The sequence below is a fragment of the Condylostylus longicornis genome, unplaced genomic scaffold, assembly GCF_029603195.1.
Source record: "Condylostylus longicornis isolate FDR11 unplaced genomic scaffold, ASM2960319v2 ptg000027l, whole genome shotgun sequence".
In the NCBI taxonomy this organism is placed as follows: domain Eukaryota; kingdom Metazoa; phylum Arthropoda; class Insecta; order Diptera; family Dolichopodidae; genus Condylostylus; species Condylostylus longicornis.
The window spans coordinates 1,150,417-1,286,663 of NW_026577996.1; the positions used below are offsets into that span (position 1 = coordinate 1,150,417).

Below are 136,247 nucleotides of genomic sequence, written 5' to 3' on the forward strand. Positions count from 1 at the left end.
TGCAAGTTTATGAAGAGGATACGTGCTTTATTGTATTGGGACTATATATACATATACATATGTACATAGAGCATAAGCATAAAAATAACGCAAGAATGCATGAAGAATGTAATAGGTATGCTTCCTAATTTATTTTGCAAAAATTTTAGAGTTCTTGGAGGAGAATACTAGAGGCAGCGATTACTTGTTAGGTCTTGAAATTCTCAGCAATTTTACATTCTACAATTGAAACTTTCTGTTTATTCTATAAGAGAAACTAATTACCCGAAATTAATTGTGAATGTCTGCCATAAATAAACGTTTATCTATTTTTAACTTGAAATGTGTATCAATTTTATGATAGACCAACTAATAAGTACAATTTTTTCAAAATTCGGCACAATTTCTTAATTCTACAAAACATTGTTTACATAATATATAAGTATATACTCTATTATGTTTAATTAATGTCCATTTCTTATTTCTTATATTTAGTATAGGTATACATACACATATACTCTATAAATAAATACACATAATAATCCCAAATTCCCGTTTCAACTTAAAAAAAAAATTCGTAATATTTTCAGTTAAGAACTTTTTTGTTTTGTTAACACTCTATGTGTTTCTACGAGTATACATACCATAATACTTTGGGAAAATCTTAAAAAACAATAGAAAAAATATTTTTTTTTTTTAATAAAAAGCAAACAAAATGTAAGAAACCTGATGTGCCTAACACGTAATGTAATGTACACTACGTATAATATGTACAGTAAATAACACTAAATACACTTTATAAATGTATCAACATGTGTGTTTATATATGATTTCATTCCATTTATATTTTAAGAAGATGAAAATTAATCCCTAAGAGCTCATTTTCAAGAAATGTCTACTTCAGAGTACAACTTTCAAGGTTGTTATAACGTAAAGAACGTATAGTGTTTGTTGTACAAAAGTATGTATCTACACAAAATATGTAATTTAAGTTAAAGTTAAAAATAATAATGAAAAAAAAGCAAAATTTAACTCTTCAATTCAATTAGTTTTAAATTATTTTTGGTAAATTGTTCATATAGAAGAATTTTGTACACTAGCAATAATTAAAATAGGTATTAGTTTTTTATAAATAACCTAACCTTACTATATTATACATACATACATATATAAAAAGTTTTTAATAAATTTTTAATTTTTATCCGTTTATTTATATTTGGGCTTCCTGCATCTTATTAACGCTGCCAAAAACCTTCGATTCGACATACTTGCTTACATATCGCCATTATTTTTAGTTTTTTGCACGGCTTGCCTTTAAAAAACCTAAAACGTATAACCGTGCGTAAACGAAAAATTTGATTCATTTGTATGCATAAGTATGTACATATATATGTATGTACCTATGTGCAAACATGTTACAATTTATCTATAATTCTATATATATATACTATAAAATCTGCTATATATTTAAAACTTTCAAATACCCACATAAATTATAATTATAGCAGTAATTACAATATTTTAAATCATATACAAACTTACTACTTACAAACTTAAAACATACATACATGTACTTAATATATTGCTTTATATAGATACATATATACCCATTTGCAGGACCTTAAAATGTAAATGCATTTTTATATGCCTACATGTATGTATGTTTGTACATCAATATAGTACAGCAAAGTGTTTAAAAATATTTTTTTCTATTTTACATTTAAAGAAATACATAATTATATACTTAGGCGTTTTATATACATACATAATTATTTTATGCATTATGTACATACAATATATTTATTTATAGAACACGTGATGTAAAATATATAGTATATTTATGTATGTACATATACATATAAAGTATACGCATATGTATATAAAATACGGGGTGATTTTTTAACTTCACATTTACCGAAATATTAGATAGCAAAAATTTTAATATATTATGTATACGTATTATTTTCTAAAGTTATACATATAAAGAATTTCCCCTAGATGGTAAATATAAATAAGAGATTTCGCACACAAAAAAATGATTCGCACCCAAAAATAATGGTTTAAGTACTTTAGATCTCATAATCTCGTTGTTGAACAAATTATTAATTATCGCAAATTTAAAGCGTTGTTCCGCTTTTTACTCTGGACTGAAATGGAATAATGAAGTAACCTAATCTAACTGAGAGTAATTGCTGTTGATATGTGTAAAAAAATAGGCACATGAAATGTCAAAAATAAAAACACCAGTTACTTTAATTGTTATACAAATTAAAAACGGCAACTTTGGTTGTAGGAAAAAAATCAGAGTACAAAAATATTTTACGAAGTAACTTAGTGAAAGTAAAATTATAAAATATTTTTCAAAGAGAATCCTCTATTTTCTCGCGTGCTCTCCTCATATATACATATATACATATGCATATATTGATAGAAATCGAACTATTTCCTATACTGAGTATTACTCTATTAAAATGCACAAAAACAAAGAGTCCTTTATGAGCAAAAAGGAAAACATTTCCTTTGAATTTTTCTTTATTTTCATGTTTTGTTATTCCAACAACATTGAAATTATCTAATTTAACTTTTTTTTTCTTTATTCTATTGGGAGCTGGGTATTTTAGTATTTTTTATGTGTGTATACATGTGCTAATATAAGAACAAAATATAATCGAATTTAACCCTCTTAAAAAGAAGAGTAATTTTCTAAAATATCCTTAAAAATAAAAATATATATGTATGTAGCTATACAAAGAAAAATTGTTGTATATTGTTAAAGAAAACTTTTACTTCATAAATATCATTTTTAAGACCTAAAAATAACAAAAGAAAATAAAAATTCAAGAATGCCTTTTATGATGGTAGAGCCTTATAGTAATAAGAAAATACATAGGAAGCATATACAAACATACATAGATTCTATATATACTATGTTGAATTTTATAATAATGGAGGCACTCTTCTGAAACTAGGAATAATACCGTTTTTATATAGATTTTTTTTCTTTTGTCTTTTTCTTCTTGATTTTTCATTTTTTCTTTCTCATATTAAATTATTATTGTTTTTATTATTATATATTTGTACACATTGAGTACCAGAAGTGATTAAATATTAAGGTACTTAAAGATTATCATAAAATATATTTTGAAAAACAAGTTAGTGTGAGGCATAATCGATTTTAGTTTTTTGTCGAAAAAAAATTCTTAAGATTTTTATTAGTGATCATTTTCATTAACAATATGATTGAGGATGCATTATGTAATGGCTTTAAAATGTAAATGAATTTTATAAATGTACTCAAGAATTATTATTAAATAGACTTTTGTGTTAACCCCCTATATAATGATTATCAAATATAAAACGAATCATTAATTGTTTATTTCTTTATTAATTATTTAATAAATGGCGTCAAGGCCGACATATGAACATGATCTATAAAAGGCTAGGAATTGTTAATGCTTGTTACATTACTGCGACAACGACAATCGCACGAATATGTCAAAATATTATTCAATTCACTGATTTAAATAGAGTGAGTTATATTTCTGCGACATGCGACATCAACATCTTAAAAAAATTATTAAATTAGTATCGCTGTCGCTACCAACGTAGAAAACGACGTTTTTGCAGTGCCGCAGCAATATGCACAGTGTAAAAGTCATGTGCGTAAATCATTCGCTTAATAATAACCGAAGAAATTTAATTTACGAAAGTCCACTTTCTAAAGTATAGAAAAATTTTATAAAAGCAATGTAACATAAACATAATATTTACATGCATTTAAACAAAATAAATAAAATTATCTTTTTCAAGTAAATTGAATTCCTTAATCATATCTGAAAACTAATTTTATTAATGAACCTTTATAACATTATAAGGTGATGAAAATTTTAATGCCAATATCGTGATTGAGACTCAAAAATAAAAATTTTTCAGCTCGTTACACAACTAAACTAAAATATGTACAAGCATGTTCAAAAAATTTTAGGGACTATTTTAGTGTTTTTGAAAACAGAAAAAGGTTTTTATGAAAACTTGGTTCTTAAAATATTAATAAAAAAGTAATAAAAATTGTTTTTTCAATATGTACGTCCTTTTATTAATTTTAAATTTAATAAATAAATGCTCGTATTTAACATTATTTATTAGTTAAAACTATTAAATGATTAAGTTTCTGTTGATTTAACTCAAAATTTTAAAACAATGCGGAGACTAGGAAATAATTATTCGCTTTAAAACTGCTTTACATTAACTGCAGATAACACCTTGTTTCTATGGTATCGGAATAATTTGTTTCTAAATATAAAAATTTTATATGTATTTCTAAAACGTTAACTCTATAATTATCAGCCTAATCGTGCATCTGGCTTTTTCATCTCAGTTTTTATTCACTTTCAAATCAGAATGTTCTTTTTTCTAATGATGTTTCATTTTTCTAATAAGATTGTTCACGTTTTCAATTGAATTTTTGCATTTTCTTCGAAGTTATTGGCTGAATCTATTACCATCAAAAACAAAGTAAACAAATTCGGTATATACATATACATTTTAGAACAAATGGAGTACGCAAAATACACGATCACGACCTAAGAATTTTGTTTGAAATATTAAGAATTATCATAAAGGAAAATACAATTACTATTACTTCTATCTATTTTTGCAACACCTTAGATCATCAGTACAAAAATGGCAGCTATATAATTTGAATGTACGTATACATGATATTTTAAAGCTTAGCACAAAAGTACCTATGTACTTTTATGCTTAATTTTCGGTGTTAAGTACTTTCAAAATGGTAAGTGTTACGTTAGTCTAAATTTTTTGTGGTTTTCTATATTTCTATCGTATCGCAGGAGGACACTCTAAATATATTTTAAATTTCGGTCTCAGTATATACATTTTGACTATCTAGTTTGTGTCTATATATATATGTGTATATTTATTTATATATTGTTAAATATACATGTACATTTTATTTAAAATAATAATTATATAAAAATCATAAGAATTCATTTCAATTACTGTTTCACAATAAAACTGTATATAAAAATGTTAATAATATCCTGTTTGATTGATATTTCATATTGAAGATAGAATCCTGGACATTTTTGTTATTTTTTTTGTTGGTATTGTTGCTCTTGTCTCCTTTTAGTGTAAAAAAACCGAAAAAAATAAAACTTAAAAAATAACGAAATAAAAAAAAATTTATAGAAATCTAAAATTTACTTTCCTCATTGGTGTTAAAAGTGTTACTGGAACCAATTTCTTATTTAAAGCTCAATTTATATAGTTTAAAAATATTATCAAGAAGTAATTTACGCCAACTATTGGAATTTTAAAGAACTGCATACCTAAATATTTATAAATATTTAATGATAATAACGGTATACATACATTAATTCCAAAAAGTAGAAATATTATTTTTCTAAGTTTTAACCGAAATACTACCGCGCATATTCTTAAAACAAAAACCGGATAAAATATCCCTTTTTCGCCCTTATGAAAAGGTAAAAAGAAAAAAATTAAAGTAAAAAAGAAAAGAAAAAGTAGGAGAAGTATAAAATAGGGGAAAGTAAATTAATAAAACCGCTTTTTAAAAGCTTATACCATACACAAATATATAAATATTCATTTAAAACGCTGTTGTAAATAATATTCAGTAATAGTTTTGACTCAAAAAAAAACGAGTTTTTTTAAATTCTATGCGTAAATATTTAAGGTTAAGTAAAATTTATAATAACCATTGAGAGAAACAAATACAGTTACATATTACTTATTATATGTACATTGAAATCGTACCTTAACGCTTATTTAAATAAACATCGTCACTAGCATGACTATACCGTATAGTATGACTACTGAAGTTATAGTCTTAATTTAAAGCAGTTGAAGTTTTAGTGCTAATCTAAATGAACTAAATTCCCAACACGCCCTCTTGGAATTAAGAGTTCGAGCCACCAGGCAATGTGCGTTAAAATAAATAGAAATATGTCAGGGAACAGTAATTTCAGAATGTAATACATTAAAGCAATTTTTTGACAGTTTAGGATAATACAATTATTTTTTTTTTTAACTGTTGTAATGGTTCTGTCTGGAATAAAATTTGAAAAATCTTTAGACAGAGAAAATGATTTAAAAGAGTAAAACAGACAGAAAAGTTTAAAAAACCATTTAAAAACTTTAAGAAATACGTAATAATCGTCAAATTTCAAAATAATTATCAAATTTAAACAGTACATACATAATGACGAACATATATTTTGACAACTTTCTAATTTTAAAAATTTTTAAAACAAAAAAAAGGTTGATAGTACAAGTATTGAAAGATTGATAGTACATAACATTACGTAACATTTCAATTTTTAAATCACAAAGTGCCTATTTTTACAATTGTCTACGTACATTATTAAAAGAAAAACATTTAACACTAATTTTTAATTTAGTGTTTTTATTCCATCTTCCGACAAAGATGTTGATTTATTTTAACATATTATTTTGCCAATTTTAAAACCTTTTTTTAACCACAGGGATAACTTTTTGTGGTTGAATATTTCCTGTTAAATTTTTATAACTTCTACAGTTTCTTATTTTCCGAATATTTTATGATATGTTTTCCAAATATTTTATGATATGTTTTCCAAATATTTTATGATATGTTTTCTAAATATTTTATGATATGCCAATGTGAAAACGATTCCAGTTTTGATGCTTTTCAGCGGTGAAATGTCAAAAATTCGAAACTGTTAACGAAAATTTAACCGGCGGCCGTAAGATAACTTAAATTCCAATTTTACGGATTGCGGTTTTTTGCACTTGTTTCCATGTGTGCGTGATATTACATGCAAAATACTGAACCGTTCTGATTTTGCCGTTCTGCTTGTTTTGAGTTAACAATGGAAATCGTCCGCCGTTGCCGTTCGCTTAACCTTTTTGGCTCTTTTTTAACACGGTTTTTAATTTAAACGTAGTTTTATATTTTTCTGTAGAATGTAAATTTCTTTATTTTGTTTCGCTTTATTCGTTTTAGCAGAGAAAATTGGTGAAGCCTTCTAGAAAAATGGAAACTCAGTTGCCTTTTCATTTTTCTTGAAAAATTTTTTTTGTACTTCAGCCAGTCTATGTTTTATTTGTCTATTCATATAACAAACATTGTTTACTACACTGCCACAAATGTCAGTTTGATACCTATAATATTGACATTGCCTTGTTTATGTAAACCACGGCTGACAGAAATATAATAAAAATACCAAGACCCGGACCACTGCTCTGATAAATATAAGCCCACCGCGTAGGAAGAGTAACTTCCATTTCCTTTTATGAGTATCATATTAAAAATTTAAATTTCAACTCGAAATTTTAACTATAATTTTGATTAAATATATTTTCGAGTTTTTCCGCCTTTTTTTGAACTGTCATGTCAGGCAACATGTCTGAGAGAATTGAGAGTAAAAATGATAATACACTGTATAAAAAAAATTGGTGCTATATGTTTTAGTGTAGAATACACGACATTAAATTATTTTGGACTTAGAGTTTAAATTAAGTTAGAGTTTAAATTTGTAATTATAAGATTTTAAATTTTAGTTATTATAGTGCTTTTGTAATTGTTTTGCCATAAAAAATGTTAGTTGTTATTGTTTTTAGTAGTAAAGTTAATATATATCGTAATATAACTTAAATCACATATGTACATCCTTAAACAGAATTAAATGGACTTTTGTAAATGTAAGTCATAAAAATGCATTGATTTTTATGAATTACAAAGCATATTTATTTAATTAATAGAGTATACGCATGAAAAATATGATTATATAAAAAGTATGCATTGTAGGAGACATGTCATACAAAATTAGCAAACTTGTTAATATTAAACGTACATTTTCTCAAATTTGAAAAATTACACAAGAATCAACTTAATACTTCGAAGAAAAAAATTTGTCCTAATTTTTTTTTTCTGCAGTGTAGCATGTGTTGAAATCTTAAAAAAATAAACGGAGCCTAGAAGGTTTTTTTAAATCAATATGTTGGTGTTTTAATAACACAAAACTTTAAAAATGTAAGCACTAGTAAAGTAAAAAAAGACTGAATTTTATCTATTTTTAATTAAAAATTTGAAAAAAGTTGGTCTTTCAGATTAAAATGTTCATATGATATATGATTCTTTATATATACAGTTCCCATATGAATACTTGTAAATTCGTCAGCTGTGAGTTGTTACTCTCTTTTAGAGTCAAGACCCTACTATTTTTGTTATGTCAATATGTAAACCGATTGCTATGCTCAATCGTTTTCGTGTAATCTAAATCTGACATTTCATATATCATTACACTGTTATTTTTTTCATGGTAGCTGTTTTGATATTTGGCATAATAATATTTAATTTTTACAACAAAAAAAATTTGCTTAAATTATAGGCAAATAAAATATATTATGTAAAATAATCGTAAGACATTAAAAATAAGCAAAAAGAGCAATGGCTTCCGATATATTTTCTTTACGAATAGTAGATGTCTCTCACTATATGAATCGACCTGTTTACGGATTAGATTCATGCTTCTCAGAATTTAGAGGGAAAGAAATTAAATCTGTAAGTAATGGTTTTGAAAAATTTTTTTATTTAATATTATATCTTTTAGGTTCCAGTAATAAGAATTTTTGGTTCTACATCTGATGGAATCAAAACGTGTTTACATATTCATGGAGTCTTACCATATTTTTATATTCCTTACGAATATGCGGGCAAGGAGTCATTGGATAAATTTATTTATGAACTATGTGAAAGTTTGGACAAAGCTTTGAATGTATCGCTAGGTCAATCGTCATCTCAAACACATCATATATTCAATGTCCAACTAGTAAAAGCATTGTAAATGCAGTAAAATATTAATTTTAAAAGAATGGTCTCAAATATATATTTTAATAACACTTTGATTTTTTAGTCCATTTTATGGTTACCACAGGAAGGAACATTTGTTCTTAAAAATTTATATGTATAATCCAAGGTTATTGAAACGAGCATCTAACTTATTGCAAAATGGAGCTCTACAGGGAAAAAGTTTCCAAGCATTCGATTCTCATGTTCCTTATAGGCTGCAATTTCTAATTGATTACAATCTTTTTCCAATGAGTTTTTTACGTGCTTCATTTTCAGATGTAAAATTTCGTGAAACCGAAGGTAGTTCGATGAAAATCTCTGATTGAAATTATTGAACATTTCAATCATTTAATAAGCTTTTTTTTTTATATTTCCAAGAAATGCCAGTAAGTTTCTACAAACAACAGTTTCTGGACAAGAAAATCCAAAAAGTTTCTACATCGAAATTGGAAGTTGATATATGTGCAAGCAGTATTTTAAATAGAATTGAACTGGAACATGAAATAGCTGCTGGAAAAACTTCTATAAACCCAGGTATAGAATCAATTTGGCAAGATGAAGAAATACGCAGAAAATTAATAAAAATGAACAATAAAGTGGAGGTAAAAAAACTACATTTGCGAATTTGACAACTTCAATAAAATTTTTATTTCAGTTACCAGTTCTAGAAATACCAAAGCCTGATGAAAGACTTAACGTTAAACCAACGAGCAGCGAGTTGTTTTATCGTTCAGCTCTTGAACGAAAACTAAGTGAATTAAGCTGTCAAATAACTGAATCCAATTCGGATAATATTTCATTTTTATCTTCTCAATCGTGTAGTCCGCTCGAAAAGAAAAGGAAATTCAACGTCACAAGGCTTTTGAAAAATTCAGTTTATCCAGATGAGTGTCCTATAGATGATGATTTGTTAAATGCAACTATTGTGCAAAATCATTTGAAGCAAAGCAAATCAAGAAAACTGCAACATTATACGAACGATACAGAAGTGTTAAATAAAGATGTATTTGACGAAGAAACTTTAAATGAGCAAGAAATTATAAATTTGTCGCAGCACCATTACAAAAATTTTAGTTTTAATGGTATATTTTTAGTTTAATGTTGGAAAATGTATCTTTTTCAATGAACCTTATTACTTTTGTAGATACTAGTACTTGTGAACAAGGTGTTTTAGATTTTATTAAGCAATTAGAAGAAGAAGATAAAGAAGAGCGCGGAATCGATCTGGACAGTTCTCTTGGTCCATTCTCAGAATCGCAACAAAACTGTAAGATTGAAGTTTGAAGAGTTAGATATAATATTTTATTGTAGCTTTTTCTAGATAACAAAGAAGTTCTAGAATTTTTAAGACAATTAAGCGATGAAGATGAAAATATTCAAGATCAAATAAATAATTTGTCACAAAAATGTAATTAAAAAAATATATAATAACAATAATTACAAATAAACTCTTTATTTCTTATTTTTAGTTCAATCAGATTCAGAGGACGAATGCTTAAATAATTACACGGTAGCAAATGAAGACATTGAAGAGATTCTAACAAAGTTATCCCAAACGTACAAGTACAAAAAATAATTAGTCAAATAAATAAATAACGGGTATATAATTCCAGAGTAAAATGTACCTCAGTAAACGCTGATCACAATTTCCTCCCGCAAGTAGATGGAGCTGACAGCACTCCAAAAAAAAATTGTCACACGAAACTTAGTAAGACACCTTCGCCTACAAAACTTAGTCCTAGGGTATCTAGGTGTATCAATAACGACGACCAGAATGAACGTTTGTATGAGGTTAAAGGCCACTCGCATGTCAAACGAAGTCCAAAAACACCAAGAACACCTAGATCAATAAAGTACGATCGATATAAACCCTTACAAGGGATAACAATATATTCTCCAAATAAGTCAAAAATATGTGAAAACGATTCTGATTTGGAGGCTGTATCTGCATCTTCTGCTGAAATGAATAAAAGCAATCGTTCAATATTGAGAAGAAAGTAAGATTTTAACGAAAAAACTAAGAAAGAATATTGTAAGAAGCCTCGTGTTTATTTCTTCTTTTGTTTTTATAGGAAAAGAAAGTATTCATTCAGAGAAAGAAGGCAAAGAAAATCGTATTATGAAGGCAGTTTGATTTCAGATGATGTTACTTCTTTAACATCTCGTGACTCTTCTATTTCTGAATTCAAGTCAGATTTGGATAAAACTGAAATAAAAGTTACTTGCAATCTTAAAACACCAAAAAATAAAACACCTCAAAACAAACTTAGAACCCAAGACTGTCAGACAGAATCAAGAAATTCAGAAATCGTTCAAGAAATATTGTGCAAAAATGCAAAAAGGAATGAAAATAAAAATTCAGAAAACATGGGCACAAAAATGATGCGCTCAAGATTAAGAAAGCGAATTGATTCTATTATTTCTAATTCTGAAGTAGATATAGAAAAATGTAAAAGTAGTGAAAATCAATCCATTGAAGGAAAATCCAAAATAAATGATAAAAGTAAAAATGATGCAAATTCGATAAATATGAGAAGACAAAATCAAGATTTCAATATAGTTGAAAGTGCAAGCATAACAGGTAAACCAGTGGCACAGCCACATGTGCTCGCTAATCTGCAAGAACTTGGGCTATGTTTTCTAGAAGAAAAAAATTCTGAAAAGAACAAATTGAGAAGAGAAAATAACATTAATAACGGCAAAAATTATTTTGAGGAAAAATGTAAGATTCTAAATGAAAACAGACAAGAAGAAGAAAGAAGTTTAGCCAAGAAAATTTTTAAAACAAAAAGATGTAAAGTTAAAAGCAAGCGTTTGAAAATCAAAGAAATGAAAAGTATTTCAAAAAAGGAAGCAATAAATGCTGACGTAAAATCGTCATCAAAGTTAAATGCTAAAGAAAATTCAAAAACAAGTAACGTAGGAGATTGTATTCAGTCAGACATCGAAGAAGATTTGAATATATGTAGTTTTTATGATGTCTCGTTTTTCGTAAATAGTCCTTCAATGTTTAGTGATGCAGACTCACCTATTCCAAAAAATCATGGTGAAATTTCGCAAACTAGTGATAAAAAGAGTAAAAAAAGTAAAAGAAGAAGTATTTCAATGTCACCACTACAATTTTCAGACGAGGACATTGACACTGATATAAATTATGAAAATAAACAAAACAAACTTAATACCGAAAAAGTTCGAATTAAGAATTCTAAAGAAAAAAACGATGAATCTTTAGAAGACACTCCCAATTTACCAATATATACTGCACCTGAAATAATTAATCAAATGCCATTTTACAGCAATCCTAATGATGTTAGAAAAGGAAAAGAAGTTGGTCATCTTGTTTTACATATACCATTACAGATCCACGAAACTGACTGTAATGCTGAAGTTGATTCAAATAAAATCAAAGATTCACACAAAAATAATGTTGAGGAAACTGAATTTGCCGAAAATATGCCAGATGTTTATGATGATAGTCCTATTAAAATTAGACGTCAAAAGATCAGTACCATTTTGATTAAAAACGATAATGAAATATTTAGAAAAAAAGATGTAGCTTCCCTTGGTAGTAGAACAAATTTCAAAAAATGCAAAGTTGCTTTGAAGAAAATTTCGCTAAACAAATTACAAAATAATATTTCCTTACAACATGACAATAAGATTAAGTGTAAAAAAAAACTGTTCTGTGGTCATTCAGATCCTAAAGAAAATAAAAGAAATATCTTGAACGATAGCTCTTCGAGAACATTATTTGATGATAAAATATCAAGTTCCAAATCAAACGAATCATTTATAAATGGAGTTCCAATTGAAATTATACTATCGGATGAAGTGAGCGTGGAAGATGCTTTGACTTTCAAAAGCCAAAATTTAAATAAACAAAAAGAAAATCAAATAGTAGATATAAGATTTATTCAAGCATAACATGGTTCTAATTCCTTTTTTTTTAGGTTTCAAGTAATCCAAGAAAATCTTTAAAAAGAAATGCAAGTATAATTTCTGAAACAAGTTTTGGACTTTCAGGAGCTTCTCTAGATAATACGTATGGATTTAAAGCTAGATTAGAAAATTTGCAACAAGCAAAAGCAGACATCGATGTAAAGTAAAATAGAAAGTATTTGATATGCGTTTTCAATTTTCACATTTTTCAGCATTATTATTTGACCACAATGTCTCTTGAAATTTTTGTAAAAGCTCGAGGAAATTTGCTTCCAAATCCAGCTTTTGATGAAATATGTGGGGTATTCTATGCAATTTTAAATGATGTGCCTGAAAATCATAAAATACCTACAAAATTATCAGGTTATATATTAGTAGCGCAAGCAGATGATAAGAACCCTAAAATGACTGGAATTGAAGGGAATGTAACAATAGCGAATTCTGAATTGCAACTTTTTAATTTGCTTTTAGAGCTGATTCGTTTTTGGGATCCTGACATTTTAGCTGGATATGAGATTGAAATGAGCTCGTGGGGGTACATTCTTGACAGATCAAAACATCTAAACATTAATTACATTCAATCATTATCAAGAGTTCCATCGCAGAAAGTTTATGAAAATGTGGAAGAGGACGAACCAAAAGAAAGTTATACTGATTTGGACCACGAGGTTTGGTTTCAAAAGTAAAAACAAACATTTATGAAATTATTAGATTGATTTTTTTAGTCAAAAATTTATGGAAGAATATTGTTAGACGTATGGAGGCTTCTAAGATCGGAAATAGCATTGACTTCTTATTCATTTGAAAATGTGATGTATCATATATTACATCGACGAATCCCTTCACATTGCTATCAAAAGTTAACTGAGTGGTATTTTTCTGCTCAAACAAAGTGGATAGTGTTAGAATATTACTTAGAGCGGGTCAATGGTGTTATGGACCTGTTAGATCAATTAGATTTAATTGGCAGAACTTGTGAAATGGCTAAATTAATTGGAATACAATTTTATGAAATACTTTCCAGAGGTTCGCAATACCGCGTTGAGAGTATGATGCTGCGGTATGTAAATGAAAAAATATGAGAAAATAGAATATCTAATTTGTTAATCTGTATTTAGAATAGCGAAACCCAAAAATCTGATTCCAATGTCACCGAGTCCTCAGCAAAGGTTACATATGAGAGCACCTGAATATCTTCCATTAATTTTAGAGCCTCAGTCGAGATTCTATGCAGATCCTTTGATTGTATTGGATTTTCAAAGTCTTTACCCAAGTATTATGATTGCTTATAATTATTGTTTTTCAACTTGTCTTGGCCGTGTTGAACATCTTGGATCGTAAACTATACTTAATTAAAAGTTTATAAAAAGTCGATAAATTTTTATTTTTCAGATCAACACCATTCGAGTTCGGTGTTTCCATGCTAAAAGTTTCAACAAATATGTTAAGAAAATTATTGGCTTACGATATGGTAACGATTTCTCCATGTGGAGTCGCATTTGTCAAACAAGCCATTCGAGAAGGAGTTCTTCCGCAAATGGTTCGAGAAATTCTTGATACAAGATTAATGGTGAAACAATCTATGAAGTTGCATAAATCAAATGAAATTTTGCAAAGAGTACTTCACTCAAGACAATTAGCATTGAAGTTAATGGCAAATGTGACTTATGGATATACAGCAGCAAACTTTAGTGGTCGTATGCCTTGTGTTGAAGTTGGAGATAGTGTAGTAGCCAAAGGCCGGGAAACATTGGAACGTGCAATAAAATTAGTTGAAGCAACTCCAAGATGGGGGGCGGAAGTAGTGTACGGTGATACGGATTCTTTATTCATATTATGCCCTGGCAAAACAAGACAGACTGCTTTTAAAATCGGTGAAGAAATTGCGGAAGCTGTTACAAAAGACAATCCTTTTCCAGTAAAATTGAAATTGGAAAAAATTTATCAACCTTCGATATTACAAGTAAAAAAAAATTTTTACCTAATTTGTTAAGAAACTTTTAACATTTTTTATAGACTAAAAAACGTTACGTTGGTTACATGTATGAAACTCCAGATCAAGTTGAACCTATTTATGAAGCAAAAGGTATTGAAACAGTAAGAAGAGATGGATGCCCTGCCGTAGTAAAGGTAAACATATTTATTTTTCTAAACTTATATATAATTAAAATTTATTTTAAGATTTTAGAAAAATCTCTTAAAATTTTGTTTCAAACTAAAGATGTTAGTCAAGTTAAACTATACGTATGCCGCCAATTTACAAAAATTTTACAAGGCAAAGCTAATGTGCAGGATTTGATCTTTGCTAAGGAATTCCGTGGCAGATTTGGTTACAAACCAGGAGCATGTGTACCAGCATTAGAGTTGACAAGGTAACAAGAAATGAATATGAAATATGAAATTTATTATGTATGTTTGACTATTTAGAAAATGGATGATAACAGATCCCAGAAAAGAACCAAGACGTGGAGAACGTGTACCATATATTGTTACAAATGGTCCACCAGGGGTTCCAATTATAAGATTAATCCGATGTCCGCATGATGTTTTAAATGATGAAGGTTTTAAAATTAATGCAATATATTACATTACGAAAGCAATAATACCAGCACTAAATCGATGCTTTTTATTGATTGGGGCTGATGTCAATGAATGGTAAAGTTTAGTAATTTTTGTTTTGTATAATTTTAACATTTATATTAAATACATTCAGGTTTGCCGAACTACCTCGCAAGAACACAAACTTATTGCAGCATATTAAAAATTCAAAAGATCACTCAAAATTTGCAACAAAAGAAAAGAAAACAACGATTTCACAGTACTTTTCTTCTACTAACTGTGTAATTGATTGTGGTAAACAAACTAAGAATGAAATATGCAACGATTGTGCAAAGAATGTTCAGAATTGTGTTATAACATTACAAAATAAAATATCTAAACTTGAAAGAGCTTATTTTTTAACAGAAAAGGTAATAAAATTAAATACAAAGTTTTTATTAATTTACTTTAATATTAATTTTATTTTTTAGATTTGTCAATCATGTGTTGGTAGATCAAAAAATATCGATTGCAAATCTTTAGATTGTCCTGTGCTATTTGTAAAAGAGGTTAAACGAAGAGAATATAAGCAAATTGGTTATTTTAAAGAATTGATAGATAAAATTTCTTAAATTTATTTAGTAAATTTGTATTTTAAAACATTTTTAAAATATATGTATGTACACATAATAAATATTATTAGTAAAGATAAAGAAAATTTTTTCCCCTTTATAAAATGCAATACACTATGAATACATATATTATTGAGTTTGTTTCGAAAGTATTCTTTCAAATACAACGATTGGAATTAAGAAATTTTAAATGGCAAATATCTTTTATTATTTAATTATAAATTTATTAGAAATATATATTTTTTCAAATTGAAATAAGTTACTTTGTTAAAATAAAATAGGATTATTCATTTAAATATTATGTTATTATATTTTATTATACGTTTCGTTTACTAATTTGATTATACAAAAGATTGATTATAAATTTCTCCTTGATTGATTAAAATTTCATTTTTTGACATCAAATTTATTGTAGTGATAAAATTTATTGTAGTGATTTTGTTCGCCAGCTTTCACTTGGGATCCATAGTTTTTTTCCCTGAATTTCCATTTGAAATATTAAATCAGCACGGTATTTTCTTGCAAAGAAAGAAAAACAATGAAATATTTTTTCAATATTAACTTACAACATTTAAGTTACTCTGACAATTCGACAATTTCTAGCAGAAATGCAAAAATCCGAACCAGAACTTTAAAATGCGGTATTAAAATCTTGTCTAAAAATGGAAGTTCATATTTTTGAATGTATTGAATTTTATTCATATTATTTTCATCCGAATTCAATTCTGCAGCGATTTCATTTCTTTCTGTTATTAATTCCTTAATTAAACTTGAACTAATTTTAGGTAATTGAATTGATTGTGAGTTTTTATTGCAAAATAATATGAGAATAAGAAGTAGCTTCTTATGGTTGTCATTTGAAATTTTAAATTCATTATTATCTAGTAATTTATTCAATTTATCTATAATTTTGTCTTCCAAAATGTTAGTATAACCGATAAATAATTCAGTAATTAAATTAAAAAAAGTTTTTTGTTCTTGTTTTGAGCAATTAAACTCAATTTTCAACCTTTCAATGATAAATTTTAATAAATCGAAAGAAAACTTCTTTTGGCATTTTGTTCCATATATAGAAAAAATAGGATGATGAATTTTTTTCAATATGAAATCACTGTAGCCAAAATTTTGAACACCAATAAATAAACAGACCGTTAACAGAGCAGCTCTCTAGAAAAAAAATTAAGATGTCAAAACCTTTTTTTTTGAAAAAATATTTTAGAATAACGAATAACCTCAGTTGCATTTAGGTGTTCAAAATTTGTTTCTTCTATCTTTTTTATCATCACATACATTGAATGCAAGCACAAAAACGTTGCATAGAAATTATGAAATTTTTTCTTTAAATGTCCTCTTTTCGCAATTAAAATAAGTTTTTTAAGTCCTTTTTTTTTAAAAATGTTGGTGCTGTTACAAAATATGAAATATGCCAAACTGATAAAGTCCAAATCCAACTCGGGATTATATTGAAAACTAAAATTAAATTAAAAGCACAAAATTGTTGCATTGCTAGCCAATATAATTTTAATATATATATGTATTTTAAAGTATGTTTTATTAATGTTAAATACGTTGCAAATGTTGTTCCAACGTTTTTAATATCTTTAATATCGTCAGGTGAATGTGGATCGTCCAGCAAAGAATTAGAAAAAACCTCTTTCCATTTTTTATATTGAATTTTCTATAAAAATTATTCACTATATAGAAAAAATGTTAGAGATACTAAGCGTTTTTAAGAACTGACCTCAATACTTAATTCTTCAAGTAGTTTTCTAGAGCTAAAGCCTGGTTTTAAAAAGTAACAAATATTATTTAGCAATGATAATTCGGCTTTTGAGTACACAGTGTTTTCCCTGTTATTTAAATGCTTTAGGTTAGTAAAAACAGCCACTCCTATCACAATTTTATTATAAAGAAATGGTATATATAAAATGGACTTGACTTTATGTTTGATGTAAGTTTTGATGTCTAAATCTAGTTTTGAATCAGATTTTTGTATTTTTTTAAAAATAATCTCAGCTTTAGTAAGAATTTCACACAAATAACTATTTTGAGCAGGATATCTGTGTATAAATAAATTTGCATAATCAATTTTAATGTTTTAAGAATAAAAAACAGTTATTGCTTCATGTATCTACTTTTTAACTTCTTTGCACCATATTAAATCAGTCTTATTCGCATTTAAATTTTTTTTTAAATTTTCGATATAAATGTCCATTTTGAAATTCTCATCATCGCCAGTCGAATTAATTTTGTAGAACATCATATTTTCTGCTTGTATAGAATCTTTAATCATATTCTAAAATGAGTTGTTTTTCAAATTAAATTATAAAACTCAAATAAAATTAACAAATAATTAATAAAGCACTTATACTTACTAAACCTGTGTTAATAAATGATAAAAAGTCTGTGGTATTTGACAAATAATTCTTTGCAACGGCTGACAATGCCTGATTTATTTCGTATTTCTTTTTATGTTTCAAGATCTCATTTGCTTGTTGTAATGATAACTCGAACCATTTAAGAATAGTAGAAACATAAAGACAGTCACTCTGAAAGCAAAATTAAAATTTTATGGAACGCTTAGAAAAAATCGCTAAAAAATGAAATTTATGTAGGTACTGTTGAATAGATTTCTTCAACATTATTTCGAAATAATTCAATAACAGCTAGAACATCATCGTTTGTATTTAGAATGGGATAAAATAAAACACTTGTTTTTGATCTATAATCATCAATAAACATTGAAGAGTAACGTTTCGAAAATATTTCAACATCTTGAATTATATATTCTGCTTTATTAAAAGCAGTAGCTCCAGCAACATGTCCAGATGATTCTAAAAAAAATTAACATTATATTAGTAACTTTTGATTATGATCAGTTTGTATTTAAAAATTAAATGGAGGTGCCTACCGATAGGTATATTAATTTTTTGTCGATATCGACAAGTATTTGATTGCTTCCAAGCAAGCGTATCAGATGAAATATCAACCCAATACAAAATTATTCCTACAAGAACATTTATAATTAAAATAAAATAAATTTTGGTTTTTTTAGACATATTTATATAGTATGTCAACGAAGTAGTGTTAGATGACCTTGACTTTTTGTTAATTCCTGCAAAGGTAATATTTTCTTGAAAAAATTATTTTCATATTCACTTTCATGTTCGTTGCAATGCGTAATGTCGGCAAGAGAACTGAAATTTAAAAAACCAAATTTAATTTATTAGTGGATGGATCCGAAAACCAAAAAACATTACTTTTGTTGGGTATACTTACGCAAAATTATTAACTGAAGATTGGTCAGCCTTTAAGGAATCAGTATTTTTAAGTGACATTTATTTTTGTTAATTTTAATTCAGATAAAAAATTAGTATTGAATTTTGTTTCCAATGATTGCTTTTTTTATTTTTGTTTAATTGATTGTAAATATGTGTGTAATTTAATTAATAATAATTAACTTAATATAATAAAAAAAAAGTTAAAATAGCATCATTATCACACTTAACATTACTGTACTATTCCAAAAATGAGGGTCTCAATAACGGTATTTTTCAGAAAGTACTGGCTTTTTACAAACCGAATCCATAAATTCTAGAAAAATTGACCTCTCAGTTAGCAAAATATTGTGCGTTAATCATTCACATTTGCCAATCAATTATTTTAAAGTAATTGTTGATATTTTTTTAATCTTAACATGAACAATAGTTTAAAAAACATTGACATATTAAGTAAAATGTAGTATTAGCGACAATAAACAGCTTACATGCTATACACCAGTGCCACCTACAATTTTTAAAATTTTTCATACCTCGCTTATATTACAAATAACAAGAGATCTCAGTTCCATCTTTCCTTTAGTTATTCTTCCGTTTTAAATAAAATAATTCTAATTAGAGATATATATATATATATATAATAAGTAATCAATTTTATTAAATAATTGCTTTAAATTTTAATGTTATCTTATAAAATATAATGCACTTTTTAAATGTCATATTTTTTTTTAAATTTTCATTAACATTTTAATTATACTTTTACATAAAATTCTTATTTTTATATAGGCTTTTACATTTAGGAGGAGGAGGAGGCAATATTTTCATGTACGATAGTATGTAATAATTTGTAAATTGGAGAATTGTTATACTATATAATTTTAAATTTGTGTGTTATACATATAATCTGTTTTTATATTCTAAATTTTTAAAAATTATTTTATTATATTTTAACTATTATTAAAATATTTTTTAATTTTGAAAATTTGTAAAATTGCAGTTTTATGATTATAAACAATATTTTGTTGTTGTGCCAAAAGATTATTTTAAACAATCGTCTAACTTTAACATATGAAATATAAATTTATATACACACTTATATGCCTTGAGAATTGTAAAATTTGGTTTTTTCGGTCGCATTACGCCCCCAAAATTGAATATAACATTAAAAATTCATCTATAACCAATAACAGTTTTCTTAACAAAGAATTACGAAAAGCATTGAAATTCAATATTTAATTTGTTCAATATATCATGATTTGACTGTAGATACGGTGCATTAGTATGCACATATTTAAAATAAAATAAAATAATTCAAAATTTTATTAATATAATAAAACAAAATGTGTGGAGGGGTTTTACAAATTTTCAATTAAAAAGTATATAAATAGTCACTTTACATAATTATTTAACAATAAAAAATATTCTAACAAATATTTTAATTTCAATGAACAATACATATATACAATATACATAAATACATGTATTTTAAAATATAAATAATAAATTGTTTGAGCGTATATTAAAATGATAAAAAATTATCATATAAAACGAGCTATGTATGTAAGGATATTATGTATGAAGGTAAATTACATATAGGTGTCTATGAATGTATGAATATTTCCATTTTAGATATTTGTCTCATATATCTCTAATGATATATTTATGTACTTTTTAACTGCTAATGTTTGAAGTTGATTAAATTACTTATTTATTTGTTTCTTTGTTTGTCTGTTCACTTATATAAAATGAAAAAAAAAAATTTTTTTTCTTAATATTTATAAAATCGTATTCTGATTAACTTTAATATATTAATTAATAAAAACGAAAACAATGTCCTTGAAGGATGTGAATTTTATAGTTTCCATATACATACATACATACAAGTATATATAGTATATACACATATAATTTTTTTTTTCTGTATATAATATGCTTAATGTGATAAAGATCTTAATATTCCTTTCCATACGTATACTATTCACTGTATTACATTCTAAATCACCTGAAACACAATAAAAAAAATTAAAAATAAAAAAAAAAATTTTAATTTTCATATTATTTTTATATTTTTGTAAATATACAGTATAGTTAAAAGTGGACGTTGATCAATAAATTATTTAAACTACATAGTTAAATTTATCACGCGATATGTGCACCATAAACGTTTTATTTTGTTGGCCGTGCTTGTGTTGTCTTATGAGAATAATTTAAATTATAAGAAAATATTGGAATTCTAGATTGTTTCAACAATAATGACTAAATACTGAACTAAGCGTCTAATTACGTAACTCAAAATTTCTAATGATAACTTTTTTTGCTATTGTGAAAATTTGATATGAACACAGTTTCATACTAATTTCAATTACTTAAGGCCTGATTGTTTATCTTGCTATTTTACTCGGCAAATGAGAAGCTAGTGAGCAACTATCATATAGTTGTATAATGTAATTTTCGAATGAGATGAATTATTCGGTATTGCGTATCTCGCGTTTTTCTAAAATGTAAACAAAATTTTTTCACTTTTTTTTTGAAAGTGAATAAGAAGTAAGTAAAAAAGCGAGAAACACCATTAAGCTGTTAATTAAATATTTAAAGAAATACGATGCCGAAAGTTAAAATTTTTGGGTAATTTGGAGAAGCGACAACTGGAAAGAGAATGAAGATATAGATAGAGAGCTTTGTTGATGATTTACCTCTGTTTTATGTGCTTAATAAACGATCTAAATTCTAATAAAATATTAAAATAAATTCAATTATAATCCGGCTATTTAATTGGATTCAGAATCTTTCTTCCATAAACCTATAAATACTGGTGTTTACTGAAACTACCATTATTATTTATATAGTATATAAAAAGAATATTACACTCAAACATAGATCCATGTGCCTAAAAAACACTTTGTCCTGGACTGTATATTATATAAAAATTTATTTAAAGAAAACCCAAAATATCGATTTTCGAAATTCAAACGAAATAATTAAATTATCCATACACTCCTATTTTAGTATAGGAATATTTTTTAATGCTTAATGATTAAAGTAAGGGGAAAATATTGTTTTCGATTTTTTACTTAAGGGTTGTATTGATTATATCAAGCATGGTATATTTGGTATATTTATTAATATATGGATTAATATATTATAAAAACCATTTATGTTTGTGTATAGAAACGCCTATTAGAAAATTAAAACTTCGAAATAATTAAGTGTAGGTGAGATTAATTTGTTAAAGAAGTTAACGAAAATTGAAACAAATTTATTAAAATTTTCTGTTTCGTTCCAATTGGAAATGAAATTCAAAGTTTTCTATAATTTCTATTTATAGTAAAATGAATCACACATCTAAAAGTTGCTATGTAAGTGATAAAAAGTAGTACAAGTGCCTATACAACAAAATTAAAAGAAAATCAAATTAAATTCAAATCAAATCTCAGGTTGTAATTAAGGTTAAACTTTATTACCTACTAATTTTTTATAAATACTTTAAGTATTTTTCTTTAGAACCTTATTGGTTTTCATTATTATTTTAAGAATGACCATAAAATGTTATAGAAATATATTAGAAATATTGTTGGTAGACAATACAAAAAGTGTGTATATGACAATGCAAAAAAGGCCAAAACATAATTAAAAAGTGAAATTTCATCTTCTCTTAAAATGCGGCTGAAAGAATTTTCAACTGTAAAAAATCACAATAAATCATTTCAAATTTTCGAGGTCAAATAAAGATCAAAGAGGCAACTGCATTTATTCAAATAGGCCCAATACTTAACTTCAAGTTGGTTTAAAACGCAATATACACACATATATATGCTAATTTGCATACATATGTGCATATATTTCATGTCTCCCAATGGATACTTTTAGTGTCCTCATGAATATTTTTTTAGTTTTCCATTAAAAACAGAATATTTTTGGTTATAATTTTTGACCAGTTGACATTTACCTATATTTTGCGATTTATGTTGTCCTCAATTTTCCTTTTTTTTTTACCTTTCCATTTTTGTTTTTATAAAGAAAAGTTTTAATCTATTCTTGACTTTCTAAATTTAATTTTAATAAGCGGAAATTATTGTTCTACTTTCCTTTTTCTTTTAACATAAAAAGAAACATGATTTTTTTTATAATAAAAACCTTGCAATACTTTAATATTAGTGCACAAAAACACATGTACAAATACACATAATAAGTTCTTTTTAACATAAACAAAAAAATATTATACTAACCTTAATTATTAGCTGCTCTTTCTCTACGAATTGCTGATGCTAGTGTACATGCCAAATAAATACCCAATAATTGTAGGAAGGCAATACCAATACCAACACCAATTAATATTGTTGCATTACTGTCGATACGATCTTTTAATTTTGTGATGCAACCCTCCTATATTACCATTTTAAAAATTATTAATTAATTTTACAAATATAAGAAGAATTCTTATTTAACTAACCTGGAAATATTTATCCTTCGCTAGGACTAGTGAATTTTGACAATCTTTTGTTGATGGATCAGTAAATTCTGGTTTACAGCAACTACCACGTAATATTCTTGGATTATAACGTGATTCATATTGCCAATCAGTTGGGTCATTAACACCGCAACACATCAATTTATTTTGTATATTATCCCATGCTTTTAAATCCATATCATTTGAACGTCTGATCGTTTCCAATAATGAATTTTTAATTGATGATTCTAAATCTGCTCTAAATACACATGCTGCAATACCAACTGCCAATTCAATTATGAATATTATAGCCAAAAGTACTGCGTACTATAGTTAAAAGTATAATTTTTTTTGTCAAATATTTTATGAAATAAAATTTATTCATTCTAAAATACCGTAATTAATAGCGGCGGAGACTCCTTTATCGCACCAAAACAACCCAATGATGCAATCAAAAATATTATTGTACCTGTTATAATAAGAACAATTGGTGGCGCTGTCACTCGACCTTCAATGAAATGATTAAATTCATTGACATCTGCTAAAACCAGTGCGCCAGCAATTAATATTCCTAATCCAGAAAGCTATTAAAGTAGAAAAGTAAAAATTCTCGTAGTTCGTTATGACAATAAAATTGTTAATTTTAATTAGAAAAAAAATTTAAACTGATTTTTATCAAAAAGTTGAGTCACACTTGCCAATCATTGTCAAGATAGTGTCGCAATAGCAAATTATTAAAAACTACAATTTCTTGTTGTATTTTTCGCGTAAGAAAAATTCTAGTTTTCAAGCTTTAAGAAATTAAAAGATTTTTTGATTTCATTTTCAGTTTTGCTTCATTTTAAAAATTTTTAAACAAAAGTAAAATGTCGATTTTTGGTAAGATTTTCTTTTACAAGATCTTTTTATACGATAAGTGTTAATTATTTTTGCGTGTTTTATTTTTTTTTTAATTTTCGTTACGTTCAAAAACCTTGGAAATATTGAGTTTTCGTTCTCTGTTGGAGTAAACCTTTTTTTGAATCAAAAGTTAAAATATTTAATGACATTTTTTGTTTTTAGTAACGCAATTAAGATAGTGATTAATTTGTTATGACAGTTGGAATAAAATTTACTTAAAAAATGTTAGTTAATTTAAAATTCTTTGACATAATCTTGGAACGACGCGTTACAGTAATTGCACACATACGGGCATACTGCATTTTACGCAGTATATGTTTACGAGAAATATGCTTGTATTGTATAAATTCCTATATTACTGTACGTAAATGGAGACTTAATTTCTCTATGCCTCAATTCTAATATATTTTAAATAATTTCAACTATTCTTAATAAATGTCCAATATTCTAAATAGTTAGGATTTTTTAAATTTCATTATCTAATAACGACAACATTATTTTATATGACAGATCCAAGCGTATTTGAGGCCTATTCTAGTGAAGCCGGCTTCACTAAATTATGTTAATAATGATCTGTAATGTAATAGCCAAATCATTTTTGGTTTTAACTGACATAGTAAAAAAGGAGCTTAAGTTTGGAGATGATTTCAAGTCGAGTTCTCAAGTTGTCATATAAATGAGATAGGTGTTATAAATTTGATAACAAATTGAAAACAAAAGAATATAGTTTCCCTCTATCAATTTATTGCAATGTTTTATCCTCTGAGATCTCTGCTCTCATTTGCTTTCTATACGTTCGATACACCAATATACCACCATAAATCTTCACACAGTAATCGCTTCAATAAATCGGTTTTTAAACGAGGCTATTGGCTAAAGCAGAAAAGAATTTTTTATACGGCACATGGTAGTATTGACATTTCAATATTGCAGAATAGGTCTTGTTAATAAGTAATATACAAATTAGTCGACTCATTGCTTGATTTAGTAAATCGTAAGCCCATAGAAGTTATTGTAGCAGCGATTTAACAAATTTTTAAGCAAATGGTATTTGAAATTTATGTGGATTATGTGGATACAGTTCATGCATGCAATTTAATATGCAAATTTTGCATATTTTGTGTGAAACTAGTGTTTTTTGTTGTTATGTATTTTACTAACATCAAAGTGGAATTGATTTATTTTTGCTACAATATATAAGTGTAATACAAAACATTTTAAAAGTCGATGTAAATATGAAATTATACAATGTTATGAGGCACTGGAATGATAGTGTGTGTAAATATAGCCGTAGTGTGTAAATGATAGCCTGGTATTGTGTGATGTGCTTAGGAGATTAACAAAACAAAATTTTGCCACACTGCGTAATTTTTTTGTTTTTTAATTGAGCGACTTATATAAACAAAATAGGTGTAGTCACAAATAAAATGTGTTGTACATATACAATATAAACTTTTAGTTTAACGATTAAAACAGTTCCTTTTTTTTCAGTATATCGCCGCCCCAAATTCATACTGTCATATCTTAGAAAATGACAAAAATAGTTTCATAATTTTTCCTGGCATCAATACTCCTGTGGAAGAGGAATAAGGAATACCAATTCGTTGCAGTTTTATTTCGCTTATTTTGTTTTACTTATGTACATGCCATTTTCGACTTGATTTTGGAGTTTAGTTCTTTTTTCATGATTCTGTAAGATACGAAAGTATAATTTCGGGGCGAGAATATATGAAGTCATTCAAATTACACTGAAAGGATCAACGCCATTTCCAAATTTTTTTGTTAATAATGAAAATTATACCCGAAATTTAATTTTACTTAACTTTAATTTTTAAACACTACCATTTTTGTGTACATGTATCGATTTTCTTTCAATAATAAATTTTGAATAGAAACCGACTTCCATATCTATAATCGCATGCATCCATAATTATATTTAAATAAATTTTTATTTATGAAATTTATTAATTTATTAAGTAAATAAAGACTGATTGACAAGTTTTTATTGAATTACCACGTAATTTGTTATTTAATTTTATTGAATATTTTTTTTTTTAAACTATTTGTTTCAATTTGTTTAAACACAAAATTCAAATCTAAAATATTAAGAAATTATAATTAAATTACTTACTTTATTAAATTAAATTTTAAATAAATTTTAATTAAAGAGATATTTTTGTTTTAATTATTTTGAAATTTTGGTAGCGCTGGAAATTGAGTTTTATACGCGGTGGCGGCTTTTTAATTTAATTTACGAATTTATATTTAAAGTAATTTTAGCAATTCATGTTAAACTTAATTTTATTTAAATCGCATTTTGGAAATTTATTGACAGTAACTTTCAATAAAAACTTTCTTTCAATTTTTTATTTTCTTTGAAGTTAGAAATTTTATAAATAATTTAAACTCCAAAGATATTGCTGTACACTATTTCAGTGTGACTCATTAGTCACTTGAATTAAATAAAATTTAAAGTGCAATTACTTTTGCTGTACATTAATTTTCTTTTTTTATAACAGTTCTTTTGCCTCCTTCTTTTTAATTCAAAGCATATTAAAGGATTTGTTAATAATTATTATTTAATTAATCATTGTAAATATGTCAATAAACTATCACCTTTTATATGGCTGTTGCAATCAGGAAAATCAATACACCTAATATGTAGGAAATCAACGAAATTTTTTATATTAAATTTTGTCAAATGGAAATCAAACATAATTTATGTCTGCTCCAGGTTATTGAACCCTATAAATGAGTTGACAATTTCTTTTTAAAATGAGAAACATTTGTTGCTCTCAATATGATTTAATTGTAAAAATTTTTTCATTATTTATTTTAATGTTGCCATTATCGATTATGTAATTATGATTTAAATTAAGGTAAAAGATATGGAAAGGAAAATTGTAAAAAATATCATAATTTTCTTGTATTCATAATACCGACGCTTGATGACATGTCAATGTAATTTTTGTGTCGCTCAACTGCCATCAGCAATTTTGTTGTCAATATTTGAAAATAGTTATTTTTCTAATTTATTAAGTACAAAGTTTAAATATTATTGTGTCGACAGTGTCAAATTTCATAATAATAATATGCAAATAAATGGCCGATATATTTAAATGGCAAAAATATTTTAGCCCTATAATACCGAATAAAAGGAATAAAACTTACGTGCAATGAAGAAGTCAAACTAAAGTATAATGAAAAAATTTTGTAAACTGAAAAGCGATTATTTCAAATTGAGACCTGAAAGGGTTATCAATCAACCTAAAGATATGCAATTTTTAAAAATTAAATACATAATATAATAAAAACGAAAATAATAATTATTTTTAAAGGTAAGCTCCTTTTCGTATGAAATAAAGAACAAGCTATAGAAAAGAAAACAAATAAATTGTAATTAGATGAATTACAGAAAAATTTCTATGTTACTAAGTCCTGAAGTACATATGTAATTATTTTCGAATTAAATTCAAGAACATTTTCTTTTGTACTTATTGAACAATAGCAAAAATAATATAGTGTTTTGTAGTGGAATATCAAAACATGCTTACAGCACTCTATTTTCTGTTAAATGTCGAATTAATTCTTTTCTCGAAATAAAAAATTTTTTTTACACTATTTAGAAGCACTATTTTAGACCTAGATTGGCAGTGTAAAAAAGAAGCAATATTATAATTTTCTGTAAGAAATTATACAAAAATGAAGGTCGGGTAGATTGCCCTAATTCTACAGCATAGTCTCTAGCTGAAACAATTTCATTTTCTATACTATTTTTATTTGAGATTAATTGAACTCACCGCAAATACAAAATTAAATGCAAATAGAACATATTTTACTATGCTCATTGTACAGTTATTAAACATTAGCTTCATTTTGAAATTCTATTTATTCCGTTATATATAGGTACTATCCTTTATGATATAAATGCACTTTATGTTCGATCCTTTTTTGTTTGATTTTTGTATTAAAAAAATTTTACTTAATAAAATTTTGAAAAATTTTTTTTTACTGAAACCGTCTCTTTTATAATAACATTTAAACCGTTAATCTTTAATTTTCGCTCAACAGTTTAACCCGAACTGTTACGCGTTGGTCAAGTAACTAAAATTTATGTTAACTATTAACTTAGAATTTACCCTTAAAGAAAACAACCAACTATTGCGGCGACATAATTTTCATTGAATTTTCCGAATTTTTTTCTTGTTATTTTCTTTTTGTTTATTTAAATTTTTTTCTTTCGTTTTTGCTTTTGTTGTTTTTTGATTTTTGGTTTATTTCTATTTTGATTAACGAAAGAGAAAGAAAGACTATTGACCAGTAAACAATAAAGAATATAAAAACAAAAAATTTTTTTGTATAACATGTAGGTACATATGTGTGTATGTGTGTTGCGTATTCTTTATGAATTTTTAAATTGTGGTGAAAATTAAATTTTTAGAATATGAAATGAATGTGAGGTGAGATGAATATGGTAATTTATTATGTGTATAGGGGATTTTGTAAAAATATTTTAAATAAACGGTGGCACCACCACCTTCTCCTTTTCAATTATTCAATTACAATGAATCAATACGTCTTAAAACAATTATTGTCGAAAACATTTTGTCAAAGTGTTATGGTTGTAATTTAAAACTCGCGTTGCCTTTTATTTTCAAAATCATCTGAGAGTGGCTTTAGAAATTTTGAAATTCCGATATTCCACGTTTGATAAGGGTTGACTATTCCAGAGCAACGCATTTTGGTTTTTTCCAGTAAAGTAGAGCGTTTTGATTATTGATTTCAATTCTGATTATTTTCGTTTTTGAATACTCATAAATATTCAAATAATTATATATACATATGTATGTATGCTTTACATGTAACATGATAATTACTCAAACTACAAGTATTTATGTATATAATCATTCTAAAAATTGTAAAACACATGATACATTAAATAACTAGCTCTTATTGCATTCAATATTTCCATTAATATTACTCGAATATTTAGAGAAATTATAATAAGAGTCGGTGAACTTAAAAATAATTTCTAAGTAAATTAAAGAATTACAATTTCAGCATTTACAAGCTATTGACTTATATAAGGTGAAAGAAATTAAACAACGTAGCTATAATTGGGATTAAGGTATGAAGAAATTAAAGGTACGTTTAATAAAAATCATGTAGCGATAGTATTGAACTTTGGCGGTGACCATTTAATTTGTTTTTTTTTTTTTGAACATTTTCCATTATCTGATATGATATTTATTGATTGCATCAATAAATTCAACAAAATTAAAAGAATAAAATCAATTAAAAAAAAAAAAATTTTTGTAACATATTAATAGATTCAAAAGTTTTCTATAGTAAATACCTGCAAATTATTTTAATTCAAAATTTAAATTAATTTCTAGTAAAATATGAAATAACTTTGTTATTCTTATGCGTTGCTTTTTCGTACAAGCCAGGTTTCATTACCATATTGCGCTTATTGAATATTCTCAGTTTGTTGATCTGGTTAAGTAAGCTGATTTACTGATCTCTCATAGTCGCCCAAATGTTCATTTTGCCATTTCAATTCTATTTTTGATATCCTTATCTGCTGCCCCACTTATACTTATGATACTCGTACTAGCAAGCTACGGACTCAAATTTGCATCGATGGGGAGTGATTTTGTTTTTGCTTGGGTGATTTTGAAGACCAACTTTTCGACTTGTTCGCTTAGTTCAGTACGGTAAGTGTGTCAGTTTTGTGCTCATGTCCAGTAACCGTATGAGATACAAGGGCTATGCAGACCACTTAATATCTCTTTGTGACATTAATGTTTTTCTCATCACCTTATATGGCTAGATGTTGAATAGTATTATTGGTAACCCAGCATGACACCTCTTTCCATTTTTACTTTAAGTACTCCATTTTGTAGGACCTTATAGCTGTCCGTATTCTATATATTTCTTTAATTTAGCCTGCTTTTTTTTGTTTGGAATTCGCAATTTTCGATCACTTCGGAAAAAAGGGGGATTCCTAGTCTGTCTGCACAGCCTATCGAAAGTCCACTCGAAATCAACGAATGCTACGAACAATACTGACCTGAATTCTGCCGATTGCTTCTTAATGAGGCACTGCAGGATGTTTAATATATTGCATATATATGTACACCTTATTAATCATAAAGTCAGTTGTATTTTGTGACAAATCACATACGTTTTAATTTACTAAAAATTTCTTTATACCTGGAACAATACTAAAAAAATAAAACAAAAAGTTGAATATGATTTTATTGTAATTATATTCGAATTATTTCGTACTTTAGTAATAAATATTTTCCAGAATTTGATTATTTCATACGAAAATTTAACCAAAAATCTATACTGAAATCTTTGCATGTAGAAATACATGAGCATTTTTATTTTACATCAGAAATGATTCATTATAATTCCGATTTGAGACTTCATTTTTTTCATTTATTTATTTTCACCTTTGAATTAATTAAGAATAAATTAATTTTTTTTTTCAATTTCTTTTCTATGATTTGGCATCGATCTCCTGACATTTTCTTTATAATTATTTATAAATTGTAATTAATCATATTATTTCAGTATATCAAGGACATTAGAGAAGAATTTTTGGAAATAAAACTTAACTTCAACATTTTTTCATTTCAGTTGAATAAGTGAAACAAATAAAAATAAAAAACGAAAAATCGATTCTTTGTTTTTAAAAGATTTTCACTTATTCTAATTTTATTTTTTCACATAATTTCTGAAATTAAAGAGTGACAACTCTAATGGCCCCTAACGAATTTAAATATTTCAAGGATATACGCTACATGTTGCCTATAGTACCATTTTGATGCGTCTTATTAAATCATAAAATTTATTTAATTTTTTTTATAAAAAACTATTTTTAAGATTTGGATATTGTAGATTTGTAGATTTGTATAACGGGGGCAATAATGCACCGCGACCACGTATAAAGATCTATTGTGCGCCCTCATCCGAGTACGGGACATGCCCTACAACACACGCTCGAGACCCACCCTCCTGATGAACTCAAGCAACTTGTGAGGACCAGAAGACCGTAACTCCGCCGTCGTTAGAGCAAAGCCTCCCAGTACCTACCCCCTCCTACGAGCAAGAGCATTACACTCCCCCAGGAGGCGCACCGAGGTCTCTCCATACTCGCCACAGAATCTGAAAGCATCCTCATTTTCCAGGCCCGACTGATGTGTTCCCTAAGCCTGCAGTGACCCGTCAAAATGCATAGTATGTGGTCCGATTCCGCAGAAGGGCTCCGGCCCAAGAAGAGGTGTGTTTTCTCCCTTCCTTGCAAACGCATCAGCGGCCTCATTTCCTTCCACGCCCACATGGCCCGGCATCCAACACAGTGAGACCCGGTTGCATCTGCCTAACTCATTGAGCTTCTCAAGACAGCCCCATACTGCCGTGGAGGATACTGAAAACGAGTTCAGAGCTCCGATCGCAGCCCGGCTATCCGACATAATCATTATTTCTTGTCCCCGATACCCCCTTTCCAGGCTGAACCGCACGCACATTTCAATGACGTGCAACTCAGCCCGAAATACACTCGGAAAAGTTCCCATAGGTTCGGAGAATTTGGTCCTTGGCCCAATTACCCCCGCACCTGTCCCAATACTGGTCTTTGACCCATCTGCGTACCATCTAATAACGTGTGTTCCAACTGGGAAGCCCGAAAAGTCCCTTCTGTTACTCAGCAACGAGGCAAAATTTTTCTCGAAGCTGTACCTCCTTAGCACGTCGTCATCACTGTCTCACATCCGGCTCCATTTCTCCCCAACCTGGAAATGGCCGTTGGACAAGTTCTCATAGCCCCTGTGTTGCAGACGCATGCGAGTCTCTGCAATCGTTCCAGGTTCTTTCTAGCCGTACCAAGAGCCACCCTTCTTGCCCATGCCAATGCTCCACAAGTTAGGAGCGGCACGACCATCATGGTATACATCCACCACATGATAGACGGGGAGCAGCCCCACGACCTGCCCGAGATGGCCCTGCGAACCATAAGCGCCCGGACTGCCCGTGTACACACAGCTTCCTCGTGACTTCGCCAAAAAAGCTTGGAATTAAACACTACTCCTAAGTATTTGACCTCCGATTTTCTCTCTACAGTCGCTCCGCATTCGTACATTGTGCGCAGATGCTCCAGCTTCCTTCTCCTAGTGAAAGGCACCAGAGCCGTCTTGTTAGGGTTAAGCCTAAGGTCCACAGTGTTGCACCAGGCCTGGGCCACCCGTAATCCGCTTTGGACTATATCACAAAGAGTTCCCTCAAATTTACCTCTAGCGATGATGACTATGTCATCGGTATAAGCCTGGACACCAATTCCCTGACGAAGCAGCTCATCAAGGAGTTCATCCATCACCAAACTCCACATTAGCGGGGACAGAACCCCACCCTATGGGCATCCCCTGGCCACGCGCCTTCTTAGGGTGCTCTGCCCCACAGCAGTCTCTGCTACTCTCGTAGCCAACATATTGGACATCCATAGAGAGGTGCTATTATCCACGTCCCTACGCTTCAGGGCGCCAGCAATCGTCTCATGAGAAGTGCTGTCGACGGCCCCCTCGATATCCAGGAACGCGCATAGCGCCACCTCTCCCTGCTCTATTGCGCTTTCTAGGGTACTGGCAAGGCGAAACAGAGCGGTCTCTGTCGACCTCCCTGCCCGATACGCATGCTGGCAATCCTTCAGCGGCCTCCTCGCCAGCACCCCCACCCGGACATGGTTATCAATTATTTTCTCCATCGTCTTCAATAAGAACGAAGTGAGGCTAATCGGTCTGGATGACTTGGGCACCATTTTCCTTCTTCCCACTTTGGGAATAAAGACAACCCTAGCTACCCGCCAGGACCCGGGAATGTATCCGAGAGCCAAGCTACTACTAAATATTCTTATTAAGAAAGGCATAATTGGCTCCAGCCCGCGTTGCAGAAATGCTGGTGAAATCCAATCCACTCCCGACGCCTTGAAGGGCTGGAAAGTGCCATCAGCCCACCTTATCCTTTCCTCCGTAATTATGCGCGCAGCTCTCCGCCGATCCCCAGGACGTGGTGTCCTGCATTCCCACGCCACGGATCTCACATACGGAGAACTGCCAGGGAAATCCGCTTCCAGGAGGAGAAGAGCCCTCTGCTCGTCGTTCTCGGTGTAGCCGCCATCCGGCCTCCTTAAAGAAGCAGTCACTGGCACACTGTGTAGCCTTGCAGCTGCCGGCGTCTCTGCTATGCTCTTGCAGAATGATCTAAAGATTCTGCGCTTAGCCCTGCGGATCTCCTTGCTGTAGGCTGTCAAGTTCATCTTGTACTCCTCCCAAGTACCTTCTCGCTTAGCTTTATTGAAAAGCCTGCGAACCCCGACCCTCAGGTTTTCCAATCGCGGGGTCCACCAAGGTGCATCTGTGAAATCCCTTGGCACACTAATGCGGCAGTTCGATTCAAAAGCCTCGATCACAATTCCCCCGGGCTCCTCCACAGCCCTTTCCAACACCAGGGTCAGAGTTCTAACCGAGGCCTCCGACAGTTTTGCCTCCAGGTCACTTCTGGATCCCTCCCAGTTTCTCCTCCATCAACTCACCTAGACAAAACCGGATGATTCTATGATCTGACATCGAAACCTCCTCCGATACCTTCCAGTCGCGTACCAGAAGGGACCTGGAGGCAAAACCCCAAATTCGGACTGCCGAATGTGATATCCAGTACCTCCTCTCTAACCCTAGTTACAAAAGTTGGGGCTTCCCTACATTAAATATTTCTAGGTTTTCTTTAACTACAAATTCTAATAAGGACTCACCTCTAGTATTGGTGTCGCTGTTCCTCCATGCAACGTGATGCGCATTCGCATCACAGCTCATGATGAGTGGCCACCTCTTCCTATTGCACTGCTCTACAAGCCTCCGTACCTCCGGTGGCGGAGGGGATGCTCCATCCCCCGGAAAGTACGCTGATGCGAGCATTATCTCCAAGTACTTGCCCCCAACATTAATGCGGGCCCTGACAGGTGTGAGGTCCCTTGTCATGTACTCTGAAAGTAACATAAAATTAATATTTGTTCTAATTAGAATGCAGGTCCTGGGTCGGTCCTGCCCACAATCCCATACTACCTGCGCATCCCTAATTGACAGTCCTTTGATGTGCCCCATGTATACCCAGGGATCATGTACCATGGCTATACCCAGACTGGCAGGGACGTCATTTTCTCAGGGAAGGACTCCCTAAGACTTAGAAGGGTTAGCTCCAGGTTCTCCACCATCTCCCCCGTTGTTAATGAAGGGGGGCGTTTCATATCCCTCGGAAAGACCCCCTCGTCCGCCGATTCCTTTTTGGGATCATTTGACTCCCGCGGCGATTCTACCCGGCCCGCCGAGGATTCAATCAACCCCGTTCTTTCGGGCTGCCCTATTCTGAGCCCGTATACAGGGATTTTCCCGAACCGGTCCGCAGAATGTGACCGCCCCGCCTGATGGCTTCCGCGGAAGAGTTATCGATCCCCATTCGGAGAACCTTTCCGCCACCGTCCTCTCGGCGCCCCATCAGCTTCCAGACCCGGGTGTGTATTCCCCCGTTTTGGGCCTGGAAGATGGCCAGCGTTTTTTCCCAGGCTTGGCCCCCGCTCCTGGGGACAAAGACAGTATTACACAAGGCTTAGGGATGTCATCTCCCTTCCTTGCCATCAATCCTGGTTCGCTCCATGTATCCAGAACTGGCGCTCGCTTGATCAGCCATTCAGCTGTCTCCTCATTCTCACAATCGACGAATACCATCGCGGGCCTGAAGTGTATTCCTTCAAATTGGAGCTGGGTGAGCTCCTGCTGGATCAGCATTATGGCGGGGTATTCCCTCGACAGAACTGCCACCTTCACAATTTTGGCGGCCGTGGCATAGCTAGTGCCCGGTTCCGTTTTCGAGGTGGAGGGTATGGGGTGAATTCCCATATTCCTTCTTTTGGCCTGCTCTTCTTGGGGTGTCAAGGACTCACGTTCACGCTCGCCCCCCGGAGCCAGTGGAGGTATGTCTCCAATAGGCCTCTTCCTTTCTTCCGCCAGTTTCCTAGCCTTATCAGGTGATTTTCCCTGCTCAAGGAAGCGCAGGTACCTTCTGACACCTGCACCGCTGAGTCCTCGTCTTCTCGGATTATCCAAGCCTTCAGGCTGACTTAGTGATGGCAGATAGGAGGGCTTCCCCCTTCTGCCCCCACAGTGCATCCCGGAAGGCTTGCCCCCCACATCGATAGCCTGCGAGGATGCGGAGAGTTTGCTCCGACTTTCCTCCATGCCGTTCCTCCCTTTTTCGTTATTTCAAGGGGTATCACGGAGGTTAGTCTCCATTTCTCTTGCAACCTTCTCCTTTTTTGTATGTCCGGTTGCTCCCGGACCATGACGGTGTTTTCCCGTCGCATCGATTTTTCTATTTTTTTGTTTTTTTTGTTCCATTCATGTTTTAGTCCCAGAGTAGCTAGGGAAAGGGTAGTCCGCTACGCCAGAGCCCCGCATGACCTAGTAAGGTCAAGAATACTCTCTGAGGTGACCCGGTATCAGAGAGACTCCGTTCGCGGTAGCCAGTATACCCCCCGGCTACCAACTAGTCCACTAGTCCACTAGGCACGGGTCGTGTAACATCATTGGATTTTTCAGGTCTCACTTTCGACCTTGTCGGCATGGTTACACCTGCCAGACACTACAGAGTCGTGGTATCCGCCGACATCGCTCTCAAGATCATTGACCCTACTTCAGCCCCTTCACCACGGCCAGGTGGAATCCCATCGAAGGAGAAGATTTGGATATTAATGTACACATAATTTCAAAATATTTTTTTCAATAGCGATTAATTTAGATTTGAAATGTCAATATTATAAGTAGTTAATAATATTACATAGTACATGTCAAAATGTGAATTAGAATTTGTACGTATATGTAAGGCCTAAATAATTAAAATAATGCACAGCGTATATTTAATGCCTATATTAGGCAACTATAATTGTCTGAAAACTTCTATTTAGCTCTCCCAATAACTATGCCAATAAATTATTTTATTTTGTGATAAATTATTTTATTTTATTCCACCGAAATCCGAATTCGTACATTTGAATAGAATTTTTGAAATGCACAAAAGGTTTCCATCCTACGAAATCTTCTAATCTTCTGTTCCTAAAATATAAACTCTTAATTTACTAGTAACCACGTTTCTCTTACCGTGTTAAACTCGTTATGAAGACAGAATTAAGCTGGTGGGAAAAGTCATCTATGGATATGTGGTTGTAGCTGTATAGAGCAGTTGTGTAATTAATCTTTGCACATGGAACCATAGAATTGTACTAAGATAAGTAGAATTCAAAAGACTGTCTGTATTGTCACTTCACAGGATCGCTTTGTCCAAAGAAAAGGGAAGAGTTCTCATAAAAGGACTATATATTTTTAATTTTCATATCAATATTGCAACAAATCGAAATTAATTACTTAATAAACAAATTAAACAGTATATTGAGTTCACCAGCGGAGCCGCATAAGTGGCAGTTAGCTTTCACTCAATGGAATGGTGGAATATATGCGACTGAGAAATTTTAATTTTGTGGCTATACTTGCCAATTGTTCCAAGAATATGTGTACATAGTATTAAATTGGGATATTTTATATTCTAATTTTTAATTTTTGTTTTTTCGTCAAAATTTTGTCCTTGTCATTTTTTTTTCATTCTAAGTACGTTGCATTCAGTACAATGACGCCTAATTTCTAATACGAAATAAGCAAAAGTTGATATTTCATCATTTTTTTTACAAATTTTCCATTTTACTTTCAATAATTAATTCTGTACAAATTTTTTTTAGTTTTTCCTGAAAATAAAGAAAATTTAATTATTTTCTAGGTTACTGACCATGCTGCTTAGAGCGAGAAATTTGTTGGAGGCTTCCACCTCCTCCCCCCCTTTATTACTTCTATTACAGTCAAGAAGGTTCATTTATTTCTTTATAAATAAGAAAATAACATGTTTTTTCAATGAAATGTAATTTGCGAGGTTAAAGTTGTTTAAATTATTTTTGGATATATTTTTAGATTTTCGATTAGTAAAACTGTTGTGTTTCTTCTGTAATTACAATTATTAAAGAAATATGCCAGGTTGTTTTTCGTTTTTTTTACATTTTTGCGATTTCACAAATTTAGTTCATCACTGATAATTATAATATTTTTCCATATACATATATGAGTATGTTTTATTTCGTCGATAGAGAAAAGAAGCGAACAAGTCTTTTCTGGGACCAGTTTTGCAATTGAATTCAATGCGTGATATTCACAGTAAAATATTCATTAGTCGTATCCCTGCCCGCATTTGCAACATTTCAAACTTCTTATCAAAAATAATAAGAACACAAATGATTTCTGCAAAATCTTCACTTGTATTAGAATCTGTTACCGGTACTTAAAAAGCATATGGAAATGTACAGAAAATAATCTGAAATTTTAAAGAAGAAATAATCAAAAAAAAAATGTATAAAGACAAAGATCCTCTTCATTCGGAATACGTGTTGATTATATAATATAGTTTGGCGTATTTCAAGGGTTGAATTAGTATGACTCCAGTTCTTTCACTTAGCACAATAGTTTTCTTTACCCATTTCTTTCAATTAACTATAATCTAGTACATACGAGTATAAAAGAAATTTTTATAAGCATTCAAACAATTATTCACTGTTAAAAAAAAACAAAGAAAATTGGTTGTTATTTCCTTCCTTTTTTTACTATGAAAATATTTTTCCTTAATTTCTACTTGACTTTTCCATTTATCATTAAAATTTCCACATTATGATGGTCACTTTATGATTCATAGCTCATTTGATATTATATTTGCGTTTATCTTGAAATGTCGAAAATAAAATCTTTTATGTGAAATAAATTTCTAACTAAGTAAGTTCTCTTCAATTTGAAGAGAATGAGGTTAAACTATAAAATTTAAAAAAAAAAAGTTATCTGCATTGTGCATATGTAAGTAAATATATAGACGTAAGAATAAAAAGGGCTGACGTTAAGACAACGCGCCTGGATTTGATAGCTGTCAAATTGTTACTATGGTAATTGTCAATCACCTACAAAATTCTTTTATTTTAAACGAGGTAAATTCAGGGATCCTGCATATGTCCGAGCTATCTGTATTTTCTTTTCTTAATTTGTTTTTATAATTTTAATTTGTTTCTTTTCTTAATTTATTTTCTTATTTATTTAATTCTTAACTTTAATTTGTTTCTTTTCTTAATTTCTCTATTGGCTCCTGCTCGCATACTGATCACAAGTTATTGTTTGATATTGTATTCCGCCAGAACATTCCACATATGATCTGGAGGCACTTATTAATGAAAACCTACAATTTCTCTATATTTTTCTCGTTGCTTAGCCAGTTATCATTGCCATATAGCATGATGGACTTAACACAGGCATTGAAGACTCCAATTTTAATTCAACTCGCCATTTACGCAGATTTCCATAGGCTTGCAAATGCTGCCCTGGCCTTGTTCAGCTTGTTTTCAATATCAAGTTGTGTGCCTATCCACATCTTGTATCAGTGAGTTCTTTATTTCAAACTTTAACATATTCGTAATTTTCATTATTTTTGTTTAATTTGAGTTGATACGTAGACCGACTTCGGCTGACTCCTTTGAAAGCACGTTTAGTTTTACTTTTATATTTTCATATCAGTGTGTCAACAGGCATTTGTCGTGATCCAATACCATTTCTACCTACATTGTTGGTTTCTTTCCTAACTTCATCTATTACTATATTGAAGAGTATATAGGTAGAAATATGGATATAATTGACAAGTATTATAAATTATATAGCCCCCTAACATATAGGTAGCCCTTTAAAATACAAATTAATATAAATACGTATGGGGTCTTGGTTTGAATTTACATTTCATTCGGTGGAATTATTAGAGTTTTCACTTTTATTTATATGTTCTTTGGAAAACAAATCATTTTTATTACAAATTTCAACTTGAGAACGGGTTTTAGGAGTATTAAAAAAGAAAAATTCTCAAGAAAATTCGTTTAATTTCCGATTTGTAGGGTTCTTTCTTTAGTGTTCTTTTCTAAGGACTTTGTTTTTTCTTGTTTCTTTTAGTTTAAAACGACTACAAATTCTTATAAAAGAAAACGAAAGGAAAAAGAGAATTAGAAAATTTTTTCGAATGTTGTTGTTTGACCTTTTAAGGACGATTTTTAAACTGTTCGCGTGATTTTAATGGTTTTTTTTTATAGTTGAATAATTTTTTTGTTCGTAAAAAATAAATTTCTTGTTTTCCACCTATATATTAAATTCTTTTTTGTTTTGTGGTAACTTCATTCAAATGAGGTCAGAAAATTTAACCAGCTACGACATTTCGACCTTTCTTTCATGTTTTTTAATATTTTTATTTTTTTCCTTTCTAACACAATATTTTTTTTCAAAGGAGAAAAAAGAATATTCGTCTTAATGAGAATTTCTTAAAATGACTTAAATTTATCCATGCTATATTAGAGTTTATTAATAAATGTGCACGTAAAATACTTAGGGATAATATTATAATTTTAATAAAACTTTTTATTTTTTTCGAAGCGGTAGTTTTAATAATCGTAAATGCAATCGTGATCAGATTCTCAAAAGAAATGTAGACATCCGTAGAAAAGAAGAAACAAAAGACGTGAGAGAACGATTGTTGGGGATACATGGGATTACGGGGAACCGATAATTGCAGAAGCATACGCCGTTATTAGGGAGCTCTGAGTGAAAGTATTGTCACGGAATATGTTTTTGCCCGTTTCCCACATTTTCCTTGAGTGTGACAGGTAAATATAATTAAAATCGTTAAAATTTCAATATCATATTTGTAGAAGCATATCACATATAGGAACACATATAGGTTTCTAATTTTAAGAAATAAGTAAGGTGTAAATAACCTTATGAAGGTATTAATAGCCCATCTTGGTGCGAAACTTGAAATTTGCTTCGGAACCTGGTTTGCATTTTATTCAGGATTAGCATTTTAAACACTATTTGAATTTTAGATAAAAAAATCTGCATTCACACTTTATTAACAAACGTGGTATAAAATTCACACAGAAAATTTATATAAGGTTGTTTCACATAACAAAAGATTGTTCTATAAAATGATGTAATATTCATCCACTAGTAAAAATTCGATATAATATATAAGATTACATATATGTAGGCAATTTTAAATCAGAGATAATTATATAAAATTTATGGTGAACGCACCTTTTTTACTTTGATTCACGCGATTTATATTATATAGGTAGGAAATGGACGAAAATAAATACTTTCCACATGTTAATGTCATTTGCGAAACTCAAAATTTCTGCTCTTTACATTATGATTAAAAAGTGCTAACTTTTTGATATTTCAAGATCACATTATAATTTTTTGTCCTTTTTATGTGAGTTGAACTATTCAAACTATCTTTTTTACAAAATTCTAATACAGTGAGTGGTAACCTCTTGACTTTCGATTTTACCTAATTCTGAACTATATAAAGAGCAGCATTGTAACTGTAAGAAACATAATAAATCCTTCACAAAGGTTTGAGAATCAATGTGGCCCCATTGTTAAGCACTCAATTGTAGATAAGTAACTATTCGATGTCGATTCTACAGCTTCTGCCACTCTGGCCTGCTATTCGGACAGCAGCATGACACCTAATGGCGGAGCTCGTACAGATGTTGACGACAGACTGAAAAAAGAAGTGGCAGCGTTTGGCAGACTATAACCGATATGAAGAAGAGGCTAGATATCCAGAGCGATTAAGCTAAGAATTTTCCGGTCCTGTATAAAATCGATTCTGTTGTATGTATATGGCATCGAAACTTGGCTTACATCAAAATTCGTCAGCCAGAAGCTGCACCAATAGATCCCTCAGAATAATATTTCGAATATTCTGGTGATCATATTTAGCAATATGATCTCCGAAAAATAACAGGCATGAGGCCTATCGGTAGACAAATATTAAAAAGAAAATGGATATAGATCGGGCACACTCTAAGAAAACCCGTCAATAATTTTGCTAGATTTGGCTTGGAATAGAACCCGCAACGTTCAAGAAGATTCGGACGTTCCAAGAACACATAGCTTAGTTATATAAAGTTTGAACAAGAAAAATCAGATCTAAGATAATGCCACGTTGGGTAAATTACAAAGAATAGAACGAGGAGAAAAGGTCGAGTGGAAGCTTCTAAAAGTAAGTAAAATGAGAATCAAAAGCAAACTATTTCATTCTTTACAGAATATGATGTTTTAGAATTCTTATAAAAAAGTTTCTTAAATATAACAACATTTGTTACTCTAACTTAATGTTCTCGAGCCTTACAAATTCCTACGAATATACTAAAACATGTTAAAAAGACTCTAATTTTTTATTAGTTTCTCAAGAAATATTTGTTTTCATAATGGTGAGGCAAAGATAAAATATAAAATATCTTAATGACTTCTTTAAAAATATTACAATAAGTTATTCGAAATATTTTGTTCAAAAGTATGTAGGTTCCCAAAATGAATATTCTAATACAATATAGTGTTCTTATAATATAAACTTGGGACAAGTCCATTAACCTGATTTGAAATGAATTTTTAATACATAGTTCAAAAAAAATATAAAAGTGGTAATTGATAATTTGTTTGTTTCTTACATATACACTTAGTATTTAAGAAGTAAATTTTAAGTAGGACAATTTTTATATATTTTTCTTTATCATGTCCTAAAAATAACCTACCAATTTTTGAATTCATTATTCTTATTTCACATTTATATTCCATATACACAATATGCTATACATACATAAATATAAATGTAAGAATAATATTATTTTATGCATTAAGTAGGTCACCGTATTTAAATAAATACAAATAAAAAGGTAGGAAAATTCTAAAGCATATAAAGGTGTAGAAATGCAAAGCCAAAGAAAAGAATGAAATCGATATAAGGGGTTAAGATATTAAAAATAACCAATGTATACGTAAAGGGGCTATTAAAAATGTCACTAACCTTTTTTACCGCAAAGAGTAGAAAATAAAAGTCTTGAATTATAAGAATATTAGTAAAAGCAATTTTTTCTTTTTATATTAATAAATAAAATGCAAATTCAAATTATTTGCACAAAGAATAATAAAAATACTAAATAATAAAGTTAATGGCAGTATATGGGTTTTAATAGAATTCGAAGGCCTTTGAATATTGCAGAATTTAAAAATAAACTTTCAATTTATAGACCCATTTAAAATTTTAATTAACGATTTTTAGTAAATAAATACTAACAATATTTTTAACATTTGCTTTTATTTTGAGAAGAAGTCAAAATTCAAATTGGGATGCTCAACTACTTTTAAATTATTTCCTGATCTTCTAAATTTTATTGCGAAAATTTTGAAGATCGTAAAAAAGTTTTTCCAAGTGTAAGATTTCCAAGTATCCTCAAGAGAATTAAACAGTAGTTCTAATTGCGACGCTGGACAACCAGTACGTGGCAGTTGCAGAGAATATGCTTTCGACATTTTCCCTACAAAATCTGCACAAGAGGGAGCCCAATCACTCTAGCTTATGCAAGTGATATAACAAATTCGAAATTCGAATCAAACTCTGCGGTTAATTTGTTACCCCTTCGCATGACGATAACCCTTCGTATTCCCCCAGCCAAGGTCGCATTCTCCTCAACCAGGCAGTCAAGCCTATAGTCCCAATGGAAAAAGAAGTCAGCCTACAGAAAGACTGAACCCACATATCCATCTTGTAGCTTACATGTCTACTATGGCCAGGCACCCAAATTAGCGTGATTGCAATACACAAAATATACCTATTTTTTTTCCTAAGTTGACTCTCAGACAGATCTCTATTCCATGTACTTCAGTCTAAAATACCGTACAATATGTACTGAACGCCGCACCATAGTATCCAGGTGGATACCATATACATCCGAGCTCACACCCTATATCGATCTTCTAGGTACTTCACTTCTCTAAAATAACCAATTCACGGTTACCCCAAGATACTTCACTTCTCTAAAATAACCAATACGTTCACCACACAAAATTGGGTTTATTAGTTTATCCCCGCTTCTACGTTTGGGGATGGCAACCAAGATGTTTTTGCTTAGATTTATGTTTAACCCCACGCATCTGTTCCACTCTTCCACAACACGTAGTTTTTGCAATAGAAGGTCGGAAATCTTACTCTCACATTTGCTATGTATGACAAAGGCTCCTGAGAGCAACGCAACATCTAGCTACTTTCACATAAATTATTTAGAGAACAAAATCTTCAATATAATTTTCAATAATAATATATTAGGCGTGATATGATGACAGCTGACATAAAATTTTAATTTTGTGCGTTAATTAAAATCTTTTATTTATAGCAAAAATTTTTGTTCAAAAAACTTAATCCAAATTATGCGACAAAAAAATTGTATATTTATATATTTTACATTACATTTTTAAGGTTATAAATTGAAATAAATACGAGTACTTGCAATAATTTTACTACAAAATTCATTAAATTGTGAACATCATGAAATACGTTTTAAGTGTTGTTACAAACTAATTTTTATATTATGAATATTACACTTAAATAATTTTTATTAATTTAATAAATAGTTTTTATAATTATATACAAATTATTTAACATATTTTTTTCGTAAATATTCGAAGACAATTTAATCGATTTTGAATAAGAACTAAATCTAAAACGTATTACTTAAAATTACAAAAATAAATGGCAGGATTAGAGCTTGAAGAACATTGGTTCGATGAATGAAATTACTACCCGATGTACAGGGCCAATTTGTATCTGATGGTGTTCTAAAATTTAAATAAATAAAAGCACTTTTATAGCCAAAATATTATTAGAAACAAACAAATATTGTTTTATGTCATAATGCGAAATTTTATAAATTAATGAAACTGATATGGTTGGTTATGAGATACGATATAAACAAGAAATTTCTATACCCTGAAAACAACCAATTGAGATATCTTGAATTTTTGTATTTAATAAAATTAAAGCGCATTAGACGAAAAAATTTTCTTTATGATTCAAAAGTATTACAAAATATCTTATGTGAACAACATATAATCGGACGCATTTCTAATAACAGTTCGTGGAAATGGAATTCAAGTAAATCGATTTCCACGAACTGTAACAATGTTATTGTTAAATTGGATTTTCAGGTTATTGTTAAACTAGATAATGTCAAAATTTGTCAAATAAGTTTGTAGGCTCAGCGAATACTATTGTATATGAATTGGATCTTAATTAGAGGAGCTGCTTTTATCACTTTATGAACTAAATTTAGCGGTCGATACTTAAGGGCATAAAAATTCTTTTTATTTTCATATTATTCAAAGCTGTCTCTTTCAAGATATCCCACTATTGATTTGAGGTATCGATTTATTAAAAGTTATAGAAAGCATTTTTTTTTAATTGTGCAAGCTCTTGTGTTTACAGTAGAAATAAGTTTTTAAGCATTTAAGCATTTTTATGCAAAATTTACCAACATTGATTTTCTGATTTTTTTTTACACAATAATATACTCTTTTACAAAACTTAGGCTTTGGTTGAAAAATAAAAAAGTTTACTTTTCACTAAGGAACTGAATAATTTATAGAAAAATAATTGAACAACACATTAATATTTAACAGATAAAAAATTTATATTAATTTATAACAAAAACAAATAATGCTATGTATGTACTTATTGTTTAAACTATTAATTGCATACTATGATTCAAACCCCTATATATATGCAATTTTACACAACACTCTCTAACTCTGTATATATGTATGCACCTTTAATTGCTTATAAATATTATTATTTATACCAGAAGCCAAATATTATTATATATACCAGAAATCTGAATAAATTTCCTTTTTGAAAAGAAAGGAGAAACTATTTTTATATGATGAAATCTCAATTCTTGAACTTAAAGTGTGTAAACCGGTTTTATGTTATTAATTTTTTGTTTCACATATTTTTGAACATATTGTACTTATACATACACAAACATAACGTAGGTTCTCTTTGAGAGTGACGTATTTTAAATTTAAAAAAAAATTGTATAATCAAAGCTTATACTCGTAATTTACATAAGTTGATTTAGATTTACATATAGACACCGTTTATGTTATATAGTTCAAAAACGTGCTAAACATACTGCTACTAATAAAAATTTAGCTTTCAATTTCATGCAATTTAATTGACCAGACTTAGAATTTGTTGGAGAGTGTGTATATGTTATATGATAAATATATATAAGTACATAATATTTTTTTTTGTTCTTTAAATTTTACCCTCGTGTATATTTTATGTAATTTGAAATTAGTTATCATTCGGTGGGTGGCCTTTGACACATAAAAATTGTAGCATATTAATTTTGGTTTTTTGTTTCTATTAATATTTAAGATAAAGCTTTCTCCATTTGATTGCCTTCATATTTTTTGCACTTTTCTTGATTGATATTTTTTGTTGCTATAGTTATGAGGTTGCGTTAATAATAATATGGATAATGATGATGATTATGATGATGATCATGATTTAATAGCGGTTTAGAAATACAATTATTCTATATATTTATTATTAACACACACACACATAATTAGTTACTTACACCTTTAGTCAAATTAGCTTTATGCGATAAAATCTTTTTCTTGGCTTTGTTAAAAAATTATACGTTTGGTATTTTGGTTACATTTGCCTTTCAAAATATATTTAGGTTTTAAAAAGTTCTAGGCCTGATTCTATAATGATCAATAAATTTGTATTACATATTTGTATATATGTTTATACAATATATATATATATATATATATATATATATATATATATATATATACATATATATATATATATATATATATATATATATATATATATATATATACGTATATATATAGATATGCATTAATATGTTATGTATGAACAATAAAATAAATTGTTTAAAGTTTTTTTTTTCGTTTTATGTTTGTTGTTATTGTATTTATGTTATACATGAGATTATGTTGTGTTTACATGTTGTATATTGTGTACGTGTGAATTATGTGAGATTAAAAATTAATGCAGCTTTTTTTTTAGTTATAGTATAGCATTCCTACAGAGTGATCTTGCACTTGACATTGGAAAAATAAAAATAAATGATTTTTTTATAGTTAGGTTTTATGCGTATGGGAAAAAATATATATATATGTACATATCTGCGAAAATGTTTTATTATTTTTTGTATCTTCTATGAAATCAATTAAGAATTGGAAGAGGCTTGGAGATTAAGTATAATAAAGAATTTTGTAATGAAGATTAATGAACTCACTTTAGATTTTCTTTTAAATGTAATTTAATTGTTAGTTGGCGTTGCAATATTAGATTTCTGTTAGTTATCTTAAACTAGTGAAGGTCAGAATTTACAATACTGTGTTTTGAGGCAAACTTCAAATTAATGAAATACTTTTGCTGATTCTTTTGTGATATTTTAAGTTTTCTTAAACTTGATTTTGAAATTAGTATTTCAAAATTTTATTTAAAAATTTTTTTATTTCCCTTTCGCTAAATTTTATATCCTTAAAACTATATAAATTACTTGTATTAGGAAAATGAAATTTTGTGAAGGCAGTGTTTTCTTATTTCTTGATCATTTGCTTGATGTTGAAAATGACAATCATTTGCAATCAAGCAATTTTCGCAATTGATAGTTTAAAAATTATTTAAATAAAGCGAAAAATTTAAAATTTCGAAATTAAAATGTTTTCCTCGTTATTTATTCGTCATATATAAAAATCACAAAGTCCAAACTAGCATTAGAAGTTAAGAAATTAATTTTAATTACTCCTTATTTAATCAATTCATATTGAAAATGTTATTAAGAGAAAAAAATTAAAAATAAATATTAAAAATGCATTTATTGTTCTTATTGTTATTATTAGTTTAAAATTTGAAATTTGATGCTTTATTTTAAATGTAAGAAATTTATTTAATAAGTACATTACGAAACAAATAAAATAATAAAAGAAATTATAGAACACTAAAAACTTACAATAATTACAAAAAACAAAAAAAAAAAAAAATTCAAAACATGTATTCAAACTAAGGACAAACAAAAGAATCTAAAACATACTACTGTTATTAAAATTATTGGCAAACTGTTATATAATTGAGTTAAATGTGAAATCTAAATATTAAATGTGGAATATAGAAAATGTATGTGTATATACAATTGCACAATATTTGCACATGATACGTTATATATTTAACAAATCACAAGCTATTTTTATATTTGGAACAAAAAATTATACATCAAAAAATATTAAATTTTTCTTGAACATCTTTTATATATGAGCATAAAATATTTATGTATGTATATGTATATGTATGTATATATATAGTTTACTTGATTCCAATAATTCCACAAGCAGCACGTCCTCCAGCATTACCAGTTTTTTTTGAATCTGGATGCAATGTCCTGCCTAAATCATCTTCACCGGTATGAATGACAACACCTCTACCAACAATTGATCTTGGTCCAGTTAAAGTTATTAAATGATCTGTTATTACAGTATCGACAACACTATTTTGTGATATTATATTTCCTAAATCACCCACATGGCGAATTTCATCGGTTGGTGCACCGTGATCCATCTAAAATTGTTATTTTTTTTCCAATTTCAAAACGTTTCTTATATAACACATTATATTAAATTCAAATATAATAAATTTATTCTTTGTTTACCTTATCTGGATTATAATGTCCACCCATACTCAAACAACCATTTGTAATATCACCTTTTTCATGAATATGAAAACCGTGAGGTCCATCTGATAAACCATGTACTAAAATATGAACATGAACATTTTCACCACAACCAGCTTGTGTAAATGTAATATTTCCTTTAACGGCACCTTCGGTACCTTCTACAACAGCAATTGCAACAAATGGTTTATTCTATTATAAAACAAATATTTTTGATAAATTCACTTTTTTTTTTCTTTTATCAAATTTGTTAAATACATAATATTTTTATTTATTAATATAATATTAATAGTACATAAGTATATATTGTATTACATATGAAATCAAACAAGCTTACCTCAGCATGTACTTCTATAGCGCTGAAGGCTAAAATTCCTAATAATAAAGCAAACATAATATTTTAGATCTGAAAAGAAAAAAAAAAAATATCAAAATTTAATGCATAACGGGTATAATATACTTTATAAAAAATCGTATCCATATTTTATGTATATATACATGTGTGTTTGAAATTTCACATAAAATTAATAATAATTATTGTTTATTATATTTTGTATTTTAAATTATTTAATTAATTTTAAAGCTTTATTTTATTTTTTGTTAAGGATGCAAAAAAATCACATTTAATACTTCACTTGTTTTTTTTAACTATATATAATTATATTGTACGTCTATGTATGTACACATATATTTTTAAATAAATAATTTCGAGCCCACCTTAACACCACCGAATCAAAATTTCAACTGATCTCTTTTTTTTCTCTTTAGATATTTATGAGTTAACTTAACAAAATGTTTCTCTAATATCGAACAGTTATTTTTATTACATTATAAAAGAAAAAATATCTCTTCTCTTCTCATCACTAAAAAATCTCTATTCTCATCTGAAACGGCTCAAACTTTTGTTCAGTAATATTAAATTAGAAATAATTTTAAGCTACGTTCATATGCAGACACAATAATTTTACTTAAGCTCTGAGTAAATTAAAAAATAAATATTTAATTTATTCAATCATATACTAAATTTTAACCCGGATTGAAATTATTATAGAGTTTATACATGTTCGTACATACAAATTTATTATACAAGCGAATCCCCGTGTATAAGACATGTAAAAATTATAAGCAATTTTTTGTTGTTACTGGAGGTTTTTGCTTATATGAGTACTGTCTCTTATAACACCTCTTGTGCTATATAAAACTTTTTACATTTAATTGAAAATATATGGGTCTACTATCAAAATGTACAATGTCCATACTTTAATGCCGCTGTTTTGCCAAACTTACTGATGTAAAAAATTTTATATTGTAAATAAATTAAATTTGTAAATAAAAACACAATTATTTACGCACCATGTTACATATGTGGTATATATAGTTAAAAAGCTCTCCAAATAAAAATAAAATAAGATATTCAGGTGAAAGGCATTTATTTACTTTCATTTTTACAAGCTAATATCATTGAATATGTTGCCTGTGGCTGTGATATATATACGCTCAAAAATCTCAATTACTTTAGTCTATTTGCAATTTGATATTTTTACACTATTGAATATTTTGTAAAATACTTATACAATATTAGTATTGACGCAATGTAAAAGACACCCTTCTTTTCTTCTACGTGTAGTTTCATATTTTAGTCACAAATATGTTTGTATAAAAAATATTGAAGAAAATCTGATTTGATTAGCACATAACCGACCGCAATGTGTATTGTCTAGTTAAGTGAAAGTGTTACAGAACATTATAAAAATGCCATTTAAAAACTCCTCTCGAATTTTTAGGGCGTTAGTAAGCTTAGTAGAGTTTCGCTTTGTGCCATTCGAATTCTCTGAAAAGTTCACCAGTTAGTTTCGGTAGCAACCAGAGCTCAAATATCAACTTTCAAAAAATTTAATTGATCCGTTCCGTAGATAGGGTAAAAAAAATGTAAAATCGGCCTTCAATTTGGTTTCCGAAATTAAAGTATTAAATTTCAATGAAATTGGTTGATTATTTCTCTTTATATGGGTAAAAATCTAAAAATGGGCCGCAAAAAAGTTCAGTTCCCAAGACCTGATTTATCCCAAAAGTTGATCAATTCATGACATAGCCAAAACAAACTCACATATGTATAAAATCTTGATTCAGATGAACTTAAGATACACGCGTTCACACAGACATACAGACCGATAGACCGACACCTCTTTAAAAATGGTTTATTTACGCTTCCATGGAGAATGCGTTTATACCGAAAACTCGATATGCAAAATTTGTTGCCATCACATAACTTTCCTTATTGTATGCAATACGGTCGGTAAAAATATTACAATCTTAATTACTGTATTGCAATAAACATATTAAAAATTTATCTATTGATTTGTAGTTTTTGCTTCCGTTGTATGTGCATTTACGCTTGCTTCAATATTAGTGACCCGATTACATTTTGTTTACTTATTTTATGACGTAATTAATATTCATAACTCATAAAACCGGCTTTATTTAATCGAATTTCAAATTGAAATAATAAATTTTAAGGACCGGTTCTTTAATGTAGTTTATTCACAACAACTTTTATTGGTTTAAACTACCTGTAAAAACAGCTTTAACATTTTTGCCCATTAAATAATAAAATTTAATACAATTTAAAGTGAATATATTTAGTTTTACATAAGCATATGAAATTTTTAATATTTAGGTAAGTAAATTTTAATCCTAAAATTACAAATTTAAATTTTATAAGATAATTTATAATATTAAGCTTTTGTTTAGATGGGCACCTCAAGAGTTCAAATAATTATTTTTAACTTTATGTCGATCTGGAAAGTATCACTAATAAAATAATAATTAAATATAATAATTAAATTCCTTGAAATAATTTAGAAAAATTCCAAAATTCTTAATGTGCTTACACAATTATTTGAAAATAATATATCTGTGCACAAAGTTCTTTGAAAATTGTGTGTGTTATGCTATTACATTGAATATAATACTATATACGTAGGCGGCTAAAAATAATTACAGGCTATATTCATAGCACTTCGTATATTGAAATTATCTTTACGATGAAAATAAATCAGTAAACAAGAAATGATAAAATTCGGAGATTGTTAAAATTTTAATTATACAACGTATCAGAATATTCACTAATAATTGTTTAAATCTATTATTCGACCAGAAAAAGCTTCAAAGCTTATAGCTTACATAAATATGTATACAAAAAAGGTGAGTGACGTCTTACTTTAATTCATAAAACAATTATCTATAAAAGGAATATAAGTAAGAAATTAATTGTACTATTGATGATCATAAATTATAAAATTCGGTTTACTCGTATCAATCCTCAACTGAGACAAATTTCTATTAACTTGGAATCTATTTAAATGTCATCATCATCAACTTGATTAACCCCATAATTTTACTATTTATTATTATTGTGATTACATTACATTATAAGTATACTAATTAATATTCTATAACTATATCTTAAGCTTGGCATGTTAATTAAATTTTATGTTGTTAAATGAATAATGTGTGTTCCGCATCAGTGCACATTTAACTGTAAGCAGTAAATTTTTTTGTGGCCTTACAAGACTGAGAAGAGAACAAAGGTGTTGTTGGGATATGGCAGGGCTGAACTTAGCATACTGGTAGGGATGTTGATAGGGCATCGTATCTTGGGAAATATGGCCAAGAGGCTTTCAAGATACTGCGAAGGTGGAGGACGTGGACTATGTTCCTTATACCTGCTTTTCTCCGATGTGGAAGAGGAAGAACATTCTGAGGGTCTTCTTTTACAATGAACTGTCTTTGACGCGGCTATCTATATTCGCCAAGGAGGTTGATTGGTTCCGGTAGATGCATTTTGGGCATTGTATTATATGGGGTTTGTCGAATATTAGTTTGAGAGTTACCGATGGGCCTTCTTATTGGTCTACTGCATTGACTTCGCGCGTGTGGCCAGATGGAGTCCACATCTCTTTCAAGAACCTACTATGTTTATTTGTAAAATAATCAAATAAAACGAAAAACACTTCAAACTATAAACTGTATGTATCTTTATCTTCAATAAAAACATTAATATTGCATACTTATAGGGAAAATTGACTTAACCAAATGACAATTACGCTCACTCTAATTATGCTCATATAAAAGTTTAATGTTTCACAGTGTTTAATCTTCTAGTAGTCTGTATAAAGCACTAGTATTCAGTTTTGGTTTTACTCCTGTATCCCATACGGAAACAAACGTGTAACAGTTATGCATTGTTAAGAGACATAAGGTGTGAAACACTCATTGCGTTCAGTATCATTATTTACTTGTTTCTTTTATGCAAAGCGTAAAATGAATATGAAATATTAATGAAATTGTTATACAAACAACTGTTTATAAATGTGGGTATGTATAATGTGTATGTATAATATTAAAATGAAGCTGTTCATCAAGATTGAATTTATTTACTTAAAATAAAAATGCAATTAATAAAATTTTTATATGCAAAGCAATTTTATATGCAATAGTAGAAACTATAGAAAATGAATCACATTGATTTTTGACTACATACCATAATTATTAATAAGCAAGCTTATCAATATTTCAAACTTTATTTTTTGGAACATGCTGTTTTTTTTTTCTACCTATTTTTATAATTTTAAACTTTGACCAGTTAACTTAAATATTTATTTTAAAATTAAAGTGATTTTGTATAACATTCACATAAATTCAATATTTATCGTGACTTGCAAGATCGTTGCAAAAAAAAAACACATGGGTATTATGATAAATTGATTATATTAATGTTACAGGAAAATCCATGATAAAAATTAACTTCACCCTTTACGTTATTTTTTCTCAATAATGTAGATATCCCATAAAACGATCTATAATTAGATGACAGCATTTATTATTTTCCAATTGTTGTTTGAGACAAGATAACTTTTTGCTTTAGGTAAGCGGCATTCATGCAGATTCGTTTTAACAGCCGGTGTTAGAAACCATCATTCATATATTTCGGAAATCCGAAATATATTAAAACGGAATGCTCTATATCACATCAATATTTAGGTATATAGCATTTACTTTTGGTTTTTTTTTTATAAAAATTGCTGAGAGTAAACCAGATTTAAAATTGCTCCTTTTAGAATCAGCGTGTTTATATATAATATATTTCTTTCCCAGTTACTCACAACTCCGCATAAATAATACTTGTTATAATCGATATATTAACCTACTTTATTTCCAATTTACGAATAAAATTATTTCGGCCTCACTGTAAAAGTATACTTTGTTTAAATCCTTCTCATATTTCATAAAACGAATTACAAAATCACTTTCAAAAAAAAATATCTCAACTTCATTATTATTATTATTATGACCTTCAAATGAAGGACAAATTTGTGAATATTATTTTAAAAATTTTTGTTGATTTATTTTGTTATTGAATTTTTAATTTATTCCAAAATTTATATTATCGTCGATTATAAAAATATTTTTTGATTACTTTTACCAAATTAACAATTAATTTTTAAAAAAATAAAGGTGTCAATGATTCATTAACAAACAAACAAAATAAAGAGCCATAAAAAAATAATTACTTTAAAATATAATTCGCAAATATTCCTTTTTTTTATTAAATTAAAATGATTAATTAAAAATATAATAAAAGTATAAAATTATTATTATTTTATTTATTATTACCAAATAGAGATTTCTTTGTCAAAATAATCTTAAGTACTGCCAATAACCGACTTTTCTCATGAAAAGTTCACTTTCGACTAAAACATGTTTTGATTTTCAATTAAAATTTGATGTACGAAATTGAAATCGCATTGAATGGATGGTGCGTTAAAGCTCTTCGTTTGTTTATTTACTTTTTTTTTTTGTGTTTTTACTAGTTATCTGAAATTTTTAATTTTAAATTCTAGTCTAACAAGTTTTATCTCTTACCAGTCTAAAAAACAATAAAATTTGTTTTTCTTTCCATTTATACACTTTAAACAAGTATCTATTTATATAGTACGGCATAAATAATATGTGTGTCTGCTTGTACGAATCATATGTGGCCAACTAAAGTAAACAAAAGTTATTTTATTTTTTTTTTAACTATTCTTGTTCAAATAATGACACCTATATTTCAGCAATATTCTTTTATATACATACATATTTATTTATTAATGAGAACTCAAAAACTTTACGACAATCGGAAGTTTTTTTCTCTCTATGTGAAAATGTTTTCAATAAGATATTGCGACATTGGTTTTGAATTTATAATAATTATTATATTTTAGTTTTTGTAAACGAAATGCTAAATATATTGTTGTGGACAACCTGCCTGTGGAAGTTGACGTACATATGACGGCAAATATTTTTTTTAGTCAAAACTATGCAAAACTAACTTAAAAACTTCATTTTGAAAAGTTTAAGCGAAAAAGTATCTACTGTCAGTTTTGAGTCACTTGATTCCAAAATTTTTAAAACTGCAATACTGAATAACATAAAGTTTAGTAACATTAAATTGGGAAATATATTTACACATTTTAAACCTGAATGAAATACATTGTTAAGTAACTGTTTTCAATTTGTTATAAAGCTTGGTGACACAAAATTATACTATCAAAAACAGTTTCGCGATTTACGTGAAAATGGTGACACCACGGCTCTATACAAAATGAAAATTTTAAGAAAACTAATAACAACTTGGTTGTAAAAGCATTAAAATTTTTAAATTTTCATACTTTTTATGTTGTTGAATTATTTATTTTCTAGATTTGAAATAAAAAATTCGAACAAAAGAGTCTTAAAGTTTTCACTAACAAAGGAATATAATTTTTCCTTGAAAATATTCCCATAAGAAGTTGAATTCACAAAAGTTTCAAGTATTCTAACAGCAATTATTTAAAGGAAAATGTAATATTATCCTTAGTTTACATATTAAACTGTTATGACAAAGTAATCGTTTTGTTTGTCCTTACATACTTTTTATATTGTAATTTATTACATACAAATTTATTACTATTCAATCCTCAAAATTCAACTAAATACTAATTTTTAAATAATCAATTATATAAACAAATTTCCATTGCTATTTGCTTCTAAAAGGGAAAAGAATATTTTGATATGGTTTTGATTAAAATAAATGCACAAATGATGGATGATGCATAAATTTTTTTACATAAAATAAAACTCAAATCTTTGCATAATAATTTAAATTCATTCGATTACAACTAAATTTTATTATTGCAATTTGTTAACTCTTTCTATTTTTGAGTTAAAAATAATACATAAGGTTTATAAAAATTCTGTAATTAAATTAAATTTATATGCACATTTGCAATCAAAAGGGATTTTAGATTCTTTGTCTAAATTCTCGAAGTGTTTATAAAAATAATAAAAAAAATGCAAAATTAAAAACAATTTTTTTTACAAAAAAAAAAAATATTTTTTTTCCTTTATGACAAAAATTTTGATTTAGATAATTAAATCCTAAATATGCTTATGCCTTCCTAATGATGCTGTGTGTAACGGTGATAAATTTTCAATTATTTGTTGATCATTAGCTTTTTCACTATTATGTGCTCTTTTTAATGGTCTCTTCTTATCAACATCATTGCCTGGAAACACCTCAACGGTTTGTAAACTTTGAGCACGTTGTAATGATAATCGTAATGGTTTCTTTGGTGGTGTCGGTCGTACTCTTGGCGCTACTGGCTCTGATGTATAATCGACGTTTCGTTTCGAATAAATATGTGATGTATGATTTAAATGGCCGTCATTTGTATCACTTTCAAAATCTAAACTTTTAACACTACGTAAATCATTGCCAAATTTTCGTATTTGCTCAGAACGTATGACATCTTTTCGACGTTCAATTCTAAAATAAAAATATTATACAATTAATAATAAAAATTGTTAATAATTTTTAAAATTTAAGAAATTTTAAAATATCAGTAGGAAAGATTATGCGACGCTTTTATTATTTTCAACCTTCACAGTGAGTATTGAAGCAATTGTAAACATTGGAATTTTTGTAGTAAATAAAACGAAATATTAACAACTTCCAAGAAGTATTAAGTTATTTAAGTATAATATCCAATAACTCAAAAAGCAAATGTTTCAACACTACTTATGTTCTTTAAGCATAAATTTTATAATTTAAATAATATTTTGGACATTGGAACTTGTTTTCTTTTAATTAAAATGTTCGAGTGAGAACTTTAAAGTGGAACAAGTTTAACAATTTAGGAATTATTGGTTCTTCATTAGCTCACGCTAGCATACACATAATTTTTGGGAAAGCGAAATCTTCAAAAGCTCGTAATAGATTTTCTAGCTTTTAAAAAAAAATTGAGAGATGGGGATAATCAAAAATTATAGAATAGATAGAAAGCGCAAGAAATAGTACTATTATTTAAAAGCAAGAATTTTATAACAGGAATTAAAACATGCCACAGGGTAAACCATTACTAATTTTTAAATCAAAACAGTGTAAACTTTTTTATTTACATAAACATAAATAAATAAAATTCTAATAAAATACATTTTTTCATAGAATATTCTTCAAAAAAAATTCTACAAAATTCAAATTTATGTAACGATAAAATTTAAAACGTACCCATTGTAATTCAAATGTTCAACACTGCGAGCGTGCATGTTTTCACCGTTAATAATATCATTATTAAGACCATTAATATGGTTTATACCATTGATAAGATTTTGTTGTTGATGATGTTGTTGATTGAATATTTGGTTTGCGACTTCACTAGTAATTTTACCGTTACGCATTAAACCTCTTTCCGTATATCGTTTTCGACCAGTACTACTACTTCCGTTATATTGATTATGATGATGATAATGATGTTGATACTGTGATGATAATGGTACATCGCTATTTATAGAAATTTTTGATGCTGATAGAGATTTAGATGGCATATAACTGGTTTCAGTATCTGTATGACTTCCATTCATACGATCTGAATAACCATTCTCATGAATTAGAGTTTTCGTTATATGATGGCGATGGTGATGATGATGATGATGAGAATGATTATTGTTACTGTTGCCTATATTTTGCGATGAACTTGTTTTACTAGTTGGTGTATTGAAATCTGATTTTGTATTAATTGCGGTTGTTTTTGTTGATGTTGTTGCTGCTGTAGATTTAGTTAAACTATTTGAATTTATTGTAGACAAATTACCCGTTAATTCTATTGGTTTACCACCCAATAATGTAGTGACATAATTACCACGTTGATATACTAAAGGTTTATCAATTGCAGCATTTACTGTAGATGATTTTGGCGTTGAAAAATTTGTTGTATTTGTTGTTGTGGATGTTGTTGTAGCTGCGGGCGTTAACGCTGCTGGTGATGATATATTAATACTTGTAACATGACCGTTTGTTGTTGTTGCATTTGTTGGTTGCATACATCCATTATTTGATGAAGCTGATGACATTGACGATAATGATGATGTTATTGATTCAACTGGTGACCTATTTCCATTTTGATTATTATTATTACTTTGTTTGTTATTATAATTGTGTTTAGATACGGTAGCAGCATTAGCACTTGGATGTGTTGAAGGGGAAGGTAGTGGAGGTGGTGGTGACGTTTCTTTAGCATTTTGCAATTCTCTCACTTGTTCTTCTAAATATGAAATACGATGTTGCAGACGTTGGTTATCTTCTTGTTGTTGCGCTAATTGTTGTTGTGGTAATGCTAAAGATTTTTTTCTTATTATAACCAGTTGACATTTACCAGATGTTCCAACAATTTTTTGTAATTCTTCTTTGGTTTTACATGTAATTAATTTACCATTAACTTCTAAAATTCTATCACCGCGTAATAATCCTTCACCATCTAAAGCCCATTCAATAAATAAACCATGTGATTCAGATTTTGTTATTGCAGCCCAACGGCCTGTTGTTGCATTAACTGCATGTAAACTTAAATTAATTCCTGAGGTGATTATACTGAAAAGAAATTTTTTAAAAAATTAGACAGACCAAACCCACTACAAATTTGTTTTTATTTTTATTGTTCTTATAATTATTACCAACCTATATAATGAATTTGATTCAGGTTTAGATTTATCTAATCGTGTTTGAAGCGCCCGCGCCTCTTCTACAATTGATAAAAGTTGCAATTCTTCCCGGCCAAGTGCGTATTCTAATTCGGCTTGTCTAATTCTAATATCAATGTTACTAAAATAAATAATATTAAATTTAAATCTATTATTTGGAAAATGTTATATAAAATATTTTTTTTAATTTGTAACTTACTCTGTTATATCTAATTTATCTAATGCACTTTTTAAATTTCTAATTGCAATGCGTTTATTTTCTGCATCAATTTTTAATCGTGCTATTTTTTGTTCGGCAGCTGGCTTTTCACTATCATCTAATGGTGGTCCAGTTGGTCGTGGAAGTTTACCTAAACCTAATTGTATTCTTAAATTTTGTATGACAGCTTCACGATCTTGTAATGCTGATCTAAGTTCTTTGGTTTCACCAGGTCTAGGTGATGCACGTGTACTACCATTACCATTGATAATACTGGGGCTACCCAGCGATGAACCCTTACGTCGTCTACCAGAATTGGCTGATGAACTAAGTGAAACTTCAATATTTGCCATCTGTAATAGACCGCATAAAATTGACTTAGTAAGCATAATTAAAAGCCTTTGTAATATTTTTTATTTAATTTTTCGTATTTTTTTTATTTTTAATCACTTTTCAACGTCTAAACTCAATCGAGTTAATTTATCAACTGATTCGAAAATGCGATAAAAGAAATTTTTTTTTTTTTGAAAAAAAGTAAAAGAAGAAAAACAGAAATTGAAACAAAAAGATGAAAAAAAGAACCCAGTAACTTTTTCCGCAGTCCAATTCAATTTTGTTGGGAAGCAAAATGAAAATCATAGCGATTTTACGGTATTCATTTTTATTTTTAAAATACAATATTTATGAGTTTTTTTTTCTATTTAATTCTACTATTTTTTCTATGCAATTTCTTATAAATAAAATATTATAAAAAATTTAATAAACTGCAAGAAAATAACTTGAATACCGCGGTTGGTCTCCTATCCGAGAAATTTGTATTGTTTTTTCTGTGTTAGTTAGTATGATAGAGCGCTTGATAGAGAAATGTGAAAATTTAAATGCAAATCAAATAAAAAAATTTTGAAATTTTAATTACGTTCTGCGTTCTATATCACTGATTGTAGTACGATTGTAGTGTGACTCTTAAGCTACCTATTGCAAAACATAATTAAAGTTGTAAGACACGTTACGTGTACTTTAAAAAAGTTGTTAGTTAGTAAACAAGAATTTAAATCTTAAAATGACTCTGGCATTGACCATTTTTTTTCTCATTTTTCTTGTTCTCTATTTAATTTGTAGTTAATTTAGACTTACATTAAGTATGTACGTACTTTCAATGCAATGTTGTTAGTAGAGATCAATATGAATTTATTTTTTGCTCTTTAATTTGCTTTTTTTTTTCTTTGTTTTTAATAAATGATTTTGCGGCAAACAAAGTTTTGCACTGTGTGTTCCGCACCAAGAATTTTAGTCAACTGAAATATTTTTTTTATTTATTTATTTATTATGATTGTTCATGTTATTTTTTTCTTGTATAATTTTTATTAAAAAGTTCGCTCTGCTGCTTGTTTTTGATTTTCTAACTATAATTCAATTGATTATTGCATCCATATACAAATACACATGTAGTATTAGCATGCAATGTAAATGTAGGTATGAATGAATGTGCATACGTTATGTACCTGTTTTTATACATGTATGGGCTTGTAAATTTGAGAGTGTGTTTTTCTTAGGTGATATGTTAATAATTTAGCGGTCAATTTCCATGTGAAATTAAGCTAAAAATATGTTATGTGGTTAGATAAGTAATAACAAGCTAATCGAAATAATCGAAAGGTATTTGACATAAAACAAGATTTCTATGCATAAGACGAAATATTCGGGTGTGACAAATTTGAAGTGAATAAATTATCAAACACTTAATTGTCAACAAATTTTTTTTTCAATGTTCCATGTTTTTCAATTGGCTTAAATTTAGGTATACAAGGTTTACATGTGCATGACCAGTTATAGATGGTACATGTTCGGGGATTCCTGTTCAATTTGAAAATAAATCTAGATTATGTCCGCCCCCTCGTTTCTTTTTCTTTATGCCCGTCTGATAAGGAATCACAAAAATAGGAACTTGATACAGATGCTGGTTTTAATTGGTAATCTAAATGAGAAGGTCGGTTTCTTAGATCAATAATTTTGTTCTTGTATCTTAGTTAGAAGAAAACACTTCCATTAAGCATCTTGAACTAGTTTCTATAAGACAGAGAGTTTACTATAAGCTTTACTTTAATAATTTACAACCATTAAGAGTGAAAATTATTAAAAAATAATTACTTAATTATTATTAGCAGTAATAATTGTTCGAGAATTTTAAATTCGAATTAAAAATTATTACTCATTAAAATTAACAAAATAGCTTACAAATATACAAACACATGTACATATGTGCATTTATTTTGGTTTGATGCATTTCGAATGCGATATGTTAATCATATCTTATGAATTTAGAAAATACAAAAACAAGTGGAAATACAATTTGATATTTGTATTTTTAAAATATTTAATAAAAAGAGAACAGAAAAAAATTAAATAAAAATAACCAAGATAAAAGCGTAAATTACAGGTTATTTCATTTCCCTCATAAAATTGTCTAAATACACATATAGATAAATGCAAGCAGTTTTTAAATTTAAAACGCACACTATATTTTTTGTTTGCATACTTTCAGTACAAAAATGAATGTACGTACATTGGGTTGTTCAGGTATGCAAAACTGCGAATTACATGGAGTGATGTATATTGTTAAAATATGTTAACGTATATATCCTACCAAGTCCCGGGTAGAATATATTAACAAACTTAGGATTTAATATACGATTAACACAAACCAATTTTTATTTTTTCTTTCTTCGTCAATTTGCAGTTTGTTTTAGAAACCAGCTTAAAAATTCAATTTGACCTTTAATTGACATTTATTATTTCAATAAGATCGATATCAAATCGCCAATGATTAACACAACTGACTTACAATACAACTTCATTTATTTTTTAAAACGTTTGTAAACTTTTTCTATTCTATATTTAATGGCTCGCGCGGATCACATGTTTGGCATACCTGGTACAGTGTAAAACTAAACAAAAAACTAAAGTTTGTGAATAAAAATATTTGTATCTAAACATTTACAATCATCGGGTTGGTTTAAAAAAAATGAGGAGAAAAAAAATCAATTGTAGCACGCGATAAGTTTTTTTTGTATCTTTTTTCGTTGCTTTTAAATGCTTTACTGTGTTTTTTTTTTAGCACTTTTCCAAAAAATTTGTTGAAAAAAGTGCTTATTAGTTTCACTCTGTCCGTCCGTCCGTCCGTCCGTCCGTCCGTCCGTCCGTCCGTCCGTCTGTCCGTCCGTCCGTCCGTCCGTGTGTCTGTTTACAAAACTTCTACACCCTTGAAGATAGAAAGCTGAAATTTTATATATACATAGATCTTTACTAGAAACTTATTTTCGTAGAACAAAATTTTTACCTATCTCCCCCCCTCTAGAAGTTATACCCCCGCAAAACCCTAAAAATGGCCTTTTTTAAATATTTGTTGCAATGAAACCATAAGTATTTTTGAAATTTTGCAAACGCAGAAAGGCAGCGGCTTGCTTCCCCTAGCGCGGTATACTATAGTTAAACTTTAGAAAAACAAAATGGCCGTTGAAATTTACCGTTATCTAAAGTCCTTTTTTTCCAAATTTTTGATGCCGTTTTTCTTCTAGATCCTATATTCTAGAACTTTGAAATTTTAGGGGCTTTTAGACATTAACAAATAGTTCATTTTGTTAGAAGAAATTTTTTTTCCATCTCCACCCCCTCTCAAGTTATCACCTCTTGAAAATCGTAAAATTTGAATTTTTGACACCCTATATTTCCGAAACCGCAAGCTTTTCCAAATTTTTATAAACGCAAAAAGCTAACGGTAAATTTCGTGACACTAAAAAATATAATTATTTTTCTTAACTCACACAATTAACCCTTAAAATCGAGCATTATGTTAACCCCTTTTTATGTTAATTTTTGCTTTATTTCAAAGACTGCATATATGCGTCATCCTAAATATATGCAATCCTAGTAATAGTTTTGTATATGAATGAAAATAATTTTTATAGTGTGATAGGTATACATAGACTGTATTTAAAAGCAGAATTTTCACTTGTTGAAGGGAAAAGTGCTACAATACAAACCATTGGTTTGACCCAACTTTATTCAAGTTTAATTTTAAAATTGAAAAGAACGAACATTAATTTTTTTACAACGTCTTACCAGACTTGCACTGAAATCGTTATTATTTTTCTTTATTTTGTTGTTTCTTTTCTGTAATATTAAAATCTGACAATTGCTTTTTTTACCGCAGGAACAAAAATTAAATTTTTCTTTCCAACACCACCTTTTGTTATTAAAATTTTATCAAGTGATTATGAAGTTCATATTTTATTCGTCTTAATCTCAAATCTGTTTAAAATGTAAAATACTTTTACAAAAATAAACACGTTGTGCAATTAAGATTAAATTGGTAAGTGTAGGACAGATAGTCTAATTAAATTATGAATGCCAAAAAAAGAATGAAGGCGCAGATGACGACGCCCTACAGCCTCAGCATCATAGTTCTTTAATGATTCGCTTTTTCTATGAACGTAACCTTCACTTTCTCCCAAAGAAGATGATAGTACAACCCATACTTTTAACAATCAATACTTTTGATAATGAAGAACTCTGATTGAGTGTTTGGTTTGCCTGAATCAAGAATGTTTCAAATGAAAATTTTGGAATATCCCAAAAAAAGGCATATCGCCTATGATTACAGTCGCCTAACACTTTTCAAAAAGTATAGTTCTTCGATAAGACGTCAAATAATTTTTAAAAAAATGTCTAAATACCTACGCTTATGGAAACTTTATTCGTTCTCCTATCTATACCTAGACCCCTCACAAATTGCAGTATAACAACCACCTCAAATTAAAGGATTTCATCGGGGACACAACGCCAACCCCGAACCATCTCATTCATGGGTGAACCACTCCCTCACATTCACACAATAAATGTTTCATCATTTTGTCCTCTTCCATGCAGACACGGACAACCCCGCCTTCCGACTTGCAAATGGATCATCGAGAGCTTATCTGCAGACTCTTATATTTTTTATTGCTAAATTGTCTTAGGATCAGTTTGTATAACTCCTACTTTAATTTAATCTTGTTTTATTTTCTATATATGTATATAACATAGTTGTTATGATAGGAGTTCATTGTTTGATTAAAAATTCATGTACATATATAAAATATTATTCTGGTCTTTAATTACCTGGTTGTACAACAATGACATAATAAAATAAAACATAGATTGATTGCAATTATTACTCTATTAAATAGAGATAAAAGTTGTTATAACTACAGCCACCATTGATGGAGATTTTTTGTACATGCTACTTGAATACACAATACATGTAAGTTTGACTTTAATACGTCATCGAATATACACGAAAAGTGGCCAGTAAACTTAAAATATAATAGAAAAATCAAAATATGAAATTAACTATAGCTTAATAACTTTACTATCTTATGTGTACGTATGTATTAACTATTACTATTTGTATATACTATATACTATTAACTATGTGTATATATGTACACACACAGAGAAAATATATATAATACTTATGATTAACTTAAAATTCGGAATGTTAATAATTGTGAATTTAGTTATTGTTTTTTCTTTAATATTAAAGATGATTGTTATAAATTACAGTCGCAGTATTTCTTATTTTTCGCATTTAATGTTTTATTTTCTAATTATTGAATTCAAACTCAAATATTCAAACGCAAACTTCTTTTCTTTCCATTTTTCTTTAAGAAATTATTTTAAAATTTAAAGTAATAAAGCTGATATAGAGGAAGTTAAAAATATTTACTTTTGAAGACTATGTAATGATAGTTTGTGTTTATTTAACAAAAAATTGTACATACATATACACATAACCATTATTTAACTATTATTATTATAATATATAGATAGAGAGTTATTTGACCACACAAATAATATTTTTATAGGTGAAAATAATTTCCAAAGACTTCTTTAATGACTCTTTTTTGTAAGTATCTATAAAATAGAAAATATTGTTTCTTTAAGCGTTTCTCTAAATAATTCTGTGGGAAAAAGATACAATGTGTGACATTTCCGAAATTTCAAAATCCAAAGTTTAGTGTAATCTTAGTTATGTAAATTTTTATTTAATATTTATAAAACCAATACCATTAATGGTTTATAAACGATATAGAAATAATGTGAAGTAGAAGTATGACAGCTATTTAAAAGTAAACAATAGTAACCACATAAGAATTATTTTCGATAAAAATGGAATTTTAAACTTTTAATTGTAGAAATAATTCATTAATTTTATTGCATACGAGAGAAATACAAAATTTTTAAGTTCAACTAACATTTGCCCATAGCTACCATTAAATAATTTAAATTCCTAATAAATTACAGCATATTAATGAGAAACTGCAACATTTATAAAGTTAAAAATTTGAATAGAAAATTTAACAGAAATTCAGATTCTAAAAATATATACAATTTCCAACTAAACATGTTTTGTTTTAACAATGTTTTGCATTTACTAAACCTGTTACATAAAATTCAGAGTAATCTTCTTTATTATACACAATTTCCATCAAATTATTATAACATATTGCTGTAAAATTTATTACAATATTCTTTCAAACTGAAAAATGGTATTATGGACTTCGTTTTCTATTTATAATTTCTTTATTTTCATAAATAAGAAAGTCAATCAATTGCTTATTAAATAATTATGTACATTATAGACTGTGAAAGAGGGTAGTAATGTATCGTGGCACAAGAAGGGGATATATTGTGCATTTAAGCGGATTATTACTCTCTTTTCCACTAGTTCAAAGCTCCATGATCCCTGAGTTGACAAAGTTAGAATAAAAGATTATTGAGCCAGAAACTCCTCGACTGACTGAAATCTAAGCTGATCCTTGCATATCTCCCATCTAGAGTATTTTGCTTTCTCTACAAAAAGGAATTTATAAAATAAATCATTTATGAATCTAATTTATTATTGACACTTCTCACCACTAATTTTTTAATACTCACTTCCTCAATTACTTAATTAAAACTTCATTCCTTAATTAAAATTGTTTTAATTTTTTTAATTTATTTTCATATATTTTTTTATAATCATATATTTATATGTTAAGTAAAATTTTCAAAGTACAGTGATTTCTAAAACAAAATGACTAGTACATATAGAAATTAATGTTGAAAGAAGGTGCTTACTCATAACAGATTTAAAATTTCAACAGACAACACCTTATAATATTCAAATACCTTATAATATTCAAAATTATATGACTTTACACAGATATGCTTTGTGAAATCGTAAATGTAATTTGACCGATTTATTCTTTTCTACAACATTTAACTGGTTTTCATTGATGGCTTGATTATTTTAATCGACAACTTCATTCTCCTTTGAAAATGAAATTTTATTATGCGCGCGTATTAAAAATTAAATTTCATTTCAAAATGTTGCAATGCTCTCAAGTTTCTTTATAAGATTCTTAAAAATATGTCATATTAAATTTAATAAAATTTATTTATTTTTTAGGTTTTTAGGTAAAAGCGGTTCTTTTTTTTTTAACAAATTTATGAACAAACAAAGAATGGTGAAACTTGAATTGAATTTGTCATCTTTCTACAAGATTGTAGTAAACTATGGATTGGATCACGTTATCGTTTTAAATATGAAATAATGCGCTTATTGCACTATCACTCTTTTAAAAAAATTATAGGGTATATTTTTAGGTTCTTACCTTGGCCTCGAGATTTTCTAATTGAGACATCCTTGGTTTTGGTGATAATATAGTCTGAAAGAAGAAAGTTAAACATTTTTCATTTAGTAAATTAATTAAAAAAATATTGAATTTATAAATATTTTAAAAATATTTTTAAAAACTGGCGAAGCATATAAATTAATGCTGCATAAGATTCGTATCAATTCCACTTAGCATCATCATTTTAACACGTTTAACTACATTTAATTTAAAAAAAAAATATTAAAAATTAATGACACAGCAGATGCACTAGCGCAGCAGATTTTTTCTTTTAATCAAGAGCACTTTGATTTTATTATTAAACCAAATTTAATTTTGTTCAAGATGGCAAATTGAATATTATAAAATTTTTATTTGGTTTTCCCACAATATTGAATGTGTTGAATTTCTGAATTTTAAAAGTTGATTGACCATTGGTACTCATTAATTACGTATCATGTGAATAAAATGTATCTGAACTTTACTCGTAATCAGCATGAACATAAAATATCATTTCATTTATTAGATTATCCTGAATATTAATTTTTTATAACCCTTCATTTTTATTGTGTTACATAGTAGTCCAATGTATCCTTACAAAAACAATTTTTTTTTTCTTCTACATGTTACAAATATGAGTATGTACACACATATATTTTTTTTAATTGGGTTTCAAATTTTTATTCCTTAAGAGCGTTTTCGGTATAAATGTGCTATGAAATACGAAAAATTTGAATTGACATGTTTTTAAAATATGGAAGAGGAATTTTTCGAATTTAATATTTCTTTTATGCTTATAAACATACATATTATGTGATTCTATAGTGTAACTAAGAAACTGGTCTCACACAATTACATTTAAAAAAAATGATCTTAGAACACGAAAAACTACAAAATTATTTTCTATAAATACTGAAAAAGAGTTTATTGCCCTCTCATAAAATATGAAATATTAAAATTCATATGCACTACGTTACTTTTTATGCAAGTTTTAAGACGCTTGGAATTCCAACTCACCCTTTGTAAAATAAATTAAATTTTAATAAAAAGAGAAACTGCTCATTGCCTATAATTACAGAGAAAACAAGGGGAACTTTAAATAGTTCCTTAGAAATTCTTACAAAAATTTTGTGTTTCATTGCGTTTGTAAGATTTAATTTCTATATTCCAATAAGAATTCGTAAGTCATAGATGAAGTCACTGCTGTAAGACAATAAGATCGTAATGAAATTAGAATTAATTATTAACATTTTCATTTAAAATACCGGTTTTTTTCCGGTTTAGTTTATAAAATTTCTGTTTAAATTCAATAACTTAATTTTTTTCCATTTATGCATTAATTCTCGATCGTTTTAAAATATCTATTTTGTTGCTAATTAAGTACTTAAATCAATAGAATTTAATTCAGCATACCATTGATGTTGATCTCTCTTTTGGAAATCCTCGTAAATGAGGATAATGAACTGGTTCGCTAAGAACACTTCCCGTATCCATAGTCCTTTACATAATGAGTGTAACTAAAAATAGAAAACAAAATAACAAATTAGATATTTGAATACCTTCAAGTGAAATATTGATTAAATATGAAAAATTTTATAAAGGTGTATTAATCGACGCCGGTAAAATAGTACAAAACCCTATTCCAATTTTTTTTTGACATCGCTTGTTTCCATTTGTGTGGTCTGTCGTTCGTTTTTAACAACGGATATCGTCCGCCGTTTTCGTTCTCAGCTTTGGTTCTGCCTTTACCCTTGCGCACATAATGATTATGCTATTTCAAAATATTTTATTTTTCGACCCTTTCTTTAGAAAAATAAACGAATTTTCATTTTCGATTAAATTTTTCTTAATATTAATAAAAAAATCTTTTTAGCAAGCAGAAAAGACATGAAGCAACTAATGCAACCCACACTGAGCCAACCATTGTAAGGCATACTATATAATGCTCAGAAATCTTCTTGGATACTCGTTTATACATATACATATGTACATATTTATCTGTTATGTGAAAGCAATTTCTGTAATCCAGACTAAGACTTAATTTCCATTACTTATTATCTTCAATCAATGAACCCATGAGTTTAAAAAGACAATTTCGAAGTAAAAGAAATCAATTTGCTTCATTTATTTTTTTGTTTTTCCTATACAAACTCTGTGACAAATAAAGTTGATTGAATCGCTAAAACAATTTTCTTTAACTATTTTTGAACAAAAGGCTCAACTTTTTTCAATCTATTGAAAATTTTATTGATTTTATCATCAAAAATTTTTATAAAGCTTCTTTTTATTTGAAATTTAACTTTCTTTCCTAACTACATACATATTTGTTTTTTTTTTCTAATCCACATAATCCCATAGTATTAACGCAATTTTTCGGTATATTGACTAACCTACCTACACACTAAATTTTATACTAAATTATTAATATAAAAGAATTTTTCAACAATATTTCAAAACTTTTATAAATTATTTAACAATAGAATAGAAAATAAATTCAATATTTACTTTTTAATTGTAAATGTGGTTATAGTTAATAAAATTTATGATCTTCACTTCTCAAATATATTGTTAAAGAACTTTTGTAAATGTAATTTCTCTTCTCAAAAAGATTCTCGCGATCTTTTAAATATTTTGTTAAAATTATAATCCAATGATCCAAACAAAACTAAAAAATTGGCCGCGGAATATTTATACAATTTGGTTTTGTTCCCTTTTTCTTTTTTCTTTGTTGCGTACAATACCTTTTACAAAATTTCAATAATCGGTCCGCCACACTCTGCACTCACATTCAAACAAATAATTATTTTTTAAACAATCTTTAACTTTTCTTTTATAAAATTTCTTCTATATTATTAAATACAATAGCAGTATTTGTACATATTCCTAAACATTCGAGTTAGTTACCATCTTTTCCATAAATTCTATATAAAAAAAAACAAAGAGTTTGTAATTGCGTGGGCATAAACAAACGAAAAGATTCTTTTACTCTCCTTTATTTATATCTACAGCTCGTACATATTAGAAAATTTTTTATTAACTTTTACCATGTAAGAGTTATAAAATGTTATTGTTTTTTTTTCTGTTCATAGACCAAAAGAATACTCAGTCGATCCGATTCAAATGAAATTTAATCGCTTTAAACATAACAATAAATGAAACATAAAAAACAACAAAAAAAAATATAAGAGAATTTACTTTAAACAAGTTAAACAACCCTTCATTGCCTTAAAATCTATACTAATAATGCTTAAGGCTATTCTATAATATTTTGTGGCCGTTTACTTTAATCCAAAGCATCAGAGACTAATATAACTTTGTGTAACCAAACTATTACATTGTTGTATCGCATGCAACAAAGTATCAACAATAAAAAGCAATGGACTACTATTTATGTCTGGTTAGAAAACAACAACAAAACAGATTTATCTAAGTTCATTCACAGATGGCATGGTGAAAAACTTACATTTTATATTTTTGTTGTAAAGATCATTCAAAAGTTATCCGCCCTCTAAAAAAATAAAAACACGCATATTTCTACTTTATGTGTATATAGAGAATGTAGATAGAGAATTTATAGATAGTAAAAACTATATATGTGTATGATGCTCATTTTTTATAGTACAATTATTTTCAATGTTTATTTAAACTCGATATGAAATTCAAAGTCGTGTAAATAATTTTTATAAATAGCCGAACTAACTCACTGTCGCGTGGAATATTTTTTTTTAAAATCGACATTTGATACTATTAGTTATGTAGCTAAATGCTTTTAAGTTCATAAAAACTTACTCAAGTATTTAAGTAACGTATATTATACATAATTATGTAAAAATATTCGAAATTTTAAAAAAATTATTCTTTAAAATAACATGACGCGTCGTCGTCGTCTTTATCACAACAACCATTTGACTGCACTATAATTATTATAAGAGAAGTTACTCAACTTTCTTATAAAACGTTCTTTTTTCTATATTTTTTTATTTACAAATTTTGTTTACTTACAGCGTTATTGTAAATAATGAAACAAAAAATAGATGAAATTGAAATTTTTGTTACTTAGCCTTGTTGTATGATTTAATCCAATGTAGTCTAGATGAAATCTAGGTGAATTATTTTTAATACTTGAAGGCATGAAATTTTAATTTGTTTTAAAAAAAACTACAGATTCAAGTGTTGTATAAGCTAGAACGCCATTGTAATAAATCAAAGAACATGTGGTCAAAGTTATGAATAGAATGAATTGCTCTTAATCATAAAAATATTCTAGCTAATTGAATTGAATTTTGAAAATCTAAAGTATTTTAGATTCAAAATTGGTTGTTAAATTGTGGTTAATATTTTAGAAAAGCTGCATTCCATAAAAATTTCAATAATATTTTACACATATCCTAAACTAATAACAACAAGGAAAGAATAATTCAGGAACAACATCGAAATTTGATCAAATTTGGAATTTGGGTGTATTAATTCAAGTTGAGTCAAACAATTTTCGGCAAACCCAGGAGTGTGTTAAATAGCTCCTTTCCTTTTAAAGAATCACTGACTCATAATTTGATGTAAGTTTTGAAAAATAAAATTTCACAAGTTAAAAGAACCAAAATTTCCAGATTAATTCACTTAATTTTTTCTCCAATCCAATTATCTTAGTGTATAGTCTTCATTATCTTTTTTCCAATTATTTAGAATATCCTTCAATAAGTAGGTGACTGCAATATTAAATTTGTGTTATTAGATTCAATAATTTCAATTTTCTATTTTGCATTTCTTTAACAATATTAAAATTACAATTATTTTAACATTGCGTCAACACTGAATAAATTTATTTATTCGTATATATGTATGTATGTGTATATAAATTAATAGAGTATAAAATTTGATTTTAAAATAAATAATATTATTTATTTAAATAATATTAAAATATTCAAATGAAACAACCAACATACAAAAATTGGAATATTAAAATAAAACAAAAAAATAAATGAAATTCAATAAATCACGATTAAAATCTTGTGTACCAAATCAAAATATAATGTTATATATATATAATATGTACATATGTAAATTTTATAATGCTTATGTATAATAATGTAATAATGAAAAAACAAACTGTATCATAATTATTGCTCCATTATAAGCAAAACACAACTTTTTACGATAATTTTAATAATCAAAAAAATTTTATTGTTGCACCTTCATTTGTGCGTGAAAATCATCATTGTAAAATTACGCGGAAGACTACATATTTTGTATTTTATTTGTATATACGACTATATACATTTTAATATTGAATTTCAACTGAACGAATTCATTTTTTTTGTGATTTTTCTAATAAAAACAACATTTTTAAATTAAAGAAATCGAAAATATTCAATGGTCATTCAAAATTCGTCTTTGTGAAACACAACAAAAAAATTTTCGATTTTCATTGATTGATTGATTTAATTTTCGATTTTTTATTTTTAAATTCACTCTTATTTTTTATTTTATTTGACTGTTTTATTAAATATATGAAAAAAAGTAATATAATAATAAAAATGAATAAAAAATTAACAGAATTCAATAAATTTCGGATTCAATCATTTTTTCGAAGAGTCAACAATGATGCCGATTTCATAAAAATTCCACCTTTGAAGATTTTTCAAGAAAATCTTAATCGAAAGTGAAACCATTAATTTTTGTTTCTTTTCGTTTTTTATTTAATTGTTTGTTGCCGCACGAATAAATTCACTTTTTAAAATAAAATTCGTAATCACTTTGAAAATAATTTTGAATAAAAAAATTAATAATAAAAACAAAATGGTTTTTTTTTTTTTCATTATTATGCTAATTTTAAACATGAACATTAAGTGAGCAGCAGCAATACCTCGGCGCTTTCAATTTTTTGACTCTAAAAATGCCAAAAAGTAAAGTGTGTACACATTGTAAAAAAAAACAAAACAAAAATGTTTTTTACTCATCAATAACACTACAATTAAATTCAGTGATTTTCTAAAATAAAATTTAAGTCTATACATACACGTATACATATGTATGTACATATGTGGTACAAAATATGCAATATATAATAAATTTTTTTATTATTTTTTAGGCTATTTAAATTAAGAGGGTACATAAAGTGATTAACCTCCGGCTTTCGATTCGTTTTGTTTTTTTTTTTTTTCGATTAATACAATTAAAATGTTTCGATTTATCGATTATTTACAAAATAGAATTGAAAAATAAAAAAAATAATAAAATGTTAGGAGAGTTATAAATAATGTAATTTTAACAATAGCCCAATGTATAGAGAAGTAGTAATTATTATTATTGCAGTTTTTCTATTAAATATAAAAAATATTTCTATTATAATTTTTTTCTGTTTAAGGAATCCAACCTTAAATTTATTTAATTTTTTTTGTTAAAAAATCAAAATATATTTGTAGATGCTTGTCCATAATACATTAATTTGAATAGTTCAATTCTCTGCCGTATATACAAGAAAGGCACAGCATAGTATAAAATATGTACAAAATGCTTTTATGAATTGATAATAAGCGCATTTTTTTAATTTTAAATTAACATTTTAGTATCTTTACAAATTGTGAAAAGTTATTGTGTGAGAATTTCATTGAGTTTCAGGTATTCCAATTTAGTTAGGTATGGCAAATGTTATGTATAAATTGAAAAGTAAATAGAAATCAAACAGTGAAAGTGACACTGCAATAATTTGAAATGACAAATTACAATATGTATTTTGATATAACTATATTTATTCTAATACACTAATTCCGGAGACAAAAAAATTGGTCTATTAAGTTGAACTATAAAGTAAAGTAGATTGGTCTAGTAAATGAAGTCAGTGTATGGATAAGTCGGCCAATCATTTAAGTCGGTTAGTCATTATAATTAATCACTTTAAAAAAAAACAAGCTTCTCAATTTTCATATAACTAGACTGCCTTCGAAAGCAACTTCAGTGACCACTTTATGTTATAACCGCATGGTAGCCCTATATAGAAGCCGAAAAATGACAGATTGAATGAGCAATAAGTATTCATAAACCTAATAATATTGTGTATGCAGTAAAAATGTGTACATATGATCACAAATTTTTTTAAAATCGTATTTAATTTACTAAAGCGTTTTCTACTAATTTGAGATTTTTTTCACTTTATTTCACTTTTTTTCATTTGATTTAATAATATCCTCTTGGCTTCTAAAATTAATTTCATAATCCACACTTAAATATCGATTTAACTTAAAAAATGATAATAAATCACAGAATTATTTCATAATGAATATTTGCTTAAGCTACATTGTTACTTATTAATTTAAAAAATACATTAGTTTCTTATAATAACCACCATTAAACATAGTTAAGGCATTAGATGTGAAATTTTGACAGATTGACATAATAGTAAACAAAAGAATAAGACATTGAATTGAAAATGAAATTTTGTATAGCAAAAATAACGGTCAACAAAATTAACAAAATTAAAAAAAAAATTTTGTGTTATGCAAAACTAAAAAAAAAAAAAATTTTTTAAACTAACGTTAATATTTTAAAAATATTGTAGACCTTTATTATAAAAATTGTGTATAATACCTGCATTATGTCACAATTAAAAATAAAATATTTATGTATGCTAAGTTTGACAGATTTAATCAAAAACAATATTATGTACATAATTACATAAGCACTAACATTTCATTGTTAGTTAGAACCAACATCCTTTCTTATACCTTTAAGTTAAATTCAGAAAGAGTTGTTGAACTGAGCCCAATATGTTCAAAATAAAAATGCGCAATTCAAGTACATACAAGCTATAAAAACAGTACAATCCCTGTACTACATTATATGATTGTTCAAAGAAACTACATAAATGAATGTTTACTTGTTCCAGTAAAGTACAATCTACACGTACATATCTTCTTTCAAATAAAAGAAAATGTATTGTTCACAAATATTTTTGAATTATAAAATATTTTTTCCTAAAATTTCTATCTACCGACATACACTCGCACTTTTTACATTTATAGAATTTTTTCTCCTACAAATGATTAATGCAAATTATTGCTTTATATTTTTGCTTTCTTCTGTACATGAGATTTATATTTGATAGAAACATTAAAATACCGTTAATAAAACATAAACAATCAATATAAAATTATGAGTGGTAATAAAACGCCTCATGGGGTGCGTGTATTTTGTATTATTTTGAGAAATATGTATAGTTAAAATTAGTCAAATAATTTACTTAATAGCTTATGAAAAAAAAAGCTTGAATATTTTTTAAAGCTTCGCTTATTGTGAGCATTGGAAAAAAAATCTAAAATTCGCCACCTTTATTTGTTGGATTACCTAATCCCATTAATAACCAAACCATATGTGACTACGAGATTTGCCAATTCGCTGACTATTCTTTTGTTTTCTATGGATATTGTTAAAACTTAATGATGGCCTATTAAATGTAAATTTTGAAATTATATGATTCATTGTTGAAAGTATGTATAAATCAAAAAACAATAAAAAAATGTGTTTAAAATATACATAGGTGTTTCAAGCAATTATAGTAATTTCATTTATTTTTTTAGCCAAACAAAAAAATACTTAATACGACCACTAGATGGAAAAAAACCATGTTGAAAATTACATTAATAAGGGAGCAAAGTAAAAAAAAAAAAAAAACTTTTATTTTCCGTTCTAGTAAATCAATTTTCAATTTCAGCAAAAAGGAATTTTTGTTTAATTGATAAACAAAGAAAATTAATGAGAAAATTCATCAGGGTTATGACGACATTAAACTTCCATATTTGCTTTAATCTTTCAATTTTACAGAATGTATGAAAAAGCTGCAAATTAATTAGAAAAAATTTTTTGCAGTTTGTATAGACAAAATTAACACTTTTGAAATGAGCCAAAACATTAAACGAAATTGCACATTGCCACATTTTCGACAATTTAAACAAATTTTTTTGTTTTATATTTAGTGGCGAAAATCATTGACGCGAAACTAATTAAGAGACTTCTCTACCTCTTCTATCCTTTTACGGATACGGAATTTCTAATAAAACTTACAAATATTTCAATTCTAAACTAAAATTGCATTTGAATTACTGCAAAGTCTATATTATGTGGTTAATTAACTAAATTTCTTTACTCTCTATTATAAAAACAGATTCCAAGAATTTTTTTTATTTTAAACTTATAAATAATTAGCATCAAAAAAATAAAGAATCTCTTTTTCACAACACATATGTATGAAATAGCATTCAAACAAACTTACAATTATGTACGATCCATGTTCGAAGTGCATTCAGTTTAAAATTTATTGTATGATACTAACGTAGAAAAATTTTTTGAGTTCAAGTTGTAATTCAATTTCACTGCTCTCTTAATACAAATTTCTGTAACTATTTTATAATTGGTCTTGAATAATTAAATAGGAAGGGAAGGATTTCTGTTAAAATGAATTCAATACATATAACAAGAGTACTAAATTTTCAAAAAATGCATCGAAAATATTTTTTACCATAAACTATTTTTAGAAAAAATTAATAATTTAATTTTTCCTTTAAGAACTTCCGCCATTCCTGAACTTTGAAGATAAAATGCAAAAATATTTTTATCCAAAAATAAACTTTTCGTAGTTGTTACGAGTACTTTTTGTTTGCAGTTCATTTCTTTCATCTCATAATTTTTTAAAGCACCAGCCACTGCAGGAGACCATCAATAACACTATAAAATAATTTTCCTTTACTTTTTCTATACATAGGCTTAAGTGTATTTCATATGTAATAGTGAAATACAAAATTAAATATTCCGTTTTGTTTTTTTTTCAACACACCTCATTCAGCCTACAATCTAACGTATGCTAATTATAGATTAACAAGTAGATAACATCAAATTGTGCAATTCACGTTTTAATTACAATTAAAATAAAAATTGTCATCTGATGTTTTTACATAAATAGTCTCGTATTTTGTTTATTATTCTAAGGTTTGACGTGTCAAATTTGTTAAGAAGGCCGCTCTGTGTAATACGTACAAAAAGTATGAAAAAAATAAATTAATATTTTACGAGGGAGTAAAAATTCAATGAACAATAATTCATAAGAAAATATTTTGTAAATAGATAAATACATAATTATTACATACCTATGAAGTATGTTTAAGTGTTTATAGACCTCAATTATATTTCAAATTAAAGGTTTTAATATATTAATAAAATGGAAATCCTCCGTCGCGACATGACAATTCAACAATAATCAAAAAATTTTCTAAACGGATTTTTATTGCTTTTATATATTAACTTTTTACACACCTCTTTCATTTATACAATAAGTATTGTTAAAAAAAATTTAAATATACCTAGCTTAAATTAAATTATATAATTAATATTAAAAATTTTTTTAAGTTATTATTGGGTTTATAAACGCAATTTTAAAGCTGAAATAAATATTAGTAAATTCTAGCAAAGCTACTGTAAAATGTTCAAATTTGAGAACATTTTACATGAATTCTAAAATACATTTAATTGACTGCAGACATTTAGCTCTTGTGCTTCGAATTTGTCGTCTTGAAAGTACATAAGACAATGGTCGCTTTGGTTGATTTATAAATCGCAATTTAAGAATTTTGTAACAAATGTAATATAAATTATATAATGCATGAAAACTCAAATTGTATATGTACCAATTGTACATAAAACTATAAAAAGAATAAAAATTAACTTAAAAAAGAACAGACACTAAAAGTTCACATAAAAAAAATTAAAAGTATTTTTTTTATTATGAAAGTTGAGATATGCAAATTTTCCCATTGTAAAAAATAAACAAGATTAACGTTATCTATATTTTGTGGAAGCATTTGTGCTTGTATTTGAAAGAATAATGCTTAAAAGAGCATAACATAGAATATCTTTTTTATGGAAATTTTTCATGTTTATTTAATTTCAGTCTAGAATAGTTCTAATTCTACAAAACAAATACTCAAAAAATAAACTTCATTTAATATTTAGCTCTATTTCCTTTATGATTTTATCTGGAAAAAAATATACAGTTTATAATTGAAAATTCTGAAAGAAAGGATTTAGAAAATATTTTTGTAAAATTTGAACTAAATTCATTAAATCTCTTAAAAATATTTTAATCTACATACAAAGAAAGTTGGCATCCACAGTCTGTTAAAAAATTTTTGTTCCATTTAAAATTTTTTAGATATTTTTACATGTGTATGTAGGTAGGTATATAATTTGGAAACTGTCCTACAGGTTTTGATACTTTTTTTAAGCATTTTCCGACTTATAGTTTTATTAGTTTTATGTAAGCTAACTAACAAAAGGTTAATTTATTTCCTTGGGAAATTGGTAAATTTGCGAAATTTGAAATGTTTTGCGGCAAAGTTAAGATAGGTAAATTTCGAATACTTAAATAAGTACAATGAGAATCTAAGTCTTTAGTACTGAATAGCCGGAACGCAATCAAATTCAAAATATTTAAATGAAACAACAATAGAAGACATTAGACATAACAAAATGCAATTACCTTGCCTTTTAGTACAGTTACATGGAAAAGAAAAGCATGTACATATGTACTACGTAACCTATAGTTGGTTTTGACTTACCCATTTGAATATGATTGGTTTAGCTAACTTGTTCAGCCCACTTGAAATTCGGAATTGTGCAGCATCAAGATCACCCGATTCGGGTAAAAGAACATTTGAATTCATTTAATCTTCATCATTATAAATTACATTATCACTAGAACAATCCCAATATGCAGTACGTACTTATATGGCAAAAATATAGCACGGTTATTTTCAAAATTCAGGCAAAACTGGAACTCTTACGAAAATTTCTTTAATTGCGTTTATTTATAACATCCTGTTAGACATATGTTGTTTTGTTTATATTTTATGTTGGCTATTAAATTAAATGATCTTCATAATTTATAGCTTTTTCAAATAAATTTCATTTTAAAATTATTTTTCCTCTCATAATTTAATCCCATTGTTTTATTGTAAATTTAGATAAGTTTTTTTAGTAAACAAATTTTTAGTTTTCTTGTATTTTTCTCACGAGGCCGTTAAACAACTTCTTATTTTTCTTTCTTTTAGATGACAATCACCAGTTCCTTCACACATTTTTTCATATTTATCGTGTTTCTTTTCCAAAAGAAAATGTAATATGAAAACTACATGTAACTGTACTTGCTATTGTAACTGTTATGCATTTCTGTTATCTACAATTACAATATTTTCGATAAAATAAATTATACAATATTCAGAAATAAAAAAAAACCGTGAAAAACATTATAAATTGAATTTAAGACATTTCAAATTTGTTTTTGACAAATGGTTTTAAATTTGACATGACACATTGGACTATTATTACGACAATGTAATCAGGGTTGCCATCGAACGATAATAGAACATCAATTTCTATAAAAAATGTTACCAATCCCAATTCCTAAGCGCACAGAAATGTGTTTTCGTTAAATACTTCATCTATTGCACCTTATCTCGTTTTGCTATTCCATGCAGTCAATAATAAAGAAAATCGGAAAAAATAACTAATGTGATACATCTTTTTTGACAAATCCCAAAAATTTTATTTACTATATCTGAAAAAGAAATTCTTTAGTTATGCCTTTGGCGGCTTGATTGTTATCTCGCTTTTTTAATGGCTGAATGCGAACAATGCAATTGAATAACACGTAAACGACCGAGAAGAATTTTTCCATATTCCAAAATTATTAGAAAATTTGGTAACGATTAATTTGGCTTTTTTATTAAATTTTAATTCAAAAGGAAATAAAAATGGGGATACACGGCTTGGTTAGTGAAAAAATGAACTAAAGTTAAAAGAGCGTAATCTGTTAACAATTTTTTGTTTTGTATTTAAATATGGAAACTCTAAAATTTTGATTTCAAAAAATTAGAAATTCTATGGGAAATTCGCATTAAAAATCAAGTTATTAAGCTACAAATGCTACAACTTTTAATACAAAATAAATAAAATGGTTGCCTTAAACACAACATGCAATATAGTACTATTTTACACGCAACACTATACGGCAGTGTAAGTAACAATAAAAACTAAGAATTCATTATGAGATTCCATATTTTATTGTTTTTTGCGGTGTTATCCCCGTCGTGCATGTATTAAAGATTTTGTTTTCATTTAGTACAATTCAAACCATTTCAAATTTTACTTGTAATGAATTTAATAATATTATCTTTTAAATACGCACAACTTCTTACACCTATTTATAAGAAACAGAATTTAATTACATTTTTAATTGAAAATGAAACATATGTAATATATGTATATGTTCATGTACGTATTATAATATGCGAATTGTTGACATAAAATAATTTAATAATTGATTGAAAAATAAGGGTACACTCACCCTACAAAGCGATGCCACGAGTTTACTTTTATAGCCATTATTGCTCAATTGAATTAACTGACAGAACTATTAATTATGCGAATTTGTCAAATACTTATTAAATATTCGTTGATCTGAAAGAGAACCATATTAAAATTTTAAACATAAAAGGTAAAAGAAAATATTTCAAATGTTCAAATCAAAAATTTCGGAGCCTTTTATTTTAGATGTCCATATATATTCACATAGCAAATCTCATGTGCCTTTAGCTCTTAAACATGATTTAAAAGCTACAATAAAAAAATAAAAGTTATATTTTTTTTCAAGAATTTTATTTTATTAAAATATATTTTTCTTTAATTTGAAAAAATGTAATCTCAAAACTTAATATTTTGAATTATTTTTACATTGCGATTAAAAATAGCCAGACTAACCACAAAATAAGTTCTCTTCGACTCTTAAGATTTAGCAAAAGCAGTCGATAATGAATCAGTAATGAACTATACCAGCAATAAATTATTGCAGTTAAAGTACTGCTTATTTTCTATTTTTTCATTAGAGTATTAAAACTACATACTTGGGAATACGAGAAAACATTCGAAAAATTTTGTGAAAGAAAGTACATACTTATTAGAGTTTGTATAAATTAAGTATTTTTCTGGTTTCTGTTAATTTAAAACGTAAAACATAAGTGATGTAGTGCCTGTATCTTAAGCTGTTATGATTGATTGCCTTTTCTGTTTAGAAATTATGAAAATTTTATGCGAAAATGAGAAAACAAAAAAAAATTATAAGAAGGATGCGAAAGTAAATCTGTGAATCACAGCAATAATATAGCATAGCATTCATAATAGATGAATGTGAAAATAAATTTTTAAGTGAAGGGAGGATTTATTTTTATGAAAACACTTCTGAAAAGTAATTTGTCATTTTTGTAATTGAAAAAAAGTTATAAATTTTTTTATTTTCAGTACAAAAGGTAAATGAACTTGTCTAATTAAAAATTTTTGTTACATTTGCATACATAAAATGGCGACAGATTTTGTAGCCTACAGAATACAGATTTGACAAATTCGAAAATTGAATGCACCCACAACATGTTTTATAATCTTAGCCTAAGAAATACATGAATTAAAAGGCGCTTAAAATGAGATTTCTCTAAAATTAAAGGAAAATTCGACTGAAAAAAAAGAATACAAACATATAGATAGCGCGGCATATTTCTGGTTTAACAAATTAACCGATTTAATTAGTGAACTAAAAACAGATTCCATAATCACGATCTCCAACAAGTCACACTCACTAAAAATACATTATATACAGCCACAGTACGAGGATAGATTAAAAGTGCGCAGTAGTATCTCTACTCGAAAATTGGTGGTTCACCTTATTACAATAGTTACGAAGTTTATTTTTGAAATTCATCCCTATCATATGTAAATATATAAATCACCCATATGCAAATATATACATATGTATGTAGATTATGAGCAAAACAAAATACAATAGTTTGAAAGTATGTAGGTATCTAGGTACCTACCTAATAAGAACTTATAAAATTTACTAACTTTAAAAAAATTAAATTACCTTAAATTTTATTTGCTTTATTACAATTTTATCCATAAGGTCGAAATGTTATCAATATACTTATACTCCCTGTCTTTTTTTCACAAACTTATTACATTTCCTTGAAATTTAAGGGTTCGTTGAAAATAACGGACTTCTTAATTTTACCCTTTGTATTATACTTTATTATTATAGTTTATTATAAAAACAAACTCCTTTTACAAAAAAAAAATTTCTTTTTCCCATTAAATTAAATGAAAACGGCTTTATTTCCATTTCCTTTTCATACCTTTATCCTGTATTAATCAAGCCAAGTTTTCGTAATTACAAAAGAAACCATTATAATTTTCTTATTTTATTCTTATTAAAGTTAATTAATAACATTTTTTACTTAATTTTACATTTATTCCTGCGAATTTTACATTATTCAAAGGATGCAAGAATCAGGAAGCGGTCATGTCAAATGTCAATTACAAAATAAAATTAATCGTTATAAGTAGTAGTTAAAATTAGTTGTGCATATTTGAGTAGTTCTTCTAAGAAAACAATAACACGGATGATAACAATTTTATAACTTTAATAATATGTAATGTGCTTTAATAATTCAGCAAAATGCGTACATTCATCTAAACAAATATACCAGTGTTCAACAAATTCATATACGAGTAAGAAACAATATCAATTGTTGGTATTTGGTAAATATAGGAGTTTTTTGTATTTTTAAAGAAATATTGAGGAAATAAATTCCTTTAGATACTAATCAGAAATATCAAACATTCTGTAATATCCTGTTCGAACGATATTTTTGTTTTAAATTATTTTACATACTTTTCAAAAGGGGTTCAAATTTTCAATAAGAAACCTGCTGTGACTGTAGTTGGAAAATATTTTAATTTTTTTACTTGTCTATATTTTAGTTATTTTTTTTTCGATATTTACATCGGTTATAGAACCTTCGTCACGAATTTTGATTCAGGTCAAAATTAGATTAGAATACCTGGATGTTATAATGATGACTTAATTTTCGGTTTTATTATCATTGCCTAAATAACAATAAAATAAAAAAAATTTAATTTAGAAAGCTTGTCGAACAAACAAAACATTTTTTTTTTCTTTGAAACCATGCTTATAAATCATAGAGAGAGTCGGAAGTTCGATACTCTTTCCAGGGTAGGTGCCCCATGAATGAAATTCCCAAAAATACGAAGTCTTCAATCTCAGTAAACCAGCGGTAAAAATAGGATTTAAATAATAACAGCGATAGAAGTATGACTAAAAAATGTAGCTTTAGTTAAGAACACAGTTGGATGGGCTATAAAAAAAATATTTAAAAACATGTTACTTTTCCGTAGAACAACAGCTTAAAGATAAAATAATGTAAAAGGGATGATGGAAAAAGGAAAATTCAACAGCTTTAAGACAAAATAATGTAAAATGAAGGGTGGAAAAAGCAAAATAGAGTTTTTTTGTTACTGTGAAACTATTTTGTCTCTCTGGAATAACATCTGAGTCTAGAACATTATATATATTTGGATGTATTTTAATAGTCATACTTCCATATTATTGAGTTCGTTTGACATATTTTAAATTTCTGCGGTACCTTTTGATTATAATCTGTCGGCATACGATTTAAATGATAAATAATCTATATTTTTTTCATTCTTTTTATTTCAGTTTCAATAATTTTATTATTCTCGCTCAAATAACTATATAGAACGTTTGTAATAAGAATGGTTCTTTCATGAACACAAAAAAAGTCAAGCTGTGCACATCAGAGTTTTTAAGGTTTATTATTTTTTTTTTGTATTAACTATCCGAAAAATATGGAGTAGTATTTCTAAAACAAAAATTATAATAGGCTGACCATTAGGTGTACAAGAAACATTAAGATGAAAAAAAAAAAAAATATTATTGAAATTTCTATTACAAATTTTATTGTTATATAAGCTGAAACTTTTTAATGATAAAATGTAATGACGATGATTATTCTTATTATACGTAATTTGGATATGAAAAAAATAATAACCAGACGTCTGCCTTATCAGTTCAACCACGGGAGTCCGTTCTCATTTTTTTCATTTTATTTTTATTTTAAAGAAAAAGGGGAAAAAATTGTAAAATCTTTCGGCAGTTTCTTTTGTTTTTCGGTGCTTTCCTTTTAAGTTTTTGTTTTTATTTTGAATAAATTAAAAAATAAATAAACAAAACGCAAATTTATTCTTCAAAATGAAAAAAATTTAATTTTATCTAAAAACTGTAACTTTTCAGTATATGTTACTTACTTTAAAGCTTGTTTAATTGAAATTAAAGAAAACTAAATTTTATTGCTAAAGGGGATGGTCTCCTGGGGTTTTTTTCATATTTTATTTTTTTCATTTTTTTCCTAAAGAAGCGGGTCGTATAGATCCCCATAGTGGATAAGGCATGCTCTATTGCGGAGTTTCAAGAATAGATGCGCCCACATCGAAAAACATATTAAGTAAGGAAATCTCTTCGAACACGATGGGAGGGTGTTAGTACACGGTAGTTTGAATTACATTTTTTAATAGCATTTGTGCTTTTTTAAGTGTTATTTAAGCGAAAAGTATCGCTTTAAATTAGTCCATACAAGAAATAATCCGTATTATATGTAAAATAAAATTTTAGTCAGCGATACTTGGTTTTAAATCGGATGAATTTTGTTTTGAGAAACAACTTCATAAAGTGTCGTGCTGAATCAAAAACTTATAAATTCGGCAACCATTTGCACTCTTCGGGACTTCTCATAAATCATTTACACTTACTACAAGGTACAAGAGGCTGAAGCGCAGATCACAATGGCATATAGTCGCACGTTTTATTACTGGTAATATACAAACCGTAATATACAAATTTTTACCGTAATATACAAATTATATTACGGTAATTAATCAATAAATCCCATAGCTATATATATACATACATATTCATAGCAGAGCTTCTATTTTATTCGAAATCCACATCGCAATGAACAATTTTACTATATGCATATATACATGTCGTAAGATATCTTATTTTTAATAACTTCCAAAAGTATTTTACACTCTCATATTTGTAGGTATTAAAAATCATTTCAACAAAATTCTTTTGTACTGGTGGCGAAACATAAAATATAAGATTGTCATTTTAATTTTTAATATGATCTTCTTTATACTGCGACATTGTTGCAATTAAATTAAACTATATATACTTCTGCACCCTAAAATAAAACATGATCATTGCTTATACATAAGTAACGCAGACTAGTAGTTCTGGTACTTAATTACTCTGAAATAATATATAACAATAAAAATACGGAAATTCAAACACACACAGTATCAAATGTAAAATTATTTACGGTATCATAATGATGAACAGGTGCCTTAAGAATAAATTTTTAGCCTTTTTTCATTTGAATTTTCTTATAAACTATGTTTGTGTGTACAATTTTTGTGTGTTTCTAATTTGATTTATACAATTTTAATTTAAATGTTAAGCATAAGTATATTTTGCTACATTTATTCAGAAGTCCATGAAAGATACGTCAGAATAATCTCTTATTTTTCGTAAATTTCAATATTAATGTAAAACTATGGGTATAGAGAATTAAAATTCTGAGACGCGCGCCAGTGAACATAATTATACTAGTTTATGCTTCAAGAAATTTAAAACTAAAAACCAAAATAATAAGAATAAAAAAGGGTCAACGATATTTTATACAAAGACTGCCCTTAATTTTGTTCCTCTCTTTTCTCTTAAATAGTGTTCTCAATATAATTTGCCCGTCTTTCTCATTAAATTTTCGTCTCAAATTACAATTTTAAATATATTACTAAAGAAATATACACAAACATAAAAATAAATAGAAGAAAGGAAAAAAGTTTAGTTTATAAAAAAAAATTTTATTGGAATTCACAGGTATTAATACTGTAATTATAAAAAGTTAAAGAATTGCTTTTGTTCCATGACTGTAGGGTCACTTAAAATTTCAACTGAATATTTTCTATTAAATCTATTTGAATTTATAAAAAAATTAGGAAATTAGTTTTCAAGTAATTGATTTTTAATAATATTTAAAATAATTTCTTAATTAAAAAAATAAAAAAGCTTTTATTCATTTCGAATCTTTAGCAGGATTCTAAAGTTTAGTGTTACCATCGTGTCCCATAAAAATGCGATAAAGCGTGAAAGCATAATTTTAAACATCAAAAACTCTTTCTGAGTTTTGTTTGATAAGATTTGTGTAACGAAAATCCATAATTGTTCATCTTTTGTGTGACAAGGCAATAATGTTATAATTCTAACTTTTGAATTTCTGATACCAGGTACTCATTCTGATTTCTGATACTAGGTTGAAACTTAAGTATTAACTTATGGTTATATTACAATTCTTATCTTTGTCATATACCATTTCAAATATTAAAATATGTAATTTAAATATACATATTTATGTTAAATTTACCGTAATTAAACCTAAAGTTATTTCTATGTATACACTTATACAAAAATCACTCAAGAGTGTCACTTTAAAGATCACATTCATACGTGATTTTCTTAATTTATGCTTCTACTTCATAATGACGTCGTTGCGGATCGTTGAAGAAATTTCTGTATTAAAGCCAACATTCAAGTTTATGAAGATAAATAGGCAGGCACTCAAGTAGGTAAAAAAAAATTATTATCTATATTATTAGGCCATTGATATCTTCTTCATTTAATATAAAAGCTCTACAATTCCAATTGCTTATATAGCTTATTCGTTCAAAAATATAAAATAAAAAAATGTTGAACCTTGGGATTTAACTGAGATGTGCTAAAAACAAACAAAAAACATAAAACAAAAAATTTGAATCTTTGAAATTCAGAAGTTCTCATTAACAAATTAGATGTGTTTTTCATGTATTTATATGTATACTATTTAAGAGTATGTAAGAAAAATTTTATGGCTTCATATAGTGTTTTTTACTAGTTTATTATACGACAAATTTTTTATGGTTGTGCTTTAATAATTAAAGTTTAAAAAAAGTTCTAATAACTTTTTTTTACCTCTTGTATATATATATGAATGTATATAGTTTGAATAATGGTTAACCTTTGACGGGTACAAGTTTCTTATACGGTCTCTATATCAGATTTATATATTTATAATAATCTGAACCATACTGGAGGTTGTAAAGGCAAATTTGATTTTGTTTTTGTTGTTTAAAACCGTTAAATTTAAGCAATAAGATTAGGAAAGGAAAGAAAACTTTTGAAAGAAAACGTAACTTTTTAACAAGTTCGTAAAATTTTAGACAGCAAAACTAACTAATTATTTATAAGAACTTATTAACAATTTGTCAATTACTGTTAAAAGTGTGTTTACAAATGAAACGAAGAATTACAAATAAACGACATAATTAAACAAATGACATAATTAAAGCTTACAAGAATTACCGTAAATTTTTTTTTTATAAACCTCATAAAATAAAAAAATACGGTCAACATAAAAATTTTTAAATTTATTAAAAAAAATGTGTAAAATTTTTTATATCTTCGTAAATAAAATTTAATATTACAAAACTTATGAACATTAAAAAATTGAAAATGAATAACAATTGCAGCCATATTTATTATTACTTAACCGTAAATCTACTTAGGTATTTCTAGGTATAAAATTTTAGCAAAAAGTTTCTCATTTAAGTCTTTTGTATTTTATTTCTTATTAAATATTTTAAATATATTTGTAAATGAATTTTTTTTGTTTAAACGCATTGTTCAATTGACTTCACAAATTTCCTACTTATTTTTTAATTCATTTAGGTTTTTCCTTAAAACCCCAGAACTGTGATAATTTGTAAAATTTTTGTAATCGCTATTAAAACTACACTTCAAAAATTCGATCGTATCATCACTATCGGAGGGGATCATATTAGGCATTCAGTTTAATAAAAAGTTTCTGAAATTTATTGTCCTTTAAAGCATTAATATTGTTCTTCTACTTTCAAAATTGAATTTTCTAAATTTTCTCACAAAAATATCTATTTATACCAATTTCTTTATACCAAATTATTTCCAATAAATTTTATATGAAATGTTTAATAAAAAGTAAAAAAATATAAAGAAAAATTGAATAGTTCGTTAATAAATAAGATCATATGTGTGTAAAATTACTCCCACGGTATTACAAAAAATTAAAAAAAAAAAAAAAGAAAAAAAATTCCATACAAATTTCATTGTTTTCTTTATATATGCAATCATTTTACAATCTCTATGAAATTTACTTAATTTTTAAAATAGCGGAAAAAAATTAGAAGCTTAAAGACATTAATGCAAACAAAAAGAAAAAACAAATTGTTTGAAAATAATAACGGTTTTCATATTGGTAAATATAACGCTATTAAATTTTATAAAAGGGTTTTATGTTTTTAATAATGTTTTCCGACAATATGCGAGCAGTGTGACAGTAAAATGTTGAAATTTTAAACTATACTCTAAGTACTCAGTTATTTGTTTCGGAATTATAGTAAAATAGATATACATAGGTAAATAAATTAATAAATGTGAGGACTTTACACTCCACACATCAAAGAACACGACGGCATCCCTTCGTAGGTACGAAAGACTCATCTCGGAAATTGTCAGAATGAGCTGTGCCGTTTCCCATTCCCAGGGGAAAAGTTCGCATTAACTCTATGCAACTAATTATAATTTGTTCATATTGCAAATGCGAGCACAGTGGTCCGTGAGTTATTTTGATGTCCGAAATGTCCGCCATTCTCTTGGAAAACTGCCAGCTTAAGATCTTAATCCGAAATTCTTATTCATTAATAATAGTAAATTTCATAGAGATTGAAAAATGAAATAAATATTGAGTGATAATCCATCATAGTGATAGAGCACCATCAAATATAACTATTATACAAAAATTCAAAAGGAGTTCACTGCACAGAGAAGTTTTTTTAAAAGAATTATATAAACAACAATTGCTCATACATTAACATTTTTGAACATGCATTAACATGCCACATTAATAACTCTACAAATAGGATTAATTTTTTTTTCCCCTATAAAATATAAAATAAACTTTCGCGCTGATTTGCTAAGAAAAATATTTAAAATTTGTATGCAAAATAATTTTCACAGTACACAAAATTATTCATCACTATTTTATTATATTATTAAAGCATAGTTATTATAATAACAGTTACATAACTGAACTAATTTTTTATATATTATTATTTTTTTAGTTTTTGCTTTTCTTTTTTTTTGAATATCATCATGACATAAGATTAAAATCTTCTTTTCACAAACATAAACGCGATTACAAGCAAAATATTATATTTAACATAATTTTATCGTAGACATTGCAGGGTGCTGAAAAGTGAGAACAACTAGATGAGATTTAAGTGAGAACTCGGTGTTTTTTTATTTTGAATAGTTATTAGAATACTGATTTAACCAAGATTTATTAAAATACTGGTCTTATAAGTTGGTATGATCTTAAGTTGGAAAGACTTATCATTTCATTAATCCAAAATGTGAATGCACACGGAATTGCATAGCATTGCATAGTATAATGTACATATGATGTACATTATACTATGTACATATGATGATTGCCGCACTAGATATTTAGACACTTAACATCGTTTGGCCGTTATAGATTGAACATTTTACAGTATTTTGAGAGCTATGGTACTATGATCTCGCTTGTAACATCACTGCGGTTCGTCTGATCTATTTTTATTATGTCTAAGTTTTATGTTTTACCTCTGTGTCTAAAAAAAAAAAATTGCCTCTTCAATCATGGTGACGCACCGAGAAAAAAAAAGCGGATTTTTTTTTAGATTAGTTAACGTTTTTTGAAAAATGTTCAGTTTTTCAATTCAAAGTTTGCAGCTATTGCTTGAAAACAATAATTGAGCAATTATTACTTGAAAAGGGAAGTCTGACATCAATCTTCGGCATGCTGTTATATACGTTTATCAATTTAAAAAAAAGTTTCCGAACACAAATTTATTCTAGCTTCAACAGATTCGAAGCTATAATAAATATTCGTCGGACAAAATTTTTTTAATCCCTATCTTTTTGACCCTACAAAATTTTAACCTTAGTTCTCATCGTTTCCTAACCGTTCCTACCCCTTTGCGATTTTGTTCCTAAAAAACATTAATGAATCTCCTCTCGGGAGCATGGGCTGGACCAACCACCCTGTGTAAAATTAAATGTTTTTCAAGCACCCTGTTCTTTTCATAATGACAATTAATTTTCTTTTATTATAAATTATTTTGATTGCTTTTGCTTAAAAATTAATAAAACGTCATATAGAAATAATTTTTTGTTTTTTTTCAAATTTTCTTATGAATTTTTGAAAGGAAAAAACTTATAGTTACTATTATTATTTATTAACTGTCGATTGCTCTAGATACGCTTACATTATCTTGATAAAAAAGAAAAACAAAACAAAAAGTGATTATGACATATTTCGTGATTTTATAGCTTTACACATTTGTTGTTGTTTCACTTGTATTTTTGCATTTTGACAAGAAAACTAAAAGTAGTGATTGTTTTTCAGTTGAAATTGAAAGTCATTCACCATAGCACTGCACATAATATACGACAATTTTTTTTCTTGAATCTATGTAAAGATTAGCTTAAAAATTATATGAGATAACATTTTTTATGAGCATAGTCGAATACCTAAAAAATTCCATTTTACTCTACATATGTATAAGTATAAAAATGGAAGGTAACTATTGTTTTTAAATATGAAAATGACTCGAAGAAGGTCGTTAAAACTTCGTAAAGAAATCATTTTATTACACTTACACAAAATATAACCAAAAAATTTATGAACACTAAAATTTTATACTAAAAGAATTTTATAACACTAGATATAACGAGGAATTAAACACAATCAGTGTCAAGTCATAAAAGTTTTTACTATTAATGTGCGGGTTATTAGTAAACGCTGATTTAATACTTTAAACCTTATTATTTAAGTTTTTAATATGATTTTAAGGGCATTTAATAAATTAAAGGAATATTATATTCCAATATAATAAAAGCTCATAATTTGAAATTTAATTAAGTAGACTTTCTTCATGAATTTTTTTTTACAATTTCTTGTTTTTATCTACGAACTTATACATAAATATTTGAATAAAATTACTATTAATTTGATAGTAAATAAAAACTTTTAATTTTATTTGTAATTTGAAGATTTTTAGTTTATATGTCACCTAGAAAATTTACATGAAAACGATTTAACTAATGCATAAAAAAATACATGCATTAATTTCTCTATAGATGAGCAGATAACGAAAATGTATATGTTTTTATATTTAATTAAATTTTGATTGACAAATTGATTAGCTTGTCAACGCAAATGCTATAGTGAATTTCATTTTGTGTAACCAGCTCCATTGTAACGTAGAAATGCTCATTTGTGATCTTCAATAGAATGAGATAGATCAGATAGTTGACGTTTAACTGAATCCATAACAACGATCTTGGGAATATAGATAGTGATAGAGCCACAACGATGATAACCAAACAGCGTAGCCGCACGGACTACTCCTACTTATTCTGTACATTTTTTAATATTTATAAGAGTTATATTTAATTTGAAATACAAAAAAAATATTAATTTTAATAAATATAAAATTTTTAAAAAAATAATAAATTTTTAGGTACTCACTCCGGAATAAATTACTGTACGAAATCGTAATTAATTCATTTTGTTACATTTAAATAAGATTACTCCAGGTACATCCAAAACTATTATCAAATTTTTCAAGTCACGTGAGATCAATTTCCGTCATTTTTCATTAACAAATTAATTCAGTTATCAACAAGTTTTTATCAAAATGAAACAACAAACTTTTTATCTTATGAAAATTTTTATTCCGATTAAATTTCACTTCATAAATAAAATATTTCACACATTTAAACAATCAAGGAAAATTTTTCATAACAGACGCTGTAAAAACACAACATGACGCTCACGATCTTACCTTCAAACTAAAAATACGAAAACAAAAAAAAAAATAACAACACATGTAATTAATTAAGAAAATGAGAAAAAAAAACTTCAAACTAACAAGTTCATTACTTTTTACAAAATTTTAAACAATATGACGAAAAATATTAGTTTGAAAATTTTTAAAATTACAATGGAAGAAATATACGTTTATGAAACTAAAGCATGCAGTACAGCAAAGAAAAAAAATCTGTCTGTCATTGCGAATAACAAGCTGAAAGAATGTCAAAAATTTTGAACTTACTGAGTTCATATAATCTGAGAAAACATAAAAACATTTATGACGATTTTTATTATAAGGTTTCTTTATTACATGTAGCCTTCAGGTGTAGAGAATTTAAATACATACTATATAGCCTATCATTTATGAAGGGAAAAAAATTTATATGGCAGATTACATTACAAATGATTTGACATGTTACAACCTTATAATTTTACATAATACACATAACCAAAAAAAATACGTACTATACTATACAAAATCAGAGCTTAAATAATAAATTAAAACTTAATTTATTATTTGGTTTATGAAATTGGCATAATAAATTTTTCCAGGTTTTGTTTATTTTTCTCGGAAATCTAGAACTACTGCATAAAACTGTGGTCATATGGTAAGAAACTGAGGCGAAGTGTTTCGGAACTACATACTGATCAGCTAAGTTAATAAGGGAATTCTACCAAATTTTCTATTAAGTGTGTTTTATAATTAATTACGTACTTAACAGATTTTCGGATAATTCAAATTACATACAAAGTTAAGAAAACTTTAGAGAAATTAATTTGAAAATAAAGAAAAAATATAAAAAATACTAAATTACCCCATCAACAAAATTTAAAAAATAAACAGGAAGCGAAAAAAAATATTCACCATAGCTATATAACTAATTGTTTGAACATGTGCGTGTATTTAAAGTTCAAAGTGCTAATCTTCATACACAGATGGCATAGTCTTATGACTCAAATATTGTTATGTCACTTAAACTTCATACACAATTTTGTTGGTCTTAATTTTTACTATTGTATTTTAATTTAAAACTCACAGGTAACAGCATTTTGTTAATTTAAATTTTGCTTTTAATCGTCTTGTAGCATTTATTTTTAAATTAGCATTACCAAATTTAATTAATTTTCTTTAATTTTTTTGAAAATTTAATTAATTTTCTCCTGACTTAAAGTATAATGACTTGTATTAATTAATTCAAATAGAACAGAAGTGACATAGTACAGCATACTAAAGTTAGTTAGAGTCTTATACTATTGTTTAACTCAGAAATACTCTGATATTTGATTTCGAAATATTCTGACTTTGAGTGAATATGCTAAAATAAAAATCAATGATTGTGGTTATTTACAAAGTAAATTATTGTTTACTAAATGTTACTCATTCATAAAATCTCTGAAAGTTACACAAAAGCCACAGAAACGAAAAGAAAATAATTAGTTTTCATTCCCTTAAATTATATTGTTTCTTCCTTTATTCAATTTTAGATTAAAACTAAAATATAATAATGATAATATACAGTCATTATGTTTGAGGTTTAACAAATACTATAATAAACAAAAAAAAGGTAATGTAACTTTATAAATGGCTTGTAGAAAAAATTACTTGAAATGAAGTTATTTTAAAATTAAAATTAAAGCAAATAATTCATTATTCCGTCATGGTTATTAAATCATAAAACAAAAATTTATTCCAATTGAATAACTCTATAGAGAAGTAGTGTTGAGTAGAAAAAAGTTTAAAAGGTGAATTTCACGAACTTTAAGATTAATTGCTAATGACATGAATGATGATTACTTGTTAAAGTAATTTTACTTTAGTCTAGTTGTTAGCATTTTTCAACTAAATTTTGCAATAAGTAATCCAATATTGTTAACAGTCTTATGTTAACAGTATGTATGAATTCATACAGTTAATTATTTAAGAAAATTATTACATAAGCACTGTAATACTTTGCGGCAGAATTTGTATAAGTGTTATTTATATAGGAAGTAATTGTCAGTATTTTCCTAAATACAAGTTATTGGTCGTCAAAAAGTTGTTTCGTAGCAACCGTTATTGGACTATATAAATATTGGAAATCTTGCTAGATATTTAAATTCAAGTGTCCAAAGTTTATATTTCAAATTGCATAATTAATGCATTTTTCATGTTATTAAAAAGTATTTTTACATTAATTAATAAGCAATTAAATAAATAAAAGTGTGATTTGAAGATGTTATTTTAGTAAAAATTTTTATTCTCAGTTGTCATAAACAATTATTTATAATGACACGAGAAAAATTGACAAACTAATTACATATAAAGTATGTATGTATATGTACGTAAAAGTATTTTTATTATTAAATAAATTCATTAGTTATTGTTACTTTATCTCATATGACAAAAGTAATATTTTTTGGCTAATAATATCGCTGATGTATTGATGGTGTTGTACATAAGGTGAGTGAGAAAATAATTCGAGATAAGTATAATTAATTACAGTCAAACTGTCCTTATTCGAAACGTCTTTTGAATTTCTCTTTTTCGATCGAGCATATTATATCAGTTTTATCAACCTTTTCTTATCGAGCATGTTTTATTCAATTATCGTTTTCAAATATTTGATTATCTTTCGAACGAACTGCCGCCTGATCATGTATCGAAATTGTATCTCCGTTGCTCAAACATGAAATAACAAATATATTTAATTTGCATTCTTTTTATTATTCTTCAATAAACTTTTATGCAGTTCAATAGTTTCTAAATTTGAATCTATTAAAATTAAAATAAAGACGAGAAATTCAATTACAATAAAATTTAATTCAATTCATTATTTCATTTACATTTATTCACTTCATTTTTCTGCAATGTAAGTGTGGAATTATTGTTCAAAATTTTATAAACCATAAAGGCATAGCTATTTTCCATAAAATACTTATGATATATTGAATTCAAATCAATTAACCGAAAAACACAAATAATATTATGTATAAAATTTTAAATAGACTTTAACTTTAGAAACATAACCAATTAATGCGATTAAGAGACTGAAAAGAAATTACGCTGGAATTTTATTGAAAGTTTTTATTGACCCATTTTTTGAAAATCAATATGTATAACTGACTTAAATAACCACACAGAAATTACAATTTATTTATTTACATTGGAAGAATTTAAAAAACTAGAAAGCAGATTTGCTATACTTGTACTTGTTTCCCACGATGCATAAACTGCATAGAAGTTTTTCTCATTCATCTCATCCTTGTAATTCTATTAAAATTAGGTTATAATTCTCAATTTTCAAATATTTAAACATAATTTTATTGATTTTTATTTTCATTATAATGCCACAAAAATTTTTTTATTTCATTTACAAGATTTCTTTACCATAAAATAATTTTCCATGTAAGTCAATCTTAAAATTTTATATTTTCTCAAAACTATTCGATTTCAATATAAACTGCAGTTGAGCACAATGTAATTTGAGATCAATTTTTTTCTTATTTATTGAGCTTAAAAGACCAATGAGAAAAAGTTGAATTTTTTAATTAAAAATGATATAAGTGTATGTACATATGATGCTGACATAAAATTATTAAAGAATGAATTGCAAACTGCAATATAAGTTTAAATTAAACTACTTGTGGTTGAATTGATTTTTGTTAATTTTAATATTATATAAATGCAATTGGCGTGAATGTGACTATAGATTGTAGATTACTAAAGGGAGATATGTATATGCAAAGAAACTTCCACCCTTCGACCATCACAGTAAGTCATGGCCTCTCATATTCCGGTTTTGGGTAAATGCTTGGATGTATCTCATACTGGATGTGAGCTCTCCAACATTGAGAAGGCCCCGCAAAAGTCATCTGCAGGACTGTCGCGCAGAATATGGATAGTCGTCAGAAAGGGAGTTCGATTTGCTCAGTTTGTGCAAGTGACATTTCTCGGACAATGCCTAGGACACCTGATTTCGATCCATCTCCTGTAGCACTGAATAGAGCTTCTTTGAACAAAATGAGAGAATCAGTTTCATAGGATGATATGACCTCCGCGTCAACTCATCAAAGTGCCTCTGTGTCCACTATGCCCAAATGAGTGTTACTCGGTTTGTTAGTGCCAGCTCCACCAGCGCGAGCTTAAATCTGAACGAGTGTGAATGTGATTCGTATATCATCAAGTTTATAAACCTTAAAATACAATTGTTATATGTTTTGACAGATTGTGGTCCCTACACATTCAATAAATCAACAACCATCTGAAAAACTTTAAACTCCAGTTGTTTAATTAAAGTGTATACCAATTGTGTATTAAACTATTTGGCACAATAACAAGTAATTTAGCATTTAAATTATTTTAAAAAATAAAAAATATTTATTAAAGCTCAAAGAATTTTAAATGAATCTAATTTAAATCGCATCCCGCGTTATAAATTTTAAAGAAAATGTAATAGAAAATGTTTTTCTTTCTTAGTTTTTGTACATTTATTGTTCTTAATCTAAAAATTATATCAAAAATTATTCCCACTTCAACATTTAAAGTGAAAAACAAAATAAAAATGGTATTTAAGAATAACAAAAATGTAATAAATTTAATTAAAATATTGGAAACAAAAAATAGGTACTTACACAATGAAAATAAAACAACAAAACTATTTAAACTGTTTTCTCCGAATTTTTTTTTGTGTATAAAATTTTCATTTCCCAAAGTAACAATAATTGTTTCATTACACGAATAAGAAAGTACTTATAAGTTAAAAAAAAAATTTTTTTTGAAGTCGCGAAAAAAAAATAATTTATTTTCTTATTCTACTCTAATAGCTTTGTACTTAGCTACTAAATTTTACATAAGTATATGTATACTTTGAAGGAATGTAGAGTTGCGTCGTCTAACATTAGGATAAGTTTAGATTGTACCTTGTGTTCAAACTACATTTTACCATCCTTTCTCGACGAATCTCTTTTTAACACTCCTTCGAGACTCCATTTTATTAATTGAAGGAACTTATAGGACTCAGCATTATTATTGATCATATAATAAAGCATTCATAAAAATACAGAACTTTGATAAATCATTTGATATTTAACAATAATATAGTTAAATTTCTCTGCTCAAATAAGTTTTCGTGACACTTAAGTTTCAAAAAGGCGACTGGTTGACATTCGCTTTTTCACAAAATATGACACACTAGAACTGTATTATAATTTTCATATAAGTACAGTCATCGAAGTTATAATTAAAATATATGCTAAATTATAAGTGTCGAACGAAATTACAAATCTAACATACGCCCTTGAAATTTGTTTTGTACAAAATACACGCTATTAAAACATTAAAAAAAACTATGGGAAAATGTTCATGGTCTGTTGAAAAAGAACAAAGAGTTTTATGCAAAATAAACCCTTGTTTTATTTTTACTTTAACTTCTAAAATAGAATAGAGCTGGCAATATTTATATACAAGTATTGTATAACAAATGTTCACATATGTAGATTTCTTTAATAGCCACAGGTATTAACAATGTCTGAAAATAGGAAAAGAAAAAATTATCTACATGTGAAATAAATTGTTTTCTTTACCGTTTGCCTTGCTTACAGAATAGTTTTTGAATTGAAAATTTTTTTAAAATTAAAATAAAAGAGGGAAAAACTGTTAAAACCCCTTTTTTGATACTATTACTTATTTTCTTGTCTCTTTATTTACAAGAAAAAAATATTTAAAATTTGATCATTTATTTTCTTAACACACCTCAAATAATTTTCATGAATGAAAAAATAAAAATTGTAACATTTTCCATATGCTTTTGGTTTTTTAGGAAAAAAAAAATTTAAATTGCTTTAAGGATAATTTCTTTATTTTTAAAGCCAGCTAAATTCTTGAAAACTCTATCGAAGCCATTCTAATGCCAATAAGCTGGACAGTTTGTAATGGATTACAGTAAAGTTGAAACAAGTCTGTGTAAATCCATAGGAACGTATGTTCAAAGGGTATTATAAATTTGACTTAATGTTTCTAACAGAAACAATGATCTGAGATATAAGCGTATGTTTATGATCAGCGTTGAATTTTGGGTCGAATTTACGATATTTTATCGTCTGATCACCAATCCGTCCTCGTGTGCATCCAAATGATAACTCAATAATTGAAATGCCGGAATCTATCTAATTTGGATGTATTTGAGGTAGTCGTTCGAGTTATTTGGTTGTAAAATTTCGCATAAGCAAATATAATGTAAGGTACGTTTAATGTTTGATAAAAATCGTTGAAATTCCTTGACCTTGAAACTCATTCTGGTAGTTGCTATACAACTTCAACAGTTTTTTTCCCCGAGAGCCGAGGCTCTTAAGCCACTCTCACGTCGACCTTTAGGATCTTTTGTGATTTCCGTTTCCATCTACAAACTGCAGTGTAGAAGCCACATCAAGCCGTAAGATTATCCCGGCCAATTACAAAGCCCATCCTCGCCCTTCCCACAAGCATCCCAGTGGCGGCAAACAACCGCCTCGCATTCACACAATAAGTGCTCCATCGTTTTGTCCTCTTCCAGGCACAAAGGACAGACTCCGTCCTCTGTCGTGCCTATCCTTTTTAAATGGACCATCGAGAGGCAGTGTCCAGTGGGAGCACACACCAATAGCCTTAAATCTGGACGACCAAGCGTAGCCAGTTTCCGTTCGCCCCAGTCTCCAAGGGGACACACATTTTTTAGAAAGCGACAGGCCGAGCAGCTGTTCCAATATTCAACCCTGCTCGTCCCTTCCAGTCACTTAGAGCACGCAAGACCGTTGTCCTTAGTATCGCAAAGCGTAGTTCCGGCTCAATGAAAGGACCCTTCAATAGTTGATTTACCATATCTTAGAAATTATTTAAGGCACAGTACTAAATAATACTAAGTATAAATGAATATGGCAACACGACGTGATCAACTCTATTTGTTCTCGTTTGAATTAGATTTGCAATATGAAATCACTTACAACGTGCGTTTAAAAATTAATATTAGTTGGGTGCATTCCTTACACGTATACTAATCTTTACTATTTATTTATGTATATTAATTTAAAACAAATTAAAGTTGAGCATTATGTAGTAAGTGTGTGATTTTACAAAGATCTCATACTTATATGCAATTTCCGTACTTTCAACATAAATCTATACAACTAAAAAAGTTTCCTGTCGGGAAATACATAATAATTTTTTTTTCTAACGACTCTACAACAAATTTAATAATACAATAAATTAAAAAGCGGATTTCTAACAAGGTTTTTTATAATTTTTTTTTAATTTTTTTAACTTTTGTTACACTTAAGAAAATGCATTTTCATTTAAATTTAATTGTATTTCAAGTAATTTTCACTTTGAAATTTTATTGCATTTGCATATTTTTATTTGCATGCATAGTTTTTTTACTGTACTATCATTAGAAAATCAACTCAATTTCCGGGAAGTGTTTACACTACACTCCCATTCTTATAAAAAAAAGATAATAATTATTGAAGCTATTGAAAATTGTTAAGAAAAATTTAAAATATACTTAAGTACTTAATTCCAATTCTTAAAAATTTTGCATATCAATTACAATTTTTCGATTCAAAAATTTTCTTTTTTTAATTAATAATCAAAAATAATTGATAACTGTGTTAAAAATCCAAAAATTTAAATTCTAAATTTGAAAATAAACCTTGAATTTTCCTCATACCAATAACAATAGTTTGATGTCTATTTTACCTATATTTATTACAAAGCTGTGCTCAAAAATTTATCTTAGATATTTAAAATAATTTGATTAAGAATAAATAGTATAAATTTCCGGGAAAAAATATAATTATAATATCATTAGGAAATAATCTATAAAATAAGTTTGCCACAATTATTATGTCTTGCTGATTTAGCCGAAAAAAATAAATCGAAAATTAGAACTATTAAGATTTTTGCTTTTCTGCTACTTAAAAAATATTATTTCTGAAAGATCACTTGTAAAAAATTTAATTAACTCATTATGTATGTAAGTGGTTTATGAATTAGAAAAAATTGTGCTTTTGTACAAAACTTGTTATATGCTTAAGGACACATTTTTGATGTTGACGAAGCTAAAATAGAATTTGAAACTTACAGGTAATCAAACCACCTGATGTTTTAAAAATATTTTAATAATGTTTAAGAATTTTTATAATTTTAATTAAAAATGCTTATTTATTTATTTACTTTACTAGTTTAACATTAAAGGTCACTGAAAAATTTAATTTTTTTATGCGAAATACCAAAAAATAACTTTTAAATAGAATTTACTTCACATTTTTTTCTTAGTTTTTAAGAAAACAAAATAATTCTGATTCAGACTAATTTTAACCCTATCGTTCGTTCACTAAAAATTACAAACAAAACAATTTACCGATTCTGTTTTACCGAACGGCTCTAAAATATTTTCACTATTTAGATAGCATAGAACTACATATTATTGGGAAAATATTCATGACAGAAATTTAATGATTTTTAAAAATAAAAAAGTAGTGAACAAAAGTGACGCTGTTTGTCAGCAACAATTGTTTCAATATTGAATTTTGAATGTCGAAAACGTAATTAGGTAGTGTTGTTGAACGTAAGGTTCAACAACACTACAATACCAAATAAAGAAAATTTAAGTTCAAAATTCGCACTTTTACAGAAAATTACATTACATAATATTTAAAATTACATTGTTAAATTTCGGAATTTTAAAAAAATTAAAAAATTAAAAAACATAAATTATTTTAGGTTGAACATATGGTCATTGAATCTTAAGTACAAAGTATAATGTAAAAACAGCCATCAAATTTTGTTCAAAATATTTATTTGAAGATTAAATTTGATTAATTAAGTTGTTAAACTAAATCAATAAATTATTATTTTAATATTTCCTCAATGAAACGGCTAAAAGTCTCAATATTTCAAATTTAACAACTTTATTTCATTAATAGCATTATAAAAAAATGCTAATTAAAGCACAGCATTAACCATTTCCACAATCAATAAAAATAAATTTAAAAATATTTTTAAAAATTTATTTATTTTTCTATCAGCTTCGACTATAAACAACTTTGCCTATTGATCTATGTTTAATGATTTAAAACTATTGCTAAGTAATTGATAAAATATGACAATTTTTTTAAACTCGAATTTCAAGTTCAATTTTCTAAAAAAAAACTGTTATCTAATCAATTACTAGTCATTTTTGTGTTTTTTAAATTTAACAGTAACTAGATCTTGTCCTCTGTTTTATTATTAAAAACACGCGATATACAAACAAAATAGAAAAAATTCATGCAACAGAGTAAAAGAAGTTTTTTTCCCACGATTGAATTACTTAGTCACAATATGGTTAAAAAAAACCACCTGCTGATTTAACAGTTTTTTTATGTATGTATGAAATTCGTGATCAATAAGGTAAATAACATTTCAATGCAACCAGTTATTATTTTGCCGGTTGAAAATTTGTACATTAACAAAACTAGGAAAGAAAAAGAAAAAAAAATATTTAAATTTTACAAGTGATCATAAGTGTCTGAGTTTATTTTTTACATTTTCGAAAGTTTCATTGTCATAAATTTGAACTGAGAAAATGTGTTATAAATGCAATTTCATTTCATATTTAAAGGGCGAAAACTATTTTTCAAACTACTCCACGCTTTATAGTTGAAATTTTTTTCCTAACAAACAGGAAATTCAATTTGGATATAATAAAATATGTAAAAAATATTTTTACATTTGACATACATACATACATAAGTACAGCATTGTATAAATAATATATATACATACATGCTATACATACATAAGTATAGCATAACTATGGGTTACCAAAATAGAAATGTTTTCATGGGGGTTAAAAATATAAAAATCGCATAATATGGAAAGGAAATACTGACGAATTGATTAAGTTCTTAATTGCCTCATAAAAGAGAAAGCTATAACTCTAAAAAAATATATAACGGAAAGCGCCGAGGAGGTTCGAATAACGACAATAATCATATTCCGAAATATATGAAAATGAAATATCTCTGATTTGAATCCGTCTAGCCAATGCAAGAGATTCTCCGGCAAAGTATAAAATTTCTTCATTTTCTTTAATCGCACACTTAACGTTTCAATCGTCGTAAAACTCAATATTGCCATATACCCACGTTTACACATCTAGTCGATAGGATATTTTCAACATAACTATGGCAGTCCGGTCCGAATAGCTTTCCACATACGAATATTAGTACACAGAAAGTCCGCCGAATTCTTGCTTCTCTGAGGCTATAAAATTTTCTCGGGTTTGACATTTTCTTTCATTTTTGAACATCCTTCGGAGTCTCTTCAGTACGAATTCCGAATCATTTAGTTTACCATCGAATTTAATCCAAAAATTTAACTTATTTTACAATTTTTTTAAAGGATGTCTTCAGTTCATTGACCTTTTGAAAAAGCTAGTGTTATTACGTTCCTGCATACATAAACTTTATTAAGTAACAATAATTCAAGTACATTTCTTCATACAAATTCTGTTTTGCGCTTTACTCCTGTACCATTAAAGCTTAAATCTATATGTATAAAAAAACATATTTAAATAAATACATGCGCTGCCTGAATATGTACAAGTAAAAATTGCTTTATACCATATTAAAAGTTTAAAAAAATTTTTTAAGAACTTTATTGTTAAATTTTGCAAGTTAATTAAATTTTAGTCACCTTATTCTTTTCAATTACAAAACTTGATTGTTAACACTCTTTAAATAAAAATATTTTGACATAAGTAAAAATATCTCTTGCATATACTTACTTATTTCGGAAGACTTAATAAAATGTTCTTAAATGTGCAAAATCATTTTAGTAATGCTACAAATATTTCAAGCTAACAAAATAGATTTAATGAATTTTTAATGATATTTTAATCCGCATAAACAAATTAGTCATTGTCTATCACAAATCAGTTTCACCTTCACGGTAAATACTGAAATGTTAAATCCAAAAAAATACAAAAAATTTGTCTATATAACAAAATGTAGTATAATTTTACTGAATCGGAACTAATTTAGTAATTCCTAGAAGTCAAGGTCATTATCATGACTTTTACAAGAATTTTTTTCAATTATTAAAAATATTTAAATGTTTTCTCCTATCACACTTGTGCGTATCATTAACAATTGAAACAAAAAAAAAAAGATGAAAAATTATTAACATTCCTATAAAATGGATTAAAATTTAGAGAAAAACCTACAAAATAGTTGGTTAATTTTGCTGAGAAACTCAAAAAATCTATATTGAACTCAAGTGGAAAGAGAAAATCAGAATTAATATTTCAAGTACATTATGCAAATCAATCACAATTTTTTTACATTTTATGTTAATGCAAATCATCAACTGAACAATAAATTGAGATTTGTATAAGAAAAACGCTTGAATTGGAACTTTGAATGAATTCGCTTTTAACCGGAAATGTAAATGAAGATACATCAATTTTAAAGTTCAAATGAAAAGAAACAACAATAAAATAACATCACTTGCTAGCTTATTGTTGGGCAAATACTGAGTTCGGTAATTAAAACTAAAAAATTAATAGCATTTTTTCAATTAACGTTAATAATCGCATAAGTTTATGCAGTCGTTATATGATATGCACTTCAATTTTTTATATCTTTATAGAATCTTAACGAAAATGTTGAAAATATGTGGTATATTCTTTTTTATAATTCACGTTTTTCATGATTAACATGCAAATAACTACCTTCGTTTACAATAATAACCTTCTATTATTTATTTTAGTCTTCCCCACAACTTAAAGTCAATAAAGATAATTCAAAAAAAAAATAACTAATAATCATATCCAAAAAAATATTCAGATGGCTTCTAAAATTAACATTAAAAATGAATTTTTCAATCAATCCCTTAAAAAGATAATCTAGCAATGTAACAGAAAATATTTTCCACCAATTTTGGATTAAACATTTCTTCATCTATTTTTGATACCTAACCTACACCTACATTTCTATTTCTGTATTTTTGTAACAAAAGCCATAATATCTATTTATTTTAATTTTAAATTTCCTTAGTTCGATTTTAAATTACAAACTTTAGTTTTTTTTTATAATAACTTGTAGATTTTGACAATGATTGAAATGATGTCGAAATGATTAATTTTAATTATTGTTATTAAGTATTTGGTTTAGGTATTTTTCAGTTGGGTTTTATCAGTTAGGATTAATATAATATAAAAAAAAGTATAAAATGTTAAGTATAAGTCTACACTTATTATCTTCTGTATACTAGTATATATTAGTGCATATGGTATATGAAGTGAGAAAACGATATTTTAGTCTGTTTTGGAAAAATTTAACTGCGATTTGTAGCTTAACCACAGGAAAGGTACACAGATGTAATGGATATCCTTGGAAACCTGGAAATATCTATTTAAAGCTTGGAAATTTGCAAAAATTTGGTCAAAAAGCCAAAAAATTTATTTATACAAAAAAATGCATTTATTCAACAAATAGTATTTTAAAAGTATTGCATACGTTTGAGTAAAAATTGAACTGAAATTCGTGATTACGATAGTCTAGTTGTTATAAGTGACCACATTTCAAAAGTATTTAAGAAAAAAATTGATTTTAAATTATTGTAATATTTTTTCGTGGTCGTTTCCAAAAAGAAATGTTTACAATTCAACCAATATTAATAATAAAACTATATAAATATATAACTTTTTTTTTGTTGTCTATACCACAAATAATATAATCGATAATTAATAACCAAAAATATGAAAAACCGAACTATAATGGTATCTTCCATACAAAGATGGTGTTTCAAAACATAAAATTTATGTAAAATTTATGCAAAATAAATAATTTTTTTTTTGCTGTTGAATTTACCATTGACTTTATTAGTGTTAGGTATTTTATATTTTCTATATTAGCAAAAGTTTTGATGATGATTTTTATATATTGAAATTATGATCGTTAGTATTTTAGATTGTAAGGAGATTATTAAAGATCTTTGGTCTTTTGAATACAAAAGAAAAAAAAAAAATTAACAAATTTTAATAAATTTTATTTTTGTTTAATTTAAATTTATAACATGATGTTTTTATTATATACTATTGTATATACGAGTATATATATAGGTATGTTATATTTGCTAGCTTATATATAGGTATGTTACCTTATATATATAGGTATGTTACCTTATTAATACAGACATTTTTCCAATCAAAGTTTCATAAAAATTATTTATTTATTTTGAAAATTATACTCGTATACAAAGATCGTATCACAAGGAGTTTCTAATCAAAATATTATAAATCACTTGTTGGACATATAAATGACTTCTTAAGTGATGTTAAAGATAGTTTCAGACAGATAACATAACTATATTATTTTATTACAATATGAATATTAGTTGTATATATATATATATACATATGTGTTATTAATTTATGAGAAAACATTTATTTTTATATGAAATTTTTCTGACACAGTATACTACATTCAATAAATTAATCAGAAGTTTAATAGAGTATTTAAAAATTTAATGTCATACTTATTAAAAAATTTTGTTGATTTATTACAAATAAATTATTATTTCTGTTGAATATTGAAGTAAAGATGATTTTATTATGATTTTAAGCAATAAAATCATTAATTCGACGTTTTATTTTGAAAGTGTCCCGAGTCTATCGGCAATTTCAAAACTCTTTTATTTCTAATGGACTTGTTGAAGAAATTCTTTGATCTGTTTACAAAATTTTGATTCTATGTATATACATAATTATAAATTTACTATAGTATATACATATACGTATATGTATTGTAATTCTATGTATTTCCAAATTTTTCATCTAGTACAATTTTCACTATGAACTGATGATTTTTCATAGCGAGATAAATTTTCCGATGTATGCAGCATACATCGAAAGATATGATATCTTTAATAATGTGTTTTAGTCGAGCCCTTTAAAAATTTTATGCGCCGGATTTCTAAAAGGTTTATCCATTCCTAGAAGAGAATTTCTTTGTGTATATACACTACTATTCAGCATTCAAAAAATATCTAGAAGCCTTTCTTTTGGTTACACGTTTATATGAATTTGTTGGTTCATACTAAACAAAAAAACATAAACGGATCAAAATGCTTATATTTACATTGAACGTGAATGATCGTAGGCGGTTGCCGTTAAGTATATGATTTTTGAATCGCATAATTATTATGGTAACTTTATTCTGTTTGCATTTTTATTTGAATGATACAAGTAAAAAAATTTATATTTTAATTTTTATTTAAATTTAACTTACCTGTATTAAAAATCCATTTATTCCAACAGGATATCCTTATCAGAATTCAAATATTATTCCACAAATTTGTAAGTTTTTGTGTTTTTTTTCTCTTTATGCTCTCCCTTTTTGATGTTGAACAATGATAAAATAAATCTAAAAATTCTGAAATGTTTCCTTTTAATCCCTATACAATTTCTTGTTTCCCTTTGAATATTTTGTGTTACCCAAAAAAAATAATAGATTTCTCTAACAATCTATTATGTTCACTTTTTTTTTTATTATCCTGTAGTTGAAAGATAAAATAAAAAAGAACACAGAAAACCTTTTTTCTCTTTTTTTTGTTTTTGTTGATGCACTTAATTTTTTTTCTCTTGTTTTACTTTTTTTTTTATTTCAACATTAACAATAAAAAATAAACACTACTTTGATTCTTTGTATTCCAGCTCTATTGGTAGGCCGATCTAAATAAAATACAATAAAAAAAAAAGAATTTTATTTTTTAAGAGCTGAAGCAAAATATTCTAAAAATTGAATAAACACTAATTTAAAAACTATAATTGTACGGATTTCACTTTGTTATTAAAGAGTACAAAATACGAAAATAATAAATTTGATCCAGTTGTTATATAATGGACATGTAAAAAATAATCACTCATTTTAAATGTAATCGAAAATTAAATACAATAAACACGGACCCATTAAAACCAACAAATTAATTCCGGAAATCGAATAAGTTTTATCCTTTCTGTATAAATTGATTCCTTGTCTTATTTTTTATCACCAATTTTTTTATTGAATATTTCAAAACTTTTGAATTATAAATATTATTAATAAATTATTTTATAATAAAAAATTATGCACTAACACTTAAAGGTCAAGATTCACAAATATTCACTTTTATTCTAAATGATTACATTTATTAAACATTTCTTTAAAGAAATACAAAATAAATTCTATTTAATCATTTCTTATATAACATTATTTTTTATAAATTTTTGGAAATGTTTTTTGCATTATAAGAATAATTTAATTAACAAAAAATTATAAAAGTAAATTTCGATAACTTTTTGTGGTTTATTCCAGTTTCACAAGTGTTATAGCAAATTTGAAATAAAAACAAAATTTTCAGTAATTTGAGTATCATAGACTTAAACACTTTCTATAACTTTTATTACCGCATATCTGAATTAAAACCATAATTTAATAAGAAAAAAAATTAATATAAAAAAAAAACATTGATCTTACATTTCCCTATTACCGCAAAATACAACCGAACTCAACAATGTTTTAGATAAGACTAAACAAAAGGTTGGAATGTTGAGTATGAAATTTTCCCTGAATTCAATTTCATTGTACACAAATTGTTTTCTTTCTTTTTTTACCAAGTAATTGTATGATTAATGTTGGAAGAACATGTTTGATATACTAGGTTTTGGTTGCTTTAAAACAAAATAAAACAAATCGTTTAATAAAGTGAATTCATTATTTAATTGTGTTTGTTGTGTCGTTGGGTTTTAGCTTGATTTGTAATGATAATTCTTTTTAATGTGAATAAATTAAATATTAATTCCCAATTTCTAAAACTTTTCGTTTTTGTTTGCAAATATGTATTCGTTTTAATTTAATATTCATTTTTATTGTTTTATAGTTAAGCCACTGCCGTGCTTAACATGAGGTCAGTACGTAAAGAAAGTAATTCTGTAATTAAAAAAGCACCGTTCTTTTTTTGAAGTAGTTCGTAAAATTTTTGTAAGTTTATCTACTACTCATTTATTGTATTATTCAACATTAAATTCTCAAATTCAACATGAATTCACAATCTAACATCCACGGCAAGAATTGGTTCATCGAATTCAAAGAAATGAATATTAAAAAATTTCAATCTAATTTAGAAATAAAGGATTCTATGTGAAGTTTGAACTAAAAATGTAAAATTATTTAAGCAATTTTTTTTTGTTGCAAATTACAAAACAAATATATTTTGTAATCACAAAATTAAAACACATTTTAAGTAATCAAAGTAATTTATAAATTGAGTGAAAACTTATGCTTACCAGGCTTCTGTAAATTTGCACTCGTATACAATTTCAGCACTCGTATACAATCTTTCATTCATTCATGTCACCCAAAAATACCATTTGTTATCTTCAATGTTTGAAGTTTGTACATCAAGAAGTAAAACAAATTGTTGATTAATGAGTGTGTTAGAGTACTGCAATAGAAAAATAAAAACGCTAGTTTTAATATAATCAAATAAGAAACCATAACAGGTTCCTTTAGTATAATATGCACTGCCAAATTTCAACTTTGGGACAAAAAATATACCAGAATACAAACAAAACATAATTTTATGTTATACAAAGTGAAAAAAATTAAATTAAAAAAGAAATCGCTTTCAATTTTATAAAAAAAAATTAATTTAAAATAATATGATCAACGAATAATCAACAAACAACCATTTTTCATAATATAAAATTTCTATACTCTAGGCGTAATAATAAATAAATAATGATGATTGGGCGATAGATGCGGTCAACTATAGGTATATATGAAAGGTAAGTGTTTGCCAAATTCACGATTTTATTTAATTGAAAATGAAACAAGAAAGAATATCAAACATCATCTTGAATAAAAGTAGGCTGCAAGCGAGGATGTAGGCAAAATTGTACATACATCGCATTCACAAAATATACAATCAAGTAATATTTACATTTTATGAATTGTGCTTGAATGAATATTAATTGAGTAACATTAAAAAAACTAAATTTGATGAACAATTAACTTATTAGAATAGAAAAGAGATGCTTTGAAGGTCAAAAATAGAACAACAGTAAAGAATTTAAAATAGTAATGACTAAGACAATGGGAACGTCATGGAAAATGTAAATTTTTAGGCTATATTTTTTTTTAATTACAGTATGTTTACTATTTCCGCAAAAATGTTTTTAATTCTTAAAATATTTTTATTAATGAATTTTTTAACATTATTCAAAAAATTATGTACTGTAGAGTTTTATATAGTGTTTGCACGTATTTAAATGATTAAAGGTTTTATACACCACACATTTTTACGCCGTTGAAAAAAATACTTATTTAATTGCTTCTGAACGTTTATTATACGTTAATAACAATAAAACTCTGGGGCCCTTAACAACAACGAAAGCAGGCAGAAATATGTTAAGGACACTGCATGATAATTGGCGGAACCATCTTCCCGCATAAGACTATACATAAATACACATGGGTTTCACCTGACGGCAGAACCAAAAATCAAATAGACCAATAGAAATTTAAATGAGCCGACGATAAAAACACTCGCTTTTCGCCAGCAGGACGTGAAGGGGAGGCTGTCATACGCAGTGACCACGTGCTGATCATAGCAGTAACACAAATAAAACCCGCGGCTATAACGGCTCAGAATATCTCCACAAGAAAGAAAAATATTGAAACACAAAAACTGAATAACACAGACATAAAGCGGGAATTTATATCAAAATCAACAGACGAAATAAAGAATATAGATGCAAAAAACAAACAAAACACATACAGGTAATTAGGTGAGCTCATATTAGGTATACTATGCCCTGAGAAGATGTGAATATCGAACGAAACGTGGGAAAAAATTGAGGTCCGGCGTGGGCTCCACATGCAACTCCAATAAAATAAAAACTCAGAAACGTGAGAACTATGCAATTCGACACACAAGATCAACTTGCAAAATGGATATAACATTTCGATGAAACAAATGAATTGAGTTCCTAAAGCGAACCAGAAGGTTACATCAATATCGGTCACTTTAGCAGCTGACCTCCATCCCAAAAAGAATAAGGGACACAATCATCAGATTGAAGCACAACAAGGCCGCGGGTATAGACTGCGTGCGGATTGATCTTCTCAGGGCTGATCCTAGTCTGGAAGCTGCACTTTTCGAGCGCATAATAGAGAAGATTTGGTAAAAAGGAAAGAAATAGCAAATGGAAAAAATAAATATAATGTACATAAATTTTTTCCCATTCAACAGATATGTTTGTACATAATGTCAAAAGTTGACATAATTTATTTATTAATTTCAGAACATGAATAAATCAATTGTAAAAAATTTACATTCAACACAAATATGAATTTGTACGTGCTTGTAATTCTCTATATGTATACGAAACTCCCTCACAAAACAAACATATTAAATGCATCAACATTATGTGAAAATAAATTTTATATTGGTGGCATTTTGCTATCCGATCAAAAATAATTTACAAAATGCGCTTTTTATAATAAACAATAAATGAGTATACACAACTTTATAAATCTGACAATTGCGCGTTTTCTTTTACTTTACATTGATTTTTTTTGTTTTATCCTAACACTTTAATATAAATCAGGTTCTCGACTCGGTAAATTTCAAAATTCTTGACACACTGACTTAATATTCATTTTCTGTTTACTCTCTTGATTTACATGTTTTGAATATTGAATTATTATTGTTATGATTTGCACATGAAAATTAGAGAAGGCGTGTAAATTGAAATTTTGTTATAAAATTAATATTTATTTGTATATGAACATGTATGTATATGTACTAAATCTTAATTGCTATAGTTCATATACAAAGTTATGCAAACACAATAAAATCCTATATATTAATAGAATTTAAGAGGTTTATATGTGATTTTAATACAATCACGCAATTACAATTTAATTTAATCCTTGACATATACATATTACATTCTATATGTGAATAATAAAAAATGTTTTTTTTTCCAGATTAAAATCTCTATATTATATTAATAAGAGAAATTGGACAACCATTTCATACAACTTTTCTAAGTACACTTTACATAAATTCCACGATTAAAATATACCCCTTAAATTTAATTTGAGCCCTTCTCTTCATTTAAATAAAGTTCTTCCCTTCTGAATTGTGAAAATTTCATATATGATTCTAGAACATTTTGAAAAACATGGTCGTTAAAATTTTATCCCAAATTTTAAATTTTTTTTTTAAGTGCTACAAGTTTTTTAAACAAAAAATAAAATACATTATACAACGGTATAATGTCCTTTCAGTTGTTACGACACAAAAAAAAGTAATGATTTCGATGAATAAGAACAGAGTTACAAGCCAAAAAAAAAGGGGAAGTGCACCCTATACGCATTTTTAGTTGAAAATGGAATTGTGCAGAGAAAACGAATTCGTGTTTCAACACCTACAGCTGTCGCATGAGTAGTTCGAATCGAGTGATATTTGTAATATTTTTATTTTTACCAAGTCTAAAACATTTGGTTCGGTGAGCTTACTTCGAACATGTATGCTATAACACAACGAAAGGAGCCGAATGATAATGAATAAATATTATTACAGTTATTGATGTTACTTTCCAAGTCATTTAAAAGTTATTCAAGATTAGTCGAATGACCCAATTAACACATACATATAAATGAATAAATTGACGCATTTTCAAAGTTTAAAAAAGCCTGCAAACATTTTTAATATTAAAATTAAATAAAAATTTCAAAGTCAAATGAAAACAATGTTAAAATCTAAGTGTTGAAATATGGTTGTTCAACACAAGCATCAAGATTACATTAAAGGATTAAAATAGCTTAAAAACTATAAAATGGTTTTAATACTTATAAAATTAAAATCGCTTGACTTTCCAACAGAAACTTACACCACAAAAGTATAAAATAAAGATAAAAAATGTGAAGGCAACATTTTGATGTTACGAATAATTATTCACTTTATTTGTACCCATATGTACGAGTACATGTGAATATTGTTATGTTTGTATAGGAATAAAGACTTTCAATTTTAAAAAGGGATGCAATATAAATTTTGATTCATCATTGAATCCTATTTTGGAAAAAAACTTAGGTAGCAAAACAAAAGACATGTTTACAGTTGAAGTACTGGTAATTATGTAAAAATAAAAGTTTGATGCAATATGTCTATAGAGCATCAAAGTTAAAACCAAAATCAACGAAATTGATTTTGTATATCGAAAAGTTCCTCTTTAAAATATTCCAATTACGAGTACATGACGTACAACACTACATTAATTGTTGTTGTATGAAATTTCAACTTCTTATACTTTCATCATTATTTTAAAAACCTAGGCCTTCTTATACTAATCTGTATGAACAGAATTACAAACAATTGGTTTAATGAATTAAAGCTATTTGTTCTGAATTTAATTAATTTCAATTTTGGGACTCTCATTTACATATTTAATTAGTCCTTTCACTGCAGGGTACTTTAAATAACCATTTTTTAATCTAAATTACATAAAGAAAAAAATACATAACTGAAAATAAAATTTACTTGATTTACCATCCAAAACCAATGAGGTTTCAAATTTTAAATATTTGAAACCTCATTTCACAAATTTTTGAAAAGCGTGTCGTGTGCTATTCACTTTTTTTTTCCAATTTGAAATTATTTTCGTATATTGATGATTTCATTTTTACTAAAATTATCATCCAAAATCAACGATGCAAAAAGAAAAACGAATACATTGCGTTCATCATTTTACTTAGTGCAAATCATTTCATCAATAGTTCTTTAACATTCGAAACCTCAATATGCATTAGATTTATAGGGGTTCATTTCTTTTTTGTACTGTGTCATCATAAAAATGATCCTTTTTAACAGAGTTACTCGTATACATTGAAAAATTGCAAAAAAAATTCGTTTAATAAATTTTTCCCCTTATAAATCAAATTATTGATGTCCTCAATTTATGGTTTACATAGACACATCAAAATGACATGACATTTTCACTCATCTCAATCAATTCAAGTAAAAAATTCCTTTGATTTGTGGAAATATTTTAACACGCATCATCAATTTTATGGCTAATAATTGCAATAAAAATTAAAGTAGATTATTTAAAAAACAAATGTCTATACTTGAGATTTTAATATCGAAATACATCGATTAAATTGAATTGTGAATTGTGAATATTGTTTTTATTAAATTGAGAAGAATCTTTTTATCTATCTAATTTGAAATTTCCATCTGGTTCTATAAAAATCTCAATATATTTTTTTTTTGTAAATTAAAAGTGCAAGCAAACAGTTACACCATTATCAAAATAAAACTGAAGAAAGGCAAAACAAAAAATGCCGCCCAATGATGGACCGGTTGCAATTTTGCACCTACCTCGGCATTGATAATTCGGTTGTGCTTACTCAAAATGTAAGGCTTATCAAGACAGTACCATATCACTCCAGAAGTGAACAAACAGCTAGTCTTCCACCTTGGTAGCTACCCAAAAAAACTTCTACATCTACCAGAGAATTAAAATAAGCATTAACAGAGAGACAACAGAATGTCTTTCAAAAAAACTACATCTATTTTAATGTCTTAAAAATTTTCTAATAAACTTAAAGTATTTTAATTATTTAATTTAACAAAATAATGAAAGTTATTCAAAAATTTTGAAAAAATTTTACTTTTATATTTCATATGCAATCTTTATAACATCAAAAATATTAACGCCTATTAAAACAGTATTTTATTAACCCCTTCATTAGGTTACATTATTTTTGGTGTATGCATTACACAATAAACAAATGGTTTCCCTCTTTTTTCTTCCTCTCTTACCATTTGCATATTGAAGAACCTTTAGTAAAATTTTTTGATCGGAAAACAAACTATTATAAATCATATGAGCTATACTTTAATACAAAGCCTGTTAAGTACTCTTCGTATAAAATAAACAAGAAAAAAAAATAAAAAATATCCAAAAAATGAATTATTAATAGTTACCCTTTTAAAATTACACTCCGAGGTTTTGTTTATAACAAAAACAGCAAAAAAACATACAAGCTAAACAAAATCCAAAAGTCGAAATCATAATATATTGTTTTGACGAAAATTACGATAATATTGGTTTATTGTGTTACCAATTGTATTGGTCATACAGAAAACGACTCGTATATACGCTAGTAATTAATTCTCCTGAATATTCTGCAAAATATTGTGAAAATTAATGATTCACCAGTGCAATATCAAAAAAAAAAAAGGTTCACGCATTTATTGCATTCTATAATCACAATTCTTTTTTTAACTTATACAACCTTTTTTACATATAACACAGGACTTTGTTCATTTTTGAATTACCATCAATGCATAAATACAAGTTATATTTTAATTTAAATAACAAACACAATCTGACGCTGTTTATGCAGATGTTTATTTCAGAATCAGGGCATTAAAGGACATTAATTGTCATAATACGATAATAGAATAAAACTATTAATTATTTGCATATTTTTTGTAAACATATGGAGAACTTTTAAATACTTCCCAATGCAAATTTATTAACCTGCATTCATTTAAAAATAAGGAATAAGTAGTATTGTAGATTGTAGATTTGTGCAACGGGGGCAACAATGCACCGCGACCACGTATAAGGATCTATTGTGCGCCCCTACCCGAGTGCGGGGCATGCCCTACAACACACGCTCGAGACCCAACCTCCTGATGAGCTCAAGCAACTTGTGAGGACCAGAAGACCGTAACTCCGCCACCGTTAGAGCAAAGCCTCCCAGCACCTCCCTCCTCCTACGAGCAGGAGCATCACACTTCCCTAGCAGGCACACCGAGTTCTCTCCATACTCCCTACAGAATCTGCAAGCATCCTCATTTTCCAGGCCCAGCCGACTGAGGTGTCCCCTAAGCCTGCAGTGACCCGTCAAAATGCCGGTGAGGACTCTCACCTGGTTCTTGCCCATCCCTATAATTTTCTTAAATTGCTTCTGGTCATAATCTCCCAGGAGCTCTTTGGCTTGCCGCAGCCCCGGAAGACTTCTCCAGCGCTCCGACTGCCTTCTTTCTGATTCATTCCTTAATTCACAACGAATAGTATGTGGTCCGATCCCGCAGAAGGGCTCCGGCCCAAGAAGAGGTGTGTTTGCCCCTTCCTCGCAAGCGCATCAGCGGCCTCATTTCCCTCCATGCCCACATGGCCCGGCACCCAACACAATGTGACACGGTTGCATCTGCCTAACTCATTGAGCTTCTCAAGACAGCCCCATACTGCCGCGGAGGATACTGAAAACGAGTTCAGCGCTCCGATCGCAGCCCGACTATCCGACATAATCATTATTTCCTTTCCCCGGTACCCCCTTTCTAGGCTGAACCGCACGCACATTTCAATGGCGTGCAACTCAGCCCGAAACACACTCGGAAAAGTTCCCATAGGTTCGTAGAATTTGGTCCTTGACCCAAATACCCCCGCACCCGTCCCAATACTGGTCATTGACCCATCTGCGTACCATCTAATAACGTGTGTTCCAACTGGGAGGCCCGAAAAGTCATGCTCCCAGTCCCTTCTGTTACTCAGCAACGAGGCAAAATTTTTCTCGAAGCTGTACCTCCTTACCATGCCGTCCCTAGGCATCGATAGGAGCGGAACCTCCTCGACAAGACGACCCCGATCTCTCACACCGATTATTCCGACTCCATTGGTTTAGTCCCAAAATCACCTCCATTGCCGCCGTTGGACAAGTTCTCATAGCCCCACATTACCACATACCCACAAACTCCACATTAGCGGGGACAGAACCCCACCCTGTGGGCATCCCCTGGCCACTCGCATTCTGAGGGTGCTCTGCCCCACAGCAGTCTCTGCTACCCTCGTAGCCAACATATTGGACATCCATAGAGAGGTGCTATCATCCACGTCTCTACGCCTCAGGGCGCCCGCAATCGCCTCATGAGAAGTGTTGTCGAAGGCCTCCTCGATATCCAGGAACGCGCATAGCGCCACCTCTCCCTGTTGTATTGTGCTTTCTAGGGTACTGGCAAAGCGAAACAGAGCGGTCTCTGTTGACCTTCCCGCCCGATACGCATGCTGGCAATCGGTCAGCGGCCTCCTCGCCAGCACCCCCACCCGGACAAAGATTATCAATTATATTCTCCATCGTCTTCAATAAGAACGAAGTAAGGCTAATCGGTCTGAATGACTTGGGCACCATATCCCTTCTTCCCACTTTGGGAATAAAGACAACCCTAGCCACCCGCCAGGACTCGGGAATGTATCCAAGAGCCAAGCTACTCCTAAATATTCTTCTTAAGAAAGGCATAATTGGCTCCAGCCCGCGTTGCAGAAGTGCTGGTGAAATCCCATCCACTCCCGACGTCTTAAAGGGTTGGAAAGTGCAAACAGCCACCTTATCCTTTCCTCTGTAATTATGCGCGCAGCTCTCTGCCAATCCTCAGGACGTGGTGTTCTGCATTCCCACGCCACGGATCCGACATATGGAGTACTGCCAGGGAAATGCGCCTCCAGGAGGAGAAGAGCCCTTTGCTCCTCGTTCTCCGTGAAGCCGCCATCCGACCTCCTTAAAGAAGCAGTCACTGGCACCCTGTCTCTAGCCAGGGCCCTGTGCAGCCTCGCAGCCGCCGGCATCTCCGCTATGCTCCCGCAGAATGTAGCAGAAACCCCACATTCGGACTTCCGAATGTGATATCCAGTACCTCTAACCCTAGTTACAAAAGTTGGGGCATTCCCTACATTAAATATTTCTAGGTTTTCTTTAACTATAAATTCTAATAATGACTCACCTCTAGTATTGGTGTCGCTGCTCCCCCATGCAACGTGATGCGCATTCGCATCACAGCCCATGATGAGTGGCCACCTCTTCCTATTGTACTGCTCCACAAGCCTCAATACTTCCGGTGGCGGAGGGGATGCTCCATCCCCCGCAAAGTACGCTGAAGCACTATTTCCAAGTCCTTGCCCACAACATTAATGCGGGTCCCGACAGGTGTGAGTTCCCTTGTCATGTACTCTGAAAGTAAAATAATTGACATTCCTTTGATGTGCCCCCTGTATACTTAGGGCTCCTGTACCATGGCTATACCCAGATGTTCCTTGGTAAACATCCTTGCCACAACAGCCGAAGCTGCTCTGGCGCGGTGGACATTCACCTGGGCGACCCTGGTGCCTTCGTCCCTCATTTGTTGAGTTGACTAGCAGAGTGATCTTCCCCTGCCATCGGGACGTCTGAGTCTTGGAAGAGCTAGCTCCAGATCCTCCACCATCTCCTCCGTCATTAATGAAGGGGGACGCCCCTCATCCGGGGTTTCATATCCCTCGGAAAGACCCCCCTCGTCCGCTGATTCCTTTTTGGGATCATATGACTCCCGTGGCGATTCTACCCGGCCCGCCGAGGATTCCATCGACCCCGTTCTTTCGGGCTGCCCCATTCTGAGTCCGTGTACAGAGATTTTCCCGAACCGGTACCGCAGAATGTAACCGCCCCGACTGATGGCTTCCGCGGAAGAGTTATCGATCCCTATACGGAGAACCTTTCCGCCACCGTCCTCTCGCTGCCCCACCAGCTTCCAGACCCGGGTGACAGTGACTACACAAGGCTTTGGGATGTCATCTCCTTCCTTGCCATCAATTCTGGTCCGCTCCATGTACCCAGAACTGGAGCTCGTTTGATCAGCCATTCAGCTGTCTGCTCATCTGCACAATCGGCGAGTACCATCCCGGGCCTGAAGTGTATTCCTTCAAATTGGATGATGTTATTCCAACCCTTGGCTACCTCGTCGATTATCGCCTCCTCCAGCTGGGTCAGCATGATGGAGGGGTATTCTCTCGACAGAACTGCCACCTTCCCATTTTTGTCGGCGTGGCATAGCTAGTGCCCGCTTCCGCTTTCGAGGTGGAGGGTATCGGGTGAATTCTCATATTCCTTCTTTCAGCCGTCTTCCTTCTTTTGGCCTGCTCTTCTTGGGGTGTCGAGGACTCACGTCCACGCTTGCCCCCAGGAGCCAGTGGAGGTGCGTCTCCAATAGGCCTCTTCCTTTCTTCCGCCAGTTTCCTAGCCTCATCAGGTGATTTTCCCTGCTCCAGGAAGCGCAGGTACCATCTGACACCTGCACCGCTCACTCTTCGTCTCCTCGGATCATCCAAACCTCCAGGCTGACCCAGTGATGGCAGATAGGAGGGCTTCCTCCTTCTGCTCCAACGGTGCATCCCGGAAGGCTTTCCCCCCACATCGATAGCCTGCGAGGATGCGGAGGGCTTGATCCGACTTTCCTCCATGCCGTTCCTCCCTTTTTCGTTATTGCAAGGAGTATCACGGAATTTAGTCTCCATTTCCCTTGCAACCTTCTCCTTTTTTGTTATGTCCGGTTGCTGCCGGACCATGACGGTGTTTTCCCGTCGTATCGATTTTTCTATTTTCTTTGTTTTGTTTGCTCCATTCATGTTTTGGTCCCACGAATAGCTAGGGAAAAGGTAGTCCGCTACGCCAGAGCCGCGTGACGCAGTAAGGCCAAAAATACTCTCTGAGGTGACCCGGTATCAGAGAGAATCCGTTCGCGGTACCCAGTATACCCCCCGGCTACCAACTAGTCCACTAGGCACGGCTCGTGTGACACCATTGGATTGGGGGGAAGGGACTTATTGAAGGTAAGCTTACGCCGTTACTTCATGCCCAGGAGATTGTCTTGGTTTTCATTTCTCACTTTCGAATAAGTAGTATTCTCGTATTATTGAATTACTTTCATTATTTGATATTATAGAATATAGAGTAATATCAAATCTCAGGAAGGAAAAACGAGATATCAAGTAGTATTCGAATTCAATTTAAGTATTGTAATTAAATAAAAAGTACTTACAAAAAAAATTGCAAACAATTAACCAGAAAGTTCGTTACACAGAGCCTATTCCCAAACTCCCAAAAATAACTCAAAATTAAAGGTTGTTAATTTACATAATACATTTGTAACTTTAACATATACTTTAAATATCATCGACCTCTTTGTTATCACTTCCTTTTTATTCTGCCCTTAATAATTAAAAAATTATAAAAACTCATCAATCACTTGAAGTTTAACAATAAATTTATTGTTGTTATTAAAACCGCCTTGCACAGCATTATATATACTCATCTCACCAAAGACATCATCGCATCATATGAAAACTCTTCCAAATTTATGAACACGCAACAGAATACGTAAAAACAAACGATTTACAAAAACGTATTCTTGCCACAGCAGCAAAAACACACACAATATTGCAAATAAACGAAAACTTGATACGAGTAGTATTCATTTTTATCCCAAGTAGGTATATTGAATTCCAACGAGTTATCTTCTTCAAAATTAAATCTCCTTAATGGTTATCAAAGAAACCTTTAAGAAAATAAAACTTAAAAAATAATAATCGAATAAATTAAATCGATTCGAATAAATAAATAGTGGTACGATTCAGCAATGTATGTATGTGTATTTACATAAAAAAGATCGTTTATTAATTTTCTCCGCTCGGTTAGTTTACTATAATATTAAGTATTTATTTAATTCAACGATAATCACGCCCGAAGTCAGTCCTCATGAAAATAATTAATCTTCTTATGAACAATTATTTTTTTTATTCTTTTTCGCAGTATAAAAACTTAAAATGGTTTCTTAATTCAGTTTTCCATTCATAATAATTATAATATTGATGTATACATGGGCATACTATAAATATATACATATGTATAAATTTTGAATTAATTCACTGGTTTGCAAAAGTAAAAGTATTCGAACGCTTTTTAAACTCATTTTTCTTTCTTTTTAGAAAGTTTTTGCAGACCGAATTGAATACAATAAGTGGGGTTATGTGATGGCATCAAATTTCGTATATCGAGTTTTCGATTGAAGCGGCCTTCTCCATGGTAGGAAAGTATAAATAAACTATTTTTAGCGAGATGCTAGTCGGTTTGCACATGCGTGTGCTTCAACTAGTTTGATAAAAGTTTATGAAGGAGTTGACTTTGCCTATATAACGGATTGATCAACAATTGGGATTTAGAATTCAGATGTTCTAAGTCTACTAAGAGCCAAATTTACAATTTTCTAGGTATGTTAACTAAAAAAGCTTGCTATAGTGTCTTTAAAATTTGATAAAAATGTGCAAAATTCCATAATCTCAATTTCATAATTAATACTTTCCTAATATTGTTCAACAATTTCAATAGCTAGGTAGACGATGTATATCCAGCTGGTACTGACATCGGCATTCTTTGCGCGATGCCCCACCACCGGAAGTCCAAGAGCTGATGGAGCACTGCAACAAAAAGAACTGGCCACTCATCAACGGATGTGACGCAAACGCACATCACGAAAAATGGGGCAGCAGTGATACCAATTATAGAGGTGAGTCGTTGCTAGAATATATAATTAAAGATAAAAGGAAGCGAGAAGGGACCTGGAATAGTTATAGGAAAAACTGACCACCTGTAACAAGGAGATCCGCAGGACCAGGTGTAAAAGCTTCAGGTCCTTTGGACGTTTGCAAAGGACAACGCTGTGATCCTGGTATCCCATAGGAGGCCGGATGGTAGTTACACGGAGAATGAAGAGCAAAGGCTCTTCTTTTGAAGACGCATTTTCCTGGGGTAATTTTGGCAAAAATCAGATGACATGGTAAAATAAGTCCCCATGTCGTGAGGATTGCAAAAGGGCGCCAGCTATTTTTACGCATCAGAGATGGACTATTTACACCTTCCGGCGTTTTAAGGCTCCAGGAGTGGATGAGATATCACAAGCACTTCTGTAGCGCGGCCTGAAGCAGGTTTTCCTCTTCTTAATAAGAATATACAGGAGTCGCTTGGTTCTTGGGCACATCCCAAGTTGACAGGAAAAGGAGAGACAGACAAAGGAAAACGGAGGTGAAATACCTTGGTGTAGTATTCGACAGCAGGCTTCTTTGTCGAAGACACGGAGAAGTGGAAAGGACAAAGGCTACCCGGGCCCTCACGGTGCAGGATCATTTCAGGTAGAACGTGAGGATGCTCCGCGTCTGTCATTTGGTGGATGTACAATATGATAGTGGTGCCGCCCCTTACATATGGAGCGGTTGATTGGAGCAGAAAGGTCTCACTTGAGGCAACAAGAAGGAACCTGGAACGTTTGCAGAGACTTGTATGCTTCTGCATCACTGGGACTATAGAAATATGTCCAACCGTGGCGACTTAGTGCTCGGAGGAGAAGATTGGGAACGTCTCACTGGCCAGACTCCGCTCCTCGCTTTTTTCAGGGATGATATGACTAAACGATAGAGCGACAGCAGGAACTGGAAGGAAGATTTAGCGGGCTACCCGGTCGGGTCAGATGCCATCGTGTGGTACACGAATGGATCAAAGACCTGTGAGTGCTTTTTTACAAAATTTTATATAAAATTTCTGTAAACAGAAAGCCTTCTGCAAGAAATATCAATGTAAAATTTAAAAAAATTAATTGTGTTTTCTAGTCAGCAGGCCAGCAATGTGTATAAAATTTAACTTTTAAACAAAATTTGAAATTAAAACAATTTATGTACCTTATAATTATGTGGTAGATTCAAAAAAATTTATCAATTGAAAGTGCTTTATAGAGGTGAGAGTAAGCATTTGAAACACAATTAATTTTATGATTTTGAAATTTGTTGAAATGAATTTTTTTCCCTCTTTCTAACTAAATTCGAAACAAATTTCTGTTGTTAATAAAATACTTATTTATTCATAATTCAAATACGAGTATGTATTGAATTGATCATAAAACTTTCGTTCCATTTTATTGTTTATTATTATTCTCGTTTAATATGAAACTTTTTGTTTTGTGTAATTTAATTGATTTATATTTTTAAAATTTTCAGTCTTTATTTTCCAAAACTTACTTAAGCCATTTTTAAATAGACATTTCAATGTAAAACTCAAGAAAATCAATTATTTTTTCCTATATATGTAATTAATAAAAATCAAAGGTGTTTCGGCTTAGCGCTAGCATTTGCATATTTGCCAGAATTTCCAAAACGTTTATAAAAATGAATACATATTATGTATACGTTTGTCTACACCACTATAACTTTATTATAAAAGAAGAATTATAAATATTTGCCACAAGAATGTTCATTATAATTTCAAAGAATTATTAACAATATTAGATTCTCACCTCAAATATACAGTTTTATAGTATTAGCGGTTTTGTATTCAGTATGTCTATATACATATATGTATGTATATATAAAAATATATTTTCATAAGTATGTATATATACATACTTATAATGTTTTAAAGGAAGAACTTTTAGAACGTCAAAATGAACTTCTATGGGTCACTAAAAATTATAACGATACACGAAACATACACATATTATCTACAGATACAACATACATAATATTACTTACATATGTAATTATTTAAAAAAAAATTAAATCTGATAATTAATGTTACCCATATTGCGCCATAAGTGATCATTTGATCGCTAAATTGGAAAAACATATGTACGCTTTTCTTGTACAACTGTTTTACATATATTTTTCTCATTATAATTATTTCGATTACATAATATTAGTAGTAAGGTCTTGCCGTGCAGAAAATTCCATAGAAATGCAATTTTCAAATATCTTTAATTTAAGCTATAACGAGGATTTTGACCTAAAACATACGTTACATACATATTATGTATGTATGTATGTATAGAAACATAAGTACATAGGTGAACATGAAATTCAGAACTCATTCAGTAATATTATTATTTTTTCTTTTGAAAACTTGTTGCTATGGTCACGATCTTTTAATATTGTAAATGAATTTTTGGAAAACTAAAAAAAAAAATTGTACATTCAGACATACTTACACATGCACAAAATTTTCTTTAAACATCAATTTTATTTAACAGAAATCATTAAGATGTGTATATGAGTGAAACATGTTAGTTTTGTTCATGTAAAATGTTAGCGGGTACATAATGGAACTATGGCAGTCTGTAATTCATAAATGAGGAAGTTAAAATATGTCTAATAAAAAAAAATAAAAGAAACAAAACTACCTTTTCGTTTTATTTATTTTTATAGCTGCTTATTTTTGTGGAATTATTCTTGTTAATTCCTATTGGAATGTTTTATACACAAAAGTTATTCGAGTACATATTATTCTGTATGGTATACACACACGATGTGACATCATATAAGAAATATAAATAGCACCTTCTTGCAGTAGACAGCCGCATTTTAGACCTTTGAAGATGTTTTTGTGGTTTCGCAGGACCCCAGCTTTTTCCGATTTTTCTACCGCATTCGCGAGCTTCTTCTGGTACACGACGCAGTACGTCTCTTGGAGGCACCAGAGAGAAAGTGGTTTTGCCCTGATTTCCAACTATTTAGTTCCTCCTAGGCCTCTTGCATAAGATGTTCCATTGTATCCTGCTTATCCGTCTTCATCGCAATTTCTGTGGCGTTCTACACCACCGAGAGAAGAAATTCTTCCTCTGCATCGGTAGAAGGAAGCTTTGGTTCTGAAAACCCAGGATCATCGATTATTTTATCACCGATGATTTTCTTGTTCCCTTTCTTTTCGTTGTTGTCTTTGTTGTCCTTGTTGCTATTGTTGTCGTTTTTGTTGCTTTGTTGTTTTTTTTTTTTTTTTAAATTCATTCCTGGTCGCACGAGGGAAGTATGGTTACCCATGGTAAACCCCCCAGTATATCTTGGGAAGTGTATTTTAAACTGGAAATTGAAAACAACTAAGCTCGCATACGCTGTTCCAAAGAAGTAACGCGAGAAAATCTGGTCATCATGCGAAGACTAATTTAAGCTTGGTACCCAAAGCTCGCACATTAACTCGCAAAACAAGGAATTCCCAACGAGGCTTGATCACGAGACGAATGTAACTTTAGCCATTTCAATCACCTTTCTATCGTCCGCCATTACCGGGACCAACCACGTTAAGGTGACAGTATGATTTTGAGTCCCTGAGGTATTGAATTAGATGACTATTCTCAGGAGTGCGAAATGAACAACAGATGTGGCTTAGAAGTAAATTAATATAGATAGCAGCAACTAGTTTACGTAATAAATAAAATGAAATAGTTCTGATAAAAACTTTAACGCATTATTTATTTTGTTTAAGGAACACTCTTATACACAGAATACAAAGTACGTCTAATTTAATATGCTCAATGTAAGGAACATATACCTTCTATAATTTTCGTGTCTTAAGTCGACTTTTTTTCTTAATTTTTATCACAGTTTGTTATTTCTAAAACGTCCTTTAAAATTTATGTTGCCTATGATTACATTTGTTGAATTCAATAGATAAAATATAAACATTTATGCTTTCCTTTCCTTTTATTCCAATTTGTTATTATTATTTGAAGAAGTTTCTTAAACTCAAATAGCTAAAAAAATTGGAGGATTGAAGAAAGATAAAATTATATAAAATTAATCAGGATTAGAAATAAAATATTTAATGATGACATAAAAAAAAGGTGTTGTACTTCTTATGCTATATAATGCATGTAGAGTCTTAGTTTTTCCCTGTTTAGTAGAACCATAAAAAAGGATTTAAGAATTTAAGAATTTTTTCTCTCCAAAATTAAATTTCTATAAGAAAGACAAGTATTCAATTTCAAATGAATATTTAATGTTGATGGTATGGGGGAATACTCAAATCTCCTTCAAACGGAAATGCATAAAATTGACATGCTTATGGAGTTGAAGGTTGAGAGATGTTTTTTTTGGGCAGAACTATAGGAGAGTAATAGTATAGTCGGATCTTCATTTTAAGATGGGCATCATACAAAAAGCTCTAATCAGCAAAAGCGGGGAAAAGCTGTGTAAGTATTTATTTATTGTTTCGGACATTTTATCCGACGAATCTAAAATGTTACTCGAATTTATTAGAGTGATGGGTCTGAAGGGGATATTTAAAGGATGCCCGGCGACCAGGCAGTGGGCATAATTGATATATGGGATTTCAGACAATTTACAATCTATTGGTTAGCAATCCGTACCTACACTCAAACCTATATGCTGTTCTATATTATTTCAATTATCGATTTTTTTTCAAAGAAGAATTTAATTCTATATAATAAAAGTATTGATTTTATCAATAATGTTACCACATTTTTCACCCATTCATTATATCATCATTATACGACATAAAGAATGATTGAAAAAAATGCATCCAATCGATTAACTACTAAAGTTGGATTCAACTAATGGTTTTGTAATGTAGCACTTTTGCCTTCAATAAGTGAAAATACTGCTTTTAAAAATATTCTGTGTACTACATTATTAAAAGTAGTTTCACTCATATATGTATAAATCCATTTCAAAGATTGCATACATTTAGAATGAGGGATGCATGCAATCTTTGAAATAAAACAAAACAAAATTTAAAGGTTCGAATTTAAGCTCGAATTCGAATTTAAAGGTTCATAACGTTGGTTCTTGGAATTTAAGGGTTAATTGGTCGAACTACCATTAGCTTTCTGCATTCATAGAAATTTGGAAAAGTTTGCAATTTGGGAAATATAAGGTGCAAAAAATTTAAATTTTACAAATGCAGAAATTCGAGAGGTGATACCATAAGAGGGGGTGGGGATGGGAAAAATTTTCTTTTAACAAAATAAACTTTTTATGAATATCTAATAGCTACTAAATTTCAGACTCTTACAATCCAAGAAAAACAATATCAAAATTTTGGAAAAAGCCGCTTTTAAATAACTGTCTTAATAAATTTCTTAAATAACGGTCTTAATAAATTTCAACAGTCATTTTGTTTTCGCAAATATGATAAAAGAAGCCAGCCACTACTTTTCTGCGTTTGTAGAATTTAAAAAAAATGTTTCTGTATTTGCTACAATAATTTCTTAAAAAATGGCATTTTTAGGAAATTCAAGGGGCTATAACTTTTAGAGGGAGAGATAGGTAAAAATTTTCATTTTTTCTAGTTAAGATTCTAGTAAAGATCTACGTACATATGAAATTTCAGCTTTCTATCTTCAGAAATGTAGAAGTTTTGTAGACATATCCTCGGACGGATGGGCGAACAGAGTGAGTTTAATAAGCAGTTTATTTTCAAAATCTTTTTGGAAAAGTGCTCAAAAGAAACGAACTCGCTAGAACTTTTTTAAAAAAACAAAACACATTTTTTTTACTTTGTTAATTTATTCTCTATTCGATTATGATGATCTGCTGCGAACTGTCCTCAAAAATCAATTAATAACAATAAATTATAAAAACATTAATTTTAACAAAAATAAATTTATTGGCTTAATTTGAAAAATCCGGTGTTTTAGCTTTTAATAATCTCTTTTAAAATTTCTATGCTAACAACCATAATAACACAAATTGTTTTATCATCGTCATTTAAATTTCGTCAAAAATTCAAAAACAAAAAACAAAGAAAATTAAATTCACCTTTCTTTGCATAAATTCAAAACAAATTTGCATTTTTTTTCTTTTTAATTAACCAACCAATTCTCTTAAAATATTGCCATGTTATTATTAAAATATTTTAAATTCATATTTTTATTTTGATTTTTTTTTGCATTTTGTTATTAATTTATTGTCAAACATCATTTTCAAACCAAAAATTGGTGAAAAAATAAATTTGGAATACGAGTACATCAAAGGTTTGTAAAGTAGCACACTTTCCAGAAAATAATTAAATTTTCAACAAATGCTTAGTATAGTACCCTTAGAGAAAACGGGCTTTCACCGAAATTATTTATGTAATAATTATACAGTTCCTGTTCACCAATAGCAAAATAAAGTGTTAGTAAAAGAACTGAGATAAATAATTAATTACTTAATTTATTCAATTGCATTCTTAAGTTAGGCGCACGTGCCGCTTATATTGTGTATAAGGTTTTATAAAAAATAATTTTACATAAAGAAAATTTTTTCTGTTTAACACCCGTCGATACACAGAAGTTTTTAACAGATATACAGATGGTCCGAAACTAGTTTACCCAATTTTTAAAATGTTTACAAAATGTGCCAAAAACAAATTTTAAAATAAACATTGTAAATTTATAATCGATTTGAACGACTTTGAAGTTAATGTAATTTAGTTTTTTTAATTATATGTAAAATTCACTTAGAGCAATTGTAAATAATATACTTTGGAAACTAGATAATTTGATACTTTTCCGCGATAATTTGAGTAATTAAAAAAGTTTAATGATATCAAAATCAAGGTATATTGACTGGCTCTAGAACTTTTGTTCTAACACATTCTTGGAAGTCTGTTTTATATGATTTACTTGCCTTAAGAGAACTGTCTCTGAAAATAGTAAAGTAAAAATCGCCGCAATCACCTAATGGAATCGTCCAAATCTGAAAATAGTCAAGTAAAACATTAAACCGCATAAATTTTATCTTAAACAAGTACCAAAAATTTTAGGAAACTTCGAAAGGAAATATATTTGGGCGCTGACTTATTAATTTCTTGCAAGCTCTTAATACAAATTTATTTTTGTTTGATCTGCAAACATCTGGCGAAAATCAAATATTATAATGTGGTACTCCTTATTAATTAGGTGAACTTTAATAATTTTACATATAAAAATTTTCATTATTTTATGCAAATTTAATTAATACACAACAAAATGACATAATATAAAATGTTGTTAATTTTATTTAATTGTATACTTTATCTGCAACGGTATCGAACCTAATTAAACACCTTCATTTTCCACCTTATTTCGAATGTATAGGTTTAAAATAGTAAAAAAAAACTCTATTGTTGTATAAAATGTACGACGAATCACTACGAATATTAATATGAAATGATCTGCTCATCAGCTCAGTGTATAGTCAGTTCCAACTCTATATAATGTTAAGAATGATGTCAATTGTATTCAAAACAAGGAAATTTTGTTTTATTTCTGTTTTGTGTTTGAAAAATTACCTCTTGTTACAAAAGAAAATTTTTTTAATTAGTGGGTGTCGTTTATTTTAAAATGCAAATTAACATGGTTGGAAAAAACAAAAAGTCATATGTTACGAAATTCACCACACATAGTTTTTATAATAATTTCCTTTGTGATTAAATATATATACATATATATATATATATATATATATATATATATAAATGATAGAGCTGTAAAATTTAAAAATGAATTTATTATATTATATAAATTAATTATCTTAATATAGCAATAAATTATGCAGGTTGTTATCATAACATTAAATTAAAATCAAAATTTTCTTTAATTATGTTTTATAAGAATTTTTAATTACTGATAGTTTTTTTTTATTAAAATGACAGATTTAATGATCAGGCTTAATTTGACATGTACATACATATACATAAGTATGCGGTATTACTGCACAATGAGGCTTCCTCCATCAGTACAAGTAATGATTATCGGAATTACATGTATGATAAATTAAGTGAAAAAAATATTCCATATGTAAACTATATTTATTTACAATTTTTGCAAAAATTTTAAAGAAAGTACGGAATTTTAAAATTTTCTATCTAAAAGTAAATCCCTTTCAGGAAAGTCGCTGGGGTTGTAATTAAGAAAACAATTGATAAATTAAATATTTTTGCTTTTATTTGATTTTCTTTTTAAAAATTTCTTAGGTTACGTTAAGGTAGATTGACGCGGCGGTCCCCCAAAGTGTACACTTCGGCCATTTACGTCACCCTCTTATTAAAACCAGTTCAAATTTCTCAGAAAGTTTATACGAAAATTCCCATAGCATTTTATGTAAAGAATTTGGTGGTGCGCAGTTATTTTTTAAACAAATTAATGTTATTGATATTTTGCTTATCAAAAGAGAAACTAAATAAAATTCACCTTTCAAATAGAATAACTTTATACATTCAACTTGCTCCAAGTCATTTCAACGAAAAGTTTGATCTGTTTACTTTATGATAAGAAATAGGAAATATAGAGTATAGAAAGTGAGACAAAAGGTAATTTGATAACAATCTTGAGTAAAAATTTTATTGAGAAGACAAAATAATTTTTGTTCCGTCCATTTGAATATTTGTCTGTATATTCAACATTTTTCCAATGTTTCTCATAATGAAATGTTCGTTTTAAAAACCTTAAAAATAAATTCGAAATCAAGTTTTTTTCATTCATCTACAATACTTTTCTTATCTAATACCGGAATAGTTAAGTTGTAAATAACAAATAAATTGTGTGTACAATGTAAATATAAATAGAATTTTGTCAGGAAGATGGATTAGAATTACTTTTTCGCGTTTATTTCCTTATTTTCATATAGAAAACATGTTTAACCAAAAAAACTTTATAATATGTAAATGGATAAATGCAAACTTAATGTATGATACATCTGAAAAAAATTTGTATAGGTATACATGAATACGAAAAGGAAAATTTCTCTATAAAATACAAGACAATGATAAATTTGTAGTAATTTTGCAAAGAAAAAAATGGAGACAATTACTAACAGGCCCTTGAATACTACTAATGTTAAGATATTAATGTTTAAACAATTGGAAAATGAAGTTTTCTATATAATTATGAAGACATCATAGAAGTCACATTTCGTTTACTTTTTCCTTGGTCATGACAAACCCATTTTTTCAAATTTATTAAAAAATATTTCAAAAATTTTTAAGTTGATTTTTAAACCGCCCCTCTTAAGAAAGAAATTATAACACAATTTAAATGAATTTTCGGACGGATGTCTTGCCTTTGAGTATTCATATATTCTAGGAATATTTAATTATAGATTACCATAAAAAATGTCCCATAAAAAGTAGCATTAATTTTACATTTTATATTTTTAAACTAAATTTTAACTTTTTATATCTTATATTCATTTTTAAATGAGAAAATTTTTCCGGTCTGTTAGCAAAGAACAATGAAAATTGGCACCGAACCAAGAGTGATTTTCCAAGTTATTTTCATTAAGTTCAGTTATTATTTATATAGTAACATTGTAACAGTAACCGCATATAAATATTATATGTATGTATATGCATGTGTTTCTGTAGGTGCATGATGTGTCTACATAAGAATACCAATTTATGAAAACCGCAATTTAAAATGTAATTTTTCTTCATAGTCAAATTATTTAAGAGAAAGAAGTAACAAAATTTCCCCAAAATGGTTTATATGCGAATGTTTTCTTCTTTTTTAAAATATAAAATTAACAGAAGAAAATTAATTGTAATTAAGATCATAAAGTTTCTGCCATATATATAAACCATTTGTAATTATTTCAAAATCAACAAAATTTCCCTTATATTTTATGCATGTGTATATAAAAATTACATGGAGCCCTTCATAATTTTATTCAAGAATTTTATCTGATAATAAATGCTATTGATATTTGTAATTACCGGTTTTTAACTGTTAAAATATGAACCCTAACTCTAAAATTTTTAATTTAATAAATGTGGTATATATTTCAAAATCTAGCTCATACGTTTGCTGAATTGTGTAGCAACACAGTACTACGAGTACTGTAATTTAAATGACATGGAAAGTTTGTGTTGCTATTATTAGAAAAAGTTATCATTTCATTTAAGAAAGGAAACTTATACATCACGCCACAAATGTGTGTGGCACAAAGATGCGTACAGAAAATCTAACTACACAAATTTTAGAAATTTATGTGCAAAAATTCATCAACAATATTTATATCTTTCATATTTTTCCAGAAAAGCTTAAATAAATTTATTACAATAATTACAAATAACATTTAATTAATTTGCAAGGTAATAACAATTATTTATTTAAAGGTTTGAAGTTTATTGAAGTCATGAAGTTTAATTGTCCCTGGAATCGAAGTTGCAGTAAAATATGTAACACACAATAATTCAGCTTATATTATGTTCTAATTGCTAATTGAAGCGACAATGGAATAGTTCAGTTATTTAATTAGAAAAAAACATACAAGATTTTGGAAAACTTTCTGTTGACATTACGTACGAAGTGTGTTCGCTCTTTACTACAAGTATTAACCTACTGGCAACAAAAAAGTTGTTTACTTCAAGTTATTATTTTAATATAAATTCTGTCGAAAATAATTGAAAAGTAAGTATTTTTTTACCTTGGTTCGCTACATTATTCATAAAAGTTTATTTTGTTTTTAGAAACGTTTTAATAAGATGATTATCAACTTTACTATGCCATCCTTCATAAGCAGTTATTCCCAAAGTAGAATCAGATGGAGAAGCAACTTTTAGGTGGACTTTGGCTTAATAAACAACTTTTAAATCTCTGATAACCGTTGTTGAGTTTTGCACTTACTAACATAGGCTTTAAATATAGTTCAACTCTGTGTTTAGACAATTTTGGCTTAACCTACATCTGCAACTCATTTTACCAATATATGATATTTTGATTGCCTTGTTTTGAACTGGTCACAGAATTGAAATCAAGTTATCAGACATTTATAATAAGTAAAATAGTAATTGGATCAGAACTATTGAAAAAATCATCGTTTCTTTGTTGAAGAGTAAAAAATTATTGCAAATTTGGCATCAAAGTAACAATTTTTGTAAAATAATCTAAAATAATTATACCTCCTCGTTATATAATAACTCGCGGAATATTGAACCTTAAAATGAACCACAAATGCTCGTTTGAGTACACTGAATTAATATTTTAAGCAATTTTTATATGTACAAAACGAAATTGAAAAGCTTTTACCGGATATTGAAGAAAATGAAAATATTAGAGCTGAAGTCGAAGATATTTACACTTCTACCAAAGCTAAAATTCAAGGGACAATGCAATTTCTTAAGAAGCACTCAAAACACACCGAGATACGTCCCATTCAGATTTCAAATTAACGTGTTGATCTTCCTTATTTCGAAGGAAATTATGCACAAATTTCAAGAGAAATACTTTTTTATAATCAGCAAATTAAAAATTACTGCTGCAAATAATACGGATGCTTTAAAGTTGTTATACAGCAAAGGTTTGATAATAAGATGTATGTTTTTAAATATTCTTCTTGAAAATACTTCTCTTTTATCAATTTTTTTACACTAAAAGTTAGTAAATTAAATGCTAATCAATTACGTGAATTAATAGATTCTGTTACATTTCATTTTAGTGCACTGAAATCAACTGGAACTTGTGAAAATATCGTAGAGGCAATCGTAATATATTTGTTAAATCAAAAGCTTGATGTTAAAACTAGACAACGTTGGGAAGAAGCTAATAATTTTAATAACCATCAAAATAGTTTTAAACCATCAAAATAGTTATGATTGTTAAAGTGTACTATATGAAACAAATTGTTGCGTAAGGTAGCAATAAATTCAAAAAGTTAATGTTACTACAAGTTGTTTAAGACAATTGTTGATGCTGCAATAAAAAATCTCATTCTATTGAAAAATGTTATAAATTTCAAAATTGGCGAAAAATTCAAATTGGTAAAAAAGTTAAGTTTATGCATACAATGTTTAACAAAGTGACACATGGTTAAAAACTGTACATCTGTAAAATGCTGAAAGTGTGCTGAAAATCATCACGAACTACATAGAGAATTTTTCTTTTTTTGGAAAAAATTTATATAATTTGAATAGCAAAATTGCCATTCAAATTGAATCTGAATCGATTAGGTTTTAAAAATTTACAATATTATTAGTTTAATAATTTTTTAGTTAGTAGTGTTAATAGTTTAATAGTTTAAACTGAATAACTATTGGTATTTTCGTGCTGTAAAAAGCTGCAACGGTTAACAACCGTAGATACCCATAGTTTTCCTCATCGTGCTAGACTAGTGTGCTTAGCAATCATAATTCAGATTCTGAATTTGTTTATAATTTTGTTTTAGTGATTTTTCTATAACTTTCAGATATGAATGTAAATATTTTGTATATATGAAGGTAGTATTTTATTTGTAATTGTGTGATTCCGAGATTTTGAATATGTATGTATGTTGACATAGTTTTGAGTGTGTATGTATGTTGATATATCTAATTAAGATCTCAATTAGAATTTCTTAAAAATTTCATTTTTCTATTAATAATTTTTACGATACTTGATAAGAAAAATTCATCATAATTATAAAATATGACAAAAGTTAAACATGAAGCGGCTCCGACGTCCAATTAAATCACTTTTAGTCTACGAAATTTTAAATTTGATAATTCAAAGATAAAGAAAGAAAGAAACAGATATTGAAACGAAATGTAAACTATTGTGCCGAAACGTTTATTACATTTTTATTGGCATATCATAATAAACTTCACTACATAAATCAACTTTAGTTTATCAAATATTACAAAAAAACTTTCTATTAAAGCGACAGCATATTATTTTAAAATTTCATTTAAATCGAATAAGTCTTCTGCGATCACGCTTAATTTTTGTATGAGATCAAAACAAAGCCAGCCAACATTATTATTATACAACATAAACATATTTAAAAATATTTTGTAGGTACTTCCTTTTTTTCTATAATTTTTTAATTTCGTTATCGACTTCAAAGCAAACGTTATTAAATCACAATGTTGTTGCATTGTGATAAAATAAAACCATGAATCTTTTATATTTTATTTTTCTTTTTGTTTTGTTGACTGAGTTATTTTGTTCAAGTGGAACAACATCATCTGATTTGCATGTCCAGTCTCATAAATCTCTACCAATTTACAAAATTTATTTATTTTTTTTTTCTCATGGGAGGCAGAAGAAGAAAAAAGGCAAAGACTATATAAAAATGAAATAAATTTGCCCTAAGGTTCAAAGTGTCTTATTAAGATAACCAACCAGACAAATTGATTTCACACAATAAAACCATTCAAATTATTTTAATTCATTTCAGACATAAATTTTCGGTTCTTATAAACACACATATAAAAACCAGACAAACAAACACTTTAAAAAAATTCGTTTATAGATTTGAGAAAGACCTCTTAGCGAACATACCGAAGCCATAGTGAGTTTTTGTTGCAAAAATGAAACAAAATTAAATGATGTGAAGTAAATTTAGAATAAATTAAGTGAAAAAGAATTTTCAATTGATTTCGAATTTTCATTCAGCTTCATCCTGTTATATCTGTATGTAACATCTATATTAAATTCGCAAGCTTGAGAAAGTCCTATAACATTCTTTGAATTTACAAACCACCCATTTTTTTCATATCGAAAATTTTAACAAATTCTATTAAAATAATTCAAAACTAGATCAAATTTTAAGCTTGTATCTATGACTGTTAAACGAAGAACGCATATGAAATAAAAGAAATTTTTTAAAACGTCATTTGCATCTTTTAGCACAGTTATTTGAAATAAAAGTTCAAAAATTCCTTTCGCCTTTTTGTAAATAGCCTGAAAATGCCAATTTTTTTTGGCTACAAAAAAAAAAATTGTATTTCTCTTAAAGTTCAAAGACATTAATCTTGATACAAGGTTATACAATTATAATTGGTACCTAAGCTCTTACAGCAGCAAACAATCATCAATATAAATTGCCATTATAGTATTTTTCGTTTAAAATAAGGAATTCTTCGCAGATTTTTAATTGTAGTACTAAGTATGTTATTATGGGAATTGCATTTATGATTCAAAGAATAATTTTAGTAAATATGTAAAAAAAAGAAATTTACTTTAGTTCAAAGTTATCGATATTGATATTAAAAATTTATTAATAGAAAACACGATTTTGTTAATGATTACTGATTGTTTTTACAATCCAATAGACTTTAAAAGTTTGGTTTCAATTTAAAATTTCTCAGAAATATTTTTCACTTATATTATAAAACTTAATAAACTATAAATATTTTAAATGTTTAACCTCAATTTACTCGTAATATTAATATAACAATATGCTTTCCAGGCCGGCAATTCAACATGTTGATGTTCAAGTATTAAACACAGTGGAACATACAAAGTACATATGTATGTATTTGCAAATTTTATGTGACACACAAAAGATTCTGGTAGTTGAGATTAGAAGGGCCAGGAACCAAAAATGAATTGCAACGTATCGATTCGAAAAAGAAATTGTTCATTCATAACCTCATCATCTTTATGAACCAGTCATCAGAATAAATTATTGTTTTAAAATTAAGTTCCCAATGACTGTGCCCATAAAAGTGATAATTTTGTGTATCACACATTAAAAGCACAAAAACAAAATGAGCAGAAAGAAGTAATAATCCCACACAAATCCCTTTACCATAAAGAATAAGAAAAAAACTAACTACCTGTGTCAAAAATAATCCTGAAATTATTTTAAACAGAACCTTTAATATTGCCATCTTTACCATATTATTAAGTTGTCAACTGATTATAGGTGTCTTCTGAGACAAACTAAGCATAAACATATTTAGTTTTTCATGTCAGAACATACAGATATACATTTTTATTCTATGCAAGAATATTGTGTATGCTATTCATACACAAATACATGTTGCATGCTTACTTAATTACATCCTAAACCTTTAAAAAACTAAAATCAAAAATTATCGTTAGGATTTTTGAGTTTACTACAAGAAACAAATTTTTGTTATGATTAGTTTGCCATTGAAGAATGTTTGATGTACCAATATGTAGCTTATGAATTCTAATTTGAAAAGTTTAGAATAATAACTTGATATGTATGTATGTACATATACTTAAGATTTATTTTTACATCATAATACTGGAAGGGAATCTGTTTTGTATTTTCACTGTGTAGCCTCTTTTGAATGGTGGCAATTTCAAGTGTTTAAATTCAACATCTTCCTTAACATACATACATATGTATATCAGCAAAACAATTTCAATCTCTGAATCAGTCAAATTGGTGTTGAATCTACTAAAATTTATGTTATTTACTTAAAAACTTGTGTATTGCAAACTTCATACGAAATACATACTTAACATCCTAATTGAAATTCTGCAAAAAAAAAGTAGATTTCAAAGCAGGTTCTCATAATTTTTATACAAAAACGCTTCACATAAAAAGTCTTGAAACAAATTTAGAGTTGTGTTTTTTTTATAACTCTTCGTTCAGAAAACTCAAAGCAAGATGAAACCAAAAGTAAATAAGGCAAAACTTTAGAAAATGAATTTTCGTGATCACTTTGTTATTTGATATTTTTCTTCCTGTCGTTGATGAATGGATTCGGTTGGGATTAAATTATTTCAATATGAGTAAAAAAATGTAATGAAAATTTTGAATTGATCACAAAATTGTACAATTACAACGTAATCGATCAAATTTAATCAGGATGTGAAAAAATTATGTAAATGAAATATTGTTTTTTTTATTTTTCGGTTTTAAATAAAAATTAAAATGGTTAGGCCGAATTAGTTTTAAAGAGCAGAGAATTTTATATTAAGATTGTTATTAATTTATATTCACAAGGCAAAAAATTTTTTTGCAAGCTGAGATTTTATAAGGTTTCGAAGCATTGTTGCACATTTATTTCACTTGTTTGAATTCCAAAAAGATCTTCCACATAAACTCGTTTTTTTAAATCTTTTTTCTATTTCCAACACGAAAACCGTAACATACGTAAAACTCTTCTATTAAAACTACTCTTTCTTTGATTATAAATTATTCTGGAAAGCCTGACTCTAAAAAGAGTGTCTGAAATAATTGTAGAGCTCTGAAAGGAGTTTTTAAATTTTCGTGCATTCAACTTGACAATTTTAATTAAATTTTGAATGGAAATAGGTTGTTTCGGGTTTGGTTTTGTGTTCTAGACTTATTTTACAATTTCCTTTTTGAATAGCCACTTTTAATAAATTTGCTTAAGAAAAAAATGTTAGTTTTTAAATTAATGGTTAAAAATTCTTAAATTATTGAATTTGATGAACATTTAATTTGTGAACTGGAAAAATTTAAAAAAATGTCAAGAAAGTTAATTTTAACACTATTAAATAATTTTTCAAATATTCTAGCCCTCTACTATGAAAATCTCTTCGACTACTGATTGCAATATTAATAAGAACATTGAAAACAAATATGTATACATATGTAGGTATG

The 136,247-nt window shown here is 28.2% G+C and overlaps 4 protein-coding genes across 15 annotated transcripts; 1 reads left to right on the forward strand and 3 right to left on the reverse strand.

Annotated features, from left to right (window-relative positions):
- The first annotated feature begins 8,320 nt into the window (after positions 1–8,320).
- On the forward strand, positions 8,321–16,149 carry LOC129607361 (DNA polymerase zeta catalytic subunit). The gene is made up of 20 exons (XM_055518322.1): positions 8,321–8,563; positions 8,613–8,842; positions 8,916–9,151; positions 9,230–9,453; positions 9,507–9,933; positions 9,996–10,118; positions 10,173–10,259; positions 10,321–10,408; positions 10,465–10,848; positions 10,924–12,748; positions 12,802–12,948; positions 13,003–13,458; positions 13,516–13,850; positions 13,909–14,127; positions 14,183–14,753; positions 14,807–14,920; positions 14,972–15,162; positions 15,218–15,445; positions 15,504–15,759; positions 15,820–16,149. The coding sequence occupies exons 1-20, from the start codon at positions 8,450–8,452 to the stop codon at positions 15,958–15,960; spliced, it is 6,396 nt and encodes a 2,131-aa protein (XP_055374297.1). The 5' UTR covers positions 8,321–8,449; the 3' UTR covers positions 15,961–16,149.
- A 4,613-nt stretch (positions 16,150–20,762) lies between these two features.
- Positions 20,763–28,586, reverse strand: LOC129607531 (tetraspanin-6). The gene is made up of 5 exons (XM_055518564.1): positions 28,386–28,586; positions 24,081–24,269; positions 23,689–24,012; positions 23,465–23,621; positions 20,763–21,240 (listed from the first exon to the last, which is right to left on the reverse strand). The coding sequence occupies exons 1-4, from the start codon at positions 28,458–28,460 to the stop codon at positions 23,466–23,468; spliced, it is 744 nt and encodes a 247-aa protein (XP_055374539.1). The 5' UTR covers positions 28,461–28,586; the 3' UTR covers positions 20,763–21,240; position 23,465.
- A 15,402-nt stretch (positions 28,587–43,988) lies between these two features.
- LOC129607292 (extracellular superoxide dismutase [Cu-Zn]) lies at positions 43,989–54,147 on the reverse strand. Of its 6 annotated transcripts, XR_008696803.1 has the most exons (6): positions 54,044–54,147; positions 48,705–48,773; positions 48,347–48,559; positions 48,008–48,255; positions 46,238–46,367; positions 43,989–44,432 (listed from the first exon to the last, which is right to left on the reverse strand). XR_008696803.1 is itself a non-coding variant. In XM_055518192.1 (5 exons), exons 2-5 carry the CDS (start codon positions 48,759–48,761, stop codon positions 44,315–44,317), a joined length of 636 nt encoding a protein of 211 aa, XP_055374167.1. In that variant the 5' UTR covers positions 48,762–48,773; positions 48,998–49,118; the 3' UTR covers positions 44,016–44,314. The 6 variants fall into 6 exon arrangements, 5 of the variants coding, with proteins under 5 accessions (XP_055374167.1, XP_055374166.1, XP_055374168.1 ...); XM_055518192.1 differs by lacking the exons at positions 46,238–46,367; positions 54,044–54,147 and adding an exon at positions 48,998–49,118 and having other exon boundaries at positions 44,016–44,432; XM_055518191.1 differs by lacking the exons at positions 46,238–46,367; positions 54,044–54,147 and adding an exon at positions 48,989–49,113 and having other exon boundaries at positions 44,016–44,432.
- A 1,542-nt stretch (positions 54,148–55,689) lies between these two features.
- On the reverse strand, positions 55,690–106,821 carry LOC129607257 (uncharacterized membrane protein DDB_G0293934). 7 transcript variants are annotated; one of them, XM_055518119.1, is made up of 8 exons: positions 106,792–106,821; positions 105,565–106,007; positions 67,733–67,836; positions 66,320–66,373; positions 58,626–58,978; positions 58,404–58,547; positions 56,958–58,316; positions 55,690–56,216 (listed from the first exon to the last, which is right to left on the reverse strand). In XM_055518119.1, exons 3-8 carry the CDS (start codon positions 67,811–67,813, stop codon positions 55,829–55,831), a joined length of 2,379 nt encoding a protein of 792 aa, XP_055374094.1. In that variant the 5' UTR covers positions 67,814–67,836; positions 105,565–106,007; positions 106,792–106,821; the 3' UTR covers positions 55,690–55,828. The 7 variants fall into 7 exon arrangements, with proteins under 7 accessions (XP_055374094.1, XP_055374095.1, XP_055374096.1 ...); XM_055518120.1 differs by lacking the exon at positions 106,792–106,821 and adding an exon at positions 106,722–106,773; XM_055518121.1 differs by lacking the exon at positions 106,792–106,821 and having other exon boundaries at positions 105,565–106,032.
- Positions 106,822–136,247: the final 29,426 nt, after the last annotated feature.

Excerpts from the sequence above, each read along its gene's own strand:
- LOC129607531 (XM_055518564.1), bottom strand. The coding sequence starts at position 28,460 with ATGAAGCTAATGTTTAATAACTGTACAATGAGCATAGTAAAATATGTT. Across the intron at positions 24,013-24,080 it reads CTCCGCCGCTATTAATTACG|TACGCAGTACTTTTGGCTAT; the intron begins GTATTTTAGAAT and ends TTTTAACTATAG. Across the intron at positions 23,622-23,688 it reads CGAAGGATAAATATTTCCAG|GAGGGTTGCATCACAAAATT; the intron begins GTTAGTTAAATA and ends ATGGTAATATAG.
- LOC129607257 (XM_055518119.1), bottom strand. The coding sequence starts at position 67,813 with ATGGATACGGGAAGTGTTCTTAGCGAACCAGTTCATTATCCTCATTTA. Across the intron at positions 66,374-67,732 it reads AAGAGAGATCAACATCAATG|ACTATATTATCACCAAAACC; the intron begins GTATGCTGAATT and ends TTCTTCTTTCAG. Across the intron at positions 58,548-58,625 it reads GATAAATTAGATATAACAGA|TAACATTGATATTAGAATTA; the intron begins GTAAGTTACAAA and ends TATTTATTTTAG.
- LOC129607361 (XM_055518322.1), top strand. The coding sequence starts at position 8,450 with ATGGCTTCCGATATATTTTCTTTACGAATAGTAGATGTCTCTCACTAT. Across the intron at positions 10,409-10,464 it reads CTAACAAAGTTATCCCAAAC|AGTAAAATGTACCTCAGTAA; the intron begins GTACAAGTACAA and ends ATATAATTCCAG. Across the intron at positions 15,760-15,819 it reads CTTATTTTTTAACAGAAAAG|ATTTGTCAATCATGTGTTGG; the intron begins GTAATAAAATTA and ends TTTATTTTTTAG.
- LOC129607292 (XM_055518192.1), bottom strand. The coding sequence starts at position 48,761 with ATGTTTGCTTTATTATTAGGAATTTTAGCCTTCAGCGCTATAGAAGTA. Across the intron at positions 48,560-48,704 it reads CTATAGAAGTACATGCTGAG|AATAAACCATTTGTTGCAAT; the intron begins GTAAGCTTGTTT and ends GTTTTATAATAG. Across the intron at positions 48,256-48,346 it reads GACATTATAATCCAGATAAG|ATGGATCACGGTGCACCAAC; the intron begins GTAAACAAAGAA and ends TAACAATTTTAG.